This window comes from Cervus elaphus, chromosome 7 (assembly GCF_910594005.1).
Source record: "Cervus elaphus chromosome 7, mCerEla1.1, whole genome shotgun sequence".
Lineage (NCBI taxonomy): Eukaryota > Metazoa > Chordata > Mammalia > Artiodactyla > Cervidae > Cervus > Cervus elaphus.
Genome location: NC_057821.1, coordinates 31,722,410 through 31,830,078, shown reverse-complemented (window position 1 = coordinate 31,830,078; position 107,669 = coordinate 31,722,410). Strand labels below are relative to the sequence as shown.

Below are 107,669 nucleotides of genomic sequence, written 5' to 3'. Positions count from 1 at the left end.
ATCCATCCAGCACCAAGAAACATGTGAAACTGAGATGTGTTATGCTGACATCATCACCCGCGCCCACCCCAACCACTGAACAGACACACACATAAATGCGGAGGCCTCTCCTGGTGATTACAAGCAACGCCAAAATCCTTGGGGAAATCTCAAGGCTCCAAAAGAAAAAGGAAAGTATCACGCTTCTGAAAAAAAGAAAAAGAAATTATTAAAAGGCTCTGCACAGCTCTAAGATTTCAATTCCTAAACTGTTTCTGTGTGTTCTGCCCAGTAACTGGTGAGAAAGCAAGCTCAGGGATGCCATTGGCTGGCTGACCCACAGTCGGCTCTGAATCATTCACTGTAAATCTTGTGACTTTGTGATCACCAGGTGGACCGGGACCCGGGGCCCGCAAGCCCCACGCCGCCACTAACAGGAGGCGAAGAAAAGTTTTTTTTTCCGCCTTCCGGAGGGTGGTGAATGTACCCATGGGCGGGTTTAGGGGAAAGAGGGACAGCCAGAAGATCATTATTTGAGCGGAGGGAGGAGAAAAGAAAACGCAGAAGTTAATTCTAAAAGGTAAGAAGGGGAGGGGATGCGCGACCGCTAGGGGTGGGGCAGAGGTTGGGAGGCGGTAGATGGAAGGAACAAAACCCAATAAGGGGAAAGGCGGGGACCCCGGGAGGGGAGGCTTCCGGGGGCGAGGGTGGGCTTATCTTGGCGTGTAGCCTGAATCGCTGGGAGGAAAAAAGGGAGGGAGGGTTTGAAAGAGTATCAAGTGACGTCTGAAGAAACTCAACTCTGGCTGGAAAAGTGAGCCGAGGAGACGGGAAAACTGCCTTCCAGATCGCTGTATTGTTGACATTCCATGCAGTGTTTAAAGGATCAATCTATCGGAAAATACCTGAACCGGGAGTCGAAGGGGGCGGCCCAAGACAGAAGCTGGGGCGCTGATGATACCAACACGGGTTACAGGAAAGTATGACCTAGATCAGAACTATGGTGCCAAGTCTCCTTGGCTGATTCTCCACATCTCTCTAGATTTCCCGTCGCTGCCTCTCCGGGTGACTCCTCTTGGATGCTTATGGAGCCAGTTGCGTCTCTGTATTTTTCCCTGCCAGGCTTCCTTCTCTTCTTCCACCTCCTCAGCTCCTTTGCACCGGTCTCAGGTAGGAGTGTACGCCACTAACTCCTATCAACTTCTCAGAAAGGAAAATCAACACTTAAGTCTGCAAAGGGTAAAGAAGGGTTGCAGTTGTGCTCACTCACCCTTTCATTCTGCACACAGTCATCAAATGGATCACAGTCATCAGATGGATCCCAGCACACTCCAGTAGCAATCCAGTGAGAGCCAGAAAGGCAAGCTGCATATGTAACTTAAAAATCCTTAGTAGCTACATTTTTAAAAGGAAAAGGAAACCAACCGATGAAACAAACTTTCATAAAATATTTTAACTCCAAATAACCAAAGTATTATTATTTAAAATTTTAATTAATGTAAAATATGAACAATGAGATGTTTGACTTTTGTATTTGAAATTTTCAAAATTGTGTGTATTTTACATTACAGCACATGCCAATTGGGACTAGCTAGTGGCAATCACACTGGACAGCTAGAGTTGATATCCTATACTGCAGGCATTGTGCTGCTTTGGGAAACAAGAAAACCTCTGTGAGCTCAGGGTTCATGAGGGGTGATCAGGGTAGGCTTCTCAATGTGTTGTTCATGAAGCATTAGTACCCCCGATAGACACCCCTACTAGGAGTTGTTTTTTTTTTTTTTTTTTTTAACTACTGACCAGCCACATCCCTTGGCCCCCAGAATCCTCAATCCAGGAAGCCCCTGTGGCCTTAGGGAGAACATGTCTGTCCCCTGGAACACCCAGTTCCTTTCCTATCTCAGAGAGTTGATGGCTGGTGCCCTTGTCTGATTCTACTGCGTTGTGTAACAGTCCAGTTTACTGTCCTGGGACCAGCTGATCCAATCCTGACCATGGTGGGAGAAGACGCCACGTTACGCTGCCACCTGTCACCTGAGAAAAACGCTGAGGACATGGAGGTGCGGTGGTTCCGGACACAGTTTTCCCCTGCGGTGTTCGTGTACAAGGGCAGGCGGGAGAGAACAGAGGAGCAGATGGAGGAATACCGGGGAAGAACAACTTTTGTGAGCGAAGCTATCAGCAAGGGGAGCGTGGGGCTGATCATACACAACGTCACCGCCCACGAAAATGGGATCTACCGCTGTTATTTCCAAGAAGGCAGATCTTACGACGAGGCCATCGTGCTCCTGACAGTGGCAGGTGCGTGCTTTCGTTTCGTGAGGCTGCTTTTCCACAGCCTGGCTCTTCGGGAAAGTTTTTCTCCTCACTCCAGGCCCCCTGCAGTTCAGGGGATTTGGGGCCTAGAATTCCCTGTAAACAGAGAGGGTGGCTTTTCCCTCCTCAAGGACTCACTGAATGGGTTTGCTCTGCTACTGTGGGTGTCGGCTCTTGAGACACACACAGCTGTCATCTTGAGCAGGGGCGAATGATTAATCCCTACAGATTATCCTTATGCCTACTTCTGAGAAATCTCTAAGCATATTTCTCAGTAACATGTTTTAGAATTGGACATTTTTATTGTTAAATAGAATTTGTTGTTTAGTCCGTGTGTTGTGTCCAACTCCTTGTGACCCCATGAACTATGGCCCGCCAGGCTTCTCTGTCCATGGGATTTCCAAGGCAAGAATACTGGAGTGCGTTGCCATTTCCTTCTCCAGGGGACCTTCCCAACCCAGGGATCAGACCTGCATCTCCTGAATTGCAGGTAGATTCTTTATCACTGAACCACTTTGGGAAGGCCCATTAAACAGAGTACTCATGCAGAAAAGCTCGTAGAACTTTAACGTACAGATTACTGAATCTTTATGAGCTACAACCACTCCTCATATCAACAAGTAAGATACTGCCTTCTACTGACTGTGTCAGTTTGCTAGGGCTGCCGTGACGAAAGGCCACGTACTGGGTGGCTTAAATAACAAAAATGTGTTTTCTCGCAGTTCTGGAGGTTGTTAAGTCCAAGATCAAGCTGTCAACAGGTTTGGTTTCTCCTGCAGCCTCTGTCCTTGGCCTGCAGGTGGCTACCTTCTTGCTGGGTCCTCACCTGGTCTTCTGGGTCCTAATGTGGCCTTTGCTCTATGGGAGTGCATTTCTTGTAACCCTGTGTGTCCTAATCTCTTTTTATAAGGACACCAGCAGATTGGATCAGGACCCACCCTAACAGCCTCATATTGATTTAATTACCTCTTTAAAAGCCCTGTCTCCAAATACAGTCATCTTCTATGGGACTGGAGGTTAGGGATTCAGCATAAAAATTTTGTAGGGACACAGTTCAATCCATAATGTGCCACTTTTCAAAATCCCCAGCTGAGACAGGTTCCTAGGAGTAAAAGTGCTGTATAATGAGAAATATTTATCTTCATCCTTAATAGATACTACGCATTTGTTTTGCAAAGTGTTTGTACCAGTATACACTCTCACCGATCATATAGGATGCTCCTCACTTTTTTCATTAAGTCCAAAGAGAAGTTTTTCACATGTGACTTCAATCTATTTTTTCTTTCTGGTAAATTATTTTCTATGACTGTGAGGATCAAACACCATTCTTGACACTTTTCACTTCCTCTCCCTTCCCTGCATTTTGCCTTGGGACATATCACCATCTTACATAGTATGCATTTTACTTATTTATCCAGATTATTATGTCTCTTCCACTAAAATGTAGTTTTCATAAAGGGTTGTTCTCTTTTTTGTTCTTGCTGTATCCACATCTTTAGAACTGAACCTGGAGCTTAACAGATGCTCAGTAAATATTATTGAAGGAATAAATGAATCTACTCCATAAAGCTGTAAGTGGTCATCACATCATACCTGAGCTATCTCTATTCTAAGCCTGAGATCTATTTTATTTTTCACCTTTCCCCATGAGCCTCTTACCAGTCCATGCTTTTAATCATCTTTGACATATGCTTTAGTCAGGATCATTGAGCTTATGCTCTGGTCCAAGCAGCCCTCAAATCTTAGTAGGTTAAATCAACAAAAATCCTTATTTCTGACACATGAAGTATATCCTTCATGCGTCTGGTGGGGCTCTACTTCATACAGACCTGCCTGGAACTTTATGGTTCACCTTGGCAGAGGGAAAGAGAGCTTGGCAAATTACGGTAAACATGACCCTGGCCTGGCCTACCCTGCTCTCAGTTGAGTCATTGTACAATTTTTTGTTTGTTTTACTGTTTTTTGGGTTTGGTTAATTGGCTGGCTGGTTTTGTCCTTAGATCTGTTGTCTCATACTTGCCCTTACTGAAACCTCCTGAAACGTTTCGTAGAATTTCTTCCCAAGTTGCTGAATTCTTTTGAATCTTATCCCACTTCAGAGTTTCTGTGCCAGCCTTTCATTCTGCAACTAGTTGTTTTTTTTTTATTTTCCATCTTGAAAAGATCAAATTGAGGAAGAATCAGTAAGACTTAAGTGAGGTTTAAGTTTGTCTTTTGTATAATTTGTGGAAGGTAAATATCTCTGAATTGGGGCATAAGGCCTGGCTTTGCACGCTAGCTCTGTCAATTCTCCTAAAAACCAACACCTCCTTGTGATTATCAGATAGCTGTGGCAATATGAAGCCCTAAACCAGGAGAAGAGAGACAGTGCCTTGAAGTCAAAAAGTTTCTTAAAATTCTGCCAGCCTGGCAGGTTTCTGTCCTTATTATATTGAGCTAAAACTTCAAAAAGCCAGAGCTGCTGAGGAGTCCTCTCAGGGCAGAAAGTAAAAGCCTAGACCTGTTTGTTTCTGATCAGAGTGGACATACCCACCCAGAAGTGAGAAAATTAAAATCTCTAGCTGAATGAATCAGTCAACATTTATTAGGAGGCAGATAGATGCTTGCTCATGTGATGGAGTCCGTAGAGAGAGCCCAAAGAAGAGTGCAATGTAAGCATTTCCCCTCTTAGAGATCTCACAATTTTTTTTGCACATGTTCACCTCCTGGTGTTCAAAATCAAGGTTTTCTTCCTTCCTTTTTTGCTTACTGTCTTCTTCCTTCCTTCTTTCATCCTTCCCTCTTTCTCCCTTCATAGAAGAGAGTGCATGGAATGTGCCTAATCGTTTTTTTCTGGACACCAGCCTCTCGCTTTCTCACCTCTTCATCATTAAGAGGTGCTCTCCTAAGACACTTTGGCTAAGACAGCATTACCTCTTTCACTGAGCCCTGGTCTCTCTCCCCAGGCCTGGGCTCGAAACCTGTTATTGAAATGAAGGGCCACGAGGATGGAGGCATCCGGCTGGAATGTACATCTGCAGGGTGGTACCCAAAGCCCCATGCTGTGTGGAGGGACCCTCATGGTGAGACCATGCCCCCCCTGGAAGAGGCTTACACTGTGAGTGCAGATGGGCTTTTCCTGGTCACCATGGCTGTGATCATCAGGGACCATTCAGTGAGGAACATGTCCTGCTCTGTCAACAACACCCTGCTCAACCAGGAGAAGGAAACTGTAATTTTCATTCCAGGTTAGTTCCCTGCTCTCTAGAGGCTCATTTCTTTCTTTCTTTCTTTTTTTTTTCCCCTGGAGGCTCATTTCATCGAGGCAGGATGCTCAGCAGACAGATTGGAGCCCAGCAGGGGATGGGGAGGTAGGGCCATGGGGTAGCAGGATCCTGAGCCTTGAAGAGCTGGAAGCTACAGCTGAACTGAGGCCCCTCCTTGTCATAAGAGGAAAATCAAGTCGTCTCAAAACACAGGGGTAGGAAGCCTCCTTAAGGATAAATCTGATAGTTGTTTGATTTTTTTCTTTTTTTCTCCTCTTTCATGGTCCTTATCCTGAAGCAATTTCCAAACATTTAGAACAGTTCTAAAACAATGGACGATGGTGTGGGTGGGTGGTGTCTGCTGAAGCCCTCCCTGCCTCCCCATGAGATTTCCCAAGGGACAGTGCTGAAGAAAGTCTGTCTATAGACTTTCATAAATGCATTAAAGAAGTACTAAACAAGTATCTCCTATGTTCAAGGTACTGTTCTCGAAATCGAAAATAAATCAGTGAACAACATACAAGAAGATGCCTGCCCTCATGGGTCTCACATTCTAGAACACCAGAGGACAATAAGTGAAATCATTAATTAAAACAAGGAGTGAAGTAATTAAACTGTGGACTGTATCAGATAGTGATAAGCATTGTAGAAAAATATTAGGGAGTAAGGTGATAGGGAGTGTTAGGGATGTGCGTGCATGTGTGGTCAGTCGCTTCACTTATCTCCGACTCTGTCACCCTGTGGACTTTAGCCTATAAGGCATTGTAATTGTAAATGGAATGATCTGGGAAGGCTTCAGGGGAAAGGTGGCCATTGAGGAAGTGAGGAGTGAGCCATGCGCAGATGTTTGAGGACTGAACAAGCCAGGTGGCAGGAACAACATAGACAAAGGGCTGAGGCAGGAGCTTATCTGACAGTTTGCAAAGACCCCCTAAGACACAGATATGATTGGAATGAATTGGGCCAGGGAGAATTGGAGGAGATGAATCCAGAGAGGCCATGGATCTGGATCATATGGCGCAGTGTAGGCCACAAGTGAACTTTGGCTTTTAGTCTCAATGAGATAGGAAACATTGCAAGGTTTTGAACAAAGAAATAACGTGATCTCACTTAGGCTGCTGTGCTGAGGACAGATAGCAGAAGGGCAGAAGGTATGGACAGAAACAGGGAGGAGGGTACTGTAATGTTCCAGGCAAGAAGAGATGGTGACTTAGATCACATGGTGGCTGTGCTGATTCTATATGGCTGGTTAGCTTTTAGTCAGCCTGGTCCCACCCATGGTGATTCAAGGTGTTACTTGCTTTTTTGTCTGCTGAGCCCCCAATCCTGGCAATCACTGTGGGGTGAGCCAGTGCAGAGTCGAAGTTTCTTTCCCTCCTTGGGGTTTCTCAGAGAGAAGCTGGTGGAGCAGGGACCTGAGAGAGCTCTTCAGATCTGTGCCGAGGGGCTCTCATTCTGGAGCTCCTTTTTCTCAAAATCCTAAATAGAATTTTGGGGGTCCCTTTTCAGAATCCTTTATTCCCAGAACATCTCCCTGGATGGTGGCCCTGGCTGTCATCCTGCCCTCTCTGCTTCTCCTCATTGCTGGGAGCGTCTATCTCATCAAGAAACTCCAGCTGGAAAAAAAGATTCTGTCCATGCAAAAAGAGGCTGAAAATGAAGAGAAAGAAATTGCACATAAGGAACTGAAGAAAGAACGTGAGGAAAAAGAGAAAGAACTCCAAACAAAAGGTAAAAGAGTAGGAGGACAGTTCACTGTCATAAAGGACACAACTCGGACAGCTAAAAGCCTGGGAAACAGAGAGGGCATGAATAAAAGCAGCAGCAAGGGCTTAGAACTCTCACATCCTAGTAATGAATCCCTCAGACCTGACTTTCTTCCACTCTGCAAATGCTGCATCCATTCACCTGCCCTATGTTGTTGAACAAAAGCAAATCTAAATAAGTACTGATAGTATCTAGCCACCTGATCATATATCATTTCTGGTATCTTGACAGTTCCCTAGGCAGTGGGGGAGGAGGATGGTGGTATTCATAGAAAAGATCAACTTTTCATTATTTAAGACAATCTCAGATTTTCTTAGTTCTTCTCTTAAAGACATTCATTTGTTTCTATTTCTTTTTCAGAGCAACTTCAAGAAGAATTGCGTAAGTTTAGCATTTCCTGAACTCCTCCCTGAATGATTTGAATTCTGCTCGGTTAGCCATTATCTCATGAAGTTCGTCTCTCTGCCTGTCCCATTGCAGGATGGAGAAGAAGCCTCTTACATGCGGGTGAGCGCCTCTAACATTCCCTGAGATCCTGAGCTTTCTCCCCACCAGGCAGCCAACAGGATACATTAGAGGAGCAAGGGGGCCCAAGCCTGGCTGGGGAAGCGGGTGCCTGGGATCAGTGCATTAGCAGGATCCCACCCAGTGCTGGATTCTATCTCTGCTGTCAGGGATACTCCATAGGTCTTAACCAATTCTATAGTTTACTCCTGACCATCCTATCCTTTTTAGAATAATTTCATCCATGATCCGGAGAAGGCAATGGCACCCCACTCCAGTACTCTTTCCTGGAAAATCCCGTGGATGGAGGAGCCTGGTAGGCTGCAGTCCATGGGGTCGCTACGAGTTGGACACGACTGAGCGAGGTCACTTTCACTTTTCACTTTCATGCATTGGAGAAGGAAATGGCAACCCACTCCAGTGTTCTTTCCTGGAGAATCCCAGGGACAGGGGAGCCTGGTGGGCTGCTGTCTATGGGATTGCACAGAGTCAGACACGACTGAAGCGACTTAGCCGCAGCAGCAGCATCCATGATCACCAAAGGTCTACCATACACAGTGAGTGAGGGAAGTCGCTCAGTCGTAATCCGACTCTGCGATCCCTTGGGCATAGCCCGCCAGGCTCCTCTGTCCGTGGAATTTTCTAGGCAAGAATACTGGAGTGGGTTGCCATTTCCTTCTTCAGGGGATCTTCCTGACCCAGAGATCGAACCCAGGTCTCCTGCGTTGCAAGCAGATTCTTTACTGTCTGAGCCACCAAGGACGCATAAACACTGAAGCTGCCGAAACCCAGAAAACCATACATAGAAGAGCCCCCCAAAAGTTACATTTTAGTAGCCGTTGTTCTCTGAGTCCTGATTAATTTGAAAGAAGACGATACTGGCTTAGCTGCCTCTAATGTGGGAGATGGTATATAGACTACACAGTGGAAGAGCCATGTGTGGGAAAGGCAGTGAACTTCCCAGGCCTGGCTCGGGGGTGTGTAGAGGCCAGAAATGCCTTCCTGCTCCAAGAGAGCACTGATATTCTGTGTATAGGGGAGGGGTTGTGGGCAAGAGGGAAAGCACAGGGTCCAATGACCTGGTCCCAGTGAGCGCTTTTGAGTTCTATGATTTGTCACCTTCTGCTCAAGAGCATCAAAGAATACAGCCTTTGCTGGATCCCACAGCACTCAGACGTTTCCTCTTTCAAATTTCAAAATTATCACTGTCAGACATATAAATTTGGAGAAAGAAGAAAATCACTTTAACACAATTGTTTTGTATTAGATGTAGACTGACTAATAGTAACTGCCCAAAAGTAACTGCAGAGATGGCTGCAGAATGTCAGGGGTCTGAAACATTTCTTATATCCGGACAGGTCATAACTGTAGTCATCACACCTATATTATTAAAGCAAAATGGATGGATATAGTTTCCCCTACCTTTTGCCATACTTACGTCTCAGGCAGCAGGATGATTTTGGGGGACATTATCTTCCTTTTTTAGCCTCTGAAGGGTGCTCTTGTTAGTCATTTAAATCAGTTGTCCATGGGTTAAACCAGTAGGACACAGAGGACCATGTAGGGACCCTTTATCACCCTTATCTGTATAGGGAAAAATTGGCCTTATTTGCTTAATTGGGGGAGGGGAAGAGGATGGATCCTCTTTGCTAGTTTAAGCCAAGTGGGAAACTTTATTCTAACTCGAGCCGCAGAGATCATATATCTTGAATAGAAAAGCTGACAGATCTGAGAACTTTGAAAGTGGGAGCCATTCATTTCAGCTCGTTGGCTGAATTTTCTGTATTTCTTAGAGCCCCAGTCCTCCTCTACCTGAGGCAGCCCTCCTGCCACTCAAGAGAGAGGAGTGCAGACTCAGTAATTCAATTCTATCTGTGAGCTCCCTGGGATCTGGGGTCAAGGGGCTTTCATGGAAAAGGCTGTTACCCAGGGGATCTCCCCTATGCTTTCTGGGATCTCTCAGGGGACCAGGAGTCAGGTCCTGGTCTCAGGATCTCACAGTCTTGTGAGATCCCAGGCCTAAATCTGAGATTTCCTCTGCAGCTGATGTGGTCCTGGACCCAGACACCTCTCATCCCGAGCTCTTCCTGTCAGAGGACCGGAGAAGTGTGAGAAGGGGCCCTTCCAGGCAGAGCGTGCCTGACAACCCGGAGAGATTCGACTGTCGGCCTTGTGTCCTGGGCCTGGAGAGCTACTCCTCAGGGAGACATTACTGGGAGGTAGAAGTCAAAAACGTGATGGTGTGGGCTGTAGGGGTTTGTAGAGACAATGTTGAGAGGAAAGGGGAGGCCCTCCTGGTTCCTCAGAATGGCTTCTGGACCCTGGAGATGTTTGAGAACCAATACCGTGCCCTCTCCTCTCCAGAGAAGATTCTCCCCCTGAAAGAGCACCTTCACCGGGTGGGCGTCTTCCTGGACTACGAAGCTGGAGATGTGTCCTTCTATAACATGATGAACAGGTCACACATCTACACATGTCCACGTTCACCCTTCTCTGGGCCCCTGAGGCCCTTCTTCAGGCTGGGTTCCGATGACAGCGCCCTCTTTATCTGTCCATCGTTTAGAGGGGCCCAAGGGGTCACAGTGCCTGAGGGGGGCCTGGTCCTTCACAGGGCAGAGACCCACCACAACCGCCAATTCCCTGGTCTCACAGCCAGGTAGGGAAACTCAGGCCACCTCTACGACAGCACCGCCTGGAAGAATACCACCCTCCTTCCTTCTGGTCACAGGAGAATCTCCCCCAGGGTTCCCCTAGACATGTCTTCAAGCCCCAGAGCATGTGTCTCCCTCATTAGGCTATTGCTTTAGTAGCTTGTTGCATGTAACCATGGGGCAGGGGCCGGTCTCAGGCTCACTAAGTACTGCCACATGGCTCCCAACCAACAAGTAAGTGTGAGAAAGTAACAGCAGAGAACCAGCTGCTTTAACATTGGATGACGCATTCAGCCCGAGACTGGAATTGACATCAGGTATTGTGGATCTGGGGATTCCCTAATAGCTCAGTTGGTAAAGAATCCACCCGCAATGAGGGAGACCTGGGTTTGATCCTGGGGTTGGGAAAATCCCCTGGAGAAGGGAAAGGCTACCCACTGCAGTATTCTTGGACTTCCCTTATGGCTCAGCTGGTAAAGAATCCACCCGCAATGCGGGAGACCTGGGTTTGATCCTGGGGTTGGGAAAATCCCCTGGAGAAGGGAAAGGCTACCCACTGCAGTATTCTTGGACTTCCCTTATGGCTCAGCTGGTAAAGAATCCACCCGCAATGCGGGAGACCTGGGTTTGATCCTGGGGTTGGGAAAATCCCCTGGAGAAGGGAAAGGCTACCCACTCCAGTATTCTGGCCTGGAGAATTCCGTGGACTGTAAAGTCCATGGGGTCACAAAGAGTCAGACACGACTGAGCGACTTGCACTTGCACTTTCACTGTGGATCTGGGGCAAGGACAACGGGACATACTGGATGTAAGAGGGGCAGGGAGCCAGGAATGGAGGTCAGAGATGGAGGAAGTAAGACAGAAGGTCCACCCCCAGGATTTCCAGAGCACACAGTAAAGCTCCACAGGCCTAGCTTCAGGATGATCTAGGATGAAGGAGGATGAAGGACAAGAATGCATCCGGGCCTGGCCTGGCCTGGCTCAGGTGTCCCTACAATAAACAAGGCGTCAGTACTTTGTTATTGGGTGTGGCCTAAGGTTTAAGGTCCCAGATGAGCAGATAAGCGTTGGACCAAGTGGATCTCAAAGTTCAGGTTCAGTGAGGAGAGCAGTGCTTTCCAGCTTTTTGGCCTCAGGATGCATTTAGACACATAAAAAATTATTGAGGACAGAAAAGTGCTTTTGCTCATTTGGGTTATATCTATCAATATATGTGGCATTAAAGATTAAACTGAGAACTTTTTTAATGTATTTATTAACATATTAAAAAAAGGATCAAGTCAATTATAGGTTAAAAAGAAAAACATGTTTCAGGAATGATCACTATATGTTGTTTCCAATGTAAAATAAAGTTTATTGAGAAGTGTGGTATTTTTTTATGTTTTTGCAAGTCTAATGTCTGGCTCCTAGAAGGTAGCTAGATCCTCATCATCTGCCTCTGTATTCAATGCTGGAATCTCAGGTCATGGAGGCTCTAGAAAGCATTATCTACACTAGTGAGAGAATGAGAGGAAAAATGATAAATAATAGCTTACTATTATTATTATGGAGCAGTATTAACTTTGTAGACTCAAAATGTAACAGAGATTGCCCCCCCAAAAATCTGTAAAACATCCTTTGAGAACCAGGATAGAGGACCCTGGAATTGAGTCAGGCATTTAAAATTATGACATAAATGGGAGTATTTTGGGCTTTATGTAATTTAGTCATCCAATTATAAAACCTGGCTGAAAAATTTAAAAGATACTTAAAAAGTTCAAAATTGTATTACTGCAGTTCCTATAGTAAACAAGGCGTCACGATGGACACGTTCTAGAAAAAAATCTGGAACATTGAACTTGGTGATTTGTTGAGATGGAAAACTGGTTTATTAATGTGCGTGTGTTTTATTTTTGGTACTGTTGACATGATAACATTTGAGCAGTTTTAACTAAAAGCACCAGACTGCGAGTCAGGAAACAAGTGCTACTAATACCTGCCTGTATTAATCTTAGAAAAGTTACAGCTTTTCAGTGTTTTGGCATTCCATAAAATAAGACTTTGAGTGGGTTTGCATATCTTTTAGTATAGTTTGCAAAACACTTTTATTCATTCAGTATCCTTGCTTTCTCATAAGAAATATACTGATCCCCATTTCACAGTGAAACAGTGTTGTCTAGCAAGTTAAAGTGATTTTTGTCATTGTTTAAGGAAAATAGAGTTTTCATTCATACTTTAAAAAAAATTGTCTCATCTTTAAGGCACCTTCTAAACATAAAATTTAGATGTTTTAAGTGTTTACTGAAACTAAACATGAACCCAATGCTCTGCTAATCACTGTACAAAATAGCATAGAGCTCAGCTCCCAGCTTCCTTTACTCAATCTTTCATTCATATATTTACTTATTCATTCACTCTCAAGAAATTTATCACCTTTAATGTATTGACCATGTGCAGTCTGTTGTGCTATGAAGGAAATAAATAAACAGGATGATATTATAGAGAGGAATGGGTGGGAGCTGAGGAGGGCTACTTTAGATAGAAAATTAGATGGTAAGGTTAAGGAGGGTTTCCTGAAGGAAGTGATGGGTCTTCTGAGACTTGAGGACTAAGAAAGATTCCCAGGCGGCAGGAATCTTGTGCCTACAGGCCCCAAAGCAGAAATAAACTAACTAGTTAAAGAACATAAGCCCCTACTGTCAGAGCAGAGACTGAGAATGGGACAAACAAGTAGAAAGGAACAACAGGAAATAGGTAGAAAGCAGACAGGCTATCTGGGGCCTCATAGCAAAGTGCTGAGAATCAAACTGAAGCAGAATCTTACTGAAAAGCAAAGCTCAAGTGAACAGAAAATGTCTAGAGTCACCCGAGTGTTATTATTTCCTCTTCCTAAAAGGATTATTATTATTATTTTTTTTGGCCACACTGCACGGCTTGCAAAGCATAGAGTCCTAACCACTAGACCATCAGGGAGGTACCAGATTTCTCATTCTTAACAGCATGGGGAATTAAATTTTCCAGAATTTCCTTCTTCCTGGATTTGGGGCCTGGCAGGGAGGTGGAGTAGAGCATGGAGAAAAGGGGAATGGCCCCCAGGGACTTTGCCCTTTCGTTGGGGGTCACGAGTTGAGCCCGGTATAATGATCCCAGCACCCTCAGTGGCTGAGAGCCACAGTGTCTGTGACTCCCATCTGCCCTCTTGGCTCTGACTGTGACTTGGATTCAGCCCCAAGAGGAGATTCAACCCCAAAATGTCGGGTGACTCCAGACATTTTCTGTTCAGATTCAAAGAATTCTGAATCAAGACCTTCTAGTGGAAGTTTTTCAGATTTTTGGCATCTTAGTTTAATTAAAGAGAAACTTTAAAAAAAATTAATATTGAAGTAATAGTTGATTAACAATGTTGTGATCGTTTCAGCTGTACAGCAAAGTGGTTCAATGATACATATCAAAGAGAGACTTTAATCTTTCACCTCAGATGGACTGGGAGTTATCATCAGTGATTATTGGGTAATAGTTTCCTCAGTGGTTAATCCTGTGCCCCTTTGATCCTCTTGTGGAGGAGAGTGGGCTGGGCCAAGGAGGGAGGTGCGGTGGGGAGATTGGAAGTTAGGTCTTCTTGGCACATCCTACCATTATTAGAAGTTTTCTCAACTTAAGGGAAAGTGAAACTTACATATCCCTGGACTCATGGAGAGCTTTCCTTAATCACATAACTATTTACACAGGCTTGACAGGAAACAGCCAGGCACATTGCTGCCAGGCTGGTTCACAGGATCATTCCTTTTTCTCCCCAGTCTCCCTGATGCTTGGCTCTAAATCAACCCTTTCATACCATAAGACAGAAGGTATGTGTATAATTATCCCAGACTTTTAAATTACAGTTACTATTAATGATCAAGCTTAGAAGACTTTGATATTAGAGACATAAAAAATCTGACACAAAGTATATGTACAATTATCAGTAAATAAGCTAACATTTATAATCCAAGCAGTCTCTTGGGACTATGAATCAGCACACATGCAGCTTATTCTTATATCCATCTAACAATCATTGACTGTTGGCCATGAGCCAAGCACTATCTAGGCTTTGATGAAAATAACAGTAATTAAGACAGGTGTCATGCATGGAGTATGGTCAACCAGGGAGCACACCCAAGCTCCAGTGGCCGTACTTTCTACTGACCTTTCATTATGTAGCCTTGACTGATTGAATCATGAACCACATAGTGATTGAACTCCTTCTCCGGCCCCTCTTTCTTCCTGAGTCAAGCTGAACACAAAAAGCTCAAATCCTCAATCCCGTTGGCACATGATTGGCCTTTCTGTTTTGCTGACTCACCATCTCATTAGAATAAACTCTCAGGTTCAGTCCAGTGAGCTCAGCAGGACTAACACAACACTCTTAATACTCAGGAAATTCCAAGGGTTTAGGTTATTTCCCAGGAGATCAGACAAAGGCCAGACCTCTTACTACACAGTTTGAAAAACAATATCAAGGGGAAAGGACTAGGGTGCAGTTGGATTTGGGCTACTACCAGAATAGAAAGATCAGAGCTGCCAAAGGATGGTAGGGAAAATAGTGGACAGGCCAGAGAAATAGGGACAGCCAATTCAGTAGGGACTCTTGAGGTAGCAAAAGGAGTTTGTGTTTTCTTCTAACTATAATTGGAAACTATTATTGTAAACAAGGAAGTAACAGAACAATTTCTGTTAGGTGGTCCAGTGATTAGGTTTCTGCATTTTCACTGCTGAAGATGAGTTCAATTCGAGCGGGCAAAATAAGATCACTGCAGGGTGAGGCAAAACAGAAAGAAAGAAAAAGAAAAGAAAGAATTTCCTTTTAAAAGAGAAAAATAGAAAAATTTGAAGATGTTATACTATGAACTTGATGTTAGAGAAATGGGTAGCCTCCAGAAGCTAGTGCTAGGCACACTATTCCAGAACATAGCACCTTGGCATATAGAATATCTTAAGATGAAGGCATCTAAGAAAATTGCAGGAGGAAGGCACCTTTTTTTCCCTGAAAGCAGAAATATAAATCCCACATATGAAAGGTAACTTCCCTGTACCAGGTAGCAAGAAGATGTCTTTATCACCAAGGGGAAGGCTATATAAACAAACCTGTTTTTTCTTCACAATTTACTTCACAATTGACCCTTACCCTGAGCCCCTTTGTTTCATCAATTCCTCACTATTGTTTCTTTGCCTAAAATGGATTGAAACTTCCTGCTCTGGCCACTTCTTCAGGTCTTCAATCTCTTGTGAGGTCTCTCAAGTAACACATGTAAACATGCAATAAATTTGTATGCTTTTCTCCTGTTAATTTGTCTTTGTCAGTTTAATTTTCACAGCCAGGGATCCTCAGAGAGTTGATTTTTATTTTTTATTAAAAATTTTTTTTATTGATGGGTATTTGCTGTACAATTTTATATAAGTTATAAGTGTAGAATATAGTGAGTCACAATTTGTAAAGGTTATAGTCCATTTAGTTATTGTAAACTATTGTAAACTACTATATCCTTGTAGTTTATCTTACACCCTACCCCTGTATTGCCCCTCCTTGAAGGTTGCTTTTTAATATGATACCACTGCACTTCTAGGAACAAGTTTCTACACTGGGTACTTATTGCTAAGTAACGAATCACCCTAAACATTACTGGCTTAAAATAACACTCAGTTGTTATTATTCATATGTCGAGGTGTCAGCTGAGTGTGGCTAATCTAGTCCTCAACTCAGCTGGGCTTTTCTGCTTCAAGCTGCAGTGGCTAAGCAGCTCAGCTTCTCATTACAAGTCTATGAGTTGGCTGGGACAACTATTCCACTTGTCTCCTATCCTAAGACTAAATGGCTGATCAAAGCAGTTTCTTCTTATGACAGTCAGTTCCTTATGGTGTTCAAGAGTGAATGGCGGGGACTTCCCTGGAGGTCCAGTGGTTAAGACGCTGCACTGTCAATGCAAGGGGAGAGAGTTCAATCCTTGGTTGGGGAACTGAGATTCCACATGCTGTGGCCAAAAGATAAAAGAAAAAGGTGAATGGAAACAGGCAAGGCATCTCAAGAGGTCTTGGAATAGACATATTGTCAATTTCTACATGCCACTGGTTAAAGCAAATCATGTGGCCAAATGCGAAGTTAAGAGGTGGGGAAATACACTTTGCCATGATGAGACCATACCAAAGATGAGGATTCCGGGAGGACTGAAGGACTGAGGTTAGTAATTCAATCTTTCACACCACTGTTCAAGATCCACCAAATTTCTATATCTTCCTCAAAACCTTCTAGTAGTATTTCCATCCCCAGTGCTCCTCCTGTCTCTAGACATGTGCTGGTATTTCATACCCTTTTAGATAACTTCCACTCAAAAGTCATCCTAGTCTAGAAATTAAGGAATATGATTCCAGATTTTTCAAAGTTGGAAGGGACTCTAAAGGTTATAATGCCCCAAATATGTTTAGATCTGAAGGAAAATGCAGACTCTGGTTGAGGAAGAAAGAAAGAAACAAGCCTAGCAGAGGCTATAGTGTTCTTCACTTAAACATCTCACAGACACCCACATCAGACAAGACCATTCTGTGCTTGTGATGGAGCGAGACAAAAACAAATCCACTCTATGATCTTGTCAGCACAGGCAATAACAAAACAAGAACACAAAGCAAGCCACAAAATTGACCATACACCTCCCTCTCTTGGCTAACTGCAGTAATTGCTACATCTTTACCAATTGCAATTTATTTATTTAATTTTGGCCCCACTGCCAGGCTTGTGGGATTCTGGTTCATCAACCAGGGATGAAACCTGGGCACCTGCAATGGAAGCTCAGAGTCCTAATCACTAGACTGCCAGGAAATTCCCACCAATTGCAATTTTAGCCCACTCTGTTCCTTTACTTTCTAATAAAAATTATTGGAATATTCACTCCTACAACAGCCCACTGCTTTCTGACAGCATTCATCCAGAACAAACCCTTCTTTCCTTGAACCTCCCCCAAATCACCCAACACAGTCCTAAATCCTGTAATATCTAGTGCACCTGCTCTCACTGATGCACTCCTCATCTCCCAGCCCCACGTGGTGTGTGAAATCCACACTACTGTAACAAGTACCAACAAATCCAATTTCATTAGGCTACAGGTGGGCTTTGGCTGGTGGCCTTCAACATGGTCACAGGCAAGCCAGGCCCCACTATCAGCCTCCAGCGCTCACTCCCATCCACATCAAATTTGGCCCTAGACTTTTAGTTCCTCAGATACAGCAAAATCTCTCAGTATCTAAAGCCAAGAGGAACTTCCCACAGATTTCTCAGAACAAAAATTGAAACAAAAAGTATTCTTTGTTCATGATGTATCTATAATTTTTCAGTAATCAAGTATTCACAGAAGGGAACAGTCACTCCATTGTGCATTTCATGCTCACATTCCATCCTCTTTCCTACATCTTTAAGTCAAATCTTAATGGGTAATTTTCCAAAGAAACTCATACAAGAACTTGGAGAATTCTGGTGTTCCCTCCATTGTTCTATAAACAAGGCTTTGTATCTCTCCCCCTCCCCCTACCACCTCTCTTTTCATAAGAGAGTAGCATGGAAGGCCTTGTATTTCTTATAACACCTCTCTGTGAAAACCTAAAAGTAAGATCAGACCAATAATGAATTCATGATTGTTGGTTGGTTGCTTAGTCACTAAGTTGTGTCCAACTCTCTACAACTCAAAGGACTGTAGCCCATCAGGCTTCTCTGTCCATGGGATTTCCCAGGCAAGAATACTGGAGTGGGTTGCCATTTCCTTCTCCAGGGGATCTTCCCGAACCAGCCACTGAATCCATGTCTCCTGCATCGGCAGGTGGATTCTTTGCTGCTGAGCCACCAGGAAAGCCCTGATGAATTCATAGCCTGCTTCTAAGATTCTAAACTCTGTGTTTTCATGTTTTCTATAGCCCGTCCTCCAGAGGGTTAATGTAGCCCTTCTTTGGAGGACTTTATCCCACCAAGTAACAGAAAGACAGGGTCAGTGGGGGGGATTGTGGGAACTACTCAGAGTGGCTCCTGTAACCCCAACTCCTTCCTTATATCCTCTTATTTATCCCTTGCACAATCCAATCTCACTTTATTGGCTCCCATACATTCCCTTCCTGAGTCTCTTCTTTATTCTAGGAACTCTCTGTTTCAAAAGTATTTCCAGGAATATGACTCAGAGATGTCACCCCTCAATCAGTCCTCAGACTCTTGCTGCAGGGGCACATGTTTAACCTCACTCCACCCCAGGAATGCTGCCCTTCTACACAAAAATCCATCACATCTTCCTCAGGCTTCTTCAGTTCCTTTCTACTCACCCTTTACATATGCAAATCTGTTGTGCTATAACGCACATATTTTTTTTCTTCTAGTTTTATTGGGCTCTAAGTCACAGAGCACTGTATGTGTTTTAGGTGTATAGCATAATGATTTGACTTAATTCGTGCAGAGCCAGCAGCTGCCTCTTCACCTGTAGCATCCATGTAAAGAACAGGATAAAGCTCCTGTGGACCAGCAGCAGCCAGGAGAAACCTGGTCCCAGTCCAGATCTAAATCAGAATCTGTTTTTAATAAGACCCTCCAGTGGAGCATATGCTCACTTAAGTTAGAGAAGCGCTGCTCTGGGAGGGATGGGAATGGGGAGGGATTGTAATAGCAATAATAAATTATCTGAGATGTTTGACTATGGAAACTGTACTTAGAGGCTGTTAAACGGGTGGGGAGAATCTGTGATGGGAACACAGAAAACCAAACAAAGGATATAAGTTCAATCATTTAACTCCCTCCCTTCCCCATCTCCCCCAAACACACACACACAAAATTGTACAGGAAAATAAAAGTAATTACATACAAAACTTGGTTTCATAAAAATATAATCACATAACCATGGTATAGGAAACACTGAACAAAAATGGCATACTTCTTTTGGTGATATAAAAGAATGGTGTTAGTCAGGGTTCTCCAGAGAAACAGGACCAATAGGATATATATTAAAGAAGGTTTATTAAGAAGGATAGGTTCATGTAATTATAAAGGCAAAGAAGTCCCACAATCTGCCCTTTGTAACCTGGAGGTCCAGAAAAACTGGTGGTGTAGTTCTGGTCCAAACATGAAGACCTGAGAAGCAGGGGAGACAGTGATGTAAGTCCAGGCAGAGTCCAAATGCCAGAGAACCAGAAGTGCCAACATCTGAGGGCAGGGCCTGGAAGTTTCAGATCAGACAAAGAGCAAATTCGCCCTTCCTGCATCTTTTTGTTCTGTTTAGGCGCTCAAAGGACTGGATGATACCCACCTGCATTAGTGAGAGCAATATCCTCACTTACTAATGCAAATACTTATCTCTTCTGGCAATATCCTCACAAACACAGCCAGAAATAACATTTTACCAGTTACTTGGTAGTCCTTAGCCCAATCAAGGTAACACATGAAATCAACCATCATAAGAACTAAATCATCACTGACCATACTAGAGCATCAAAAAGTAATATCTAAAAATCAATTCATCAAGAAATAGCAACATAAATTGTTCCTCTTGAGAATGCCTAGATAAATACCAGATAAAGCAACAAAGCATTTGAAAAGGCTGTTTCTAGGGAATGAGGACACATAGGGTGAAACTGGTGATTTTCTTATAAGCTCGTTACACTATTTATTTAAAAAAAAAAACAAAAAAGCTTTGTATGGATGACCTTGACAGAATAGAAACTGACTGTTGTTTTTTTTTCTTTTAATGCTAGTGGTTACCTCAGTAAAATGCAGTTGGAGGTCAAGTAAGACAAGGGTGAGAGTAATCATTGGCTCTGACTAATTTATAATATTGGGAAATTTGAATGGCGTATGACGAAAAGCGGAGTGTGGTGGGGAGAAGCCCTTCTATTTTTGTATTCAATTTGCTCTTATACAGAGCACATCACATTCTTCAGCCCAAATAGTTTCATGTCTAAGAGAAAGAGTTTATGTGTTTAGTCTCCAGAACAGCAGGAAATTGCTCATAGCAGCCCCACATCACAAAGGCACCCCACAAACAATGGGAGTCATGACAGGTGGGGGCATCTAGAATCTCTGTTCACTGATGGAGCCTGGAAAATTCAGAGATCCTGTCCAGTGTTGTTGGTTTCTGTTGAAGTGACTCAGATATTATCCAACCGGAACCTTGGTTGCCACATAATAGCTTGAGTTCTATTAGCTGTCTATTTCCTGGCTCCTTTCCTTCAGTCTAGCTCTCTTAGGTAAAATTAGTTCTTCCCCCTCTCCTCTTCCCAAATTATTATTAGATATTTTGACAATGCAGAGCAAGGGAGAGAAGTCTAATCAGAATGAATTAAGGAGAGGAAACTTATCAGTGAAATTAGTGAAAGTTAAGCACAAACAAAAGCTGAAAATGAGGCGGGTACATCTCAAACTAGGAAAGCCAAGGACTGGTTGGTGTGATTTAAGCTGCAAATTCTACTTCAGTCTATATGCTGATAAGAGATCAGAGAGTATGAACTCAAAGAGCTCAGTTTAGGAGGGGAAGAGAGACTTGGAAACAAAAGACAAAAATAAATGCATGTGCATCTCAGAGTAGGATTCAGGTCACGTTCGTGCCAGCAAAGAGGGATCAGGAAGTTGTCCATGTCACAGGATAAACCTGGCCCATCTTCCTGGAGAGTCGATTTCAGTTGGAGGGGGTAAAGTCTAGTCAGAGTCACATTTCTTTTGAAATTTCACATTTAATGCAGTAAAATGTCTTAATTTACCTTAAACGTTATGATAAGACTGAAGACTTTAGAAGTGTTTCTCACGTGAGCTAGCCAATGCTGGGAGACTAGGGAGAAAAGGCAAAGAGAAAGGAAGCAGGAAGGCCACTAGATCTTATAGCATTTTCTTGATGAAATTAAGGTGCTTGAACTGGATGCTGGGGTCACCTTGCAGACATGCAGACATTTTTAAGCAAAAAGTGACAAGATCAGATTTGTATTTGAGAAAATTGATTCTCCTGGCACTCGGGCATATCCACTGAAGCAAATATCTTTTTCTTTTCTTTTCTCTTTTTTGAGCAGTTCTCTTTTGTTGGTCTTGATCACAGTCTCAATTAAAAGGCAAAGAACAAATGAATGGTGAAGGGTTTTTGCCACATATATAATACAGAGCTGATGCTTTCAATTTTTAAAAAATTCACACATATTGATTTTTTTAAAAAAAAGCACCAGACTCTGTCAAAAAAAAAGGCAATTACTTGAAAAGTTTACTTCCAGAATATATTAAAATATATAAATATGAAAAATGACCAACCTCACTATCATATTAATGCATAATAAAGTAATAATTTGGTCAGTTTCATCCAGCCCATTAGTGATGAGGAGGAAGAATAGACCTCAGTGCTGGTGAGAAGGACATTTCCACTGATGGTGTGATTGGATTGACATTTCAGGAAGAAGCTTTGACAGTATGTTCATACCCTTTGGCCTAATGATGGTATTTCTGGGAATTCAGCAGAAAGTGTATCAGTAAGTTAACAAAGATGTGGACAAAGACTTGTGTATAAACTGCACTATTTATAATAGGCAAAAAACCCAAGATGTGCCATGATCTCAGGAATTATAGGAACCTTCAATATGATATAATATAGCTATGAACAGTGTTGCAAATTACATAAAAGCGTTAGTCGCTCAGTCACGTCTTACTCTTTGTGACCCAATGGACTGTAGCCTGCCAGGCTCCTCTGTCCATGTGATTCTCCAGGCAAGAATACTGGAGTGGGTAGCCATTCCCTTTTCCAAGGGATCTTCCCAACCCAGGGAACGAATACTGATCTCTGGAACTGCAAGCAAATTCTTTATGGTCTGAGCTACCAGGGAAGCCCAAATTATATAAAAGTATATCAAATTATAGAAATCATCAGTTCTATCACTGGAGTTTATCATTACTTGTTGACATTATGAATGATTTCTACCTTTAAAAATACATATCTTTAAAATGTTTTCTATGACAATAAGGGGTTTAACCCAAAACAGGGAGTTGTAGGCCTCATAAATTGCTTTTAGGGAGGTAGCTTTGCAGAGAGGCAACTCTGGGCCCTGAAAACTGAATCATACCTATGCATTCTCAGCCTATCTTTAGTTTTCAGCTCATATAAATAATAATAGAATAACAACTTCCCCTCTTCTAAATCCCTATTATATGCTAAGCACTTAACATACTTAATCTCATTTAATCTTTGCAACACTACTCCAAAGAAGGTATTATTAACAATATTTCCATTTTAGAGATTAAAAAAGTGAGGCTTGGAGATGGCCCAAGGCTTTGCATCTTATTTTAGTGTTTTCTTAAATCCTCTTTCTTTTTCACTCTGTCCCCTTCTGTAAACAGATTATCAATGCATATCCTAATTTCTAAACTGAAGACCACAAATCCATAGACCCTTCTCCTCTCTGGAACTTTTTTTCCCCCAAAGTAAATACATCAGGGATGAGGAGGGAGTGTGTTGGGGTGGAAGGGTGGGGGGAGGCAGGCTTTCCTGAGAGTACTTCCCCCTTCCTTCTCCTTTAACTTTTGCCAATGGGGCCACAACCACCTTTCTCATTTGGTAGCAGAAGCTTGATGGTGCCTTTTCCTCCAACATCAGAGGTCAGTATCTGGGATTATCCTCACCCCCCGAGAGAGCCAGCAGCCAGAGTCATTTTCTCTTTGCCGGGCTCCTTCCTCCCTAGTCCCAGGCCCCCTACTCTTCAAGCCCTTTAGCTCTCTTCAGCTCCCCTTTCTTGTTCTGTCTCCTCCAGCCTTTCTTCTTTCCTGCTCCTGCTTATTTCCCTGGTCTCCATCTCTGCCTCCATCACTGTATCTTTATTATCATTGCTAAAAGCAGATGTCAAATTATTGTGTTTGAAAAAAGAGATTTTTTTGACACAGTGGCTCCAAGACTTGTCTATTTATAATACATGAAACCGTTAATGGGTACTGTGCATCACAGTTGCCTTCTCCTAAGACTCTCTTGGGGGGCTTAGGGCCCATTTTGCTGTTTTGGACAGACAAGACTGGCTAACCTTAGGTTGGTAGGTGGATGTGAGCTGACGGCAGCCTGGACTGAAAGTCTACCCTTCGCAGGAGAGGAGGAAGCTTAAGGTGCAAATGATGCTTTGCAAGTTGAAAAGAACTGCTGGGAGGATGCAGGAGCATGGTGTCTCAATAACCCCTAGTTATTGCCTATTCTTTCATCTCTCCTAGGCTGAAGTTCCCGACAAACTCAAGCCCACCAGCATCTTGCTGCCCAGAAAGGTTGGAGATGGCAGTCTTTCCAAACTCCTGCCTCCTGGGGTGTCTGCTTATTTTCATTCTCCTCCAGCTGCCCAAGCTGGATTCTGGTAGGTCCGGAAACCATCAGACTTGTTCTCCAAATCCCTTTTAGGCTGGAAGGGGTTGGCAGGCCTAGACTAGGAGGTAAGTAGGAAGAGGGATTGAGCCGAGTAGAGAGGGAGCCTCGAATTATCTTTCTGGGTGGAACTTTGTTTCAATGATGTCCTGTCTTTTTCTCTCAATTATAGGATAATTTCTAGCCTACAAGCTTGAAATTTCTCAGTAATTGTAAGCAATCCCATTTGGCTGTCCTTAGCGACTTCCCCAAGGGCCCAGATGGACTCCTGGAGCTGTAGTGGGAGAGTGCCCTTCATTGGGATCCTTGTCTGTATCAGTCCTCAACTCCCACCTCCACATTCCGTCCGACTCTCTTGGTGTTTTGGCAGCTCGCTTTGACGTGATCGGACCCCCGGAGCCCATCCTGGCGGTGGTGGGTGAAGATGCAGAGCTACCCTGTCGCCTCTCCCCCAACGTGAGCGCCGAGGGCATGGAGCTGCGCTGGTTCCGGGAGAAGGTCTCGCCCGCGGTGTTCGTGAGCCGAGAAGGGCGAGAGCAGGAGGGAGAGGAGATGGCTGAGTACCGGGGAAGAGTGTCGCTGGTGCAGGACCATATCGCCGAGGGCAGCGTCGCTGTGAGGCTACAGGAGGTCAAAGCCTCTGATGATGGGCAGTACAGATGCTTTTTCAGGCAGGACGAAAACTACGAAGAGGCCATCGTCCATCTGAAGGTGGCTGGTGAGTGGATGGGTCTTGACTTTCTCCAGTCACTCCATGCGAGATAATATTTTCCTGTGGCTCTGTTACTTTGGAACCCATCAGACTTGTTCCCCAAATCCGTTTTAGGCTGGAAAGGGTTGGCAGGCCTAGAGTAGGAGATAAGTAGGAAGAGGGTTTGAGTTGAATAGACAGGGAGCAGCGAGTGATTTTTCTTCTGGGAAGTTTGTTTCCACGATGTCCTGCTTCTTTCTCTCAATTGTAAGATAATCATTTCCCCATGTTAACAATTAAATAAGTGTAAGAAGTAATGACTGTATAACATTCTCTTCTATTAGTGCATCATAACTTGCTTGGTCAAAGCCCAAAATTGAGCATTTAAGTTGTGTCTGCTATTCACCATTTACAGTAAGGCTGTAGTGAGCAACCCCAATGCTTACTTGGTGGCTTAGTACCTAAAGATTGATTTTGTGAGATTGTAGAACATGGTGGCTTGTTAAGGGTCTTGACCTACCTACAAAAGTTTTGGTTTTGTTTCTTTTTTTCTTTAAGCCAGAATTCAGAGTGAAACTATAAGGAAATGGTAAACACTCAGGAACAAAGTATATTTTGAAGTCTGATTTTCCCACCTGGCACCAAGCAAGTTTCTTTCTGAGCTATATTTCCTACTATAAAACTTGCCAAACAAGATTTTGCAAGAATGAAAAAAAAAAAAAAAATCAATATTGGAACTTCCCTGGAGGTCCAGCACTTCCAATGCAGGGGGCATTGGTCAGGGAACTAAGATCCCTCATGCCTGAAATATGAGAAACTGCTTTGTCAATTTTAAAAGCATTATATATTTGTAAAATATTACTGTGCAATGTATATTGCTTTTTATGCATCTATTCAAATAAAGATGAAGTTTGAAAAATACCTGGGTGAAATGCAGGTCCCTGTTTCATAACAGGGTGTCCCACATGGTAGCATCATATATAATTCATCTTTCCTTTTTAAGGAAGTTTCTTAAAGATTGGTTATAAAGCCCTGGAGATTTGATAGCATAAAACTGTCATTGTTACCTTTTACGAATGATAGACACCTTTGAGAATCTGCTGAAAATGATGGCCCTTTTATGAAAAGAATACACATTCTCACATATATACACAATATATGGAATATGACTTGGAATATGACTTTAAGCCAATAGTTGTTTCATCTCTGATAAGATATCTTCTTTTATGGATACCTCAGTTCCCTTGTGTAGTAAAACATGGAGATGGGTCCCTTTCATTTCCAGTTCCTTTGGCCTTCTCTTTCTCAAACTATATAGCCCTATGGTTATAAGGCTCCCAGAAGGGTGTCCATTAAAGGAGTAAGGCGCCTTCTTTCTCCATAGCTCTGGGCTCTGATCCTCACATCAGTATGGAAGTTCAAGAGAGCGGAGAGATCCAGCTGGAGTGCACCTCAGTGGGATGGTACCCAGAGCCCCAAGTACAGTGGCGAACTCACAAGGGAGAAGAATTTCCATCCATGTCAGAGTCCAGGAATCCTGATGAAGAAGGTTTGTTTACTGTGAGAGCTTCAGTGATCATCAGGGATACCTCCATGAAGAATGTGTCCTGCTGTATCCGGAACCTCCTTCTTGGCCAGGAGAAAGAAGTAGAGATTTCCATACCAGGTCAGTAAAACAGGTGCTAGGTTCCTTTTTGACACAGTTTCAGGGTTACATTACATGGGACATCTGCCCAGCCACAACCTCCTGGCAGACTTGTCTATTTTCATCACCTTAAACTTTCCCCACCTAAACTCCTGCCCCCTGAGCCCCACCAACTTCACTAGAGATTCTGAAGGCATAAGTTTTATACCTAGATCTCACAGACATTCCAGATTTTTCATCTTAGAAGAGGTATCTTAGATAGGAAAGTCTTCCAGATTTTCTTAGGAGATATATCTTGGAAAAGCTTTGTCTCTGAAGGGTGTGGTCTTCCTGATTCAGAGCCTTCTGGATCTAGCTAAATTAGCTCTCCTCTTTCCACCCTTACCTCCCCCTCCTCCCTATCCCATGCTAGAGCTCTAAGTTTCCAGAGTCTTCACACTCTACCTGTGGTTCCTCCAGGAACTTTTCCTTATTCTTGGGTCATTGAGTCCCCTTCTGTTGCACACAGAAGTGATATTTCCCCTTCCTTATTTACTTCCCTCATCCCCTTGGCTCCCATCCTCCATTGATGGCTAAGGAGAAATTTCCATGATAACATGAATTGGTCCATTATATTCTTTATTCCACAGGTCCTGTCCCTAAATGACTCTTCTTCATCTTCATTCCTCTTTTTCTCTGCTCTCTCTTACCTAAGACCAAAATTTATCTGAAAACCTCAGAGTGGTATTGGAGGGACTCTCTTGCCATGGGAGGAATGTGAGAGGTCCAGATCATCCTCTCTTCCAGCCCCCTTTGGAATCAGGAGAGGAGCTAGATCTGCTCTGAGTTTCTCAACAAATGTCCTTCTTGGCGATTTTGTTCTAGCCTCCTTCTTCCCAAGGCTGACTCCCTGGATGGTGGCTGTGGCTGTCATCTTGGTGGTCCTAGGACTTCTCACAATTGGGTCCATATTTTTCACTTGGAGACTATACAAGGAAAGATCCAGGCAGAGGAGGAATGAATTCAGCTCTAAAGGTAAGTCATAGAATCCCAGTCAACTTGTCAGGAGTGCTTCCACATGAGATCGAACCCAAGTCCTTTAGGATGACTGCCAATAGGAAGATAATTGATTCCAGAATTCTAAAAATCAGAGGGGATTATAAAGCTCCTGAATTGAGTGGCATCCAATATGAAGAATAACAGAGGTTTGGGTATAAGATGAGTCAAAAGCAATTCTAATTGAGATAATAGACCTGATGTTTATTCATTATTAACCTTCAGACTCTATCCTTACTTTTAACTTGGTTTCTCAGTAATGATTAAAGATCTGATACCAAGTGAGTAGGAACTTCCTGCATATTTCTTAGAAAACAAAACAAAATCCTTGTTCTTCATTTGTTGTTAATGCCTCAATAATCAGGTAGTTATGAATTAAACGGTTTCTCCTTTATCTGTTTCTCACACCTGTTTTGTTCCCCCCCTCACACCCAGGCTAGAAGGTCATTAAGGTATTTCTGTTTGTTTTCCAGAGAAACTCCTGGAAGAGCTCAGTAAGTTCTATGTTCTTGTTCTTTTTTCATCCACAAAGTTGTCTCTCTCTTATTATAAAACATGTCAATAACACTCTTTCCCCCTCCCCCACCCTCTCTCACTACAGAATGGAAAAAGGCTACATTGCATGCAGGTCAGTGACTCTGAATATCTTAAGGGCTCTGAGGTGCTACCCTGCGGGTATTCAAAGCCCTCCAATACTTGGAAATAAAAACCACTAATATATAGAGGGGAAAGGTGATGGCAAATGGCCTCAACATTATCCTTGAGGCATATAAAGGACCCTTGGAAGATGGCTAGAAGGCAAGCCCCCTCTGACAGGGTCCCATGGGGTACTGGGGACAGTCAGTTGATACATCACCCTATGGCTGTGGATGGAAGAGGGGAAAAGAGACAGCTGAGCAGGCCAAACAGTTCCCTTCCTGAGAAGACCTGTCAACTGCTAGAGCAGGTCTCCACTTCTTCAGAGAAGAAAGGATGGTTCTTTCAACCATCAGTGACATTCACTGATACAGAGACTCACTTTCTCTCTGCCTCTAGTGGACGTGACTCTGGATCCAGATACTGCCCACCCCCACCTCTTTCTGTATGAAGATTCAAAATCTGTCCGACTGGAAGATTCACGTCAGAAACTTCCTGAGAAACCAGAGAGATTTGACTCCTGGCCCTGTGTGATGGGTCGTGAGGCCTTCACCTCGGGGAGACATTACTGGGAGGTGGAGGTGGGAGACAGGACGGACTGGGCAGTTGGGGTGTGTAGGGAGAATGTGACAAAGAAAGGATTTGACCCCATGACTCCCGAGAATGGGTTCTGGGCTGTGGAGCTGTATGGAAATGGGTACTGGGCTCTCACCCCACTGCGGACCCCTCTCCCACTGGCTGGACCCCCCCGCCGGGTTGGGGTCTTCCTTGACTATGAATCAGGAGACATCTTCTTCTACAACATGACTGATGGATCCCATATCTATACTTTCTCCAAGTCCTCTTTCTCTGGTCCCCTCCGGCCCTTCTTCTGCTTGTGGTCCTGTGGTAAAAAGCCCCTGACTATCTGCCCAATCACTGATGGGCTTGAGGGAGTCACAGTAGTTGCTGATGCCAAGGACATTTCGAAGGAGATCCCACTGTCCCCCATGGGGGAGGACTCTGCCTCCGGGGATATAGAAACCCTCCATTCTAAACTAATCCCTCTCCAGCCCAGCCAAGGGGTGCCTTAAGAAATACTCCAGCTCAGCTCTTTCCCTCTACTCTAACCCCCTCTTCCACCACTCCCAGGGCTTCATCTGCCAGCTTTACTCAGCCCCTGTTTCTTCCTGTTGGGTAGGGATTAATTAATCTTGAGAAGGTTGTGTTGCTGCTGATAGAGTGTGAGGAATAGGCCCTTCCTAATCTGTTTCTGTAACAATAGTCAAGGGGCAGGGAGGTGACTCAAACTGCTTCTTGTGGTCTCCCATCCCAGAGGCCAAATCCTCTAGAGAGGGAATTGCAGTTCGGGCATCAAGATGGAGTTAGGTCGGCATGGGGTTTTGACAGAAACATCTTGGTGTCCAGGATAGGGGTTATAGAGGAATAGGTTTTAAGGAAGCAGAAAACCCAAAGGGTTCTGGGAAGGGAAAACCAGTGGCTGAAATCCCATAAAGGAACTTGGAGGGGACATCATGATAGAGGAAAATGAGGTGAACTCAGGCCAGCGATGGACCTCTGACTTGTCCCTGGAGTTATAAGGCCCACATCTCAGTTTTTCTAAGTCATTCCTACAGGGTGGATCTGAGCAATGGGAAGGGGAGTAAAGAAGGTGAGGAGGTCAGATAGAATGAGAGAGGAGAGAATTTTAAACAAAATGCAAAGGGGCTCTTTCCAACCTCACTTTGCTGATTCCACAAGTTGCTGGTTCTCTTCTTCCTTTTGATCTAGAATCTCTCCACTTCAGAGGCATTTTCAGGCATCATCTTTCAGTGATATCACCACTTTATTGGCCATTGTCTCATGGCCAATGGCCATGTTTCACCAACATGTGGTTTAAAACTGCTCAACCACACCTTTAATTAGGTTTAACCACCATCCACTTCCATACTGAGCCACGAATCACTCTCTCCCCACCCAACTTTCCTACTTGCTGCTTCTCCTCAGGGTACCCTGAAAGTTGCATCATTGTGCTCAGCACAGCTAGATTGATTGCATTTGTTTGTATTTGCATTTTCCTGTATATGTGTGTCTTGTCCAGGCTCCCACCTTCCATTTCCATTGGGTTTTCCAGGATCAATGTCACCCATGGTCTTAACCTAATAAATAAGTCTGTCTGATTGTTGAAAACAGCTTCTGCACCTCCCTTTCTTTATCCAACAAATGGAACTGACACAAAACAGAGAGAAGAAACCTGTGTGGAAATGCAGTGGGTCAAAGCACTGTGGTTCTGTTTATCCAAGACCCACCCCCAGACCTGATGGCAGTAGGCTCACTAGGGCAGGCAGCACAGGGCCTCCTGTCCCAGGAAGGGCCAGCTACTTACAAAAAGGCCACAGTGCCAGCGGCTACCCACCCTTAGCCTCTGGAGGAAATATTTGGTGATGACTCATAACTGGAAAAACAAACAAACTTGGGTGATCCTCCTTTCCTTGCCCCTTCCTCAAGCTGTATTCACCCTACCCTACATTGGACTCCTGAGAGAAGACCACCATTTACCTCTGCTTTCAAAGTATTCATTTATGCTTAAAAAGTCCAAACTTCTTTAAAAAATACATGAGAATCTTAAGTAGTTGTTTTGCCAGTTTAATGTACAATGCGTATCCTGAAATGTATATATAAAATCTCACCCTAAATAAATGGGGCTCCCACACGAACCCCTCTCTGAGAGTAGAAAGAGAAATAGTCAGAGGTTTCAATTAGTTCTGCAACTGCCCTCACCTTCTTATTTCCTCATGGTCTTCAAGGAAAATGGTTACCAAACACAGTACTGAACTGGCAGTAGATTCTGAACTTATGTGATAAGCCTTGCAGTTTCCTTTCCATCTGGCACCAGATACCAGTGCCTGGGGGAGGAAATTAACAGTCTTGGTAGTTCTGGCTTTATTTTCAAATCTTCCGAAAGAGAAGAAAGGTGGCCTTGCTGATGCTTCGTCAAAGACTGTCTTAATGACCTGAAGCAGAATCAGTGATGCTGTGGTTTCAGAAGGTCCAGAAAGGCCTCTTCCACCACTGCAAATAATTAACTGTAGTATTTCCAAGGCCTAACTTTCTTTTTAAACCAGAAACTAAAACCTTTCACCCCACAGCTAAAGACCAGCCTTAAAAATGCAAATGCTCCTGAAATAATAGTAACAGGACTTCATTTCACACACCAAAACCAACTCTGGTCATCACATGTTTGAAAGGGTCTGCCTCTCTTTAAAAGAGATTCAGATATTCACATTAAGAGAAAAATAACTGTGCAACTCCTATCATCACTAATCAACAACAGCTCTTCCGTGCCATCTCTCTGCATATCCCTATTCATCTGCTCCTTCTGCCTCCAAACAACATTCAGGTCTCCTCAAATTGCCCTCTGGAAAACTCCGAGTCGACTCTCAACTATACGTGCCTTTACTCTTGCCACTCTAAAATGCCACTTTAAAATTTAAAATGGAAATAGTCTTTTTCCTTGAATACCTGTGAAAGTTAATTTTAAAAAGTAAAAATGATCCCAAATCTCACTCAAATATAACCGATACCAATATTTGGGTTCATCCTCTCCTTTAAAAAATAAAAAGAATCTGTATTGTTTAATTCAAAAGACTTAAACTAAATACTTTTTGAGGAGTGTTTCAAACTAGTTGGAAAGTCTTTGAGGTTCAAGCTTTGCTGGACATAAACACAGATGTACGAAAACCTTACGAATTAAGGGAAGATTGACAAACTTGTAGAAAGAGAAAGGCAGAACTGGTTTTAGTTTGATGCCTCCTTTTTGAGAGCAGCAGCATAACATCCATTCAGAAAAGTCCACAAATCCTCAGGGTACAGCTAGAAAATTCAGATCAAGAAGCAAGACACTGGGACCCCCTTACATGGGTCTGGAGGGTCTAGTGGACTGAAAGGAAAGGAGGGAGGAGTTAATGAGCACCCGAGGGCTGGGCCCCAGCAAGCACCAAACTCAATAGCGTAAGCCTTCCCAGGAGCAGGTCAGTTTAAGTAAGGCAATTTCAGTAATATGGATGCCATTATATAAACAAGAATTCTGTCGAGAGTGGAGAGAAATTTCCCTTACTCTTGGGTACCCAGCCCAGCGCCGCTCCGCCGGCTGCAGCCTGGAATCGAATCCGCGTTCATTCAGAAGACACTGCCCGGCGGCCCCCGCAACCCGGCACTTGACTCCGTGTTTCCACTCGGGGTCGGCGTCGGGGCCGTACGTAAACCGGTGGTTGCCTTTTTTAATTGAAAAATTTCCGCATCCTCAGAAAAAGGAAAAAAAAAAAAAAGACTATCGTTCATGTAGACATTGAAATGAAGTTTGAGGGGAGCTTAAGCAGAGCAAGTCAGGATGGCCGAGCGGTCTAAGGCGCTGCGTTCAGGTCGCAGTCTCCCCTGGAGGCGTGGGTTCGAATCCCACTCCTGACATTGCCTACGTTTTTGAATCGGTCACAAGGTTGTTGTGTATCACCAGCCTTCCCCCACGTTTCCCCTGTGGACTAATCTGTTTTTCCTTTTTTCCTAAATAAATTATCCAAAATAAAAATTTTAAATATTAAAGAAAAGAAATTAGCCAAGTTCTAAAATGAAAGCACTTTGTACCCAGAACACAAGTTAAGATCTAATCATTTTAATCTCCTTTCCCTGTCTCTAGCTGTCTGTCCCTCTCTCCTTTACATTCAAGGAGTTGAATAAAAGTTACTCCTTTCACTGATGTCTACAGGGCCATTCTTTCATTTTATTTATTTATAGATTCCTTTTTAATTGCCTTTCTTCAATTTTTTAATTCTCATCTCCCACTCCCCCTTAAGAAATCATTGGAAAGATCATCCTTTTCTTTCTTGCTGTGTGTTTTTGTAGAACACATTTTTGGTTTCACTAGATACATTTTTAATTTACATAAATGCCGCTGTGTCATATATCTCATTCTATTTTTACTTTGTCCCTTTTGGCCACAGTTTTTTAGACTATGTTGTGCATACACCTAGATCATATCTAGAACAATTACTTTCAATTACTGCGGGAGACCAGGGTTTGATCCTTGGGTCGGAAGGATCCGACCCCATAGAGAACCTCAGCAGCCCAGCTAGAGGCCCCACTCAATCCATAACTTTTAATTCAAGTTCCACTCATACTGCTTTGGTAACGTATGATCTTTTAAAAAGAAAGTATGAAATATCTGAGCTGTATCAGCTGTCAAATCAAGTCCACCTGTGGTTTTCATGATGCCATAAATACTGAGGATGCCTACGGTCATCTCCAGACAAAGAAGAATTTCAAGATCTGCACACACTATTCTCTTACTGCTTCCACTTACCCAAACTGAGCATCCTCTTCCTCACCACACACTGTCCCCTTTGCCTGGAGCACCTCTTCTACTTCTCTCTTTGAGAAGGTAACAGGCAGGAAGGCCAGGCATCTCCAAAAGGAGGAAGTGGCCTGCAAGTGTCAGATTTTTTTTTTTCTCTTAAAATTCTGTGTTGCCACGACGACACTGGTTCCACCTGAACTTAACTTTTCTCAAACCTTGAGTTAACGAAAGCGTTTTTCTTATGGAAATGTTTTTCTTAAGCTATGTTAATGAAACTATGCGTTTGCTATGGAATTTGCCTTTCTTTAAAATGATTCCACCTAAGACTAACTTTTTTTTCTTTTCTCAAACCTTGGGCTGATAATAGCTTAACAAACCAGTATTCATATCAATTGTTTTATGGCTGGGGGAGGACACACCTCGTGCCATCCTATCTCAAAAATGCATATTGTGGGAGAGGGGCCCGGTGAAACTCAGCCCTGAGGTGTCTCTCTTATCTGATCAATAGCTTCCTAACAGACATAAAACATGCGGCTATAGACTAGCAAAGGGGCACTCTTTCTGCCCCCTTCTGATGTCTATTTCAGAAGCTTTCTCTATCTCTTTTATACTTTAATAAAACTTTATTAGACAAAAGCTCTGAGCAATCAAGCCTCATCATTGGCCCTGGATTGAATTCCTCTCCTCTGGAGGCCAAGAATCCCCACATCTTTCACGGCTCAACAACAACCTTTCATCTCCAGCCCACTTTCTTGTCTGGATCTCGCCTACATCTCCTCCGTGCTCAGTCTGGCTATCACTCCTTCCAGGAAGTCTTTCCCCACCTCCCATCTCCACTCAGTCTGAGCTGAGTATCAAAGTGTGGTCTACTGTACCCTCCACTTCAATGGGGATATATCTCACTATACTGTAATTGCCATTGAACTGTTTGATTCATTCTTCCATCAACCTCCTTAGGACAGAACTCATGACCGAAGTGAGATTAGCATGGTGCCTGCCACATGATAAGCACTGGGTAGATAAACAAGTATTTAATTGTAAACCATTTCCACTTGTATACATAAATCGCTTTCACGATGGATACATGGAGAGTTAGGAAGATTTTTAGACTTTAGAAGAGATGGCTAAATTCTTCACCTGGAATATTCCATAGCTTCCGTAGCCAGTAACACTATCTCAATGGTACATATCAGGCAATCTATTGAGGGCCACTTGGCTGGAAGCATCCTCATAAAGTTATTCCTGGAGCCTGATGAAGCAGAAGGGTGAAGGTTAAGGCAGATTTGGTAACAGAATTAAGGAGTGATCTAGTGTTGACATCTCTACCATGACCCAGCTGGCCTTACCATTTGAGGTCTGTGATCTGGGCCTGGGAAAAAGGCTTTGTTGTGCAGAATATAGAAGCATGTGAAAAAGAGGGTCTGTCTCTTGATGAAATAAAATTTGTATATTAAAGTAGGGCAGAAAAATTAAACATAAAATTCTCCTTGTGTGTTTGTTTGGCCCTCCTCCCTCCTTAATGTGCAGTGTGCACATTAACCACAGTACCTCAAAGATGGAAGTGACTGCTCCACCATAAAGATCATTTTTTCACTCTTTCTTTTTCCCTCTTTCCTTTTCTTAAAAGAATAGCGCTCTTTTTCGTGGCGCCTCGGAGGCTGTCGGCCACTTCAGAATGAAGCTGAACATCTCTTTCCCGGCCACTGGCTGCCAGAAGCTCATTGAAGTGGACGATGAACGAAAACTTCGTACCTTCTACGAGAAGCGTATGGCCACAGAAGTTGCTGCTGACGCTCTGGGTGAAGAATGGAAGGGTTATGTGGTCCGAATCAGTGGCGGGAACGATAAGCAGGGTTTCCCCATGAAGCAGGGTGTCTTGACCCATGGCCGAGTTCGCCTGCTACTGAGTAAGGGGCATTCCTGTTACAGACCAAGGAGGACTGGAGAGAGAAAGCGCAAATCTGTACGGGGTTGCATTGTGGATGCCAATCTGAGTGTTCTCAACTTGGTCATTGTGAAAAAAGGGGAGAAGGATATTCCTGGACTCACTGATACTACAGTGCCTTGTCGCCTGGGTCCCAAAAGAGCTAGCAGAATCCGCAAACTTTTCAATCTCTCTAAAGAAGATGACGTCCGCCAGTATGTTGTGCGAAAGCCCCTAAACAAAGAAGGTAAGAAACCTAGGACTAAAGCACCCAAGATTCAGCGTCTCGTGACTCCACGAGTTCTGCAACACAAACGCCGGCGTATTGCTCTGAAGAAACAGCGTACTAAGAAAAACAAAGAAGAGGCTGCAGAATATGCTAAACTTTTGGCCAAGAGAATGAAGGAGGCCAAAGAAAAACGGCAGGAACAGATTGCCAAGAGACGGAGGCTGTCCTCTCTAAGAGCTTCTACTTCTAAGTCTGAGTCCAGTCAAAAATGAGATGTTCTAAGAGTAACAAATAAATAAGATCAGACATCAAAAAAAAAAAGAATAGCATTCTTTACCAGTTTTGTAGGGAGTATGGTAACTGTATGCTTGTTTTGTATGTGCTTCTATGGACTAGGTATAACCTTGGTGAACTTCACATAAAATATCAGCATGTCATGTTGATGTACTATCCTTTGTCTCAAAAATGCATATGACTGTTCAACTTCTAACAAGTAGAACAGTTGTCAGAGTTTTCTGAGGACCTGTCTCCTGGTTATAATCCTCGGTTTAGCTCAAATAAAATTCCCTTTTTTTTCTTCTTAAGTTGATTATTGAATTTTCATTGACACTTCCATTGCTCTGCAATGTCTATAAGGAAAAGTGGGGAAATAAGCTGCAGAGTGAGTGGAGGAAGTCTCCATAAAAGTGGAATTGTTTTCTGAACTATTCTTCAAAGTGTTGGGACATTTTGTTTCTGCAGATAGAACAGAAGATCATATTTCAACTGTTGACAACCCTTCAACTGTTGTCAGTTGAAGGGTTGGTCTTGGGAGATGAGCAAGTGGGTAACAGTTACAATGAACTTCGTTTCCCTGATCTTGAGTTTCTATGTAAAGGGGCCAAATTATGAGCAAGACTCTAGACTTCTTTTCCACTTCTCATATTTCCTTCCTCTCTCTTATAGAGTTTGGAAGAAGGCACCCTAGACCCTCCTGGACTGCTTCTTCAAGTCAGCCTGGATGCTAACAGCTTCAGGTCAGTCTGTTCTAGTGGGATATCCACCCTGTGGGTATACAATCAAAAGGATGCTTCTCCTGATAACTTCTTTCTGAAATCACTGTGACAAGTATTTTCCTCTTTGATTTTCCTTTCCAAAAAAACTCTGAGCACAAGACCACCTTTTAAAATAGTCATTTACAACTCATGTTATATGGTTGGATTTCAGTGGTTGGTATGCATTGAGATGCTGCAGCATTCTCTAAGGTTCAAGAAAAATAAGATCATGGCATCTGGTCTCATCACTTCATGGCAAATAGAAGGGGGGGAAAGTGGAAGCAGTGACAGATTTTCTTTTCTTGGTCTCCAAAATCACTGCAGATGGTGACTGCAGTCATGAAATTAAAAGACACTTGCTCCTTGGAAGGAAGGCTGTGACAAACCTAGATAGTGTATTAAGAAGCAGAGACATCACTTCACTGACAATGGTTTATATGGTCAAAGCTGTATTTTTTCCAGTAATCAAGTACAGATTTGAGAGTTGGACCATGAAGAAGGCTGAACGCAAAAGAATTTATTCTTTCGAATGGTGGTGCTGGAGAAGACTCTTGAGAGTCCCTTGGACAGCAAAGAGATCAAACCAGTCAGTCCTAAAGGAAATCAACCATGAATATTCATTGTAAGTACTGCTGCTGAAGCTGAAGCTCCAACACTTTGGCCACCTGATGCCAAGAGCCAACTGATGCTGGGAAAGATTGAAGGCAAATGGAGGGGGCAGCAGAGGATGAGATGGTTACATAGCATCACCAACCCAATGGACATGAATTTGAGCACATTTGAGATAGTGAAAGACAAAAAGCCTGGTGGGCTACAGCCCACGGACTCGAGTCGAGTCAGACACTACTTACCGACTGAACAACAATAAGCCTTCTCAGCAACACATTTATGGATCATTCCAGAGGTTGATCCTGATTAAAAATATTGCCTGTAGATTATGAAAGTGCATCCATTTAGGATTTCACCAGGGAAAAGAATAGAATGACTAGAGATTATTATGCCGCTTGTAGTTTAAATCTGGTTCCTTTGCCTTCTGCTTTCCCTGGCTCCTTTGGTACTTGCTGAAAAAAAAATTACATGAAAATGTAAGAAAGGTAGAAATTATTCTGAAAGAAAAACAAATTTATCTTGGTGTCCTCTTTTTCTTTTTTTGTAAACAGTAAAACAGTCCCCACTCTCAGAGCCACATAAAGCACTTTCGTAAAACACCATAGGGAAAATGTACACCTTAAAGTTGATTGAGTTTACGATCTCCCTGTATCCTTTTTTGGGGGCAGGAAAACCACAAAAGGCCCCGCTGGGATTCGAACCCAGGATCTCCTGTTTACTAGACAGGCGCTTTAACCAGCTAAGCCACGGAGCCAACACGCTTGCCAGCTTCCAAATCAACATAGAAAAGGAATGATCTTAGCTTTTTTTCCCCTCCCCTGTGTATGTATTTCCTTGTATTGACGCTCGGGTGAGCTCCCCAGATGATCTCCCCAACCCTAAAGATGAACCCCTGCTTCTGCCCCAAAGACCTAAAAAACCGCGCGGCCAAAGGAAAACTGAGACCCTCCGTGCAGGAGTGAGGTGAGGGAATCTCGGGAGCGAGCCTGAAGCCCCGGGCGGCGCCAGAGGAGTCTCCGGAAATTGCCAGGAAGGGCAAGAGTTCAGCAGCTCAGGCTTTCTTGGGTGAAGTATGACCTGGGGCCCCTGGAGGAAAGGAAATTAGCCACATTTACAGGAGAACACCCCTCTGAGTCCTGTAACACATTTGCACCAGAACACTTTCTGCACCAAGAACTGGTCCCTGCAGAAAGAACGCCCTGTGTTCTTTATTTCATGGATTTTAATTAAAATTCGCGTTCTTCCTTACCCCATTTCTTTCCCTAAAATTGGCTCCCACCTGCCTGCTTCTTGCTTGACTAAGTCGTATCTTTAAAAAATTCAAGATTTCATTATTAAAACCTAGTCTTGGAAAGAGGTAAAGGAACAATCTCCTCTCCTCTGCAGCTAGAGGAAGAGAAGCTTTCTTGTTCCATAACTTATCCAAAGGATCTACTTGATAAAACTGTTAAATTGAGAGCATCCACAAGAAGTACTATATTTTCATAGGTGCTTGTGTATTTGTAACTGTTCCGAATTCATTCTATTCTGTGAAATAGATATGTCCTTAGACAAAGGACTTTAATGGAACTGGCAAGAGTTTTATAAATTGTTGCCATAGCTGTGAAAGTAACTTCCCAAAGGAAACCTGTAATTATAATCGGCTGCTTGCTTGAAATCCCTGACCATTCTGAAAACCCTGAAATTAACATGTTGGTATTTTTAAACTGTATCAATATTGAAGGATATCTCTGTCTCACTCTAAACCAGCCATTGGCATTAATCTCTGCCTGCAAATAGGATGTGAGGGAGAGGTTAAAAAGCCCTGACTCTGCTAGGTTTCTTTTTCATAAAACGATTGAGTCTATGAACTTGACGCACAGTCTGATTGACTCCATGAAATAAGTAAGCACCGATTTCTTTAATAATATAAGATTAACCATCGTTATATTTGTTGGGGTCCCTTAATGGACCGGAATCTGGAGGTACGGAGTCGACGATAAGAAAGTGAAAGAGAGAAAGAGGCCGATGTCCCTTGGTTTACGCAGAGGACCAATAAAGTCCTTGACACAGGACTTGCATCGCTCACGAAGGCACCAGGCGCCCTCTCGAGGGGGTCTTAGAAGCCGGAGCAGAAAAGTGAGCACGACGGGTCTCCACGCTCCAGAGAGTCAGCCAGAAAAGGAGAGAGAGAGAGAGAGAGACAAAAAAGACCCGGGGACCCAAGCTCTGATGGAGCAAAGGTGCTTTAATGATTTTTCTATGAGTATATATAGGCTGCAGTACAAGAAACTTCTTTCGGGAATGATAGAGATCAGAAAACCAAATGTACAGCAAACGTTACCAAGGAAACATGGGCTAAAGTTAGTCACAAGGTCAGAAGACAATCCCTATCTCAAGAAAGGGGAAGGAGACTAAGCTGTTTTGTCCTAAGGAGAATGTTTACTAAAGGAGACTCATGCTTGCCTCACACAATGACCTCAGTCCCTGGGAGCAGCGTGCTGTTCCGCTTGAAGAGGGACAAAGGACTCATGAGAGACAGCACGTAGGAATCCTCCCGTTAAACATTCCCTGACAATATTAATGTTCTTGGAGCCAAGATAATCATAAACAGCACAGTCACACCTAACATGACTTTGTTCAAGCTGGAGTGGACATTTAGAAAGACATCAGAGCTAGTAATATTTGGTTTGGGTTTTTCCTTTGACTGGCAGGTGTTCAAAATTTGCACAGAAATTCTGAGAAGTCAAAGGAGTTTTTTAACAAGCCAGAGACAAATCTTGGGAGAAAAAGAGACTAAGAGCAATCATTTTCAGAAATCTGGATATGATCTGCAAAGACCATGGACAGGCCCCTGACATTGGCTCTGTTCCACACAACTGCAATTGGAGAAGGTGTAGATCTCTGTGTCATAGACTCCTGAGAGTGGAAATAGTGCTATTATTTCCCAAATACTTCAGAGAGAACTGGAAGAATAGTGCACTGTGACCCAGGGAAGAGGAGATTCACCACAGGGATGATTGATTTTACATGTCAACTTGGCTAGTCTACAGAGCCCAGTTATTCAATTAAACACTAATGTACATGTTGCAGTTATTTAATTAAACATTAATGTACATCATGTATGGGTGTGAGAGTTGGGAAGGGAAGCCTGGCATGCTGCAGTCCATGGGATTGCAAAGAATTGGACACAACTGAACGAATGAACTGTACTGTACATGTTGCTGTGAAGATATTTTATACATGTGGTTAACATCTACAATTAGTTGACTATAATAAGTAAAAGAGATTATCCTCAGTAATGTGCATGGCTGTTATCTAACAAGTTGAAAGACTTAAGAGCAAAATGGAGGTTTTCCTAAGGAAGAAGAAACTCTGTCTCAAGACTATAGCATCAGCTGCTGACTGTGATTTTTCTAGACTGCCATCCAGCAATACAGATTTCAGACTTGTCAGTCACCACAATCACATAAGCCAATTTCTAGAAATAAATGTATATTTTCCTACTGGTTATGTTTTTTCTGGACTCTCTGTTTCTCTTTTTCTAGCTGGGACAAACCCTGAAGAAAAGACTGGAAACTGGAACCCTCGGAAAAGACCTAGTAGAAGATCTCTAAAAACAAAATGAAAGCAAGCTTCAGCTCATGTCAGAACACCAGAGAAATCTGAGGAAGCCAAAAAAGGAAAGAAAAAAAAAAAAACAAAAAACAAAAAAACACCTTACAAAAGCTTCAAAACAAAGGGAGGTCTTTGCAGATATTATGTGGAGCAGAGGGATCCTGGGCATAGAGGGAGGCCTTTTTGTCCCCCATTTCTTGAAGGTAAGACTCCAGCCTCCATGACCCTCTCTGAGTTCCAAAGAGCAGATTCTAACAGTGTTAATCAAAGGAGGGGCAGCCCGGAGACCACCCGAAGCAAGATTAAAGGGACTAGAGAGAATCATCAGAATTAGGAAACCTGATCACCCGAGACTGGCACACACCCTAAGCTTGTCAGCAACCCCACCCTTTTGAAACTTGGCAGAAGAAGAAAGCTAGACTGTTATTGCCTTGATCCTTATCATATACCTCTGCCTGACTGTATAAATTCTCCCTATTCGCCAGGGAAGGGGCGGGGTGGGGCACAGTTCTTGAGGCCCTAGCCTACTGTGTTCCCCCTTTGCCTGGCAAAGAAATGAAGCCACTCTTTCCCTCTCCTCCATGACTGCTTCCGTATTTCTGTTTAGCATGGGTGGACAGAGAGCCAAGATTTTGGCATCACAAAGGCTTCCAGTTTCTTAGGGAGTAACAGCCAAAGTCTAGATAAGGGCGTACTAGGCCCGAGGTTATCTCTCCGAGGTCTCCTACCCCTCTCCGCCCAGCACTGGCCTCTTCGACATTGCTGAAATGTCCCAAGCAAGCTCCCACCTCCAGGATTTTGCCCTGGAGATTTCCACAGTTCCAGATGGCTCTTTTCCTAGATAACCTTATTTATCATTCATCCCTTTCCTTGATGGACTTTTTAATTCTCTTTCCCGTTTGTCTTTTTTACTTCTAAGTGCTTATCACGGTTATTTCATTTATTGGGTGTTTTAATACCGTCTTAGCTACGTCCATGCAATCTTCTTGCGGTCAAGGATCACAACTTGTTTTCTTCGGTCGTATTTCCAGTGCCTTGAATGGTAATATTGGTTGAATGAATGAATGAATGAAGGGAGAGGTGATTTGGGGACAGAGAGGGTGCAGGGGTCGGTATAGACAAACTGAGAAAGGAGCACAGACGCTGGGAAGCGTGCAGACGAAGTGGCCGCCAGAGGGTTTACGCTCTGCAGTCTGAACTAGCCAAGAAAACGTGGCTTTCGGACCCAGGAGCAGACTCCAAAAAGTGGAAATGTGCCGCCGCCTAGTTTCTGATGAAGGTAGATCCGCCTCCCAGCCACCCACGTGCGGGGGCCAGTGGCGCAATGGATAACGCGTCTGACTACGGATCAGAAGATTCCAGGTTCGACTCCTGGCTGGCTCGTAGTGCGCATCTTCACTTTTACTCATTTACCTCTGCTGACCACTGAGAAACTGGGTAGAGTTAGAAAATCCACTGCAAGGTGAAGTTTCAACTTCCACTTCCTGTAAGTCTCGGGAGCGAGAAGGACCCGCTGTTGACCACAACTGGGGTCAGAACTCCTTTGCAGAGCAAATTCTGCGTCCGACCATGCGGTGGCGCTAGCCAAAGCCGGACAGAGAACTGTGCCAGGGCTGGATGACCCGCCCAGCCCCGCCAGGCCATTTTGACTGACAGATGGGTTTGAGGTAACCTAGTAACGCAAGGGAAAAGGCAATGGCACCCCACTCCAGTACTCTTGCCTGGAAAATCCCATGGACGGAGGAGCCTGGTAGGCTGCAGTCCATGGGGTCGCTGAGAGTCGGGCACGACTGAGCTACTTCACTGTCACTTTTCACTTTCATGCATTGGAGAAGGAAATGGCAACCCACTCCAGTATTCTTGCCTGGAAAATCCCATGGACGGAGGAGCCTGGTAGGCTGCAGTCCATGGGGTCGCTGAGAGTCGGGCACGACTGAGCTACTTCACTGTCACTTTTCACTTTCATGCATTGGAGAAGGAAATGGCAACCCACTCCAGTATTCTTGCCTGGAAAATCCCATGGACGGAGGAGCCTGGTAGGCTGCAGTCCATGGGGTCGCTGAGAGTCGGGCACGACTGAGCTACTTCACTGTCACTTTTCACTTTCATGCATTGGAGAAGGAAATGGCAACCCACTCCAGTATTCTTGCCTGGAGAATCCCAGGAACAGAGGAGCCTAGTGGGCTGCCGTCTATGGGGTCGCACAGAGTCGGACACGACTGAAGCGATTTAGCAGCAGCACCAGCAGTAAGGCAAGAGAAAGAAATTAAAATCCAAAAGTTCAGATTGAAAAGTAATAGTGAGTCGAGGGGGGGGGGGGGGGCGGAGAAAAGAGTGAAGGGGTTGAAGTCTCTTTTTCTCCTCCATCCGGTCATTTCCAGAATAAGAATATATTAAGAATTTGGCTTAAGATCTGTATGCTGCAGGGGCTTGGTTTGCGCATCTAATTGGCCTCTCTTATTTGGGAGAGTAGTAGAAGAACCACTCGCATATTAACAATGCACAATTGCAAGGATAAAAGGGAGAAATCAGAAGGGGAGGAGGAAATGGGAGGAGTCTATTTTTAGCAGAAAGTGTCCACTGGGGGCACCGGCTCCTGTGGAGTTTCCGTAGTGTAGTGGTTATCACGTTCGCCTCACACGCGAAAGGTCCCCGGTTCGAAACCGGGCGGAAACAGCTCTTTTTCTTTAGCGACCTGGGCTACCTTTAAAACTTCAGGTAGTCAACAATCTTCACACCTCCTTTTCTTATTTCTCTCGCCCCAGGCCGTGCTGCTGAGGCCACGCTGCTCAGAGTGGGTCGGGAGCCCGCGGCCCCGGAAGCGGACACACGCTTCGCGCGGGGGAGAGCCGGGCAGTCCCGGGCTAGCCGAGGCTGCCCGCAGCCCGCAGCCCCGGAAGCGCATCCTTGCCTTGACTTGCCTTCCTGTTCCCGGCAGCGCCCAGCTCCGGGCGTCTCTTCGCCAGCCTGCGGTCTGCGACGGCCCTGCCTCAGCCCCGGGCACCGGCGCTGCAGGCCGGCAGCTGGGAGTCCCGCGCCCCTCGGACGGCCGCGAGACTCGGGTGAGTACCGGGGGAGCCTGAGCCTGCGTCTCCGGAAAACCGGGGTAATCCCGCTGCCCTCCGTAGATTGGCGACCCTTCTGCAATCTGGCCCTTGTCGTGATTAGGTGACCTCGGGCCCCCGACAGCCCCACCTTGCCCTCCACTCTCCAGAACGGCTGCGTGGCTCTCCGGGCCTTCGACTGTGAATCTTTGGGAAAAGAGGAATCCGGGACGTGAAGGTTACAGAGATTTCAGGTCCTTCAGGGATGAGAAGTCCCCTCACGGAGACGCTAGGGCAGAAAAAAAGGGAGGTGAGGAGGGGATTTGAAAACCTTGGGCCAGCAGGGCTGTGGGCTGGGCTGCCCTGGCCTGGACTCTTTCTCACCGCCCTTCCCCAGCTTACGAGGCCTCACCTCTGAGAACCCCCTCCTAAAGGAGACACCGAAGGGCTGAGTCTGCCTCCACTTTGGCCTTTCCCTGTCAACAAGAAAAAAGATCCCAAAGTTAAGAAATGGGCCAACTGTGGATTTTGCGTATTGTTTTGAAGCTTGAGAAGTCACTGGCAGCACTTGTTTAAAACCAGGATTTGTGCCCTGGGGTCTGGCTTTTTAACTCTGTTTCTGACATGACCTGCTTCCATGTTAAGTGAATCAATCAAACGCTTTTCTGGGAAAGAAGTCTTGCTATAACACCAAACAGCCTTGGGTATATCCTCAGGATCTTCTTAGATGAATTAGTATTATTATTGTTACTATTTCTAACAGTTAGCCAAGCCTAGTCTCTCAGATCACATTGCTCCAGGTTCCCTCAAATGACTAATATGAATGTGATGTTTTTATGGCCTTAAGACAAGAAAGGACAATACTTATCTAATAAACTGTTGTGAACTGTTTTTTTTTTCTTTCTTCCTTCCGTTTTTTAACAAGCAATGTGTATAGGCATCCCTTTCCCAGCCCTATTACTCCTCCATTTTCATACCTTCTCTGGAAGACCCATGCTTTTATCATCTTCTAATAGTTTCGCTTGTTAGCAAGACAGTAAGTTTTGCAGATGCTCAATGCAAAGTTATCTAAGACATTTTCACTTAAAATTCCTCTATACTACTCAGAAATACAGGTGAGTTAATGTGGTGCCTTGAGAGGAACAAGGGTTTCAGGGGCCCAGAAGGTGATGAGGATTCATCCTCTCCATCTTTCTCTGATGCCAAGGAGCAGGAGTCCTTTAGCAGGGAAGCTGAGTGTGCCCCAAGCCAATGTGTTGTAGATGGGTGACAATTTGTCTGGAAGCTTATGGCTCTCTCCTTCTCTTCAAATCAGGTGTGTTCTGACAAGATCCAGCAGTAGCCCTACCCTTTTTTTTTTTTTTTTTTAAACATTTATTTTTATTCATTTGGCTGCATAGAGTCTTAGTTGTGGCATGTGGGATCTAGTTCCCTGACCAGGGATCGAACCCAGCCCCCCTGTATCAGGAGCGCAGAGTCTTAGCCACTGGACCACCAGGGAATTCCAGCCCTACCCTTTTAAACTCTGCCCTTTCTTACCTTCACCTACTAACCCTCCCTCCCTCCCCCAGTCTCTCTCACTTAACCTCACATGGAAGCTCAGTCTGCCCACCTTGGAATGTGAACAAATAGGCCTTGGAGAGTGACACTGTGTGACCTCTTGCTCCTGTAGTGAGTGTACCGCACCTTGAATAGGATCTTTTATTTATTTATACTATATCCTCTATTCTCTCCTTCCTAAGCTTGGTGTAACCATCTTCCAGGTCTTCCCTCCAACCCCAAGGCACTATCTTGCCATAAGTAAGAGGCGGAGAGAAGAGGGTGGCCTTCTGACTTTGGGGTAGGATTGAAACCAGAACCCAAGTAGACCAAACTTCCTAGAACCCAGTTCAGTAACAATCAAAGGAGCAAAAGGATGCTGCTAAAATGTGCCTTTGCTGGGATGGTGTGGGGTGCGTATGGGATGAGGTGGGATTTGGTCCTCGGATAGTAGAGACAGGCTCATGATGAAAGAGAAAAAAAAAAGCGGGGAAAAAAAGATTTTTGAGAGCTGGGCAAAACATCAGAATTAATCTAATACAAGATATGTCATAAGTCACTGAGGCCTTTACACTCTTTCCTCCCGTACTTGTTTGTTAGGACTGCCATAACAAAACATCACAGACTGAACATCTTGAACCACAGACATTTATTTTCTCACAGTCCTGGAAGCTGGAAGTCCAAGATCAAGGTGGTGGCAGGTTCAGCTTATTCTGAAACCTCTCTCTTTGACTTACAGATGGCATCTTCTTGCTGTATCCTCATGTGGTCCTCTCTGTATTATCTGTGTCCTAATATCCAATATTATGGTCATTGGATTAAGACCCACCCATATAAATTCATTTTACTTATTCATCTCTTTAAAGGCCCCATCTCCCAATACAGTCACAGTCTGAGGTACTGAGGGTTAAGACTTCAACCTATGAATTTGGTTGGGGGGGGGGGGCGGTGGACAAATTCAGCCCATTTCTGGGGACAGAGATTGATGGATTTTATATATTATTGACACAGTTTGGGGAATTCCCAGAAGTTAACTTTGCAGAAGATTTTAGTACACCTGCATCTCATTTTACTAACCATTTGTATATTTTTATTGCAGAATAAAAACATCATTTGCTTTTTATTTCTCTATTAGTCTTTTTTAAAAACTATTTCTGTCAGTATATTTAAACATCGTAGGTCTTTTTCTAATATAAAAAAACCCCACAAATCTTCATAGCTAAGAAAAGGATTTTTAGAAAAGGATATCCGCCACCCCCTCCCTTAAGGCTACTACATCATAAAACAAGCAATTTGGTTAAATGAAGGGTTAAATTGAGATTTTTCTCAAGAATTTCAGTCCAGTTCTTTACAATATGAATTGCAATGATTCAGAACTTTCACAAACTTGTTCTGTTGTCTGTTAATACAATTTTGCCATGAGAAGTGTTATTTTAACAAAAGGGAATTGTTAGATTCCTAAAACTTTTAAAATTGTTGCCATGTCTTGGGAAAACAACCTCAGTATCTGTCTTGATAATTTCTTGCCTCGTTGATACCATTGAAAGTCTTATCTCTGTATTCCCAAAAGTTATTTTACTTTAAAAATTTATCTGCCACACTTGAAGCTAAAATCATATTGTATATCAACTATATTTCAATTAAACATTTTTTAAGTAAAAAATAATCTTAGAAAAGATTTATCTGCCAATTAATAATTTTTCTTTTCATTCACATGCCTGATGGAATATTTATAGTCCTGTGACACATATATTTTATCACCTAGCAAATTATTTTTCTTTTTTAAAATGTTTTTGTTTAACTGTAGACTTTATTTCTTTAGAACAGTTTTAGGTTTAGCAGAAAGAGAGTTCCCATATATTTCCTCTCTCTCTACCTCCATTATTAACAACTTGCATTGTTATTACAATGGATGAGCCAATATTTATATATTATTAATAACTAATTATTATAATTATTATTTACATTAAGGTTCATGCTTTGTATGTAGTTCTGTGGGTTTTCTCTGATATGTGATGTCATTATCCAACATTACAGTTTGTAGCATACAGAATAGTTTCATTGCCCTAAAAAAATTCCCTGTACTCTACCTCAAGTAATTTATGTTAAATTAATACGTGCAGTGAGAGCCTTTTCTTCCCGGACCTCCTTGGTCTTCATGAAAATGACATAACGTTTATCCTGCCAGCTTTTTCATTGTTTGTGCATTTATCTCCTATATTTGTAAGGTCAGTCACCTCTTCTGATAAACTCCCTAAGTGTGAGTTTCAAGGATGTAATCCATATTCATATACTCAGATCCAGAATCCAGCTTGTGGCCTGTTTTTCTTGAATTTATCTTTGTTGTCACTTGCTGTGTTTGGGCCTTTGACATGTGGTGACCCTGGTTCCTCTGCTTGGGATGGATTTCAACGGATCTAACATGAAGACTGAGCCTAGGAAACAGACTGTGAGCATTCCCAGGACAGGACATGGGCTAAGAAACAAGCTGGAGTGAGATGGAAGGAGAATGACTTGCCATACCTCATGGACCATATCCTGCCAGGCTCCTCTGTCCTGGGATTTCCCAGGCAGCAATACTGGAGTGGGTTGCCATTTCCTTCTCCAGGGGATCTTCCCAACCTAGGAATCAAACTGGCATCTCCTTCATTGTAAGCACATCTTTACCACTGAGCCTCTTTATTTTAACTCATTTCTCGCTCTGTTCCACAAGAAGGAAGGAAAACTACAAAATTTCCAGAAGTTCTAGTCATAGTGGAAAAATAGTAATTTGATGTTTTAGCACCATTTACAGGTGGTCACTTGCCTTTGTTAGCCAAGGAATATAAAAATCAAATCTAAGTTTGCTAAAAAAAAAATCTAAGTTTACTCAAGGACCATGTTTGCCCACTCTATCTAGATGGTGAGATCCAGCAAAAGTACCAAACAAAACTCTGGAGCAATTTACATAAAAGATAATTTTTTTTTCTTAAAATAAAATATTATGGAGTAAGGCAGGGCATAGGGTTACAGAATTCCCCAGGTAACATTTTCAAGGATGGGACACAAGGATGAGTAGCTAATCTTGGCCTAAAACTTTAAAAAATTTCCATAGTGTTTGAATACCAGCCATGGGCCCAAGTCCTAATTACTGAGACTCAAAATAAACCATTTCTATTCTGTGTGACCTTGAATCTGTGCTCTGGGCTACCCACCTTTTTTAAGTGACTTTTATTCTTGAGCAGACACATAAAATTACTCTCTGTAAAATATAGAGAATAATGGTGCATTACTCATGTTTCATTCCCCAGCCTCTTCTAGTTTAAGGGAAAGAACTCCCACCCTCTTATTTCTGGATGAGCACCATCCTTTTCTCAGCTTCCTTTGAGGTAACTACTGTTTTGATTTTTATATTTATCCCTGGCTCTTTTTAGTCTTACTGCATAGAAAAAGTCATTTAGTTTTACACTTAGAAGTGGATCTATACTGTAGATCCATTTTGCAACTCTGTTTTTTTGCCCAACATTGTGTTCTTGAGATTCATCCATATTTTTGCATGTAGCTGTAATCTTTTCATTTCTACTGCTGCATAGTATTCCCTTGTGCAGATATTACCAAAATTTATTTATTCTATTGAAGGACATTGGGTGCTTTTTAGGTTCTTTAAATTACAGAATTGCTATAAACATTCTTGTAGGGGTCTCCTATGCACACCTCCAAGAATTCCTCCAAGTAAACACCTAGAGGTGAAATTGCTTTAAATAATGCCACACACTAATTTACACACATATGAACACACACCCTAGAAGTGTATGCATTTTAATTGTTCCACATCTGCTGAGCCCTTAAGATTGTCAGACAGTTTACCAATTTGATGGATATGAAATGTTATATCCTTTGGTTTTTTTATTCATTCCCATATTACTAATGAAGTTTACCTTTTTATTTGCTTATTCACCATTTATGCTTTCTCTAAGAAGTACTTATTAATACTTTTGCCCATTGTTTTTAAATTTTCTTTTCATCCTTTTCTCATGGATCTGTGGGAATTCTTTACATAGTCTGGACTCTAATCCTTTGTCAGTTATATGTATTATGAAGATCTTTCCCCAGCTTGTAACTTAACTTTCTTATACATCTTTTTGTTATATAAATTACAAATTTTAATATAGTTAAGTGTGAATTTTAACGTAGTTAAATTTATCAGTCTTTTTCTTTATGACTTACACTTTTTGTGTCTTGTCAAAGAAATCTTTCTAGGAACAGTGAGAAAGACAGAAGAACCCCTTGGGCTGCCAAGCACTGCTGCCACCATGCCCAAGAGAAAGGCAAAAGGAGATGCTAAAGGTGACAAAGGGAAGGTGAAGGATGAGCCGCAGAGGAGATCAGCACGGTTGTCTGCTAAACCTGCCCTTCCAAAACCAGAGCCCAGGCCAAAAAAGGCCCCTGCAAAGAAGGGAGAGAAGCTGGCCAAAGGGAGAAAGGGGAAAGCAGAAGTCGGCAAGGATGGGAACAACCCTGCGAAAAACCGAGATGCCTCTACAGTCCAGTCACAGAAAGCAGAAGGCACTGGGGATGCCAAATGAAGTGTACCTTTTTGATAGCTCTGTACTTCTAGTGACTCTACTGTTTGAAATACTATTTTTAAATCAACTTTTATAAAAATGTAGATTTTTTTTTTTTAAGTTATGTTGTTAGCACGTGAGATACTTCGTTGTTGTCTTTTGTGGAAAGGGCAAATAACCACTAGTAGAATGTTTCAGAAGCTGGATTGAAATGGGGGGAAATAGAAGTATTTGAAGATTATTCTTGGTTCCCGGGAGAGATTCTCTGACATTCACACATGTCAGCCACTATGGCTCAGAAGCCTTACTGTGTGGAGAAAAATTACTTCATGTCTTCTCCTTTCTTGATGTCATCAGCACATTCTTGACTTCCTGAAACCAGGAGTCATGATACGGCCTTGACACCCGTAGAATCAGCTGCATCAGGTAACAATACTCAGGCTTTCTGGTGATGACATCAAGATGGTGTTGCTCAGAAGAACCAGGATTCCTGTTTGTAGTTTGTGAATCATCTCATTTATAATCCTGGAGTTTTTAGTTCCTTTCCTCCATGTCAGAGTTGACCTGTGAAAATCTCTTAAATGCCTCATGTGAAATAATCATCCTTTTTGAAAATTTTTTCTGTTTATTGTAACAACAGACTTTGTTGACTTTTTGGAGAGGGGAGTTTGAAAGTTGTAAGATGTTATGGAATGTCACCCATGTCCTGCTGGAAATAACTATTTTTGAAAGTCTCTTATAAAGCTGGATACAAGTTAGACTCGTGGTAGGGGAGTGATCATTTCCTACTCAAAAGTCATAAAGCTACTCTTTACTGCCTTTAAAAAGTTTTATAGTTTGCTTTTCACATTGTCTTTAGTCCTCTCTGAACTGATTTTTAAAAAAACATGAGATAGTAATTCAGTATGTTTTTTTCCATATGGTAAGTGGTTGTTCCAACACCATTTTCTTAAAAGTTCATCCTTTCCCCAATGATCTATAACACTGACTGTTTTCATAAATCAACTTTCTTTGTGTGGAGGGGTGGGGGAGTCTGTTGATGGTTTCTGTTCTGACTCACTGGTCAAGTTGTCTAACCTTGTGGCAGTACCATACAATCCTGAGTACTACCACTTTAGAAAAAGGTCTTGATATCTCAGGACAATTCCACCTCCACCTTCAACATCAACAAACTTTTCTTCCTTGGAGTATCTTGGCTATTCTTAGCCAATACTTTTCTATACAACTTCTAGAATTAGATTGACAAGTTCCAAATCAAGCAGATGAAAAGTTGAAATTTTTATTGGATTTGTATTGAATTTATAGATTAATATTGAGTCTTCCAATTCATGAACATGGTATAATTCTCCATTTATTTAGGCTTTTAAAATATCTTTCAATAAAGTTTTATAATTTTCTCCATTAAATGTTTTCTTTTGTTAATATTTCTTAGGGAGAGTACACTGTTGGATGCTACCTTTATACAGTATATTTTTAGTTACTACATTTTCTGTTTTCAGCTCAAGTTGATTCATCAGCCTTTCTAAACTCATTCTTTTATTTGTATATCCTTTTGGGCTTTCTACATAGATAACCATACATTCTTTTTGCTTTGTTTTGTTTCTTTACAGTCATTAAGTCTTTCCTTTTTCTAGTTTTAGGCATTGTTCAAGTGCTGGGAGTACAGCAGTGAACAAAACAAAGTCTCTGCTTTCACCAGGCTGATATTCTAGTGGGGGAGGGTGTAGAAAATACACAAATTTATGTGATGGAGTGCTTTAAATAAACAAGTGTAAGGGTGCTATTTAGATAGGGTGGTTGGAGAAGTCCTCTCTGATGAGATGACATTTGAGCAGAGCTTCTAATGAAGTAAAGGAATAAGAGTGTCTCTGAGGGGAAAGCATTCCAGCAGAGGGAAAGTCAAATGCAGAGATGAGATGAAAATGTGTTTGGTGTGCCGAGGAAGAACAAGGAGGCAGAAGTGACTGAATTGGAGTGAGGGTAGGTAAGAGTGATAGTTGATATGGTTGCAGAGATAGTGAGAGACCAGAAAATAGAAGACTCTCCACATTGTCATTTTTCTCTGCAAATGATGGAATGCCATTAAATTTCTGAATAGGGAATCTACACAATCTAAATTATCTGCGTGTGTGTGTGTGACTGATGCATGGGCAATAGGGTGTAAGGAGTTGAAGGAGGAAACCAGTTAGATGGCTGTCCCAACTGAATTGCTGGAAATTCTACTCTTATCATGCTATATTACTATCCTGCCTCTGTTCAACTATTCCCACCCCATTTTATTTGGTAAATTACAAATATGTGTGTTTTCTCTTTGCCAAACCACAGAACAGTATCAAAGATCAATATTCCCTGTTGTCAAGAATCCAAAATCAAATTCAAGAAAGTCATCACTGTGTGTGTGTTGTGATAATCCCACGGAAGGAAGGCCCTGACCCTTGATGCCAGAGCATGAAAGGGTTCACTTTCTGAGACATTTTGACACCTAAGCAGCGAAATGAAAACAGAAGTTAGTCAACAGTAATAAAATATTTCTCATTAAGTGCTTATTGTTTTCCAGACACTCTTCTGCTCAGTGATTTACATGTATAATTTTATTTCCATGACTGTATGAGTTGAATCATATTACTATCCCCATTTTAGCATTTAGTGAGACTGAGGCAAACAGAAATTAAATAATCTGCCCTGAGGTCATACAGTGAGTAAAATCCAGATTAAGACCCAGGTGTATAACTCCGGGATCTAGAAGGCTCCCCATTGTTAAAAAGATCACTGGTAACCCAACCTCAAAGGTAATCCATCCAAAGGAATAATTTGGTGTTTCTGATTAAATTAAGGAATTTCCCCAGATACCATTAGGAAAAAAATCAAATGTAAGTAACAATATTCTACAAGCTAAACAGCTGTACTTTCCAATGAAGAAGATTAGTAATGCAAGGACAATTTGAAAGGGGGAAAGTGGCCATAGGAATTCAGAATTTTAGTGTACCTCTACCAACATAAAGCTAGAAGGGATACTATTTCTGTACAGAAGGAGAATTTTTTAGACAAATATTTCTGAAGTGGAGAAGAACAAACTAGGAAATTACAAATTAGCCTTTAAACCTCTCTTGCCCACGCTCCTGATCCACGTAGCATTTACATTCTTATCTGTAAATTCATAAATTAACATTCTGGTTTATTAATACTTCGAGAATTTGGGTGTCTGACGCGAAACAGACTGAGGGATCCAGCGTTTTCAATAATAAAATTTCTGACCGTCAAAACTGAGGCATTGGTCCTGGAAGAGTTGGAAAGAAGAGGCAGGGAAACTTACTTTCCGGGTCTGCTCTTGTTATCCCAACACAGTCATAGTGCTCCTTGGAAAATGTACGTCCTTCCTCTCCAGGCCCCGCCGCGCCTTCCACCCAGAGACATAAAAACATGGTACTTTAACTGCACCAAGACGAGGACGTGAACCCTGATGTCCTCGCCTCTCCACCACTTCCCGAGGCCGCAAAGCGCCGGGACACACCTCTGAGCAAACCTAGGCCGCTCGGCCGTCCCCGCTGCTCGACCGCCTCGCTCAGTCCCCGCTGGAGGGCATCGTGATTCCCCAGGCGGATGGGGGAGGCCAAGACCGTGAAGTTTTTTCCCTGGATTGCTCCTCACAGCCTTCGCAGACCTTCGGGCTTCTGGCCTGGAGCTCCAACCTCCAGTTCCCTTCAGTAAAGTCTGGGTCAAGGGTATTGCCAGCACTGGGAAGTCGCCGCGGGTGCGGGGCTTCCAAGGTGCCTGGGAGCCCTCAGGCTTCCAGCTGAAATCAACGAAGCCCTTCTCAAATTACATTTTAAAAAGCATTAAAATAGGATAACAAAGAAAACCAGTTATACTACAGAAAAAGCTATCAAACAAAATAATTTCCGGTATATCAACGTGTTCTTTTTCATTTCAGTTCAGTTCAGTTCAGTCGCTCAGTCGTGTCCAACTCTTTGCGACCCCATGGACTGCAGCACGCCAGGCTTCCCTGTCCAGCACCAACTTCCGGAGCTTGCTCAAACTCATGTCCATCGAGTCGGTGATGCCATCCAACCATATCATCCTCTGTCATCCCCTTCTCCCGCCTTCAATCATTCCCAGCATCAGGGTCTTTTCTAACGAGTCAGTTCTTCGCATCAGGTGGCCAAAGTATTCGAGCTTCAGCTTCAGCATCAGTCCTTCCAATGAATATTCAGGACTGATTTCCTTTAGGATTGACTTGCAGTCCTCCTTGCAGTCCAAGGGACTCTCAAGAGTCTTCTCCAACACCACAGTTCAAAAGCATCAATTTTTCGGCGCTCAGCTTTCTTCACAGTCCAACTCTCACATCTATACGAGACTACTGGAAAAACCATAGATTTGACTAGACGGATCTTTGTTGGCAAAGTAATGTCTCTGCTTTTTAACACGCTGTCTAGGTTGGTCATAACTTTTCTTCCAAGGAGCAAGCATCTTTTAATCTCATGGCTGTGGTCATCATCTGCAGTGATTTTGGAGCCCAATAAAATAAACAGTCTGTCACTGTTTCCACTGTTTCCCCATCTATTGCCATGAATTGATGGGACCAGATGCCATGATCTTCATTTTTTGAATGTTGAGTTTTAAGCAGCTTTTTCCACTCTCCTCTTTCATTTTCATCAAGAGGCTCTTCAGTTTCTCTTCACTTTCTGCCATAAGGGTGGTGTCATCTGCATATCTGAGGTTATTGATATTTCTCCCAGCAATCTTGATTCCAGCTATTAAATATTAAACATCTTATGACTACTGTAACTTTGAAACAGTTAAGTATGAGATATCTGTAACATACTTTGTATCTCAAGTATGGGATACGGAAATGTAACAGTTCTGCTCTACAGTTCTTCTGACCTACAGTTCTTCGTTGCCTACATTCATCCGTGAAGGATATGCAAAATTTCAGTTAGAGGTTAGGGGTTTTAAAGATGTAATTTTTTTTTTTTCTTATCCAAGTTCACCAGTCCCCAAGTTAAGAAACCCAGCAAAAATGCTTAACACAGTACCTGGCACATTGAAAGTCCCATCACACATGTAGATATTAGTACTTTTATTATTACTTTTGTCACATCTGTTCAAATTTCTTTTAGGTGACCATGATGAAGTTAACCACATGAAATCTTGAAAGAGCACAAAGATAAATGTTCAAGCCACTAACTTAGTCATTAAAATTTTTTTGAGGTATAACAGACATATAGTATTGTATTTGTTTCAGATGTACAGTGTAATAATTCACTATTTGTATACACTGTGAAATGATCACTACAATAAGCCTAGTTAGCATCCATCACCTAACAGTTACAATTTTTTTTCTTATGACACTTTTGAGATTTACTTTCTCAGCAACTTTCAAATATATGAGGAAGTGTTATTAACTAAATTGATTTTATTTAATAACATATTCCCTTCTCCAGGAGATCTTCCCAGCCCAGGCATGGAACCCATGTCTTCCACATTGCAGGTTGATTCTTTACTGCTGAGCAACTGGGAAAACCAATAACTAAATATATAACATATTTAGCTATATATATATATATATACACACACATATAGATATATTCATTTAGAGATGAGTGCTAAAAAGTGCTGTCTGCACACTCTAGCTGAGTGTGGTATAAAGGAAAGGAAAATTTGAATTTGGTGCTTGTAGGGAGTATAGGGTTGTTAAAGTGAAAAGAAAGAGAAGACGATATGCTTTTAAGGATTAAATTTCTTGATTTATCCAGCAATATTTTTAGAGCTTTGATTATGTGCCAAGGCTAAAAGACAGGCCCAAGGGCCCTGCCTTCACCAGAGAATGATGGTATTCAGCTTCCAGAGACAGAGAAAAAGCTCACCCATCTGCAAAGAAGAGTAGAAAAAAGCAAAAGTGAAAAGTTCCAAAGTTTGACTCCTTAGTTTCTAAACCATTCATCCTTGCAAGGAAAAACTCAAAGGCTGCTTTGCACAAAGGATTTAGCTTTAAGCATGACCTTTGATGAGAAGACCTGGAAAGTGCCCATGTCTTTCCATAACCCTGCAGCCACAAGTTGAGATTAGATGAAGCATAAGAGTAAAGAAACAGGTTGGAGAGAAATTCAGTCAGTCCCCTACATATGAGCGAGTTTGGTTCTGAGAGCGTATTTGTTAAGTCTAGTTTGTTAGTAAGTCCAACAAAGTTAGCCTAGGTACCCAGCTAACACAATCAGCTACATAGTACTGTACTGTGATAGGTTTAAAACACTTTTCACACAAAAAATAAAACATTTTTAATCCTATAGTACAATACCTTAGCCAGTGGAACTACCTCAAGGTACCTAGGCTTTATGAGTGGAGGATGCAGGTTTTGACTGGTAAAGCAAATGACTAGAATTACTTTTTTAAAAATATATTTTTAAATTGAAGTCTCCCATGGCTGAGCGGTAAAGAATCTGCCCGCAGTGTGGGAAATGCTGGACTGATCCCTGGGCTGGGAAGATCCCCTGGAGAAGGGAACCCACCTCAATATTCTTGCCTGGAAAATACCATGGACAGAGGAGCCTGATGGGTTACAGTCCGTAGGATCACAAAGAGTCAGACGTGACTGAACACACACACACACATAGTTAATTTACAATAGTATATAAGTTTCAGGCATACAACATAGTGATTCATAATTTTTAAAGATAATACTCTATATTTATCATAAAACATTGACTATATCTTCTGTGCTGTACAATATATCCTTGTAGCTTATTTTATACATGGTAGCTTGCACCTCTTAATCCTCTACCTAGAAGTCGTTTGACTTTAAGTGCTTGAAGATATATAGGCTAGTGGGGACAGGTTTAGAGATCAAGAGAATAGTACAGAATGGAGATATAATTTGTCTGTATATAATTTAATACAGTGTCATTTTATAACTAACATATAAACTGCTCACCTCCTGGAACTGGAGTAACATTCTTGGCAAGTCTGTGAATTAGCCACATAGCCCTTTGTTGTAGCATCTGAATTAGCATCCAAGTAGACGTTTGTTGTTGGCACACACCTCAGGAGGGTTGGTGTTTTAGCCCACTAAGATCCAAGCTGCAAAATGGAAAAGTTCAAGTGGTTGACTTCTCTTTCTAGCTCAAACTTCCCCCAAAGGCTGCATGTAGAATCCTTGGACTCTCATCTAACTATACATACTGATTTATTGGTAAGACCTTCATCTTCTCAAGAAGTGTAGCAGCTCAACATTTGAAAATATTCAATTTTGTGACCACCCCCCCTCACCACTTATCATGTTTAATTAAAGTTAGAAGAAGTTTTCTTTTCTTTTGAAAAAACTGTGAGCATTATTAAAAAACAAACAAAAATCTATGGGGTCAAAGCCCAAATGCACTTTCTCAGAGAGAGAAAAAGACTTCATCGACAGTTGAGTGGCCTTATCAAAGTTCTAAGGTGGTAAGCGCTTAAATGAGAAATTTTTTATGTGACTCATTGCAATAATAATGATGATTAGAAAAAAATAATGATGATTAGATTGGGCTACTTCTTCTGCAGTATTTTTCTTGCTGCAAATGCTACATTCTCTGAGGACGGCCTCAAGGTTCTCACATTATGAGGCTGATATGCTGCCTACCATGCCAACAAGTCAACTGACAAGGAGTATTCTGTTATTCTTTTCTAGATGTTTCATAAATTGTTTGATAACTGCAGTGGAAGCCTGGATTCTTAACCTCTGGACTGCCAGGGAAGTCCTTGATTATTTTTAATAGCAAGGTAAAATCTTATTTGTCTGTTATTTGCTGGATCCATTAGGATGAAATTTCCACTTTGGGGAATTACCAAATGCCAAGTTATGCTTCTTCAGTAGTTCCTAACACGGCAGAGATGGTGTTGATGCCGCTGTGCTGAGGTGACCTGAGGCTTAGGGGTCTCTAGAAGAGAGAACTTGGATTTAGAGGAAAAGGCAGTGCAGGCAGATTACTCAGGGTGTAATAGGAAAGAATAAGTTACTTTCACGTTTGTATTCTGTTGCTTTTGCTACAAGTTAGTCACTAAAGGGATGTTGGCTTTTAGCTTAGATTATAGGTGAGAGCTCATCTCTGGGAACCCTGCCTCCCATGTAATGAATATTAAACTAAAATACCTTTGTTTAGCTCACAGGACACCTGACTAGGCCTGACAGGGAATGGTTGCAGAAAGGAAGAAATTAATATATCCCAGAACCAGGACTTTGCCCCCTCCCCTTTCAGTATAAAAGAAACCTGATTTTTAACTTAGAGAAGATGGTTTTTTGGGACACTAGTCCACCATCTTCTCAGTCTGCTGACATTGAATAATGTTGCTATTCCTTGCCCTAGCAACTAGTTTCTCAATTTATTGGTCTGTCATTCTGCAAGCAGTATGGGCCTGGTCTTGGTAACAAGCACAGTACCTATTGTTCTGTACTGTATGTTACATTTCATTTTTATTATCACCCTACAGCCCAGTGATTCCAAATGAGGGTGATATAAAATGAATTTAAGGATGGGTATCATCCAGCATTTTTGAGACTAATATAGAATCCAAAATAGAATGCAATACATGTGGTAAGTGGTAATTCAGGCAACTTTTTGTTTTTGTTACATGTGTGTGTAGGGGTCCAGATGTAAACTAAAGTATAAATTGATCATGGCCAAAGAAGTTTGGAAAGCTCTGACCCTGGGCCATGATTTCTGAGTATGGCACCACCTCCTCTGTACAGTTTACCTGGGCATCCTCAAAGCTGAGCGCTGAGCAGAGCTCACCAATGTAGGGAAGAGAGAGCAGTTCTGCACATTGGTTGCTTTTCAAGAAAGAGTTTGGCCTTTGATAAATTGTGACCAATGAAACTTTTAATTGTGTTCCAGAATCTAGGTGAAATGTGTGCTCTGACTTCTGGCTAAAAGGCCCTTCTACAGTCTGAAAATATCTTGGGTTATGATAACTATGCCATGCTCATAATCCCTTCTTGTTTCTTTAGTGAAATCAGTCTATGATTTGAGCTTACCTTCCTTTCCGTTACCGTTTTTGGGGATAAACATGTAACAAGAGGGAAGAAAACAACAAAGCCGCCCGAACAGGGACTTGAACCCTGGACCCTCAGATTAAAAGTCTGATGCTCTACCGACTGAGCTATCCGGGCTCACATAGGTGATGACTAATACCCTAGCTATAATCAATTTATGTATACATTCCGACGAGCCATTTTAGACATTTCGACTGTGATTACGGTTCAGAGTTGGCTATTCGGAAACTGCTTGACATAGAAACTCAGCCACAGTTTTCTTTTAGGCCGAGATATAACCATATTACATTAATTATAATGTCTCCCCAGTTTCTTTCTCTCTCTCTAGTATAGATAAACGCTATATGTATAAATAAGCACTATATCTCTATGTTGCATATAGAGATATATACAACAGTACTATACAGAATTCAGCGCAGTCAAAAACTGCAGAATGTTGGCCTTTAGTTCCTAAGTTTCCCAGAGAAATAAGTCAAATAGTCTATATCTGGGCCCAAAGTACTTTCAAAAGGAAGTCAATCCAAAGCTGATAACTTTAAGGGGTAATTAAATCATCTTTCGGTCGCACTTTGGACACCTGAATGTGGGTCGAGGGACTGAGGGAGCGACATGATTTCATACTGGGTCTCAGCTAAACTTTGAAAGAGACAAAAAAAAAAAAAAAGAAGAAGAAGAAGCTTTAAAAGGACAGTCCCACTCTTTTTTTTTCCTCTTCAGATATCCTTCGGTCTCTACGTTAAATGCTTGATAGGGGTCCAATCACCGTAAGGCTCTCTCCGCTCGTGATGCCGATGAATGTTGCCCCATTAACCATTGCAAGATTTCACTGAAAATGCAAAGAAGAATTTAACTTAAGCATTCAGAAAAATCTTAGTTACAGAGGAGGAAAAATCAAATTCAAAGCATTGGGAAGAACTGCAAAGAGTTATTTTAGGGGTCGGGGATGTAGCTCAGTGGTAGAGCGCATGCTTCGCATGTATGAGGCCCCGGGTTCGATCCCCGGCATCTCCAGGTCCTTTTACGTAAATGATCTATGAATATTTTGTATCCTAGTTTAATTTTTCTATGGTTCCCTTTTAGCCACGACGTATAGAACTGTATACGTAGAGAGGGAAGCAGGATAACCTTGAAGTAGTTTAGGATAGTTTTATCCGAAATGAATGAAATTGAAAACGCAGCAGAACACACTCAGTGTACATATGGCCGAAGAGGAACAACCTGGAAACTTGGAACGGTTACCTTGGAACTGGTCCGGAAACAGTGAAAGGGGAGGAGAGGCTATTGTTGCTGAGTCATGGTACTAAAAAAGTAGGACAAATGGGAAAAGAACGAAGGCTTCTTTGGTGTAGGTAAATCCAGTGGCTCAGATACATCACTCTATTCATAATAGCAAAAAAGAAAAAAGAAAACAAATAGCGAGAACCGGAGTAGTTTCTCATTAAGGCTTGGAAAAGAGTGGGACGGCAGGTGGCCGGTTAGCTCAGTTGGTTAGAGCGTGGTGCTAATAACGCCAAGGTCGCGGGTTCGATCCCCGTACGGGCCACAGTTTCACTTTTGGCTCTGTAGTGTAGTTTTGACTACTTACCAATTCAGGGACTGACCCACGAGGCAACCTGCTGCATGATTTTGCTACAGACCAAACCATCCGAGCGAGTCCGGGCCACCTGTGTTTTGGGTAAGTCAGAGTGCTCGAAGTTTTGCCCTAGAGAAGCAGAAAAGCAGCAGGACACGAGGAATTATTAAATTCATTAGAAGGAATTGAGCTCAAAATAGTCTGAAACATACTGAGATGCAGGGCAAGTGCTCAGTTGAGGATTCCTTTTTGACTAGATCATCCCTCACCTGAAGGGAGGACTCTCACCTTGAGAATAGTTTTCTTTCTACTTTGAATTTTGTAGTTTTTTTGTTTTGTTTTGTTTTTAAGTAAGAAAGGACTAAGCCCTTTTCCAGAATCTACCTTGCCGTCTGTCAGCAACCATTCGGTCCAGGTTGGTAGACACCAGTTGTCCCTCTGTTACACTCCTTGATGTTAACGCCTCCTGAATCAGTCTCGTTTTCCACTAAAATCGACTTTCAGGACCCTAATTATGTATCCCCTTGTTCCTTGTACAACGAATTTTCTTTCTTTATTCACCACCTCAGAGCTTTATATCCCGTTGAGTGAATTTTCACTATTTTCGTCGAAAATACTAAGATAAGTCAAGCTCGTCAAAAATGCAGCTTATTGGGCCTCATCCCGCAGGGACTTTGACTCAGTAGATTTGAAGAAGACTACAAGTTTCTGCATTTTAAGTAAATGTCACGGTTGTTTCTTACAAAGGATGGATCAGTGACTTCTGAGAAATAAGGCTTTATACAAACCAAGCTTCGAAGAACTGGGCTGCGGGGAAATCCAGGGAAGTTCTGAGCCAAGTCGATCTGGTTTTGAAACTAGGAAGGGAGGGTAGAAGGGAAAGAGAAACAGTGGGGGAAATGTAGTTTATAGTTGTGTACATCTACAGATGAAACTGAACACAAATGAAGAGCAAGAAGCTAAATATTTAATCCGTTTTAAAAAAACAAACTACCAATGGGGGCTCGTTGGTCTAGGGGTATGATTCTCGCTTAGGGTGCGAGAGGTCCCGGGTTCAAATCCCGGACGAGCCCAGGTTTTGTCTGCCCACGCTGTAGAATTTTTATTAACCCAAAAGAAATTGGTACATTTGCTGTTAAGTTAAACTGTTGTATTTTCTTGTAGAAGTATGTAGGCTGTGCACGCACCTGATTCCAATAAGTAACTTGATAATTTAAGAGAGGCAAGTACTTTTCAGTTTTGGCTCTTATTCACTTTTCCAACAGCTATAAACTGACTCTTGCAAAGCCAAATATTTCTGGTTATTCTAGAAGTTCCAACTCCACGGTTGTGGCCATATGAAATGTATAGGAAGACGATGGTCACATCTCAATTCAATGTTATCCATCATTCATTCATCACATCAAAGAAATGGGTTCAAATGAAAAAATCAAATATTTACCTATAGAGTTGTGAGGCTGGAAACTTTTGTACAAGTTTTTTCGGCTTTCCTTGTTGCGTTTTCCTGCCTTATTTAGGAATAGGGGTTCTGCTTGTTTATGGAGAAGGGGCACTTTTACCGTACTGCTGGAACCTACTGTTGGTATACTCTTTAAACAGATATTTGTTTAGCATATTACAATCAATGAACTTTTGCAGTCTGTGGTAAACAAAATACACAAAAATCATTGGATTCTATATTACAGTGGTTGTTAAACATTTTATGTTAAAATACAGTTGCAACACCCCTTCCCACCTCCCTTTTCTGTGTGTGTAAATTTTGATTATGGAGAAGGACAACAAATGAACGAGCATAAGGGGCCTGAAAAGGAAGGAGAAAACAGCCAGGAATTCCTTCAGGACCACAGCTACACAGCGTGGCAGGAGGGGCCAGGGTTGACAGGTGATAGAAACAGGAAAGGAATGTCTCAGCGGGTTACGGAGAAGGCCTTGTGCAGTGTCTGTGTTCGAGGGACTGAGCTTGTAACCAACCGCCTCGTCAACCAGGCCTGAAGCTCTGGGAGTACCAGAGTTGGGGGTCACCCTTAGGACGTTCAGATTACTACTCTCGAATTCCAGAAGTAGTTTGTGGTCTATCAGTACAGGTTGGTAAGAATTAAGAGGAAGACGGAAGAAGTGGTGAAAGTGATTGGAGTGCGCGCCAATAATTTCTAATAATGCTTACATTCTTTGCCGTTTCATATCATCTAGCTTATATAACAAAGCAGTCAAATAGAATCTAGAATCCTATAATCACCGTCGGTCCAGGAAGCCTATTCGACATAGTCTCTTAATTCATTAAGAGCAAGTTGACGACCAGCCGCCCGGCTAGCTCAGTCGGTAGAGCATGAGACTCTTAATCTCAGGGTCGTGGGTTCGAGCCCCACGTTGGGCGAGTGGATGGCCTTTTTTTCCTCAATCCTTTTCTCAGCTGGATTTCCACACCTTCCTAATCTCTGAAACGAAGTTCCGCACCGTTGCCAGACATGAGAAACTTTGGATTCCCAAACTATCCAGTACTGAATTATGTAATCCTGGTGATCCGCTACCAGTTTACTGGCTCTGTTGTACTATTCGGGCCAGCTTTCTGGCTCCGCGAAGTTAAGCCTTATCGCCCCCTGGCGGCAACGCATCTTTTCTGGCCTTATTAGAGCTTTTATTTTGCTTAAGAGATACGAGGTAGGGCATTGGCTTTGTATAATTAAACTTCTGGGGTGGTTCCCCATCAAAAACGATTTAGGACGCAAGGATGTTGGGAAAGGTCAAGTGTGAGGATGGAGAAGACAATCCAAACAAAAGAAACAGTTTTGGGGGCAGAGGCAGCAATGTTCATGGAATTTTGAGAATGGTGATTCTTCTACTTTCTGGCTCAAGCAAGTGCCATTATGTAGTAACGAAAGACAGATTTTCTATTACCACTATCCCAGATACCCTTTCAGCTCCTGATCACCCACACATAAACATCACAATGGATCTCCTTATAGATGATAATGGGGGCTTCCCTGGTGGCTCATGGTAAAGAAACCTGCCAATGCAGGAGGTGTGGAGTCGATCCCTGGGTTGGTCAACCCCTGGAGAAGGAACTGGCGGGATCCAGTCCATGGGGTCAAGAGTCGGACACGACTTAACCACTAAACAACAATAACACAACATAGATGAAAATCCAGCCCACAACAGGTTGAAACTGCCTACAAAATAAAATCTAAAGATTTAAGCCTGGTTTTTAAAGTGCAAATTGCATTTCTGCCATTCTCTCTTGAATGGAAGTGTGGATAGTCAAGACCAACTTTAAAGTCAGAATATCAGCTTTATAAATTTAAAATTAAAAACAAAAACAACAAAAACCAACCACTAAGTGCCCGTGTGTGTGTGTGTGTGTGTGTGTGTGTGTGTGTGTGTGTGTGTGTGTGTGTGTGTGTGTGTGTGTGTTTTGGCTGCCCTGGGTCTTCGCTGCTGTGCCCGGGCTTTCTCTCGTTGTGGAGAGCAGGGGCTGCCCCCTCGATGCCGTGCGCGGGCTCCTCTCTTTGCGGAGCACAGGCTCCACGACGCGTGGACTTCGTAATTGCAACTCTTGGGCTTTAGAGGGCAGGCTAACTAGTTGTGGCGCTGGGTTCTGCGGAAAGTGCAATCTTCCCAGATCAGGGATCGAACCCCTGTTCCCTGCACTGTACGGCAGATTCTTATCCATTTCACTACCTGGGAAATTTCCCTAGTGTGTTTTTCACTGCTTTCAAATTTCGGAAGGCAAAATTCGTGCGAAAGTTTGCCTAGTGTATATCAGAGCAAAAGGAGTTAGATGTTAACCTTATCTATGTCGCTTTGAAAACCTGATAATTTTAACTGTACCTATTGAGACCCAAAGCCCCAGAACTATTGATAATTGTATTGAAAGAGTGCCCACTTCTGCGCACGCTGAAGACATGACTGTTTACCATTCTCCAACCTTCCCCATCCAAATCTTGCTTTTTTCTTTACTCAGGAACCTGAATATTGTTATTAAGATATCCAATGTTATATTCATTTCTAAAACTATTCCATATTTCACCTATTTAAATCAATAGCACCTATGGCTGGGCATATGGAATCACGTTTTAAAATAAGTTGACACCCTACTATTTGGAAGTATTGCCAGTATAAACACAGTAAAACAGAATCACGAGTCAACTGAAAATGGATGGACAAGCAGCAGATTTCCTAGAAAGTAACTGTTTTCCAGTTTCCTTTAAAGACAAGAAGTCTTTCAAATCAATTGATGAACATATCTTTATTAAGCACGTTTTCCAAGTTGGATACCTATAACAAAATTAAGGTGCTTGAAGTGACTTTTAAAAAATAGGTGACAGTGACAGAAATAGTTAAGAAATTACCAGTATTTATCCACTAAAATCAAGGGAACTGAGACCCTGTTTCTGATTTATATGAACATTTTATTTACTAGAGAGAACACTCATTGAACATTTACAGACCACATGTTGTGGATATCAAACCCTAAGTCTTATTGTAAAGTGTGATTTCCCTTTGCTCACTCAGTAGCCTCTGCTTAATGTTTTGGTTTCCTGGTATGATAAAAACTATAAAGGGATGTCCTACACAGAGGAACAAATATTACTGGTGTTAATAAGTCATATGTCCTGTTGTCAATTACCTTAATGGATTTCTGGTGTATAAACAATTTTTTGTGTTGCTTAGAACAGATTGCCTTTTCCCAGTCTTATGGCCATTGGGCTATCTTGTTAAAATTGAGTTGACCTACTTAAAAAGTGAATTTCTGAACCCAAGACCCATGCAAACATCTCCAAGGCCAAGACCATCCCTGAACTTGGTCCAGAACACAAGCTAACCTTAGACCTAACACTTCAACTGCAAAGGAAGGTGGTTAAAAAGAGCATAGGTTCCTGCTGGTTTCTTACTCTACTTGGGCTGCCAGAACAAAATACCACAGACTGGGTAGCTTAAATTAAAAAAATTTTATTTTCTTGCAGTTCTGGAGGCTGAGAAGTACAAGATTAAGGCACTAGCTGATTCAATTACTGGTGAGCACTTTATAAAGGGCTGTCTTCTTGCTGTGTCCTCAAAGGCAGAAACAGGGAATGAGCTTCCTGAATGTCTCTTCTTTCAAGAACACCGATCAGACTTTAATTACTTCCTTATTCTAAATACAGACACACTGTGGGGGTACAAAAGAAAAAAAAACACATTACAACATTTTGGAATTCAGGAATTTGATACATAGTAAGCTGTCACATATTTGTTGAAAGAATAATTTAGTTGCATCACCTTTAGAATACTTAGCACAATCTTTTATACATATAACATTGTTTAATAAATCCCACCTATCAAAATAACTAAAAAAAAAAAAAACTTAAGTGGCTTTTTCTTAGGACAGATAATCTGAAAGCAGAGTCCAGACTTTCTGTTCATGACTACAGTTTAACTGATCCTGGATTGAGCCAGATATCAAAGAAAAGCCAGAGGTCAGTAATTTAAGAGGCTGCCTATAAGAACATGTTAGATCTGAACTTGGGAAGACAGTCTCTGGAAGAAAAGTAAAGTCAGACACAATCACAATTTTGTGAAAACATGGGTCTACAATTTTGTACTTCTCCAGAGACTCCCATGAGCAGGATGAATTGAGATGTTTTTTGGTGCCACCTTGGTGTTTTCTACAGAGTATGTTGCACCTGCATGTATCAAAAGTCTATCAACTCATTTGCCAGTCAATTTTACTCAGGAATGTGGGGAAATTAGAATTGGGCCTCAAGTCCAGTGGAGCCCCTGGTCCTATTCATTCATTAATATTCCTCTCTTTCAACCATCTGAGAGGCTCCTATCTTTGTTTTATTGTTTTCCTTCTTATTTTTTAGTCTAGGGCAATCTTTTTTCCAATTCCTTTTCTCCTTATAGTAAGTGCATTGTTCCTCTCTCAATTGTGGCTTACCTCTCTTCTAGTTACTTGCCTTCCAGGAATCCAGGGCCCCTGCCAGCCGATTTGCATCTTCTTTTCTGTCGTTGTCCCCTGTTGTTGAACACTTTAAAAAAGCCACATCTGCTAATTGAGAAGGGTTCATTCCAAATGCAGCATCTAACTTTTGTAACATTCTTCTTATATCTGGTGCACTTTGCCCAATGAAGGTCATGTTTAACATCATATTCTCAGGGGCCTTAGGGTCTCCATCAGTGTAGCGCCCATAAGCTTGGTAAATTCTTTTTAGAAACTCTAATGGGATCTTCATTGGATTTTATTGGTATCTCCAGAATTTTGTTGAAGCTCTTTTGCTTAGATACGTGCTAAGATACACTTTCTGTAATGCTCTAGATGTGGCATGTTTCCATTTTTAGGATCCCAGTGAGGCTCAGTGGTAGGAACTACCTGATTTGCTTCTGGAGTTCCATGTGGGTCCGCTAGATGAAGCTGGTGTGCTTCCTCTCTAGCTTTGTCAATGACCATCTTCCTTTTAATCTCAGTCACCATCAAATTCATAAGGATGTGAATGTCCACCTAAGAGTGATGGTGAATGGCAAAGACAGAAGTGAAGAGTTCAGTCAGGTGGTGTGGGTCCTCTCGGTAAGGAGGGTTACGGTTTTTCCAGATAAATCTGAAGTTGAGAATGGATTGTGCATCTATAGACATCCGCCTGGTTGGCCTTTTGCCTTAAAGCCTCCTACAGGATATCCGCTCAAGAGACATTGCCCCGTTTTGAAAGTGGCTCCTGGTCCAAACTGAGTGCCCTGTGGGGCCTTAGATGGTGATATGAAACTAAGTGCCTGTACCCCAGGGAATAACATAGAAACTTCTAATCGTTCCCCGTAAGTAGGGAAAAAATTAAGAGGTGGAAGGAGTGAGTAGGTCCGCGGCACGGGAGTGATCTGAACAGTCACATGGTCAGATAGGGGAGCCGTATTGGCCAGAATGGGATTTAAGGTGTAACATAACATGCCCTCACTCTCATTTTCTCCCGCTTCCTTTCATACAACAGATTTTCTCTTGGATTTCCTTTCAGACAGCTGCACTGTAGGCTGGCAGTAATCTGAGTTCTTTTCCTCAATGCAATAGCATCAATGCTGTGCATAGGGAATCTCACCCTTTTCCCTTGCCCTTTCACAAAACAATTCCAACTGCCAGACTGCATAGTAACTGAGTGAGCCCTTCAGGTGTCGTCCCTTTTCTGATCCTAATATATGTTGGAACCACACATTATCATAATAGAATATCATCTCTTTCTTAGTCATAGGTTCACAGCTATATTTTGCCCACTTATTTAAGATACCCCCCCAAAAGACTTTCCTTAGGGACAGATGGAGTATTTCCCATATTTAAAAGTTTAAGAACAACAAAGCCCCCAAAGCACAAACAAATCCCATCCCTGAAAGCACACATCCCAACAAGAATGAACACACAGTAGAAGCAAACAAACTGGTTTACAAGTCGGGTAGAGTCCAACAAGTGCTCTCTCCAACAGGGTATCTCAATCAAATGCAAAACAAATTGGCCGGCCTGGTGGAGGAAAAGCCCCAGCTGTGTAGGCGAGGGTGTTTCCCGCTGTCCACCGAGAGCGACTCACCGAGAGCGAGTTCTTCAGTTCCTAGAAGTTTGTTGATTCCTTGCTGCAAGCGTTTGGTGCCGCTTCAGGGAATTTTGAAGGGGAAGAGTCTCAGAACAAGTCGTGCCTGCAGCTGCTAGGGCCTTACCCTAGAATTGGGCAACCCACCTGCTGGCCTCTAGCAGCAAGGCCCTGACTGGCATCACTAAAGTTTGTGATCAAGTCCAAGCTCCTACTTCTCGTCCCACACAGGTCAATCCATAGAGAGATGAGGTGTTGGGGAAAGAAATAGCGACTTTATCCCCAAAGCCAACCGACTGCAGAAGATGGTGGTCAAACGGCCTCAAGAACCCTCTGGCCTGGCTTGGATGCTTGTGTCTTTTATGGAACAGAGGGGAAGGTGAGGCAATAAAGTTAAAACAAACAAAAAAACCCAGTAAGTTGTTGCAAATATTTCCTTGTTTTCTTCGGGAGGGGATTTGATAATTTTTTCTCTCCAGCTTACATTCACAGGGGGGCTGGGTCAGGGTGTTTCCCCAGAAGCTAAACAAAGGTATTTTTCACCTCAAGCCCTCGGGCCTGGGAGGCATGGTTCCTGGAGAAGGGCTTTTACGTATATTTTAATCCTTAGGCAACATCCCTTTAGTGATTAATTTATAGTGAAGCTAATAGAATGCAAAGGTTAAAGTGTTTAGTCGCTAAATCTTGTCTGAGTCTTTTGTGACCTCTTGGAATGTAACGCTCCAGGCTCTTCTGTCCTTGGGATTTCCTAGGTAAGAATACTGGAGTGGGTTGCCATTTCCTTCTCTAGGGCATCCTCTCCATCCAGGGAATGAACCCGCAGTCTCCTGCTTTGGCCAGCGGATTCTTTACCACTGAGGAATGTGGGTTCAAAGGTTAAAGTAAAAGAAATATGTTTAAAATGCAGTCAGATTTGTTCTTTCCTGTTATAGTAAGATTCAAAATTCGCCTCCCACCTGCATCTAAGAATACTTATGAAGGCAAAAAAGAAAGGAACTCCAAAACTTTCCTGTTAACATTTTCACATTGTTATACTTTATTGTGTAAATATATGGAAAAGCAGGTTTGATGAAGGGAAGAGCCAGTTCTGACTCCTTTTTGGAACTGTTTCTTTGACTTGCTTTGTGTTGCTTTTGTTATTATAATCATATATAATGGTCTGCCTCAGAGAACCCTGCCCCTGTGCTTGACTGTCAAACTCAGGTGCCTTTGTTCAGCTCACAGAGAAATACTCTGATGCTGCTTACTTGTGAATGGCTGCAAGAAAGAAGAAATGAACACATCCCTTCCACAAGGTGGCCATTCCTGGAGATGTTTTGCAAGACTGATGGCCCTTTTTACTTTACTTCCTCAACAGCCCCCATCTCTGTTCTAGAAAAGAACGTGGCATCCAGACCCAGATAAGATGGTTCTTTTGAAGTATTAATCTGCCACCTTCTCCATCAGCTAGCTTTCAGAATAAAGTCCTATTCTTTGCCTCAACACCTAGTTTCTCGGTTAATTGGTCTGCAGGGAGTAGAGCGAGTTTGGACCCGGTAACATATATCTCAACTACAAATTGGCACTTGCCATGGGTGCTTGCCACATACCTCTACAAGAATTAAATCATGTACTGCTGCAGCTGCTGACCTTCAACACCCCCTGAAAGGAGTTCCTGGTGGAGTGCAGAAATGAGGCAGTCTGTGCTCCAGGAAAACTGGTAGGACAGGTCTTCCAACAGTTAGATATTATCAGGAGGTGATTTTATGAACCCAATTCTAGCATCTCCTCAAATCTAGAGCAGCACTAAAATCCTTCACGGTGATGACTTCTCTTCATGAGTAACAGAAGCTTCATGAGACCAGCAGAAACTTTCTGTAAAAAAAGAATCTGCCTTTGATTGTATGTACTTCCCCCTTGCCAAAATCATATACATACTGACCTTCTCCCCTACCTCTTTGGAGCAGTTTCTCAGAGCTATCTCAGGCTGCAGCCCTCATTTTGTGCCAAATAAAACAACTTGCAACTCTCATGTCCATTTTTTTCTAAGTCGACATATGGAAGAACCAGACGTGATTCTTGACCTACAAAAATTCAAGTTATTCACATACATACACACACTTCACAGAATCTCTCAAATCTACTACTTGTTCTTTCCTGAAAGCTCCTTAAGGCCTGTCTTAACTGCCTGAATCTTCTGTATTGTAATGTGGAGAGGTAGAAAAGGAAGGAAGGAATGAATACTTACTTTTACAAAATGGATAGGACTAAGTACATCTATAAAATAGGATAACTTATTCCATCAGTTGGGGTTGGGGAGGAGATAAATTTCATATTTAAAACATTCAGATGTTTCAAATCTCTCAAAACAGATGTTTCAGTTTTATGAAGACTTGAGGGGGTAAACTACCAGATTAAGTGATTAGCAACTTGCTTTTAAATGTTTAGTGGAAAGTTTTACTTTCGCTTTAGGTTAGAAGGATTCATTAACAAAACAAACCATTCATTACACACAAATAAACAATTTGAATTTATAACAGAGATCATTTGACTTAATTCTTAAAAGAAAAGAAATAGAAGCAATAGAGAAGTAACTGTGTTGTAGCCACGAGTTCTGGGAAACAAACTCACTCAGAAGGACAATGCAGATAGTGGAGCGCAGTTTATTACACCGGCGGGCCCAAGGCAGAGCCTCCTCTTAGCCAAGGACCCCGACCAGTTTTTGTGAAAACCTTATATACCCTAAGTGTATAAGGTTCTCTGAAACTAGTCTGAACAAAGGAAAAAGAAAGATACAATCAAAGTTAACCCGAGATCATATGCCTTATGCCTAGGTAGTTAACAGTGGACAATTATCAACAGGCCTGTGATCATACCCCAATAAGCATAATAGAATGTATGATTCTATTTGGTTACACAGATTGTTATAGCCACGCTTTCCAGGAAACAGACTCACTCAGAAGGACAATGCAGATAGTGGAGTGCAGTTTATTACACCGGCGGGCCCAAGGCAGAGTCTCCTCTTAGCCAAGGGCCCCGACCAGCATTTGTGAAAATCTTTTATACCCCATGTGTCCAAACCCACTACCCCAATTCCCTTGAGACTTACATAAACAAAGGAAGGGTAAATACAACTACAATAACCCCATCATTCACGTGTTATGTGTTCAAACAGTCAATAATCAATAAGCCCGCAGTTACATTCCAAATAGTTAATAACTGATAAGCCTGTGCTTACATTCTGATAGTGTCCGGAGGCAGGGGTGATTAGTGTCTGTTCTTCAAGATTCCCCTGCCCAGAGGGGGGTCTTATCCTTCCATTGTCATTCCCACAGGCGCTAAGCACAGAGTTCAGAGTCCACTGGAGAGGTGGCCGCGCACGATCAGCACAGACAGGCCTGAGATGGAGTCCAGGCCCTATGAATTCCTTCTTCAAGATAATTAGGGTATTCTTTTAGGTGACGAAGAGCCCTGGGGCTCTTCCTTCCAGGGGCCTGGTTTTCCAGTTGGTATGTGGTTTCCATAGATATTGGGCATATAGCTCAAAGTCCACAGTCTGGCCCAAGATAAGAGTCCTGCTTTCAAGATAGAGCCTGACCTATTTCCTTCTTCAACAGCATATATATCATCAAAAGGGGACAACCTACATCCTCACTTGGACAGCACTGGGAAGTCCCAAATGACAGCAATCTGGACTCCCAGTTGGGAAAGTGTCCCAGGCAATGCGTCCTTCTCACCCGAGAGACTTCAAATAGCAGCTTTGGAGGCTCCACTTGCCAACAAATGTCCATCTAGTCAAAGCCATGGTTTTTCCAGTAGTCATGTATGGATGTGAGAGCTGGACCATAAAGAAAGCTGAGCGTGGAAGAATTGATGCTTTTGAACTGTGGTGTTGGAGAAGACTCTTGAGAGTCCCTTGGACAGCAAGGAGATACAACCAGTCCATCCTAAAGGAAATCAGTCCTGAATATTCATTGAAGGACTGATGCTGAAGCTGAAGCTCCAATACTTTTGGCCACCTGATGTGAAGAACTGACTCATTGTGTCAGGGGAGTGTGTAATTTCCTCCGTTCTGTCTCGCAGGAAACAAAGATTTGACAGGGAGGACCAGTGTTTCAGCTCAGTTACAACTCAGTTTTATTCGGGGAGCAAAGTATAATACACCCTCAAGGCATGAGGGCGGGCCTACCTCAAAAAGGAGACCTCATGCTTCTTGGCTTCCTCTTTTTATACATTTTATCTCCTTCCCCCTGAGCCTGCCCTCTGTAAATTGGGCTAGCCAGGAGGACTGTTTGTTTCACCAGAGGTTCTCACTGCGGTGCACAGATTTTCTTTTGTTTCATTTCGCAAGCTTTTTCCTTTATCTTCTAGCCACCACAATTTTGAACTCCTTTTTCCTATTCTAACTACCTAACATTTGGAGAAGGCCCTGATTCTGGGAAAGATAGAAGGCGGGAGGAGAAGGGGACCACAGAAGATGAGATGGTTGGATGGCATCACGATGGGCATGAGTTTGAGCAAGCTCCGGGAGTTGGTGATGGACAGGGAAGCCTGTTGTCTTCCGGCTTCCGGGGTCTCCGGGTGTCTCCCGGGCTGCAGTCCATGGGGTCGCAAAGAGTCGGACACAGATTGAGCGACAGAACTGAACTGAACTTGTAATCCCAGGCTGCAAAAAAGCAGCTCTGGTTTTACTTTTACATTATTACAATGCTTTTTGTTTTATCTTGCCAGTCATAGGTTAAATCCCAGGCACGGTTGGCCAGACCTGCCGGGGCTCAAGGATTTCAAGACTTGCTGCCTTTCTTGTCTAAAGTACCCCCTGACTTGCTACCCTTGCAGGCAGGCTCGGAATCCCGGCACCGGCAAGGTCCAAGCAGGTTAGAAACTGTTCAGAGGCCTGCTATCCTGCTTCTGAAGCTTGAATAAGACTGCCTCCATTTAAATTTCCCTAACACCTATTCAGAAACTGACAAACAAAAAGCAAATATTTGTGCCATGGAAGAGTGAACGCTAGTCTCAGTGTTCTACTTGCAGAAGGGGTTTGTTTGTCCAATGTGTATGGCTCCACCATATTGTTGCAGGAAGGGGGACCTCTTCCAGGGCCCGAAATTGGGCTGTTTGTTGCAGGAAGGGGGACCCCTTCCAGGGCCCCAAATTGGGCTCTTGTCTAACACTCGGAAATGAATTGTCCAAGGAGACACATGTGCTGACAAAGCAAGAGATTCTACTGGGAAAGGGGACCAGGGTGGAGAGCAGGAGGGTAAGGGAACCCAGGAGAACTGCTCTGTCACAGGGCTTGCAGTCTCGAGTTTGATGGTGCTGTCAGGCGAGTGTATGCTCCTCGGTTTTTGTTTCGCCACAACAAAGATTTGGAGTGACGGACATTAAAGCCCCCCTCGGCGTGTCTCAGCTCTCGGGTCTTGGACAGACCGTGTTATAGCTCTCAGGTCTCAAACTGACGGTGTTATAGCTCTTAGAGAAATCAGTGTTACAGCGCCATCATAGTTTCCGGGTTGTCTGACTCAGAGTCCTTCCTGGTGGTGCACGCCTTGTTCAGCCAAGATGGATGCCAGAGAGGAGGGTTCCTGGAGGTGGTCGGACATGTGGTGTCTCCTTTTGACCTTTCCCGAACTCTTCCGGTTGGTGGAGGCTTATTAGTTGTCTCTTACCAGAACCTCCTGTCATAAAACAACTCATGCAAATGGTTACTATGGTGCCTGGCCAGGGTGGGCGGTTTTAATTAGTGTGCTTCCCCTAACGGTATGACAATGTAATGATTTTTAGTGGAACGTAGAGACCAAAGCACTTTCCTCATGTCGGTTGCCACCTCAAGTGGATTTCATTTAGGAGAGAGTAATAGCCATTTTGAGGTTCAGATTGTCACAGAAAATTAGTCTAGACTCATACTTTGCAAGATTAACTAGTATTTGAATGATAGTACTTTCTACCTTGAGTTAGTTTTAAAATATTATTTTAGCTCCCCATGGACAGATTGTTTTCTGAGTTTAGAATTAGTATGATAGTCTGATTTATCTACAAGGACTAATGTCAATTAAAGAAGTCTTAGTATGGTTTGAAGAGTTTAAACCGGTACTTGTTTTCTTCCTCCTCCTCCTTCTATTAATTATCTGTTAAAATTGCAGATTAAAGTACTTCAAATTCTAAGACTGGTTATTTAAAGTCATTCATCACAGTAAAAGACAATCATTGCTAAATTATTGTTAGTTCCTCATGCCTCATTTTTTATTTTCTTTTTGCAAACCAGTGGGTGCTACCGTTTTCACCTTGACCCAGGCCAGTCGCCCGTGAAGGAGTGCTAGGTTATTTTTAAACAGAAAGAAAACGTGGAGACCACCAGAGCGTATTTATCAACAGCATGGGTGAACAAAACAGCAAACACCAATAATCTCCCAACCCTATGCAGCGATGGCATCCTCTGCGGGTTAGCTGAGGAACGTAATTCCTTCGATAGCTCAGTTGGTAGAGCGGAGGACTGTAGTATGAGAAGTCATAGACATCCTTAGGTCGCTGGTTCGAATCCGGCTCGAAGGAATTCACGTTTTGTGTGGTTTTAAATTAAATCCCTAACCTTAAGGCCTTTGTCAGTTACATAAATACTTGATGTGCATCTGTTGAAGGCTCACGTGTGGGCAGGGAATATGTTTCTTTAAACTATTGTTCTCCGTAACAATTTCTAACACGCACGATCAAACTTCAGCACCTTTGTCGGGGTGCTTCTCTGCGGGGCGCACCCGCAGAGAAGTTCGGAACCCCGACCAGGGGGATCAGTGTTGGTGGTCTAGTCGCTAAGTTATGTCCGACTTTTGCGACCCCAGGGACTGTGGACCGCCAGGCTCCTCTGTCCACGGGATTTCTTAGACAAGAATGCTGGAGTGAGTTGCCATTTCCTTCTTCAGGGGGTCTTCCCGACCCAGGGATCAAGGGATCCAGTGACAAGTCTTCGCCACACCCCTCGGGATCCGAAGACCCGGGCGGGAAGAACCGGGGCGGAACGGGGGGGTGGGGGGCGGGAGGGCGGCGGCCTGCTAGAACAACGCTCACCAATCGGTAGTAACTGGTGGAGCACGAGCGCCCCCTGATGTTACTAGAGCCCTCAGTTCAATCGCTCAGTCAAGTCCAACTCGGCGATCCCTTGGACTGCGGCAAGCCAGGCTTCTCTGTCCATCACCAACTCCCGGAACTTGCTCTATTCTTTCTACTACTTGCTCTACTTTCTACTACTTGCTCTATTCTTTTCTACTACAACCCCCGGCGGAGGGATGAAATTCTGAGATACTACCTCCCCTTCTAGGTTTACTTATGCAAAGAAAGGTGATTCTCATTACTGGCTGGGAAACGTGGGTGGATGTGGGAATCACCTGGGAATATTTTACAAAGCGCCTATACTTATGCCACTTTGGCGGTGGGACCTAGACATTGGTAGTTTTAAAAGCTCTCAGGTAATTTGCACGTGTGGCAAGATTTGAGAACCACTGCAGAATAGAAGTTTTTACAAAATTAATAGACAAGGGGGAAATTGATAGAATTTTTACTCAATTTGAGAATAAGCTCGAGGTTGAGTTCTCTTAACAATAGAAAATAATTGTTAATTTTATGCCAATTTCATTAAAATATGTTAACCACACTTCTACCCCGTCTGAAAAATGTGATTCGGAATACCTACGGAAGAGTCCCCAACTATAGAAGATATTTAGTAAGGAAGAGTTGTCTGAGGATTTTGTGCCTGAAACTTCTGCATGTTCCTTCCCATGCTTCAGAAATTTTATTCTTTAAGTAAGCAATTCTCAAACTTTGGTGAGTGAACCACCTAGAGAGTTAATGTAGGACAGAGAAGTCCAGGCTTATTGAACTAGGTTTGAGAGACACTGCCTATAACACGTTGGCAACCACCAGTATTAACAGCTAGAAACTGGTAGCATCCTTGCTCTTTGAAAGCGAATTGAAGGCAGAAGAGTAAACAAGAAAAATGGTCCAATTTTCTTTTCAAAGATAACGTGGGGCTTGGATGCAAAGCTTATTAGATAGTCCTGGATTTTCTCACCAAGGCACCCTAGCTTCCAATTCAAACAAGTTCTCCACTGCGATTTCCCTCCCATGCTGTGCTTGCCTGCTAACTCTCTTCAGTCGTATCCAACTCTTTGCAACCCTATAGACTGCAGCCCTCCAGGCTCCTCTGTCCAGGGGATTCTCCAGGCAAGAATAGGGGAGTTGGTTGCGTGCGCGCCTCCAGGGGATCTTCCCAACCCAGGGATCGAACCGGCGTCTCTTAGTCTCCTGTACTGGCAGATAGGTTCTTTACCACTAGCGCCACCTGGAAGCGCTTCCCTCCCATAATTGAGCCATATTGGGCAATATTCCAGTATCAGTGCCAGCAGCAGCCCCACCACCTCCGTAGAAACAGCCAGATGACTTCAGAAGAGGAAGAATGAACGCTAAGAAACAAAACAAAAAAACCCCCCAAACCTCAAACATACTTACATATTCTTTAGCTCTTCACAGTCTTATTAAGAAGTACATGAAGAAATTATCCCGTTTTTTAAAAAAGTGGGAATCATTTGTTTCAGTGTAAGAATGTGAGATTACCTTCAAGAGGTCAGACATGTGGGAAATAGACTCTGAGAATAAAAATGTAATATTAACGTATAAATAACTGGAATGTAGATGTGTAAATCACCTGGTAGAGACAATCTTCAAAAACGGAGAGAAAACCCAAAGAATCCAAACTTGCCTACCCTATCATTGAAGACAAAGGAGAGATCATCAATGTTACTGAATTGCTTCTTTAAGTGGTAATGTTTAAGCAAGGTGTCTACTATTTTTAGAAGTATGGGAATAAAGGCCAAAGCGTAGGTGGAACATAAAGCTGGAGAATGTGGGCATCGATCCCACTACCTCTCACATGCTAAGCGAGCGCTCTACCATTTGAGCTAATTCCCCACCGGGTTAGATAAGGATGGCTCCCTCACTCACTTTAATATCTGAAAGTAATTCATAACTCGTGGCCACTGTGATTTCTGCCTGTGTTCAGTATTGGGCAAGAGTTTCACACTGGAATCATATCTACGGAAACCGGGGACAGGAAGGAAATTGCAGGTGCATCCAGAAGGGCAATTCAAGTTTCTCAACCAATGAGACTCTGCTTTTGGCCATCCCAACAGTTACTGCCAATTCCCTCACTCCTAAGTTTTCCACCGGTTGACTCTGCTAGCCCCAGAAACAGATTCTCCAGAGTTCGTACAAATGTCCCCTAAGATCTGCTTTCTGTCTGGCTTAAAAAACAAACTCCGTCAGTGGACCCAAGGTCACGATGGATTGTGCGTCCCAGGAAATTCCTCCCTTCATTCTGACTTCGTAGTTCCTATTTCGATCAAGGGTGTACAAGTTATTTTTCTAAGGTAAATATTAATAGGAGAAGAGAATATAACCATGGCTACATCCTTAGATCTGGATTCTCTGCAAACCAAAAACAAAAGTAGTAGTTGCCACTTTTTATTCTGGGCCTGTGGAGTACCAGATATCAACTACTGTATTAGGTACTAGGTACTGTACAGTTAGTCCTGAAGAGAGAACTCTTGGGCATTGTCAGAGGCCCATCACTTGCAGTAAAGTCATCTGAAGGTCCTTCTCCAGCATCTAAACATCAACTGCTTCTTTGTCTGAAATTCCATCATTAGAAACTTTTTGTTGTTGCTGTTTAATATTATTTTCTAGTCTCAATGAAATTGGGGCAAAGTGATAAAATTGAAATGGAGAAGACGGAGCATTTTGCTGAAGAAAGTGACTCTATGTTCCTATGCTGTGTACGCATTGTTGCACAGGCCTTTCTAGAACCCTCTTAATCCTCTTAAAAGCTTGCTCTGCCCTTTTCTTTTTCACTGCAATCAGGGTTGACCAAAAAAAAAAAAAAAAAAAGAATAACTTTCTGTAAGAAAAAGTCCTCCATCTTCCTGCACCCACTCCATTTGAGACAAAAGAGTTCAAAACTCAAATATTCCAAGCGTATGTAGAAATCCATCATTTATCTCAAAATTCGGCTAGAGGTCAGCCTTGCCTTCTTTCCATCTACGTGTTCTCTCTTTACTCTTCCTTGAATAGAATTTACCCAGGTACAATAGTCAGTTTGGCCTCTACTCTTTTTTTTTTTTTTAACATTTATTTTCCATGATTATATTAGGGGTGCAAATGTGGAACTGGAGAGAAAAAAAGAAAAAAGTGGCCTAATTTCACAATTCAGATCCATGGATTGAGCTTTGGGATGACTGTTTATGAACTGGGACCAACTTGGGGCTTTCGACCATGAGCTAGAAACCATGAGTTTCCAATAGCATTGGATTAGGTATTAAAATTTGAACCTCTTAGCTTCCATTAGAGGTAAAATGAAGATCAAGAATACTGTCTTAAAATTCACATGGACATTTTACCAGTTGTTAAACTATTGACTGAACTCTAAGCTCACTGCTCTGGACTGTACTGTGTTCTTCCCACATCCAAATGTGACTGTATTTGGAATTAGAAAGTAATTACGGTTAATGTAGTAGTTAGGGTGGGGCCCTGACCCTGTAGGATTACTATTCTCATAATGGGAGACATCAGAGTTCTCTCTGTCAAATCAGGAAGAGAGCTCTCACCTGGAACTGAATGGTTGTCATCTTGATCTCAGACATCCCAGCCTCCAGAACTGTGAGAAAATTAATTTCTGTTATTTAAACCACCCAGTCTATGGTATTATGTCATAGCAGCTGGTGTAGACTAAGACACTCATCATTTAATCTGCCTTGTGATAAAGGAGGTAGGACTCTATAAACCATACTGCTGACTTACCACTAGGCTCTATATTCAGTTCAGTCACTCAGTCATGTCTGACTCTGCGACCAACGACTGCAGCACGCCAGGCTTCCCTGTCCCTCACCAGCTCCCCGAGCTTACTCAAACTCATGTCCATCCAGTCAGTGATGCCATCCAACCATCTCATCCTCTGTCGTCCCCTTCCTTTGCCGAAAAGGAAGCTAGAGGGAGAATGCAAGGTTGGAGGAGGAAGAGGAAAGGTGGACTTGTCTTTTCAGTTTCCTTTCTGGGAGCTTCCTGCTCCTCTAAGTATCACCCCAGTAAGACTTCTGCATCCCAATAAACACAACAGTTCTGAAGCAGCAATTGAATCCAGCACCATGCTGAATTTTTACTCTTGGCATATCTGCTATTTTCCACCTTGTATTTGAAGCAAGGATAGGACACTCGACAATGAAAGAGAAATTTCACTTTCTAGGATCTCTCCTCTCCAGCTGCTAATTCTCTGTTACGTCAGGAACACTGAAAGTTGCTAGATATTTTCATAGTTTTTCATGAAAAGGGATTTAATTACTGAATTCAATATTGACTACATGCTCTTAATATTCCTAAATAGAAGGCATTAGCAATTGCCATTTAAGGAAAATTTTGGAATATTTTTCAATAATATCATTTTGTAGAAATAATATAGTTTTGCATAAATTTGTATAAATAAGCACAGATATTTATAAAATATTTTCCTTAAGAAAGCCTTTTCTCTCCAGATAATTTAGTGTATTCCCCACTTATGTCTATTTCTGTTTTAGTCTAAGGTAATCTCTGTTGAACCTCAATGTTTGACGATTTTCTCTGGAAAAAAACATTTATTTATATTTGCCTTTAAAATTTATAGGTGTTTTGGTTTCACTTTAATTGCACCACATTACTTTGCCAACAAAGGTCTGCCTGGTCAAGGCTATGGTTTTTCCAGTGGTCATGTATGGATGTGAGAGTTGGACTGTGAAGAAAGCTGAGCACCGAAAACTTGATGCTTTTGAACTGTGGTGTTGGAGAAGACTCTTGAGAGTCCCTTGGACTGCAAGGAGATCCAACCAGTCCATCCTAAAGCAGATCAGTTCTGGGTGTTCACTGGAAGGACTGATGCTGAAGCTGAAACTCCAATACTTTGGCCACCTCATGGAAAAGACCCTGATGCTGGGAGGGTTTGGGGGCAGGAGGAGAAGGGGACGACAGAGGATGAGATGGCTGGATGGCATCACCGACTTGATGGGCATGTGTTTGGGTAGATTCCGGGATTTGGTGATGGACAGGGAGGCCTAGCGGGCTGCAACTCATGGGGTCGCAGAGAGTTGGACATGACTGAGTGACTGAACTGAACTGAACTGAATCATTCATTATTATTCATTCATTAATATGAACCACCCAAATTATTTATCCAACTAAAAGAAATGGACACTCCACATATTTCATCATTAGAGCTATGAACACACACGATTTCCCATTAGATTTTCAGAAAGAATCACAATGATACGAAAATGCACCAGATATTGCTCTGTTCACAACTTAGGGATCCTCTTCAACCCGGTTGTTTGTGTTTTCAGTAATTATATCATTTATCGAGCAAACCTAGACACTTTTTTCTAGAGAAAAAGGAAATTGTAATTAGAGGGAACAGCAGGAAATCGGGGGTAATGCAAGAAATCCACCCTAGGTATATAATACTTAGGGAGGAGAACATGGGATACCGGTAGAATTTTTGTTTAAGATATACATAGAATAATATCCAAACGTCCTAGATGTACAGCCCAATGGATTTTAGATATTTATTAAATCTGTGAAAGTAACTAACCAGATCATGATATAGGACCTATTTAGCGTTTAAAAAGATTGCTTAAAATTAATTATTCTTTTAAAGATGAATACATATTATCAAAGCAGAAATCATCTGGATAGACATTAGAAAAGGAAGTCTAAAAGGAGACCTAGAGGTGATCCTTCGATAGCTCAGTTGGTAGAGCGGAGGACTGTAGGTATATGGTTAATAGTCATCCTTAGGTCGCTGGTTCGAATCCGGCTCGAAGGAGGAGAGTTTTTGGAAATTACAGGCCGAAACTAACCAAGTCAATGGACAAAGATCTTTCCCTGTTCGAATGAATTGGACAGTAACTCCGCTTTAAGATAATACGTCTCTCTAATATGTCCCCCTCCTACGCATTTAGGAAAACCTTATCACTCGTGGCTCACTTTTGATTGAGGGAAGAGGAGAGAGGCGGATATAACAGTAGGAGTAACAAAGCTCCTTAGTGTTCAAGGGAATTAATTTTAAAAATACACTTCTATAATCACTACCCATATTAATTTTATAATATTTCTAGCACCTTTCATGTTTGCCTCTATTTTTGAAATAAGTCAAAACAAAATTATAATACTCAGGTAAAGATTATTGAAAGAAAGAGAGTAAGAGTACTCTCAGCAGCTCCTTCGATAGCTCAGTTGGTAGAGCGGAGGACTGTAGTGAGCGGGTATTAGTGGTCATCCTTAGGTCGCTGGTTCGAATCCGGCTCGAAGGAGGTCTCATTTTACGAAAACCATTGCAAGCCTAAAAACGACGACCTTGTAGGAATAGATATATAAACAAACAAGTGAACCTGAGGTAGGCACAGGAAGCTGTCACTAAAGATTTTTTTCATCTGGGTTGCTAAAGAGTCTCCAGAAAGTGATTTTTCAAGGAATTGAGAAGGGGTTATGGCAAAGGGGTAGAGGTCACCCTACCACAATGTTTTTTTTTCATTTTCATTTTTCTTTACGGTTCAAAGGCCCTTTAGAGCTCTCTGTTGAGACTTCTGTGAATAAACGTTTTAGCAATGACAATTTCAAATACACCCAGGGTAAAGAACACAGCATAATTTACCATTGTGGCCATCACAGTGGCAACTGACACCATCTACTGCACAAGACCCACCTCCCTCATCCTTTTAGTCAATCCCCCAAAGTTTTCTCGTTTCACTCTTTGTGGCTCAGTATTTTGAAGACGTCGGTGTCAAGAGCTAAAAGCGAAACCTAGTTTGTTTCTCCATTCCAAAAAAGTAGGAAGCAACTGACAGAAAGTTCTCGTCCATAAATGAATGAAACAGTCATATGAGAACTAGAGAAATACAGTTTATTAGTCTCTAGAACCACTCCATCAAAGAGCACGGCGAGTTAACTTTAGAAAATAATCTTGGAGTCCTGTTCAGCAACGACTGTCATCTCGGATTATGACTGTGGGTAGATTTACCACTGCTTCCATCCTCTGGCTTTCTTGCCTCCCTAGTTCCACCGGGATGGGAAATCTTGAGCCACAGACTCGTCCACAGTCCCTTCCAGGAAGCCGGCCCGAGTATTTGTACGCATTCAGGGCGCCTTGCAGTCGATCCCAAGGCAGATGTGGGTCGGAGGAACCTTGGCGCCTTAAGGACACAGGTAGCGCGCACAAACGGACAAGTCCTCCAGACACAAAATGAAGGGAGCGAGCCCGGAAAGCGGCCTCTGGTTTGATGAAGGGACCGTGTTCAAGGCCGCGCCATAGTTGGGAACGCCCAGGGCCGAGTCCATTCTAGCGGTTGTTCAGCTCATCGAGGTGAAAGAGAAAAGAAGCAGGTTGCCCTAACTGGACTGACTTCATTTTTAAAAGAAAAGGAACTCCATCTTACACCCTCGGCGAACTTTTGGAGTGTATATCTGGGAAGCCATGCAGATAAAATACCAGCAGACGAACAGGCCTCCCGGGCGGATAAAAACCAGACCAGGCAGACGCCGTACCTAGACCTCCTGGAGCCAGAAGGAATTCAATGTCCATTATTTAATCAATCACTATCTGTAATCTTAATACCTATTGATGTGGGCTAAACTGTAGGTCCATATAGCTTTACAATGTGAATTTATGGCTAAAACCTGATTGTATCTCTCACTAACATTGTCCAGAACCGGTTTTAAAGAATTTGGAGATGTGGACTTGGGCACATACACTTTGGGCATAATAGGTTGTCACAAAAATCGGTCGGGTTCCCTGGCTAAAGAGGAAACTGCCTCGGACCCGCCGGTGTAATACACTGCACTCCACTATTCACGCTGTCCTTCTGAGTGAGTTTGCTTCCCGGAGCGTTTGGCTACAACATTTCGAGCGTTGGCCGGGAAACCCCTCACTATGAGAGACAAGTCCCATTTGGGGCTACTCCGAGGCTTCGCGGCTCGGATTCTCTAGAGGGGGGGGGTGGGGGGAGGCGCCTCGCACTTCTGGAAAGATTCCACTTCTCCACGCCGGGATCTTTCACGTTAGTGGGTAGTGGACGGCAGCAGGGGAGTTAAGCGCTCAGGTAAGGAGGTTCCCACCCTGCGGGGTGGAAGAGGGTGCCTGATCAACCCCCCTGGGAGGGAATAGGGGACACACACTGACCGTCAAAGTCATAAAGGAGGTGGTGTCCGCGTCGTCTTGGGGTAAATTTTTCCCAGGCGATTGCGAGAGGGCTTTGGGGGGGGGGGGGCGGGGGGAAACTTGGTCTTTGTGTGCTTATATTCTGCCCTCCCAGAAGAGGTGTCCTATCTGCTGTGGAATTCTCGATCCTCTCAGGGTTGTCAGGCTAAAAAGGAGGAAGATACGCGAGTGAATACGAATTGATCCTTTCCAGAGACGGTCTGGGACGTGGGATATTTAATCCATCTATGTTTTCATCCTCACCCGATCAAGCCCACCAAGGCAGAACGGACTTTCAAAGTCAGAGGAGAAACAATCTTGGACCACTTGGTGTTCTGGTTCGGCCGTGCGGACCTGCAGGTGAAGACACGCCGATCCCCCTTCTGGCAGGAAGGCTCTACTCACCCAGATTAGGAAGGAGGCGGAATGGCAATTTAAGTGTTTCATTGAGTGGAAAAATCAAGAAGTACTTAGGATACCGAGAACTTCGTGGACAGAACGAAAAGGGAAGGGAGAAGAAGGTCCGAGAAGGTAAGCGAGATGGGAGGAAGTGAATCTAAGGCAACTGTATTGGAGTGCATGATTAAGAATTTTAAGGGATTTGGCGAAGACTGTGGGGTGAAGATGACGCCTAACCGACTCCGCATAGTCTGTGAGGTTGAATGGCCCTCTTTGGGAGTAGGATGGCCACCAGAGGGCACCATGGACTTAGAAACAATAAAAGCAGTCTATGTAGTAGTCACAGGAAAGCCGGGGCACCCGGATCAATATCCATATATTGATTCATGGCTGTGGTTGGCTCCAGATCCTCCCCCTTGGGCAAGACTCCATTCAAAAAGAGAGAGGGAAAACATTAATGGCACAAAAATCGACTGATGACAAACAAGAAATTCTGCCGGATCCGAACGGAAGCCATTTGCCCTCTCCCCCATACTGGATGACGCGCCGGCCACCTAATGCTCCACCAAGACCGGAGACCGCCTTAAAGATCACCGATCCAGGGCCTGCTGGGGCTCCACCAGCTGCTCCCCCGCCAACTCCCGGAGAGATCGTAGAGCCGCCATCTCAGCAGGCTCCGATCCCGGCGGTAGGAGCCTCTGGTCAGCGTCCACAGGACTCAGCCTCAGCCGAACCTCCTAAGCAGTATCCGCCTCTCCCGGTGAGTACTGACGGAAAGGGGGAAGGAGACACAGGAATTAGACAGAGGCTGCACTCCGCCAAGGAGCGGGGGAAAGGGTCCCGCAACAAATGCCTCGCAGAGAACTGCAACAGCCTCGGATTCAGGGAGCAGACAGACACTACCACCAGCCTCCCTGAACCTACTATTACCAACCATTTTCCTCTATGGACCTACTGTATTGGCAGAAACTCACTCCACCGTACTCGGAGGAGCCACAAGGCATGATCAGGCTGATGGAGACTATTTTTCGAACCTACCGTCTTACGTGGGACGACGTAATCCAGCTGCTAGTCACCCTCTTCAGCACTGAAGAAAGACACAGGATCCATACTGATGCTAGAAAATGGCTACAAGAAGTGGCCCCCGGGTGTACCGTAAACCCACAGCGGTGGGCAGAACTAGCCACCCCTGATGAAAGGCCCTATTGGGACTATGACACAGAGGCAGGAAGGGGCCACCTTGAAAGATATAGGGCGGCTATTTTACAAGGTCTCAAGAGGGCGGCCCCTAAGCCTACAAATATGGCAAAACCTACTGAAGCAGTCCAAAAGCAAACTGAAACACCTACTGAGTTTTATGAAAGGCTATGCAAGACCTATAGACTTTATACACTAATAGATTCAGAGGCAGCTTGGTCTCAAATTGTGATAAATACAGCCGTTGTATCTCAAGCCTATCCTCATATCAGGCACAAGCTCCAAAAGGAAGATGGAGTATTAGCCATGACCAGCTCACAAATAATTGAGATTGCTAATAAGGTGTTCAGAAACAGAGACGTGGAGGCAAAAAAGAAGGCTGAGAAAAAACGGAGAGAAGATAACAAGAGAGCGGATCAGAGGATCGAGTTATTGGCGGAGGCCTTGGGAAGGCCCTTCCCTGGGCCTTCCCCAAAACCTCCACCCCCTCTAAATCAGCGTTGGTCTCCTGGCAAGCCTCCTACAAGGAAGCCCAGGACCGCCCTGCAACCAAATCAATGTGCCTGATGCCGGGGCTTTGGCCATTGGAAAAATGAATGGTCCCAGAAAAGCTGGGAAAAATAACTGGCATTGGCTGTTTTAGGGCTGGCTGAACTGGAGGCTGAATAGGGGTGTTGGGGCTCAAAGACACAAGGTCCCCAAGAGCCCATGGTAAAACTAAAAGTGGAGGACCAAATTATTGACTTTATGGTGAATACTGAAGCAGAAATGTCAGTGGCAACCGAACCGGTAGCCCCCCAGAGAAGGTCCATTGCTGCAGGAGTAACCAGGGACAAGCTGATTAGACCATTCTGTCTACCCCAAAAATGCCAGATGGGGGGGGGGGGCGGGAATCAAGTGACTCATGAATTCCTGTATATTCTTGAATGCCCAGTATGTCTGTTGTGGAGAGACTTGTCTAAATTGGGGGCACAAGTGACCTTTCCCCCCAAGAAAAACCCATTCTCCAGTGGCCTCGACCACCTATTTACTTTTCCTTTCAGTAACCCCTCAAGATGAATGGAGGTTGCATGATCCTTCGGAAGGGAAGCCAGATGGGTTAAACAATCCAGAGAGAGAGCTGATCCAACAATTCCCTGTGGTTTGGGCGAAAGATACGCACCCGCCCCCACCCGGGCTCACCAAACATCAAGCTCCGGTGGTAAGAGAACTCAAACCTGGTGCCATACCAGTCAGGAAATGTCAGTACCCGCTACCACTGGAGGCCCGAGTTGGCATCTTGCCACATATAAATAGGCTACGGCAGGCAGGCATCATGATTGAATGCCAGTCAGCTTGGAACACACTGAGCCTACCAGTTAAGAAGGGGGACTGGACCACAGGCCTGTACCGGACCTCATACTGGTCAACCAAGCAGCCGTAACTCTACACTCCACTGTTGCTAACCCGTATACCTTACTCAGCCTCCTCCCACCGAGTGATAAGATCTATACTTGCCTGGATCTAAAAGACACATTCTTTTGTATCCACGTTGCTCTGGTATCTGAACCCATTTTTGCCTTTGAATGGGAAGATCCAGCAGGGAGCACCAAACAACAGCTCACTTGGACTTGCCTCCTGCAAGGATTTAAGAATTCCCCGATCATTTTCGGGGAAGCCTTGGCTTCCAATCTGGACTCATTCCAGCCAGAAAGGTTTAGATACTGGCTGCTACAATACGTGGACGACCTGCTGTTGGCTGCAGAGAATAAAGAACACTGTTGGGAAGAAACTAAAGCTTTGCTGGAACTGTTGATGGAGGCTGGCTACCGAGTTTCGAGGAAAAAGGCACAGATCCACAAGGAGGAGGTAAGATATTTGGGGTTTGTCCTGATAGGGGGCACAAGACTGTTGGACTAATCCAAGAAAGAAGTAATCTTGAGAATCCCACGACCAAAAACCTGACGATAGGTCCGAGAATTTTGGGGAGCCATTGAGTTCTGTAGAATTTGGATCCCAGGATACTCTCAGATGGCCCAGCCCTTATATGAACTCCTAACAGGGTCAGAAGGGGATTCACTAAATTGGACTGAGAGGCAGCAACAGGCCTTTGAAAAGTTAAAATTGGCAATTACATCGGCACCTGTATTGGGTCTGCCAGAACTTACTAAACCCTTCACTCTTTATGACTGAAAAGGACAAAGTGGCTATGGGGGTATTAACCCAGGCTTTGGGGACATGGGATAGACCAGTGGCCTATCTCTCAAAACGGCTGGACAACATTGCCACCGGGTGGCCTGGGTGCTTTTGGGCGACTGCTGCGGTTGCCTTACTGGTCTGAGAAGCAACCAAGCTAACTTTGGGCCAAAACTTAACTGTAAAGATCCACCATGAGGTCAATGCTCTCCTATGAGGGGATCCCCACAAATGGTTGTCAATATAGCAGATTACCCAATATCAGGGACTTTTATGTGAGAACCCCTATGTTACTATTGAGCTCTGTCAGGCCTTAAATCCGGCTACACTCTTTCCTGTTGGGGGAGGCGAACCCTCACATAATTGTGAAGAAATCCTGGAAGAAGTTTATGCTAGCAGACCTGACCTGAGAGACCAGCCAATCCCGGACCCAGATTGGGTCCTGTACACTGATGGCGCCAGCCTGGTGAAACAAGGACAAGGGCTGTCGGGGGTATGCGAGCATCGTCGAAGCTGGTTCTCTGCCACCTCACTGGTCTGCTCAACAGACTGAATTATGGGCTCTTGTTCGGGCCCTCCCATTGTCAAAAGGTAAGAAGACCAACGTTTACACTGACTCCAGGTATGCTTTTGTTACTTTGCATGTGCATGGGGCCCTATACAAGGAGAGAGGGCTCTTGATAGCTAACGGAAAAGACATTAAAAACAGGGAAGAAATCTTGACCCTACCAGATGCTATATGGGAACCTGAAAAAGTGGCAGTAATATATTGCTGGGCTCACCAAAAAGAGGGCACCCTGCAGGCGTGGGGAAACCGACAGGCAGATAGAGCCGCAAAACAAGCCGCTGAAGAATCTGGAGGCACTGGAGTGGAATTGTTAAGACTTTTGTGCTCTTGAGAATGCCCGCGTTAACTTCAACTCTCCCACAGTATACCCTGGCCCAAGACCAGCTGACTGAAACAGAAAGGCCACCAAGAATGAAAAGGGCTGGTGGGAACTGCTGGATGGCTGGTTGCTAGTTCCCGAGATATTGGCCTCTTCATTAGTGTCTCAGGTACCCCAGACAACCCACTTGGGATGTGACAAAATGGAAGAATTAATTCAGAAATATTTTTTTAATACCACGGCTTTCTTCCTTGTGTAAAATGGAATCCCAGAACTATTCAGCTCACAGGTCAATGCTGCCCCTGGACATAAGCAGAAATCTCCAGGAATACAATTAAAGGGTACTCTGCCCTTTGAACATTTAGAAGTGGACTTTACTGAAATGAGACCCTACTGGTATTATCATTATTTACTAGTCATGGAACGTACCTTTTCAGGTTGATTGGAGACATTCCCCACCTGAACTGAAAAATCAAATGAAGTGGCTCATTGTCTGATTCGAGAAATAATCCCCAGATTTGGGTTCCCAACCAGTATAGGATCAGACAATGGCCCTGCTTTTGTAGCCAATTTAATTCAACAAGTATGTAAACCTCTAAATGTCAAATGGAAATTACATACAGCATATAGGCCCCAGAGTTCCAGAATGGTGGAAAGAACTAACCAAACCCTAAATGATACACTTTCAAAATGGATCATAAAGACTGACTGTTCATGGATGGACTTACTTCTGGTGGCCTTGCTCAAATTAAGAATGACCCCGTGTCCCCATAGTTATTCTCCTTATGAAACTGTCTATGGAAGACCCCCTCCCATAGTAAGACAGGTGTTGGCAAATTTGCCACGTAAGAGAGGAATGGGATGTCCCAGAGGATGGAATGATAAACCAGGTAACTAAGTGTGTCCAAGAATGGGTGTCGTTCCCCCTTGGGGAGCAGATTCATGAATTTGTGCCCGGTGATCAAGTGTGGGTCAAGGACTGGAAGCATGACTCCTTGGCCCCACATTGGAAAGGTCCATATACTGTTGTACTAACTACACCTACGGCAGTTAAAGTTGCAGGTGTCACTCCCTGGATCCATCACATGAGGGTGAAGAGGACATACCATACAGACCTGGAGGATGCTAAGTGGACTACACAAAAGGCCCCCACTGATCTCTGTGAAACCAAGATCATCTTAAAAAGAAAAAATGAAGCTCTGCAATCAACTCCTACTACATGGACTTTCTGGTATCCTGGGATTAACCATAATTTCAGCACAAGACAATGTTTTCATCTCATGGGCACACTCCTACACTGACTTTCATAATAGATCTAACTGCTGGGTGTTTGGAGCTATGCCCATGTCTGTTATGGATGGACTCCCATGGTGGGTGTCGCCTCTACGAAGGGGTGACATGTCTAGTTTATGTGACTATTTTCTTCAGATGAAACAACAAAAGTCAAGTGTGGAAACTGTCATTACAGCAGTCACTACTCATTGGTTTGATAAAAAGGCTGATGGTCTGACAAAAGGTCATGGGATACATTTTAATTATATTCTTAGCTCAGAAAATGCTTATCAATATATGGTGACAGCCAATAAGTCCAAACAATAAAAAAAAACAACAGGTATTTTGACCAATCTTACCAGATATGAAATGAATATATGTGGATTACTCCTGAAAAGGGACAACTTGTTATGATAGCTGACATTTGCTGGGAACAAGATGTACACACTATTGGATATAACCAGACAACAGACAAAATGGACTTGAAGCCAGTAGGCTCTCTATGGACAGAACAGTGTTATAAGACCTGTAAAGTTACTTATGATCCCAATTAATCCACCCAATAGCCTGGGATGGACTAGGGAGTCAACCCCGGAATCAGGTGGATTGCCCCAAACAGCTCTCGTTGGCTATGCAGGACCAATCTGTGGCCATGGCTACCCGCAGGGTGAGTAGGAAGATGTACTTTAGGTCTTGCCTTTGCCGTGGGAACATTAGGCCAGCAATACAGGAGCCCTTAAATTTACCCTCCCTACCGGCCAGATGGTCACGATCAGTTTTCCATTGGTATGATTATTTGGCTGCTGCATTTGTTCCTTCGTTGGGCACTACAGCTATAATCATTAGAGTTGAAGTCCTAATAATTTCACCCAAAGGGTCCTAAATGACAGCCTGAGGGTAATTCAAGCATTAAATACTGAACAAATACAAATGAGAAAGGCAGTAATTCAAAATAGAATGACTTTGGACATCTTGACCGCTGCTCAAGGAGGGACTTGTGCCAAAATAAAGGTTGAGTGCTGTGTGTATATCCCAGTCCTGTCTGGAAATGTTACTGAGGTTCTTAGAGATACGCAAGCTCCTGTAAAACAAATGTCAGATGGCTCAGTACCGTTTTGGGCTTCTCTTTTGTAATGGATAAAGGGTGATTGGTGGAAGTCTGTCAATTGTTGTTATAGTTGCTCTGTTAATTTTGTTATGTGGACCTTGTATTCTCCAGTGTGTTGTCCAATTTGTGTCGTTGAGATTGACTGCATTTACACAAGTACATGCCAAAAGACCTAATATGCAATATGTCCCTATGACTGATACTCACACTAGAAGTTGAGAGCATCAAGAGGGGGTAATGAAAGAGGAAAGGAGCAGGTTGCCCTGACTGGACTGACTTCATTTTTAAAAGAAAAGGAACTCCATCTTACACTCTCAGCAAACTTTTGGACTGTACATCTGGGAGGCCATGGAGATAAAATACCAGTGGCCGAACAGGTCTCCAACAGATAAAAACCAGACCAGGCAGACCCCGTACCTAGACCTTCCAGAGCCAGAAGGAATGCAATGCCCACTATGTAATCAATCACTATCTTCTGTAATCTTAATAATACCTATTGATGTGGGCTAAACTGTATGTCCAGACAGCTTTAGAATGTGAATTTATGGCTAAAACCTGACTGTATGTCTTACTAACATTGTCCAGAGTGGGTTTTAAAGAATTTGGGGATGTGGGCTTGGCACACTTTGGGCATAAAAGGTTGTCACAAAAATTGGTCAGGAACCCTGGCTAAAGAGGAAACTCTGCCTCGGACCAGCCAGTGTAATAAACTGCACTCCACTATTCACGCTGTCCTTCTGCGTGAGTTTGCTTTCTGGAGTGCTTGGCTACAAAAGAGGGAAAATTAGTTTGTGATCTAACAGCAAATCTGTTGTTGGGAAGGGGGAAATTTCCCCTTCTCTTCTTGAGTACCTGTGGTTGCAAGATGTTAACAGGAGAAAAAGAAAGAAATTTGATTCATGAGCATGGAGGTCCCATAGAAATGGGACCTAAGAAGTGGCCAAATCAGGCAGCTTTTATACTTTTTAGACAAAGAAACTTAGGTTCTGGGTGCCCAGTTAGTGAAGAATCTAAATAGAGTTTAGGCTTGAGGTAGTAAAGAAATAAGGTTTGTTTATAAACCTTAACCCAGAATATCTTTGGTGCTAATGGTGTCTTTCCACCAAATGCATGGAGTACACCTTTCACAAGAGAGATTTCTTGCTTTTAGGGAGACAGAAAGAAGACTCTAAGAGTGTCATTCTTGTAGTAGTACCAGATTCTTTAGTAACTTTAATTTAACATAATCAGTATGCCATTGAGGCACATTTTGGGTACCCTGGACCCCAAAACTGTGAAAACACAAATCCCAGGGAGAATAAAGCTCCCTGTCCTAGCGGTGGCTTAAATCAAGGCTAAGTATACATCTGCCAGTAGATGTTTGTAACAGAAGTATAAATACAAATCATGCATTAACACAAATGTAAAACAGGCGCCAAATTTTAAAATAAAAGAAATAACTGTGGCAAGTTAAAACTTTTAGACAATTTATTCACAAAATCAAATTTTAAATTAATATTTTAAAGTAAAAAAGATTTTAACTAAGTGAAAAGGTCACAAATGAAATTTTCAAAAATTAAGTCTAACTAAATTTCTAAAACTTTTATTTGCAAAGGTAAATTACATTCTCAAAACTTAAATTTTAAAAACTCAAATTTCTAAATTAAATTTTGAAAAACACTTAACAGTCAAACTTAATTAATTAAAAAAATGAAATTTCAGTAAACTTCAAAAGTTGAGCCATCCCCCAACTGGAGCCACACCCGAGTCCTTTGGGTAAAATGCTACTTTGACCTCTGGAATACAAAGAAACTCCCCTCACTTCCAAAATAGTTCTCCAAAATTTCCGGAAGAGCATGCCTCATCCCCTCATTTTGCATCTCACCACGGAATCCTCTAGGGTAAATTATACTTGAGGGTCTACCTCGCCTTTGTCTCGTCAGCTCGGGAGTCAAGGGCTCTCAGGCTTTGAAAGTCACGGCTGACCCAGGGCCTGCTTCCGCCCTCTCCGCTAGTCCTGCACTGTCGGGTACAGCCCAGTTCTTTCTCGTCGTTTGACGTCACTCGAGCCGGCCTCGCCCACCCAACGCAGGTCGTCGCACACTAGTGCGTCAGAGGTGCGGCGCTTTACGGCTGCTCCGTCGTACGTACCGGCAAGCATGGAGGCAGAGGGTTTGGAGCCGGGCGCTGCGGAGCTGGGACCTCTGGAAGGGAGTGACCAGAAACTAGGGGAAGAGGAGGAACAGGAGGAATCCGAAGAGGCGGCTGGCAGCAGCAAGAAACGGGTAGTGCCGGGCATTGTGTACCTGGGCCACATCCCGCCCCGCTTTAGGCCTTTACACGTACGGAACCTTCTTAGCGCCTACGGGGAGGTCGGGCGTGTTTTTTTCCAGGCGGAGGGTAAGTGCTCAGGCCTTGATGGTGAGGGAAGAGGGGTGGTACTCGCTGGCAATGAATACACAGTGCGTGTTTTGTTGCCTCAGCTGCGCTTGGAGGCGCTGACGGGGCCGGGGACCTGCGTCTGTTTTCTTTGGTAAATAGGTGACGCGCACATTTCTTAGAAGGCTGAAATGGAATGTGGGCAGCCCTGTATACCTAGCTGAGCCTAAGCTCTTTGCTACTTTTTGGATTCTAATCTCGGCTCCGACCACCCTACTTTCTTGAGGCGAATTTACCAGTTTGTTAAATGAGTACGGCCTGAATTAAAATCTCAGTGACTTTCCCACAAAACTGAACGTATCTCTTTGTCGTGTCGAGGCCCAGGTCAAGAGACAGTATATGATAGGCCGCGCCCAACTCCCATTCAGTCACTAGTTGGAATTGGGGTTGGGGGCCTGGGCAGGTTTTAAATAGAACGATTGGGGCAGACGTAATGATGAAAGAATTAACATTTGAGGAAAAGGTTGAGTTTAGACAAGGGGTAAAGTGTGGACTATGGAGTTAGCCACTTCTGGGCAAAGACAAGGTGGGATCCTGGCCTGCGGGGAGGTCTGGAGAATTGGTGAGTGGGAGGTGCTGTTGAATGGATGCTGTGTGGGCCTCTCTGACCACTGCTTTGTCTTGAACTCCAGACGGGTTCGTGAGGCGCAAGAAGAAGGCAGCAGCTGCCTCCGCGGCCGGAGGGAAAAAGCGGTCCAAATACAGCAAGGACTACACGGAGGGCTGGGTGGAGTTCCGGGACAAGCGAGTAGCCAAGCGTGTGGCGGCCAGTCTTCACAACACGCCCATGGGCTCCCGCAGGCGCAGCCCCTTCCGTTATGACCTGTGGAACCTCAAGGTGAGGGGATTGGCTTGTCTGCTGCGCCACTCATCCTCTCGTCTTCGCGGCCACAGCCCACGCACCCCTGTCATCTTTTTGGCCCCCATCCCTTCCGTCAACTCCCCATCTCTGATCTGCCCTACTCAGATCTTTTCTTGTTTTCCTGTCTACAGTACCTGCACCGTTTTACCTGGTCCCACCTCAGCGAGCATCTTGCTTTTGAGCGCCAGGTGCGCAGGCAGCGTCTGAGGGCTGAGGTTGCCCAGGCCAAGCGTGAGACGGACTTCTATCTTCGAAGTGTGGAGCGCGGACAGCGTTTCCTTGCGGCTGATGGGGACTCTACCCGCCCGAATGGTTCCTGGGCCTTTGCCCAGCGTCCTACTGAGCAGGAGCTGAGGGCCCGGAAGGCAGCTCGGCCAGGGGGACGTGAACGAGCTCGCCTGGCTAACGCTCAGGACCAGGCCCGCTCCAACCGAGGGCTTCTTGCCAAGATCTTTGGAGCCCCTACACCGTCAGAGAGCAGGGAGGACTCCTCACTGGTCAGGAACTCTTGAGGGTCAGAGAGGCCCCTTCCACCTCCTAGCCCAGCCCAGCGTCCTGTCTACCTTATAATGACTACCCAGGCAGACATTTTATTGTGTTTCTCAAACCAGAAGTCTGGTGAGTTCCTCAGACAGAAGTTTTGTAGACCTCTCCTCTTTCTCCTCCCAGCTCCTGTACATGCCTGACTGAGGCACTTAGTTGTTACTAGCATGATTATGACTACTGCTCATGTCTGTTTTACCTTGTTCAGTTCGTGGCTTCCTGTCTCCTGCCCACTGGGACCCTTTAAAAGTCCTACTTTCTCGCCCCAGGAACAGCCTTTCCCTTGATTTAGAGTGATAATGGCTAGTCCAGACGGCTGTTTACCAGCCACATTATTGGGCAGCAGCAACATCCTTTTTATTTAGAAAAGGTTAATAGGGACAGGGGTTAATGGGCTAGAGTGGCTTGGGAGCCACCTTCAAAATATATTTATAGAATAGAAAAAGATATATGTAAATACATATTTTTAAACATGCCTTTGTAGTTTATGGGGTGGGGAGTGGAGATGGTCATTGGATAAGTTCCAGCTTCTGTGTGTTGGACAGAATTCACCCACCTTCGTTCCATCTCCTGGACCCAGGATACATCCCTCTATTTTAACCTGGATAGTTTTCTATCTAATCAGTTTCTTAGGCCATGTTGTTAACACTTAACCTAATTCAACATTTACCTATTTAATCAATTTCTTAGGCCTTGTTGTTAACATTTATTTAATTCAGCATTTACTAAGTCAGTATATAAGGACACATGGCCCTTGGTGTAAGTCTTATAGACTGCTAAAAAAAACAGATGTTTAAGAAATAAATGTATAGAAGTATTATAGGCATCATGCCAGATGTATTTAAGAGGTAGAGTGAGGCCATGGGAAGGGCTGATTGATTCTATTTGGGAAAGTAAGCAACATCCTGAGAAGTGAACCAAAGTCTGACAGAGCCTGATACACTCCTGTAATTGTAAACAAAACTCCACGGATGGAGTGTTGGGTTCAGACCATTGTAAAGGTAGGCAAAGCCTAGGAGGTAGTTGTGCACACATGATGCCCTTCAGGTGCGTTTGTACACTTTGTCTACCCTTAGACCAGGGAAGTTCACAAATAACATGCAGAGCAGCTCTGGAGGTGATAGAATGCATGTAAGCCACTGAGGGGAACTGAAAACTGAGATGTCAACAAAAAACTGGAAAATATCTACACACAGCCTCACAATAGACTAAAACTCTGGCTTTTAAACTTACAGGAAGTGTTAGAGTGATAATAATAAGTCATTTGAGTTTTGCTTGCACCATTTATTTTCTTAGGTTCTTTTTGTACTTTCTGCTTAACTGTCATCAATATAATTATCAATGTGTTCTTTGGGTCAAATGGATTCATCTACTTTGGCTCTAAATAACCACGTTTTGTTAAGATCTCAGCTTGATAGGTGCAGTTTATTTGGGAGGAGAGAAATGAATTATGGTCCGTTAAGTGTAACATTTTTCACAATCCATACGCCTCCTACCCAGCACACAAACACATCTGTGTAGCGTTATACCCTTATCTTAGGAACTTGGTATTTTTGTTTCTGTGTTCATTTCGTGTGGGTTTATTCTGTGTGGACTCTTAATGATGTCTTCCACGTGAACCAGGAAGATCCAGTTTCAGAATCTAACAAGCTGTCTTATTCATTTATTCAAATTTGAGTGTCTGTTGTCACCTCTCCTACATAGAGAATACCAAGATGAAGAAACTTAAGTTACTAACAGTAAAACACGTAGGGCTTAATTTTTTGAATGAACGAACTTGTGTTTGCAGGTTGATGTTATATATAAGCATATTCAAAGTCAGCATTTCAGTCTCAAGTTTAAACAGTTCTGCATGTAGAGCTCACACCTGTGGGTAAGTCACAAGTGGAGTGAAAAATGAAAATAATGGGTGGAAGGAAATCAATTTCCCAGGAATTATAATCGTGATTCCCTCACTTCTAAGCCCTTTGAAAGGAAAATACCTTTTTTATACTTCCAGTTTTGTCCCCATTTGAACAATGCTTAAGTTTTTTAATGTGAATTGACTTGTTTAATACACAAGCATACAAAATGATATCATCTCCACATTTCCATCATTAAAATTAGGCTCATCTATGGACACAAGTTGCTCCTTAATGTTTTTTTATTACCAGCGTCTTCCCTAGTATATATGGTAAATATTTATTGCATGAACGTCACGTGACATATAGTGAAGAGTTACTGCAAATATGAATGGATTAATCTAATACCAAGTGTTGCAAACTGGGTGATTTAACGCTCAACCATCCCCTATATGATTAGACTAAGTTACGAACCTATTGTTGCAATGAATTCTTTGAATCAACTTAGTTACACACCATCCAAGAAGCTAGGACCCTGCATTTGCAGAAAATAATAAATTGGTAAAATGAGGAATGGGATCCTGCTTAAGAGAGTAGGAGGGCTCTTGATAGGTGTGTCCAGGCTTGTGAAATTATTCCTGAAAATGTCCAAAAGTCGCCAAGCACTCTTCCTCAGTTTACTTTTCCATTGTTCTTCATATCTCTGGAAGTAGTCTTGTAACATAATACTGGTATTACAGTAGAGTTGAAGGGGAAAAATCCTTTGTCTAAGCCTCAGGAATGTGCCCTGTTTCCCTAAGAGAGTTAATATTTCAGTGGGTTGTTTGTCCCTGACTTAAAATGGTTCAGTGTTTAATTTTTCAACTTCAGTGCAAAGGTGGTGCACATTCAGTAGAAACTACTTCCAGTTTTGAATTTTGATCTTTTCCATGGCTAGTGAGTGCTAGTGAAAAGTGGTGTGATACTCTCCTGGAGCTGGGCAGCCATTCAATCATAAGGATAAATGATTACTTTTCACTCTCAGTACAGTATTCAATAAATAACATGAGATAATCAACACAGTTAAGAAATAGGCTTTAGGTTAGATTTTGCCCAACTAGTGAAAGTGTTCTGAGCACGTTCAGGGTGCAGTAAATCATCTGCCTGCAATGTAGGAGACCTGGGTTCGATTCCTGGTTCAGGAAGATCCCTTGGAAAAGGAAATGGCAACTCGATCCAGTATTCTTGCCTGGAGAATCCCATGGACAGAGGAGTCCAGTCTGATAGACTTGGCGACTACATCACCACCACCAGGTTACGCTATGCTGTTCAGTATGTTAGGTGTATTAAATGCATTTTCGAATTACAGATGCTTTCAACTTAGATGGGTTTATTTGATGTGACCCCATCCTCAGCAGCGGAAGATCTGTGTTAATTAGAGTTCCCAACCTTTAAGAGAGTCCCACCTCCAATTCCCAGCAAAAGTGGTAATTTTCCTTTTTGGTAAATGTGCCCACCATTCTCACACCAACACAAAGCTATCTGAGTAATAAACTCAGCCGGGGAGAATGAAATGGAAAGAAGCTGTGTTTGCTTTTCTAAGCTCTAATTTTTTTTTTTTTAATACGTTAAAATGGGGAATACCTCTGAGACTTGAACTAAGCTTCCATGAACAGCAATGTAAAGTTTTTTGGCTTTCCCTCTCCTCAACCTGCCCTCTCAGGCATGCAGTCAACTCAGGAGGGTACAGAAGAACAAAGGAGGCTGGTGCAGGCACAAACACCAGTTGTGTCCCAGGATACTGCAGGATGGGGGAGGGCATGGTTGGAATTACCCTGGAAACCAAGGGGAAGGATAAAAGGGGAGGGAAGGACAAGAAAATGTATTTGAGAAGCACATCTAACCATGTAGAAGGGCTTCAATGGATGGTGGCTTCCAGGGCGAAGACCAGGCTGTGACCCAGGACTGGTCTCAAGGGACCTGAGAATAACCAGGACTCTGTCAGCTCCTGCCCAGTCATCCCACCCATGAGCTACTGTGTGTGATTGAGTTAAGGGTCTATATTTAAAATACATTTTTATATATTTATATAATATATACTATATATATATCAAAAGAGAAAATAACCTAATGAAAAATGTCGTGTACTTGGGTACATTTTATTGATACTATGGCACCCATTTGAATATTCAGGACAGAAATTCATAATGAAGCACTAGTTAATATGAAATAATAAGCCAAGGAAGACCAGAGTCACGGCTTTCACTTAACTAAATGTGAAAGTGCCCAAACTTTACTCACCTAAAGGTGAATAAAAAGAACTCGCCTGAGTTCTTTTCAAGGAACAACTTACTAGGCTTGGCTTTTGTGATGGTTATTTGTTTCCCCTCAACTTTTCCAACTTTCTATTGGAAAACCTAAAAACAGATTTTCTTCTAAATTATTTCCCCCTCTTCGTTGCTCTTACCGGTGTCTTTCCCACTTAATGTATCTTCGTGTCTGTGGAATCCTTCCAGGGGTTTTCCATCAATTGAATTATTAGCGAAAACTCTCTCACTGAAATGAGAATTAAATTCTGTCCGGATGTCTTTCCTCAGATTACGCTCATGTTCGGGTAAACAACAGTTCCGCGTCCCAATCCCCGCTTAATTGACACTCCGTTTTTCCTCTACTAAGAATAATATTGATATTATTACCCAGCAAAAGATACATTTATAAAATGTTATATACAGTTTAAATTGAAAAAATAACATCCTTGGAAAAGAAACCTTGCAGCGTCTTTGGCTCTGTGGCGCAATCGGTTAGCGCGTTCGGCTGTTAACCGAAAGGTTGGTGGTTCAAGCCCACCCAGGGCCGACTTTGACGGATGTGATGAGGTCTGTTAGGAACCTTGTCTGTGGGTTTATTTACTTTCTTGAATCTGAGTCTCTATCAGACTCTGAAAATCTTTACTTATTAAGTGAAAATCTTACCAACATGTTTCCTAGAGTTGTCTTTGGGAAAGGTTCGCTGAATATTACAGGGCTTTTGTGATAACTGAGGGATAGAGTGAAGGCATCTCAGGAGATCAGTAAGTTAAGGGTGTCTGCTGGTGCATGAGACACCATGCAAAATATTTGCATGCACAAATATTTTCATGCCCCTCTGCTCTATACAGGGACGGGTGTATGACTTATGGGGACCTCAGTGAGGGAATCTAGAGATACCGAGAGAGACAGAAGGACACAGTACACATCAGTACAAATGACAGACATGGAGAGAGAGGGAGGCAGAGAAACAGATGAAAACTCTATTGAAATCAAGATCACATGTGACTTTAGAAGAGGATCCACAGGCACCTTTTCTAAAGGAGGCACTTCAGAAAGGCCTACAGTGACAGAGATCTTCTGAAATATGAGATCATCAAGGAAGGATGAAGTTTAACTTGGATTGGCCGAGAAACCCAGAGCCCAAAGTTGCCCTGTGAGAACCTGAAGAATCCTAGGATCAGAAGCAAATGATCCCCAAAGGATGATTCCTGATCCAGATCTTTGAAAAAGGTTCCTGACTGGCAGACTTTCTGAATCTTCAGGAGGCTTCAGGAGTTTTTTGTTTTTTTTTTTAATACAGCTTAAATTGATAAAGTACATGGTCCATCATCTTTAGAAATAGAGCCCAATAGAAATGCCATGAAGATGTTCTCAATTTAGGAGCATCTCTCCCACCTAAAAGCAGAGCTGGCTTGAGCATATTTCACAACCAGAGTGCTAAACTTTCTCAAGAATCACAGGGACATTTCATGGTCCAAAGACTTCCATTTGCTACCCCTTCTTTGGAAACACACACTGACATTCTCCAAAATTTATTCCCTCAGGTGATTTCCTGGCCCCAACACATTTTCCGTTTATAATGACGAATTATTCTCCTTGACAGTGGATTTCTGCATGTATTTGAAAACTTTGAAAATAAAAGTGATTCATCCTTAGGGTTAGTTGAACCTTAAAATAAAAAATTCATTCCAAAGTTCTGGAAACAGCCAGGAGTCTTTGTTCCCTTACATAAAGTAATTCTCAATTACTCCACTTACTTAAGTGGTTAAAATACTCTTAGTTAAGTGGTTATAAAATTAGATCAAATGGAAGTTTGATTGAATTTTAAATCTTAGTGTTTTGGCATGTCTAAATATTAATCCCATGTTACATTATGTCCATTACATCCCCATAGAGATAGTATAAATGTAGAATTTATTGTTAACTAGTCTTCTAAAAAGAAACTTTAAGTGGGAGTCTGATATGAGCAGTCCAGTCCATTGGAGAAATTTAGAAGTGCAAGGGTCATATTTCTACATCATAAATAGTATTTACTATAATTCATCGACAGATGTGAGAGTAGCTTGATGTGCACCTAATATATTTTAGTTGCTTTTAAAAGTCATTGTCAAAAATGGCATGATAAATTAGGGCGTAGAAGAAACCCTGAGAATCATGGTGTAAACGGATAAGCAGAAAATCCTGAAATTCTCAGTAATTGAGATAGGTCTAGATGCTCAGATTTGGATCTGAAGCCCAAGGGAATGAAAGAATAATTAGAAGACATGCGAAATAATTCTATTCAATTTACTTCACAGAAAATATGTAAAGACATGTTACCCATGTAGTAAAGTTTGGAAATAACAGCTTTAAAAATCTTTTCAGTAGGGTAACCTAGAATAGGAAAACTCACGTAAGCATGTGAGTTTAGCATAAAAATATATGATACGAATCTCATAGGTCCGAATTGTGTGTTACATTTTGGAGATGCTTGGGCTGTGATTCTGCAAAACACATTTCCCCTTTACTGGCTGGTTTTCTGTTAGATTCTGTCACTAGAGGGACTGTTCTGTGGTACTTTCTGTATTCTAGGGCGACAGCTCTCCACTCTGTATTGACAAAACATTTGTTCCATTTTCCAGATTTTATGAAACACCTGTAGATCCAGGTTTATTGTATCCTCAGAGATCAGACCTCACCTGGGAGATGATGGAGGATGAGGAAATGGATCAGAAATTGAGGGCAATCACAGGTCATGGTGGGGTGGATTTCTGGTTAAATTGACACACACTGTTCTTGATAAAACTGGAATTCACAAGCGAGTGCACACACAGGCCTAGGAGAAGGTTCAGGAGGGTGACCAGACTTTTGTCAAGCGGAGAAAATTTGTCACGTCAGGACCCATAGGGCATCCACCTACTTTCCCAACAGCTTGCTAGAGATTTGTCAAATTTACTGATATTTCTGGAGAAACAATTCTTTATTTTGTTCATTTCCCCTATTTTGCTTTTATATTTTAATTATTTTTCACTCTTTTAATGTTACTCTTTCCTTTCTTCTACTGTTTTGGTTTGAATTTTTTCTTTTTTCTATCTGATTAATGTGGAAACAGATCCCTGACTTTTAAATTTCTCATTTCAGGATATCCCTGGTGCTCCAGTGGCTAAGACTCCAGTCTCCCACTGCAGGGGGCCTGGGTTCGATCTCTGGTCAGGGAACTAGAACCCACATGCCACAGTAAGAGTTCGAATGCCGTGACTAAGAACTGGTGCAGCCAGATAAATTTAAAAAACAAATAAATAAATTTCAGAGCTCTGTGTTTTCTTTCATACAATTTTGTATGTGCATTTTCTTTTGTGGATTTTATTATGTTATGCTTCTATTATCTTATAGTTTAAATATTTTCACTCTCATTTGACTTATTCCTTGACTCATGGGTTATTTTTTGTTTCCAAATATCTGTAAATTTTTGGTATGTTTGTTGTTGATTTCTAATTTGATATTTTGTGAAATTTCAATTTTAAATTTACAGATACTCATTTGATGGCTCAGCACATGGTCTATTTTGGTGACTATTTTATTTGCATTTGATGAGAACGTATTTCAAAGAGCCATCCTTGTTCTTTGTTAATTATCTCCCACTGTATGTCTATTTTCTCTCTGCATCCCTTTTTGTCTTGCTTGTGTTTTCTTTGAGTTTGATTTCCTCTTCTTTTGCTCAGTTTTTTTGAAATGGAAGATTAGTTTACATATTTTCAGGCATTCTTATGTTCTGAAGTGCATTCACATCTATAAAATTTCCTTTTCCTTTTGCAGCATCCACAAATTTTAATATGATGTGCCTATATAATTGAGTAAAAATATTTATTTTTTATTGTGGTTTCTGTCTTGACACATGTGTTATTTAGAAGTATGTTCCATAATTTCCAAGCAAGAGTAGATTATCTGATTACCTTTTTATTATTGATTTCTAATATAATGCACTGTAACCAATAGCAAAGTGAATGATTCTGGTCCTTTGAAGTGAGGCTTCAATTATGACCCAACATACTGTCCATTTCAGTATATTTTCAGTGTAACCTCTTTTTTAAAAAAATCAACATGTTGTACATTACCTCCTCAGGACTTACTTTATTTTTGACCATCTTTACCTATGTCAGCAAATTTGGAAAACTCAGCAGTGGCCACAGGACTGGAAAAGGTCAGTTTTCATTCCAGTTCCAAAGAAGGGCAATGCCAAAGAATATTCAAACTACTGCACAATTGTGCTCATTTCACATGCTAGTAAGGTTATGCTCAAAATACTTCAAGCTAGGTTTCAGCAGTACATGAACCGAGAATGTCCAGATGTACAAGCTGGATTTAGCAAAGGTAGAGGAACCAGAGATCAAATTGCCAACATTCACTGGATCATAGAGAAAGCAAAGGAATTCCAGGAAAACATCTGCTTTGTTGATTATGCTAAAATAAAGCCTTCCACTGTGTGGATCACAACAAACGGTGAAAAATTCTTCAAGAGATGGGAATACCAGACCACATTACTGCCTCCTGAGAAACCTGTGTGCAGGTCAAGAAGCATAGAAACAGACATGGAACAATGGACTGGTTCAAAATTAGGCAAGGAGTACATCAATGCTGTGTATTGTCACCCTGCTTATTTAACTTATATGCAGAGTACATCATGCGAAATGCTTGGCTGGATGAATTGCAAGCTGGAAGATTGCTGGGAGAAATCAATAATCTTGGATATGCAGATGACACCACCTTAATGGTAGAAAGTGAAGAGGAACTAAAGAGCATCTTGATGAAGGTGAAAGAGGGGAATGAAAAAGTTGGCTTGAAACTCAACATTCAAGAAACTCAGATCATGGCATCTAGTCCTATCACTTCATGGCAAGTAGATGGGGAAACAATGGAAACAGCTAGAGACTTTATTTTTTTGTACTCCAAAATCACTGCGGACAGTGACTTCAGTCATGAAATTAAAAGATGCTTGCTCCTTGAAAGAAAAGCTATGGCAAACCTAGAGAGCATATTAAAAAGCAGAGACATCACTTTGCCAACAAAAGATCTGTCTAGTCAAAGCTATGGTTTTTCCAGTAATCATGTATGGATATGAGTGTTGGAACGTAAAGAAGGCTGAGTGCTGAAGAATTGATGCTTTCAAACTGTGGTGCTAGAGAAGACTCTTGAGAGTTCCTTGAACAGAAAGGAGATCAAACCAGTCAATCCTGAAGGAAGTCAGTCCTGAATATTCATTGAAAGGACTGATGCTGAAGCTGAAGCTCCAATACTTTGGCCACCTGATGTGAAGAACTGACTCCTTTGAAAAGACCCTGATGCTGGGCAAGATTGAAGGCAGGAGGAGAAGGAAACAACAGAGGATGAGATGGCTGGATGGCATCACCGACTTGATGGACACAAGTTTGAGCAAACTCCAAGAGATAGTGAAGGATTGGGAAGCCTGGTATGCTACAGTCCATGGGGTTGCAAAGAGTCAGACACGAATGACTGACTGAACAACAACTCTTTGAAAAGTCCTTAAAAGTGTAAAGTAATTAGCCTCCAACTAATAAAAATAAATGAAAAAAATAAAAAATTAAAAAATTTAAAAAAAAAAAGTCCTTAAAAGATTAAGTGGGAGGCTACCTTCCTACTTTCCCAATGGGTGGGAAAATATGAGGCTTATATTTGAAAAATTGAGTGACCCCAAAATTTTAAATATTCTCAAAATCACACTTGTAATTTCCTAGCAGGTTACTACCAATGCTACTAACCTGCTACTACCTAGCAGGTTACTACTAATTTTCCTCTTAAAACTATCTTTTATATTTGTGTTTTAAATTTAGTTTTACATATTTCTCAATGGAAAACCGGTACAGGGTTGTTCTTAAATTAGGCCTTGGATCACCAGTTTGAAATATCTAAGTTGCTGCCTCGACTTTCACATTTTTACAAATGGTTCATTTAAAATGAAAATTGTTTTAACCACATGTAGCCCATTCACAAGATTCTTTTTGCAGTTTACAAATAACCCTAAAGCAACAACACAATTAGCAATGCTTAATTATTTAGAAATGCTGAATTCTCATGGAATGTAGAACAATGTGTTCTAAACAGTGTTATTTTAACCAATGATTTAGAACATTAAGGGATGCTCACTGGAATATATACTGGTCTTTAAATATTTCTTTCTCAATCTTTAAAGTAATAGACCCACGCACATGGAAATCTTCAAGCTTTCTGCATACCAGTTCATTCAGTAAGAAGGTGTTCAGTGTGGGAAATTGCTTCACATGCATAGCCCAAAAACCATGAGTGAATTGCCTTAAATTTATTGACTCACAAAACAGCACTTATTAATATTTATCTTCCTAAATGAATCACTATGCCTTTACCAGTAGCCTGGTGGCAGAAGAAGGAGCAAAAAATTGCTGAAGGTCATAATTGCAATTCACCAAGGAAGAAGGAAGGACATGCTAAGTGCCTGGTTCTCTCATCCCAGTCTACTGTACTTGCACCTTTTCTTTCCTTTCTTCCCTATCCACTATATTTTGATGGGCTTTAGTTTCCCTTGTGATCTGTTTTTCAATGCTAGACTTCCACCCTAACTTTGCTTTTTGTCATTTCCTCGTCACCATTTCTCCGGAGTTCCCCACTTTCCCTCCTCACTCTTTCACTTTCTTCTGTAAATGTTTTCCTTTTCTAACACTTTCCTCTTATACACATAGTTTGTATCTCTTCCTCTTTTTCCCATAATTACTATTTTTCTTCTAACACCCACACAGTACTTCTTTGTACACCTCCATCTCCCTTTACTCTCTACCAGTTTTAATGTCTCTTGAGGTCACAGGAAATAATTACTAAAATGAGGAATTTTGAAAAACAGATTCAGTTCAGTTCAGTTGCTCAGTCATGTCTGACTCTTTGCAACCCCATGGAATGCAGCACGCCAGGCTTCCCTGTCCATCACCAACTCCCCGAGCTTACTCAAACTCATGTCCATTGAGTCGGGGATGCCATCCAACCATCTCATCCTCTGCCATCCCCTTCTCCTCCTGCCTTCGATCTTTCCTAGCATCAGGGTCTTTTCCAATGAGTCAGTTCTTCGCATCAGGTGGCCAAAGTATTGGAGTTTCAGCTTCAGTGTCAGTCCTTCCAATGAACACCCAGGACTGATTTCCTTTAGGATGGACTGGTTGGATCTCCTTGTAGTCCAAGGGACTCTCAAGAGTCTTCTTCAACACCACAGTTCAAAAGCATCAATTCTTCAGCACTGAGCTTTCTTTATAGTCCAACTCTCACATCCATACATGACTACTGGAAAAACCATACCTTTGGCTAGAAGGACCTTAGTTGGCAAAGTAATGTCTCTGCTTTTTAATATGCTATCTAGGTTAGTCATAGCTTTTCTTCCAAGGAGCAAGCATCTTTTAATTTTGTGGCTGCAGTCACCATCTGCACTGATTTTGGAGCCCAAGAAAATAAAGTCTCTCACTCTTTCCATTGTTTCCCCATCTATTTGCCAAGAAGTGATAGGACTGGATGCCATGATCTTAGTTTTCTGAATGTTGAGTGTAAGCCAACTTTTTCACTCTCTTTCACTTTCATCAAGAGGCTCTTTAGTTCTTCTTCACTTTCTGCCATAAGGGTGGTATCATCTGCATATCTGAGGTTATTGATATTTCTCCCAGCAATCTTGATTCCAGCTTGTGCTACATTCTGCCTGGCATTTTACGTGATGTATTCTGCATATAAATTAAATAAGCAGGGTCACAAAATACAGCCTTGACGTACTCCTTTCCTGATTTGGAACCAGTCTGCTGTTCCATGTCCAGTTCTGACTGTTGCTTCTTGACCTGCATACAGGTTTCTCAGGAGGCAGGTCAAGTGGTCTGGTATTCCCATCTCTAAGAATTTTCCACAATTTGTTGTGATCCACATAGTCAGAAGTTCATCCTGAAGTCCTTCAGTCTATGAAATATCAGAATGATTTCAATGGATGGCATTCTGGGAATTGCTTTTCTCTTTCAAACTGGACTTGGTGTTTTTGGGAATGCCATTCTCTTTGTGTGCTACCCTCATATTTTCATTGTGAGCATCAAACAGAAGTTCATATACCTCATTATAACCCACTTATCCTTGGTTTATATGTTTCTAGTTTGTACTACAGGAATCCCTGAGGCAGGAGCAGCTTTGGGGTTCAGAACTCTCATAGATGATATTATATATAAGACAAATGCTTGCCTACACAGAGTATCATGTGACCTTTCCATCTTTTCGACAATTTGTTTAAGCATTCTACAAACCATCACCATTACCCTGGTAGCTCTTACTGGGCATCATTTAAAGCCAGAAACCCACTGTACTTTTATTCCTTTCTATTCATCTGGATGCTTAATCTACTCATATCTTCTAACTTAGTAATCTCAGTTACAGCCTTAAGGAATAGATCTCTATCCAGAGTCCTGCTTCATTTGGGAAACAGATGGATGACCTAGCTAGATGGTTCTTTCTCACATTCATGGTTTTTCAAAATACCTTCTTCCTGGGTTCTATGTGCTAGACCAGTGGATATATGATTCTTCACCTCTATAAGCATCATAAGCAAATATAGCACCTGCACAGGTCAAGCACTTATTTCAAAATGAGCCCTGAGATGAGAACAATGAAAAAGATCATCAATTTAACTCTGTGTTTCATCTCTATCTAAGTTTGATAGATATCTATATCTAAGCTTGATATAATTTTTCCCTTCAATCTAGGCAGTTTTTCAAAAATTGACCCTGTGTTTTTGAATACCAAGAAATTCACTGGGGTAAGTTTTGTCTTAATAAGCCTTGTGATACTTCTCAGCAATACAATCAACTCCACAGATTTTCATCATCTGTTTTTAAGAAAAGAAGAAATTAATGACTCAAAAAGTGAAGTTCAGTTGTCATAATGATGCTACATAGGAATAAATGCCATGCAAAGAGGAGATACTGTCAAGCAATTAATTAAGAAATAAATTATAATTATCCTTATTAATAAACAATAAAAGTTGATAGTGCTTCCACATTGTCTTGCCTTTAGAAAAATCAATTTTAAGACCACAAGTAGAAATATTAATATAATTCACTTAACAACAAATAATATTGAAATAACCACTCTAGGTGAAAAAGTCAATCCCAAAAGGTTACAAACAACTGTATAATCCCACATATATGGCATTCTTAAAATGATAAAATTACACAAATAGAGAAGAGCTTAGTGTCTTCCATGGGTAAGGATGAGGTAGTGAGGCAGGTGTGATTTAAGGCCACATGAAAAATCTTCGTGGTTTCAAAGGTGTTCTGTTTCTTGACTGTATCAATGTCAACATTCTGGTTGTATTATTGTACTCTAGTTTTTCAAGATGTTACTTACCACTGTGAGAAACTGGGATGTCTCTATTATTTCGTATCATTGTCTATGAATCTACAGTCTGCCAAGATGGCAGTCCAGTGGTTAGGACTCAATGCTTTCACTGCTGAGGGTCTGGGTTCGATACCTGGTCAGAGAAATAAGATCCCATAAACCCGTGCAGCACAGGCAAGAAAAAAAAAATTGAACTACTAAAATGCATTAGTAGTTTAGGGATAAGAAGGGGTAGAAAGGATGCTGATGTCACCAAGCACGCATGC

At 42.7% G+C, this 107,669-nt stretch overlaps 5 protein-coding genes and 13 non-coding genes across 25 annotated transcripts; 16 read left to right on the top strand and 2 right to left on the bottom strand.

Annotated features, from left to right (window-relative positions):
- The first annotated feature begins 331 nt into the window (after positions 1-331).
- On the top strand, positions 332-10,920 carry LOC122697381 (butyrophilin subfamily 2 member A1-like). Of its 6 annotated transcripts, XM_043908187.1 has the most exons (9): positions 332-559; positions 1,022-1,149; positions 1,933-2,280; positions 5,241-5,522; positions 7,050-7,271; positions 7,668-7,688; positions 7,788-7,814; positions 9,855-10,030; positions 10,176-10,338. In XM_043908187.1, exons 2-9 carry the CDS (start codon positions 1,059-1,061, stop codon positions 10,191-10,193), a joined length of 1,185 nt encoding a protein of 394 aa, XP_043764122.1. In that variant the 5' UTR covers positions 332-559; positions 1,022-1,058; the 3' UTR covers positions 10,194-10,338. The 6 variants fall into 6 exon arrangements, with proteins under 6 accessions (XP_043764122.1, XP_043764121.1, XP_043764119.1 ...); XM_043908186.1 differs by having other exon boundaries at positions 333-559; positions 1,102-1,149; positions 9,855-10,920; XM_043908184.1 differs by having other exon boundaries at positions 333-559; positions 9,906-10,920.
- On the top strand, positions 9,933-29,983 carry BTN1A1 (butyrophilin subfamily 1 member A1). The gene is made up of 8 exons (XM_043908188.1): positions 9,933-10,030; positions 23,661-23,797; positions 24,176-24,523; positions 25,881-26,162; positions 27,006-27,155; positions 27,650-27,670; positions 27,778-27,804; positions 28,212-29,983. Exons 2-8 carry the CDS (start codon positions 23,719-23,721, stop codon positions 28,883-28,885), a joined length of 1,581 nt encoding a protein of 526 aa, XP_043764123.1. The 5' UTR covers positions 9,933-10,030; positions 23,661-23,718; the 3' UTR covers positions 28,886-29,983.
- A 2,192-nt stretch (positions 29,984-32,175) lies between these two features.
- TRNAL-CAG lies at positions 32,176-32,258 on the top strand. Its single transcript has one exon. It is a non-coding gene; the product is annotated as a tRNA-Leu (tRNA).
- A 2,513-nt stretch (positions 32,259-34,771) lies between these two features.
- LOC122697440 (40S ribosomal protein S6-like) lies at positions 34,772-35,615 on the top strand. Its single transcript, XM_043908267.1, has one exon. The coding sequence runs from the start codon at positions 34,817-34,819 to the stop codon at positions 35,564-35,566; it is 750 nt and encodes a 249-aa protein (XP_043764202.1). The 5' UTR covers positions 34,772-34,816; the 3' UTR covers positions 35,567-35,615.
- A 2,002-nt stretch (positions 35,616-37,617) lies between these two features.
- TRNAT-AGU lies at positions 37,618-37,691 on the bottom strand. Its single transcript has one exon. It is a non-coding gene; the product is annotated as a tRNA-Thr (tRNA).
- Positions 37,692-41,844: 4,153 nt separating this feature from the next.
- Positions 41,845-41,917, top strand: TRNAR-ACG. Its single transcript has one exon. It is a non-coding gene; the product is annotated as a tRNA-Arg (tRNA).
- Positions 41,918-43,137: 1,220 nt separating this feature from the next.
- Positions 43,138-43,210, top strand: TRNAV-CAC. The gene has a single exon. It is a non-coding gene; the product is annotated as a tRNA-Val (tRNA).
- Positions 43,211-43,307: 97 nt separating this feature from the next.
- On the top strand, positions 43,308-50,419 carry HMGN4 (high mobility group nucleosomal binding domain 4). Of its 3 annotated transcripts, none has more exons than XM_043908304.1 (3): positions 43,457-43,596; positions 43,703-43,806; positions 49,345-50,419. In XM_043908304.1, exon 3 carries the CDS (start codon positions 49,410-49,412, stop codon positions 49,680-49,682), a length of 273 nt encoding a protein of 90 aa, XP_043764239.1. In that variant the 5' UTR covers positions 43,457-43,596; positions 43,703-43,806; positions 49,345-49,409; the 3' UTR covers positions 49,683-50,419. The 3 variants fall into 3 exon arrangements, with proteins under 3 accessions (XP_043764240.1, XP_043764239.1, XP_043764238.1); XM_043908303.1 differs by lacking the exon at positions 43,703-43,806 and adding an exon at positions 48,408-48,485 and having other exon boundaries at positions 43,460-43,596; XM_043908305.1 differs by lacking the exon at positions 43,703-43,806 and having other exon boundaries at positions 43,308-43,596.
- An 8,308-nt stretch (positions 50,420-58,727) lies between these two features.
- Positions 58,728-58,800, bottom strand: TRNAK-UUU. Its single transcript has one exon. It is a non-coding gene; the product is annotated as a tRNA-Lys (tRNA).
- Positions 58,801-59,622: 822 nt separating this feature from the next.
- On the top strand, positions 59,623-59,694 carry TRNAA-CGC. Its single transcript has one exon. It is a non-coding gene; the product is annotated as a tRNA-Ala (tRNA).
- A 458-nt stretch (positions 59,695-60,152) lies between these two features.
- On the top strand, positions 60,153-60,226 carry TRNAI-AAU. The gene has a single exon. It is a non-coding gene; the product is annotated as a tRNA-Ile (tRNA).
- Positions 60,227-61,257: 1,031 nt separating this feature from the next.
- TRNAP-AGG lies at positions 61,258-61,329 on the top strand. The gene has a single exon. It is a non-coding gene; the product is annotated as a tRNA-Pro (tRNA).
- A 1,228-nt stretch (positions 61,330-62,557) lies between these two features.
- TRNAK-CUU lies at positions 62,558-62,630 on the top strand. The gene has a single exon. It is a non-coding gene; the product is annotated as a tRNA-Lys (tRNA).
- Positions 62,631-74,238: 11,608 nt separating this feature from the next.
- Positions 74,239-74,328, top strand: TRNAY-GUA. Its single transcript is given in 2 exon segments — positions 74,239-74,275; positions 74,293-74,328. It is a non-coding gene; the product is annotated as a tRNA-Tyr (tRNA).
- Positions 74,329-80,575: 6,247 nt separating this feature from the next.
- Positions 80,576-80,665, top strand: TRNAY-GUA. The gene is given in 2 exon segments: positions 80,576-80,612; positions 80,630-80,665. It is a non-coding gene; the product is annotated as a tRNA-Tyr (tRNA).
- A 395-nt stretch (positions 80,666-81,060) lies between these two features.
- On the top strand, positions 81,061-81,152 carry TRNAY-GUA. The gene is given in 2 exon segments: positions 81,061-81,097; positions 81,117-81,152. It is a non-coding gene; the product is annotated as a tRNA-Tyr (tRNA).
- An 11,027-nt stretch (positions 81,153-92,179) lies between these two features.
- Positions 92,180-96,015, top strand: ABT1 (activator of basal transcription 1). Its single transcript, XM_043908259.1, has 3 exons — positions 92,180-92,452; positions 93,124-93,329; positions 93,485-96,015. The coding sequence occupies exons 1-3, from the start codon at positions 92,212-92,214 to the stop codon at positions 93,863-93,865; spliced, it is 828 nt and encodes a 275-aa protein (XP_043764194.1). The 5' UTR covers positions 92,180-92,211; the 3' UTR covers positions 93,866-96,015.
- A 2,483-nt stretch (positions 96,016-98,498) lies between these two features.
- Positions 98,499-98,572, top strand: TRNAN-GUU. The gene has a single exon. It is a non-coding gene; the product is annotated as a tRNA-Asn (tRNA).
- The last annotated feature ends 9,097 nt before the right edge of the window (positions 98,573-107,669 follow it).

Excerpts from the sequence above, each read along its gene's own strand:
- ABT1 (XM_043908259.1), top strand. The coding sequence starts at position 92,212 with ATGGAGGCAGAGGGTTTGGAGCCGGGCGCTGCGGAGCTGGGACCTCTG. Across the intron at positions 92,453-93,123 it reads TGTTTTTTTCCAGGCGGAGG|ACGGGTTCGTGAGGCGCAAG; the intron begins GTAAGTGCTCAG and ends CTTGAACTCCAG. Across the intron at positions 93,330-93,484 it reads ATGACCTGTGGAACCTCAAG|TACCTGCACCGTTTTACCTG; the intron begins GTGAGGGGATTG and ends TCCTGTCTACAG.
- LOC122697440 (XM_043908267.1), top strand. The coding sequence starts at position 34,817 with ATGAAGCTGAACATCTCTTTCCCGGCCACTGGCTGCCAGAAGCTCATT.
- HMGN4 (XM_043908305.1), top strand. The coding sequence starts at position 49,410 with ATGCCCAAGAGAAAGGCAAAAGGAGATGCTAAAGGTGACAAAGGGAAG.
- BTN1A1 (XM_043908188.1), top strand. The coding sequence starts at position 23,719 with ATGGCAGTCTTTCCAAACTCCTGCCTCCTGGGGTGTCTGCTTATTTTC. Across the intron at positions 26,163-27,005 it reads AGTAGAGATTTCCATACCAG|CCTCCTTCTTCCCAAGGCTG; the intron begins GTCAGTAAAACA and ends ATTTTGTTCTAG. Across the intron at positions 27,156-27,649 it reads GAATGAATTCAGCTCTAAAG|AGAAACTCCTGGAAGAGCTC; the intron begins GTAAGTCATAGA and ends TTTGTTTTCCAG.
- LOC122697381 (XM_043908183.1), top strand. The coding sequence starts at position 1,059 with ATGCTTATGGAGCCAGTTGCGTCTCTGTATTTTTCCCTGCCAGGCTTC. Across the intron at positions 5,523-7,049 it reads AACTGTAATTTTCATTCCAG|AATCCTTTATTCCCAGAACA; the intron begins GTTAGTTCCCTG and ends GTCCCTTTTCAG. Across the intron at positions 7,272-7,667 it reads GAAAGAACTCCAAACAAAAG|AGCAACTTCAAGAAGAATTG; the intron begins GTAAAAGAGTAG and ends TTTCTTTTTCAG.